This window comes from Urocitellus parryii, unplaced genomic scaffold (assembly GCF_045843805.1).
Source record: "Urocitellus parryii isolate mUroPar1 unplaced genomic scaffold, mUroPar1.hap1 Scaffold_321, whole genome shotgun sequence".
Lineage (NCBI taxonomy): Eukaryota > Metazoa > Chordata > Mammalia > Rodentia > Sciuridae > Urocitellus > Urocitellus parryii.
This window is the reverse complement of record NW_027552943.1, coordinates 90,468-200,712: the sequence shown is the minus strand read 5'-3', so window position 1 is coordinate 200,712 and position 110,245 is coordinate 90,468. Positions and strand designations below refer to the sequence as shown.

The window sequence follows — 110,245 nt, the reverse complement described above, 5'->3', positions numbered from 1 at the left end:
TTTTGCCATGGCAGAGAGGCTCAGCCACCCTGGCACATGTGCTTTTAGGTCGTTACCCACTGCCTCATGGACAGTGTCTTTCCTGGGGTTTCCCATCAGTAGCCCTGGCAGAGGATGAGGATGATGGCAGCTTGCTATGTAGCAGACACAGGCCAGCCACCTTCAGTGGGCTTCCCTTGGTAGATGCCAACATGGTCCTGAGTCAGGCACTAGTGTTCTCCCTGTATCACAGAGGGAAACAGGCTTAGCAAGAGAGTCACACAGCAAGGAGGTAAGGACAAGGACCCAAAGATCTTGAGTCCTGAGCCAACTGTCCCTTCCCTTAAGCTGTCCTCCTGCTGTCTTCAGCCTCAGAGCCCACAGGATACACTTGCAGCTTCAGTGGCTGGGAAGAGAAAATACAGTGCTGCTCTGTGGGAACCTTCCAGACCAGAGGCCCAAGCAGTCTTATGTTCAAGGCAAAAACATAGGGGGTTCAGAGCTGGGGCCACCCATTTCTCAAGGTACTCATGACCCTTGCTGAGACCCTTTGCCTGTACTCTGAAGCTCTGGCCACCAGTCACAATTCTGTAGGGTGGACATGCGTGAGAGCTGGAACCCACATTCCCACCGGGAATGCAGAGGACAGAAGAGCCTTTGTTTGCATCAAGCTCTTTGCCAGCAGAATTCCCCGAGATAGCTGCAGGGCTCTGGAGCCTCTTGGATGCAACTCTGGGGAAATCCACCCTTAGCCACACACCCTGCATTTCTGAGCCCACATCCTCCCCACCATAGAGACTGTGCTGTAAAGAGACAGCTTGGCCCCTGTGGAGCTTCCCTTGCTGCCATACCCCCAGCTGTTGTACCCACCCAGCTGACACAGGGACAAGACAGCTTGGTAGGAGGTACCCTTCCTCACTGGCACCCCCCATGGGGGCCTCTTAGAGAGAGCCAGTGGATCCCTCTAACCCCCAGGTGTGCAGAAGTCTCCTCTCTGGGGACTTCTTTTTTTTCCCCCTGGTACCAGGGATTGAACTCCGGGGCACTCGACCACTGAGCCACATCCCCAGCCCTATTTTGTATTTTATTTAGAGACAGGGTCTCACTGAGTTGCTTAGCACCTCACCATTGCTGAGGCTGGCTTTGAACTCACTATTCTCCTGTCTCAGCCTCCCAAGCCACTGGGATTACGTCCGGCCTGAGGACTTCTTTTTAGTCCACATTGTGAACTTCCTAGAAAGGCTCAGAGCCCAGAGCCACTGCCCCAAGACTCTCAGAGACAGGGAATCCTGTTTTCTGGGTCAGGGTAGAGTCTGAAGTACAAAACACAGGATGAGTCAGCCTTGAAAGAACAGAAGGAAAATTCAGCCATGTGCTGGGCAGTGCCCAGAGACACAGCTGGGCGTCAGTCAGTCCTGGTGGCAGGCTCTGGATATTACAGCCTAGGGTTGGACCCTACTCCTTTCTCATTAGCTATAGGACCTTAAGTCTCTGTTTCTCTGTGCTTTAGTTGTACCATCTGAAACAAGGCAGTGAGAAAGGCTCCCTGCTGGGCTGCATGAGGGGCGAGAACAGGCCTCTTTCTTACTAAGTGCTCAACTGATAATGTCAAGGGGGATTGGGAGAAGGGGGCAATAGTGCCACCCAAGGATGAACTCCAGAACCCTCTATCACCTGAACTCCCCAAAGCATGTAGGAGCACCCCAACTTATGCCAAGGGTCTTCCTGGAGAGTCCAACCGTGTCTTGACTAAATGACCTCTCTGTGCCTACCTGCTCCACCTGAAGGGACCATGTTCCTCACCTGATGCTAATGTTAGTGGCTCCTAGCCCAGGCTCTGTTGTTCCAGGTGAAAAACACCAGGAAGCGTTCCACCGTGCTGCAGGGATTTGAAAATTGTTGGAGTAAACCAGCTCATGATCACATTATCTTTTTTTTTTTTTAGTTGTAGATGGAAACAATATTTTATTTATTTGTTTTTATGTGGTGCTGAGGATCGAAGCCAGTGCCTCACGCATGCAAGGCAAGCACTCTACCACTAAGCAACAACCCCAGCCCTGGCCACATTATCTTATTCATGTGACACTGCAGTATGCCCTCTAAGTTTGGTGGCCTCAGCTGGCCCACAGAGCCCAGTGTACTGTGATCCTCAGCATCTGTTGGGCCCGTGCTTCACATGCCAGGGAGTGTCAGACCTGGCAACGAGTGCTCCCTGCTGCCCGGCCCTCACAGGGCCCTTGTCAGTGTCCAGCACTCTCTTGGGAGGAAGCTGAGTAGAGGGCCAATTGCCCAAAGCTCCATTCTCCCAGCCTGCCTGAGGACCCCAAGTGGCCTCACCAGCTCACAGGGCCTGCTCTCTGGAATGGACTGCCCTTAGTAGAAGACCTCACCCCCAGTAGTAGGTGGAGAGTTGGGGGTGGGGGGCCTTGGAACAGTAGTTTGGAGCCTAGAAAGGGCCACTGAAGACTCAGTCCTAAGTGGATGGGCCATCCCCCTGCATTTAGGCTCCTTGTCACCCAGCCACCCTGCATCTACACCAGTGTGCGCCCTCTGCCACAAAGAGGAGAAAGCCAAGTTCTGTTTGCTCATAAGAATAAGGGGTCTCTCGCCATCTGCTGGTTCCACTTGTTGACAAAGATCCTGCTGTCCTGGAATTGCCCAGAAAGGTTCCCAGGCCATCCTTCTAATGCCAGGATCTGCCAGGCATGCTCTAGCCTGTAGTGGGGTTTTTGAAAGTCAGAGTAACCGCAGGCATGCTGTTGCTCTGTGCAGTGACAGCTGTGCTGCTCTCCTTCCCTGGTGTCCCGTCAGCCTCTGAGGACTACAGGGATGAGGAGAGTGTTGGGGTGGTTCAGGCTTTTTTCGGCCCCTGTGCTGTGGCTGATTGAATGCCAGCACAGGCCAGAGGCTCCTTGGAGAAACCCAGCACCCACCAGAAAGGCTGGGCTGTGCTGTTAGCAGGGTCCTTGGCACCATCACAGTGTAGGACCAGCTTCCACATTGTCCCAGGGCACGTGGAAAGTGTACCTGCAGGACCAGGATCCTCAAGTGTGCCCATCCCTGTGCTCCTTGATGTGCTAGGTTCCCCACCCGGGGAGGCACACTCTTCTGCTCTGTTGCCTTCTCTGCAATGGTTGAAGGATTTGGTGAGGCAGGGTGTTGGAGGCTCAAGGGCTGCCCTCTGACCACCACACAGTGCAGAGTGGGAAGGTTTTAAGGTCACTCACCTCTGCTAGAATTTTCTAATGTGTGAATGAAGGATTCTAACTAAATTTCTAGATCACTCCCAACCTAGAATATCATGTGAGGCTGTTTTGGAGAAATCTCTGAAAATCGTTCTAAGCAAGCCCTGGTCTGTACCTCCTGAGCCTCAGCCAGAGTGCCAGGTTCAGAGAAAGCCCCTGCAACACAGAGGGTAGAGCAGCACAGATTCTTGCTGGACATTTCAGCAGGTGGCCAGAAAAGGATGTGATTAGGATTTCTATGCTCCCTGGGATGGAGGCAGCTGTTTTGCCTTTTGAAGAGAAGCCTACTGCCTTTGTTCAGGATTAATGGCTGGCCCAGTCGGGGTGCCCCACTTTTGTCTAGTACACCTGACTATTGACACCAAGATTTGTTCACCCTCTACCTCCCTTTCCCAGGACACATCGGATAACCATCACTAACTTCTGCCTCGGGAAGCATCTTGTGAGTGAGGGGGACCTGCTGAAGGACCAGAGAGGGAGCCCTGCTTACATCAGTCCTGATGTGCTCAGCGGTACGTGTGGGCTGCACATAGGCAGGCTCTGCAGCAGTGCACACGCTGAACAAGTGTCGCCTGTCAGCAGGCCCTGGGATAGGTGCTAGAGCTTCATTGGTGGCCCAAACCAGTACTCTTCCTCCATATACAAAATCTGCAGTCTAGTGGAAGATGGACTGGTTACACTCAAGCATGAGATTAGTGCTAGGAGATTAGTGCTAGAATTTCACAGAGACCCTAAGAAGGCACTTGCAGGGCTTTCCCAGTAAGTGACATTTAAGCTGCGATCTTTTTTTTTTTTTTTTTTTTTTAAACATTTATTCTTTAGGTGGAGATGGACACAACACAATGCCTTTATTTGTATGTGGTGCTGAGGATCAAACCTGGGTCCCGCCCGTGCTAGGCAAGCACTCTACCACTGAGCCACAAACCCAGCCCCTAAGCTGTGATCTTAAAGAGACCTATGAACTCCTTGGGGCGGTGGTGGGGGTGGGGGTGGCAGGGCTGCCAGTGACCTGGCTTAGGCTGAGTATCCCAGAGGTAGCATGGTACACTGGAAGAACTTCAGACTCTCAGACAGTGAGCTTAGTTGATGGGAGTTGGAGAGAGGTGGGCAGAGGCCTGATCACACGAGTTCAATCAACATGGGCTGTTGAGAAACACCATTTGTCTCAGGTGTGAAAGGAAGCTGCTGAGCCAGCCTCAACCAGGTACACCTCAGTGGACTTCATGCATCCATTCTACTCGTCCTTGCTGGGCCTACCAGATCCTTTGTTCTATAAGTCTAGTTCTAGGAACTTTTTTTCCCCAGTACAGAGGATTGAACCCAGGGATGCTCTGCTCCTGAGGATATTCCTCAGCCTTGTGTGTGTGTGTGTGTGTGTGTGTGTGATCGAACCCAGGGCCTTGTGCAAGCATTCTACCAACTGAGCTATATCCCCAGCCCACCCCAGCCCTTTTTATATTTCATTTTGAGACAGGTTTTTTTACTAAGTTGCCCCGGCTATCTGCAGTCATGAGATCTTCCTGAGTTGCTGGGACTGCAAACGTGCATAGCCATCCTTAGCTGCTCTAGGTACTTTGGATGTAGCAGTGAATAAGCAGATGAACACTGCTGCCCTCAGGGAGCTCCCTTCGATGGAGATGAAGCAGGCAGTACACAAATATGTAAACTGTTGAGCTGTCACCTGCTGTCATATATCCAAGTGGCAGGCACTGTGCTGAGCACACGGTGTACATAATTTGCTTAGAACCACACAGCTACCCTGCACGGGAAATAGCCCAAGTCCCTTTTAATAGATGAGGAAACCAAGGCTTAGAGAGATGACATTTCTTGTTAAAATATCATAGCTAAGGGGTTGGGGATGTGGCTCAAGTGGTAGCGCGCTCGCCTGGCATGTGTGAGGCACTGAGATCGATCCTCAGCACCACATAAAAATAAAATAAAGATACTGTGTCCACCTACAAAAAACTAAAAAACAAATATTAAAAAAAAAAATCATAGCTAACAGTAAACCTGAAAACTGAGCCTCATTTCAGGGATGCCTCCCATTAAGCCCCATGCCCCTATTCCACTGTAGACTCTGTTTCCTTCCCTGTTCCCCTGGTCCTCTGCAAAATTGGATCCCTCCAGTCCTGGTCCCTTAGGAACCAGGGACTTAAACCATCTCTCATTCAGGTCATCCCCAACACACTTGTATGCACCCTCTTCTTGCAGCACAGGACCAGCCTCTTCCCAAGTCACATGTCATCCTGGGAGCAGGCTGCTGTGACTTGCCACAAACATTTGAAACCCCTTGGAAGCCTCTCCTGAGCTGTGGCCTTCTGCTGGAGAATGCATGATGACCAGTAAGTCGTCATCCTCCACCAGAGCTTCCTATGTGCCAGGGACAGTGTTGCCACACCCCAGGCCTGGGCATTTTGGATGGACTCCCAGCTTCTGCTGGAAGGATTTGGGTGCCAGGGATGCATCCTAGCTTGCTGAGCACAATCCTCCATGATAGTCCCCAAAGCATCCCTATAGGTGACAGAGCCTGGAAGGTTAGCCAGGCTTCTCCCTCACTCAGGAATGTGAGGTGGGGTCTGAGACATCTGCAGGACTTGGATTGGGGACCAGCTCTTGGTCAAGGCTCCTCCTTGGTGGTGCTATGCAATGGTGGCCTCCATGCTGCTACCTGTGACCTCTCTGGCTGCTGTTCTAGACTTGTGCTAGTAGTCGTGGAGAAGGAAACAAAGGAACCTGCTGCACCAGAAAGAGTCATAGGCAGGAGAACCAGAGGCCTGGGTTATGTGACCTTAGCCCTCTGTGCCTTTCTGTGTACCTCAGTCTCTTCCTGGATTAGAAGCTGAAGTACCAGTGCCACCATGTGCCCCAGGTCTGCCAGTTCATTTATTCTTTATGCTAAGCACAGCCCAGGACATCAGGCACAGGGCTGTGAAAATGGAGACCTTAGGAAAAGTTCTCCTTCCCACTTAGATGCCCTTGCACAAGGCCCTGGGTTCAGTTCCCACACCACACACACACAAAAGATGTCTGGGCTGGGGTTGTGGCTCAGAGGTAGAGTGCTTACCTAGCATGTGCGAGGCCCTGGGTTCAATCCTCAACACCACATAAAAATAAATAAACAAAATAAAGGTATTGTGTCTAACCAAAAAATAAAATATTTAAAAAAAAAAAAAAAAGATGTCCTTGCAGAATCTGCTTGGTCCTCTGATCCTCAAGGTCTTATTAGGTCCAGGTCAGGGCAGAAGTTGCGGGTGTGTTCCTATGGGCCAGCTCGGGCCCTCAGGTCCTGGCAGCAGGGGTGACCTACTAGGTGCTAACAGTAAACCTGAAAACTGAGCCTCATTTCAGGGATGCCTCCCATTAAGCCCCATGCCCCTATTCCACTATAGACTCTGTTTCCTTCCCTGTTCCCCTGGTCCTCTGCAAAATTGGATCCCTCCAGTCCCTCTCTGAAGGAGAGGCAGAGCCTTTTGGGGAGCCCTATGTTCTATATGGGGACCCCATTTGATGGTGCAGAGTCTGGGGAAGGGAAGAGAGTTGTCCTCAAATTGACCAAGGGATTGGTGACAAGTCACTCCTGTTCCTCTTGAGCACCAAGCCCTGGAAAGGTCCAGGGATACTGCAGCCTTGAGAGAACTTGGGATGGGCTCATCTCTACAGAACCACCTGCCAGACAGTCAATTCCCCCACACAGACAGTCCCTTTCCCCACACAGCTAATGCAGCTGGCAGTAGCACCATCCCCTTAACAGATGTAGAGACAGGCTCTGATAAGAAGGTTCCATGGTACTCCATGAAGGTGCAAACCAAGGCCTGTGCCACCACTTCCATGTACATCACATTCCCATCTCCTTAAGCTTCTGACCTTCACTGGGCCTAATAAGACCTTGAGGACCAGAGCTCCCTGCCCCAAAGGCATCCTCAGCTACCCAGAATGCTTTGGGGCCTGAACAACCCACTACAGGGTGACCCAGAAAAGTAGTGTTGCCCAGGCAGTGCTGGGCTCCTAGTGAAATGACAAGTGTCCAGAAGCGTCTCTTCCACACCATAGAGAGCTAAGTTGTCTGTGGGGATTTGGACTGCCTCAGCCTGCTAGTCCACAGGATATATCATAGTCCTGGACTGGGAAGGGGCTTGGAAGGCTTCAGTGGTTCTCACATTTTGCATTTGGAGGAGTAGGTCAGGCAGCGACTGACCAGTGAGAGGTGCTCTATTGCTGGATGGAGAGATAATTGGTTGCCCTGAAAATAGGAAAGCAACAGGCCTTTTGCAGTTAGACATTGGCCACTCATCTGCTGTGTGGCCTTGGGCAGATAACTTTGCTGTTGCCTGAAGGACAGTTAGTAAAATGAGTGTTTCTTCCAGTGCTGTCAAAAAGCCAGGACTCAGCCAGGTGTGGTGGCACACATCTGTAATCCCAGGGGCTCAGGAGCCTGAGGCAGGAGTATCGCGAGTTCAAAGCCAGCCTCAGCAAAAATGAGGCACTTAAGCAACTCAGTGAGACCCTGTCTCTGAATGAAACACAAAATAGGGCTAGGAATCTGGCTCCGTAGTCGAGTGCCCCTGAGTTCAATCCCCAGTACTTTAAAAAAAAAAAAAAAAAAAAGGTAAGGACTCCATTAGAATTAGAATCTGCTTCCTTCTTTCCTAGTGTCTTAGTCCATTTCCTGTTGCAATAACCATGTGCCAGAGACTAGTAATTTATGAAGAATAAAAGTTTATAAGCTAGGGCTGGGGTTGTGGCTCAGTGGTAGAGTGCTCGCTTGCATGCTTGAAGCACTGAGTTCCATCCTCAGCACTACATAAATGTAAAATAAAGATGTTGTGTTCACTACTAAAAAATAATCATTAAAAAAATTTTTTTTTTTAAAGTTCAAGCTAGACACGGTGCTGCACGCCTGTCATCCCAGCCCATTTTGGGAGGCTGAGGAAAAAGGATCACAACTTCAAAGCCAGCCTGGACAACTTAGTGATACCCTATGGCAAAGTAAAAATAAGGGCTAAGGAGGGCTGGGGATATAGCTCAGTTGGCAGAGTGTTTGCCTCGCATGCACAAGGCCCGGGGTTCAATCCCCAGCACCACACACACACACCAAAAAAAAAAAAAAAAAAACGGCTGAGGATGAGCTCAGTGGCACAACACCTCTGGGTTCAATCCTCAGAACTGCAAAATGAAAAAAAAGCAACACAGAGTCAGACTGGTTTATAACAGACCTCCTCAAGATAGTCCAGAAACCCCATCAGTCCAGGTGAATCGGAATGAGATTTCAGTGAACCTTAATGGGACATTCAAACCATGGCACAGAGTAAGGAAACTGCAGCACAGAGGTTGACAAAGCAAATGTTCAAGTCTGTTCTGGGCACTGGACTCAGCAGGGAGCACAGCACAGCCAGTGCCTGCCTCTGAGAACTTGCCTTCCGGTGGGGGAGCTGGGAGTGACATAAGAAGGTGGCAATCCGTGCCATGAAGGAACCACAGGATGAGATGAGAGCAGTGGGGAGTGGGAGTGGCTGACTTGCCCAGAGCCACATGGCTGTTCTGTAAACATTATTGACCACTTGCTTTGGGAGCCTCTCTGCTGCCACCAAGTCAGGCCCAGCTCCCAGGGGCTTGTAGTTTGTCAGAGCAGGTGGCATGGTGGAGCGTGATTCCTGCCTACACAGATGAGGGGGTCAGGAAAGGTATTGCCTGTGGAGCCAGGTTTCCTGGCGACAGGGACTCCAAGCAGAAGCTCAGCTACATTGTGCTTGCTCTGGGAGCAAGTGTGTGAAGGGGACCAGGAGTGAGAATGGCAGCTGGAGAGACACCCAGGTGAGATTGTAGGCACTAGCTGACCAGCTGAGGGGTGTCCATGGCCTTTTTTTGCCACTGAGTTTGGTGTTCTCTGCCCCCAGGCCGGCCATACAGGGGCAAACCGAGCGACATGTGGGCCCTGGGCGTGGTGCTCTTCACCATGCTCTATGGGCAGTTCCCCTTCTACGACAGCATCCCACAGGAGCTCTTCCGCAAGATCAAGGCCGCTGAGTACACCATTCCTGAGTGAGTCCTGCGTCCAGGGAGGGGATGGTCCTGCCCTGTGGGCTCATAATGGGAGACAGCACAGGGCGCCCTAGAGTCCTGGGTCAGAGACCCAGCCCTATGGTGCCCTGCTGAGCCCTCTTTCCTCCATCTCTGTGGTCAGGGATGGACGTGTCTCTGAGAACACTGTGTGTCTCATCCGGAAACTGCTGGTCCTTGACCCCCAGCAGCGCCTGGCTGCTACCGATGTCCTGGAAGCCCTCAGTGCCATCATTGCATCATGGTAAGTGGGCTGGCACTGGGCTGAGCACCCAGGTGTCCTGTCTGTCCTGTGCAGAAAAGAGGCCACTCCGAGCCCATTTCTCTGCCAGTCAGATGTCCAGATTTTCCCCTAGACAGAGCCTCTCCCGCTGGGCCAGATCCTGCCAGCTGTGGGATGGGGATTGCCTGAGTTCCCACCACGCCACAGGAAGAGCATTTCTTCTTTATTGGATGAGCAAATGAGCTCAGAGAAGCAGTCAGTTGTATCAGGCCAGAGTGTCTGACCCCAGCCAAGCCTGGAGCAGTGGGGGCTGCCTGGAGCCAGCTTGACCAGTCTGCCTTCCTGCAGGCAGTCCCTGTCATCTCTGAGCGGGCCTTTGCAAGTGGTTCCTGACATCGATGACCAGATGAGCAATGCAGACAGCTCCCAGGAGGTGAGTGGGGAGGGCAGATGGGGAGGGTTCCAGGCGGCAGCCCCTCGCAGGCACAGGGCCTCCTCAGCTTCTCCCCAGCCCTTGGAGTGGGGAAGGAGAAAAGTGTCCCACCTGAGCTGCCACAGCCTGCCTGTGTCCTCCTCAGCTAGCACTCCCATGGTCCCATTACCAGCTTCTAGGAGGCCCACAGCAGGCGGCCCTGCCTGGCCCTCTGAGCTTCCTCTTCCTGCCCAAGTCACATTTCTCTGCCCCTCTGACTCACTGGGTTCTTTCTCACTCTTCCTGCTTTTCATTTTCCAGATGATTCATTCATCCCTGTTTTCTCTTCTCCTGGTTCCCTACGCTGGAGAAAGTGCTAGGCCTTAGTTAGGGTAGGGACCTGGGCACCAGGCAGAAACCGTCAGTGATCATAGGCTGCCCCCTCGATGGCAGGGCTTGGCCGAGCCCTGGGGGAACTCGAGGCCTGAAATACACTGTAAGCACCTCTTCCCTTCCTGGCCTACCTCGGCAAGCAGTGGGCGGGCAGGAGCAGGAGGATCCATGCCCGGGACCACAGCAAAGCATCTAGGCCCTTGAGAAGAGAAAGTTTCAGGCCTACCCTCCACCTCCCACCTTCCCTGGGCTGTTGAGCAGCTGAAATCATCGTCACTAGCACGCACCGAGTGCCCACCCCAGTATGTCTCAGTCAGCCCTCCCCACGGCCTATAGTCTTATCCCGTTCCCAAGGGTAGAAGTAGGTTCAGAGAAAATGATTTCCCCAAAGTCACACAGCTTTGAAGAAGTTAGAGCTGAACCTTGAACCCAAGTCTGATTCTAAAGCCCACTTCCTCTGTGATGACTGGTGCAGTTTCAGTCACTGTCTGCCTGTGTCTGGGGAGCCCAGCAGTGGGCCCCATGTGTAGGACTGATAGAAACACCCCGGGCCTTGCTCTTACCCTTGGTCTACACTGGCCCCTGTCAGGGCTCAGAGAATGTTTGTGAGGGGAGACAGCCACTTCCTCACAGTGAGGAAGCTAATGTCACCTCTCTTGGGTGAGTAGGAAAGGGCACAGGTGTGTGCTGCAGCGATGCCCAGGGGCAGCCAGCAGTGTGCCGTGCCATCAGCCAGAGGCCAACACTCAGGGACCCACACATGGCTCCAGGCTCAGTGGTGCCCAAAGTGCGGTGTCTAGGAAGGACCTCAGGAGCCAGGTGCCATACTCACCCTGTCTTCTCTGTCTGCTGCCCTCTTTGTTTTGGTCCCTCTGGGCCTCACAGGCAAAGGTGACAGAGGAATGCTCTCAATACGAGTTTGAGAACTACATGCGGCAGCAGCTGCTGCTGGCCGAGGAGAAGAGCTCCATTCACGAGGCCCGGAGCTGGGTGCCCAAGAGACAGTTCGGCAGCGTGCCACCAGTGCGACGGCTGGGCCACGACGCACAGCCCATGACCTCTTTGGACACCGCCATCCTGGCACAGCGCTACCTGCGGAAATAGCAGCCTCAGCCAGGGGCACCAGCCCCAGCACCACCTCTTCCGGCCCCCAGCCCTGTTGAGGCTGGGCCCTATAGTGCTGGACTCTCCCAGGCTGCAACAGGGATAGGGCAGGGACAGGGACAGCCCAGGTCACATGTGGGGTCAGCAGAGGTACCACGAAGCTACCTTTTGGAATGATTGCTTGATTGTTTGGTTTTTAAATCTGAGAGGCCTAGATGACTAATCTGCTTTTAATCATGACATTTTAATCTACCTCTGTCTCTAACCACGCTGTCTCTGGACTGAGCGACAGGAGGAGGGAGCCCACCCACTCCCCCAAGCCCTGATCCAGCTGGCGTCTGCCCGGCTTGGGGGCTGCTGCTCCCCACAGTCAAATAAGCTGAAAGTGCAGCTCGCTGCTGGCTCCCAGAATGAGTGCCACCCCCCACTGCCCAGTCCCCCTAGTCTGCGCCATCCCTCCCTTCTGACCCCCGGCCCCTCAATCCGAGCTTTGGAAAACCTTCACCTCATCTTATTCAAATATATTTATTTTTTTACTGAAACCAAGTTCTCTCCCATCCTTAGGTGGCTCAGCCCATGGCCAGTCCCTGTCCCCAGCCTGGCTGGACAGCAGGGGTCCATGGCCCACATGTGGGCTCCCTCCACACCTCCAGGCAAAGAAGGGTCCTCCTTGCTGGACCTCTCTGCTCCCAGCCCACTGGGCTTGTGTCCAGTGATGGGAGTTCTTTCTAAACTTGGCTTTCTCTCATCTCAGTGGCTTTTCTGAGGTGTTGCACATGCGTGTTAGCCCTGCTTCCTTCTCTATCCTTCATGTGGTACCAGGTAACATGGAGCCCAATGTGAAGGGAGCCTGTGACTGGGCTGGAGAGGGTACTGTGGGCCTGGCTGGGGACAGGGCCCTGTTTGCATGCTGTCTTGCCTCCACCCCTGGTGTTCAGAGAATGAACCATGGGGTGTCTCCCCTCCCACCTTGCCTCAGTAGATGGTGTGTCTCCCCCGACAGACCATGGCCAGGGGCCTTCATGGGGTGGGAGGCTTGTGGGGAGAATTGCAGGGGTTGAGGACCTGCCCGCCTGGCCTGAGAACAGCCCTGCTGCCTCTTGAGCCGAGATTTTGAAGTGGATGCCCGTCTTGCCAGAAATGCTGTTCTCACCAGAATGCCCTCCTCTCCCCATTTCCCTCACTGAACCTTGGCTCTTTCTGGTGCCAAGCAAAGACCCTTCCCCAGAGGCCTACCTGCCGTGTGTCCTCAGAGAGTCTGAGTGTCCCCTTCGGGCAGCGTAAGGCCCTTTCTACCTGTCCTTGCTCCCCATTGGGGATGCAACAATGTTTCCCAGAGTGTGAGCTGTCCACCCCCCAACACAAGGGGGAAAAAAACTGACTCACTGTGAGTGACCTTGGGCAAGTTCCCAAACCTCCTTGTGCCTCAGTTTCCCCATCTGGAAAAAATGGGGCAACCTCTTGCCAGCAGTAGCAGGGCCGCCCACGCCCCTTCCTTCCCATGCTCCCAATCCAGCACTTGGGCGCCTTGTGCCTCTGCCTTGGTGGGTCTGTGGGAGCCCACCTGAGCTCAGCACTTACTCCCTGAGCACCCAGCTCTGCCTCTAGCTCAGCCGTCCAGCCGCTGAGAGCCAGGGCATGGTGTTGTGGGGTGGGGAGGCCTCTTTTCTATATTTATTTGCTAAAGAAAATTCTCCTAAGGGAGCAGAAATGTTAGTCGGCCTGGGCTCCCAGCCCTGTGACTGTCCTCCAGTGAGGCTCTGAGGCCTGGCCAGGGCCTGCCTTGGCAGGGCCTCTGCCCAGCAGCCCCTTGGGCCTGCTTTCCATGTGTGATTTGTCTCCTTTTCAAAGCAATATCCTCAGGTCTGCAAAACCCTAGCAGACAGACTGGTTCCTTCCAAGGTCAACCCGTGCGTCTGGTTACACTTCTGGTGAAACACATGAGAGGAGATCGGGTCTGCCCTCACTGGTGTCACACACTGGGAGAAGTCCTATTGTAAAGAAAATGGAAAAAGTCACAAAAAAGTTTGTATAAAGACATATTTTTGTACTACATGGGGACTCTTCCTGCATGTCAGCAATAAAACTTCCTGATCTGGAGCCACTGTGGCCTGTATGTCTGCCGTTCTTGCCCTGCTCCATGCCTCCCTCTCTGGCCCCCACCCCACCCTGTCCCTTCCCATTCCAGCAAGGCAGGTCCTGGCAGTTCTGGGCTCTGCTAGCAGGGGCACCCCAACCCCAGTTCAGGTGGCCAGAACAGGGAGGGGACTCGGGATGAAAGCTGCCTGCTTGACCTGGCCAGGCAGGAGGGGTCCCAGAGCCTCTGCAACTGGAGAGTTCTGATTCTTTCCGTCAAAGACTGGTGTGGCCAGAAAGACTGCCCACATGTCCATGCCTGTCCAGGGCAGCTGGGATTAGAAGGGCCAGACCAGGCCTTTTCCTGCACCACCCTCCCTGCCCTCCCCTCCGTAGGAAGCTCAGGGGGTTCCTTCCTTCCTTCTCGTGCCTAAATTTAGACTGTAGATTGTATTTCCTGAGCAGTGAAACTAGAGGTAAGCCAGCCCCTCCCTCTGCCAGACCCTTACCCAGGCCCAGCACAAAAGGGGCAGATCCTTTCTGGGCAGGTGTCTAAAGCAAGAGATGCTTCCCCAAGAGGTATGAAGGCCCTGGTACCTGCCCTTGCTCCAGGACAGCCCCTCTCCACCCCAGCAGCCCAGGTGTCTTTGGTTCCACCTGTTACCTTTGGTCCATACCCTGCTTGTCCTGGATACCCACCCTGTCAGGAGGTGCCGTGGCTCCCAGCCCACCCCACTGCACCTGGACCTGAATCCATTCGCAGTCCCACTCCTGCCCTTCCACCCCTCCAGTCTCAGTGTGAGATGGCTCCCGGGCACCTACACAGTGCCAGGCTTATGTTCAGCGACACAAGGCTGCAAGTCCCTTGCAGGCAGGGTTTTGTCTTGCTCACCCCTGTGGCCTCGGCACGAACTAGGCCTGACACAGTGGCACACACAACTGTGGATTTATTGATCAGAAAGGGGATTGTTTGTCTTCCCAAAGTTATTACTGGGCTCCCTGGAAGCAAGGTAGGTACCCCAAAGTGGATGTGATCGGCCTCCTCTGCTCCTGAGAGGTCAAAACAAAGTAAGAACTGAGAAGTTTCCATCCCTTTTGGCCACCCCCGGCCTCCAGGGTCCTCAGGGAGAGCAGTTTCAGAGAAGCCAGACTTACTGCCGGCCGAGCTGTCTAAAGTGGGAAAGGAAGTGAGGAAACCCTGGTGGCTGAGCTGTCCCAGCTCCAGAGCCAAGTCTGCCTGTATCTGTCTCTCTTCCGGCCACCCCAGCCCTGCCTTGAATCAGCCCCCAGCCCCTACTCCAGCATTAACCCTCTCCTTCCTCCTTCTCTGGGCTTCGGCACAGGCACCAGCCGGTGGCCAGAGTGTGCCTTCTAAACTCCTCACAGCCCTCCAGTGGCTTCCGCCCCATGCAGGAATCCAAAGGCCCTCATGGCTCCTGAAGGTCCCCACTGAGGCTCCCGCCTGCCACCTCCTGACTCCTCACCCCTCTCCTTCACCTATTCTGTCCCTATCGCACAGGGCTCCCATCCCAAGCCGGCACAGCTTCCACCCTGGCCTTGCCACTGGCACCCTTTCCAGAAGTCTCTTCTCCCAGATATCCACCTGCACAGCTCCCACCCTTTTGGCAGTTTGCTGCTCAGAATGTCACCTGAGATCCTTCCCTCGCTACGCCTACCTGGTCTTCTGGAACCCTTATTTGTTGTTCACTGTGCACATCAAAACCTGACCCGCCACTCAATTAGTGATTCTCCCAAACTCAATTGCTGAGCTGCTTGAAGGACAGCAAGAATCTTTTCTGTCATCTACTGGAGTTGGGTGTGGGGAGTGCAGTAGTCACCACAGGGGGCCAGGGATCTCGGACAACCCCATGAGGACACCAGACTCTGCAGCCTGCACAACATAAGGGGAAACCTGTTTATAATGACCAGAGCCAGGATCCAACTCCATCGCACACATAGACAAAGGGCACAACATAATAAATGTTGAATTTTCTGGGAATCTAACTGCTGGGTAGAGTGGGGGAAATTCGTACTTTACATTGTTCAGAACCTTAGCCAGGTTCATTTCACAGGACACAACTGCAGTATTCCAGCATCTGCCTGCATACAGGTGTCGCCCTCCAGCAAGGGGTCATTCTAAAAATCCACATCATTCCTTTTTATCTTCTATCACAGGACAAAAAAAAAAAAATCCATCATACATTTTAAAAATATATTTTTTAATTGTTGATGGACCTTTATTTTATTCATTTATTTATATGCAGTGCTGAGAATCAAACCCAGTGCCTCACACATGAGGCAAGCTCTCTACCACTGAGCTACAACCCCAGCCCCATCCTACATTTTTTAAATTAGATGTTAAGGTCGGTATACTAGCCATGGTCTTGATCGCAGGAGCTTCGCTTTCCTCCTGTCAAATGGGATTTGTGCTGTGAACCACACAGGGAGCATCAGGCACCAGGAGGGGACTTAGTATCCATTTCTATTCCTTCTCCTTGTACCCTGGTCTCAGCAGATGTCCTGGGCATTGGGGGAGTGGAAACACGCAGAGCACTGGGCAGGCCCCAGGAAGCCCTGTGTGAGGCCCCTTCTTGCCTTCATCCAAAACCACCATTGTGGTTGGGGGAGGACCAGTGTCAGCAGCACAGCAGCCAGAGCCAGCCCCCACTGGGCCACAGGGGGAGGGAGCAATGCTTTGCTTTGGTCCCTGAGCGTGCTACGCACCACGAGGCCCCTCCCCACAGTCTGGATCTCAATCCCTTTGACCTCCCATGGAGACCTGTCTTTCCGGTTTCCTCTTAGGAGCGTTCTGTGCTTTACAAAGTGACAAATCCCAGTCTGCCAGGCAGATAGGAGAGAAGTAGCCAGCAGGAGGGTAACCTGACGGGCAGTAGCTAAATTCTGGGGAGACATGGGAGGTGGTAGGAAGGAGATTAGCACATGGATATGCAGGCAGGAAATGAGCGAGACAGGCCCCTGACAGACATGCAGAGGGATCCCAGCCACAAGACTGAAGCAGTGGCTGAGCAGATCTATAGGCAGGATGGCAAGGGAGGAGAAGCAGGCAGGGACAGGCAGGCAGCCACAGGGCAGATGGACTGTGCAGATGACACTGGTTGAAGGTTCAGGCACCTTCCCCAGGGCCTCCAGGAGCCACCCTGTCTTCTCAGAACCCTCTAGGGCAACACTGCCACTTCTCCCACCAGGCCTGGCTTGGCTCTATGCATCCCCCTGTGGAAGGTTACACTCTGGACACTGTGTGTCCCTCTGTATAGGGACCAGCAACTGTCAATACTCACCTTATTCCAGCATAGCCACCTGCTTCCCCAGGGCTGAGTCACACCTGACCCATGGCAAACACACACATCCCATGCCAACCCAGACACAGACACGCCTTTGCCTACGGGTAGAGGTGCACAGAGATCTGTACAGCACAGAGATGAATGGCAACAGCTTTACAGAAACATATCCTAGGCTTTGCACCTGCACACATCCAGACAAGCATGCATGTTCACACTCACAGAAGCACAGGCAGGTGCCACATAAACCGACGTGCATACCCCTCAACGCACGTGGTTATACAGCAAAGCCACGGCACACACCAATACTCAAGTAGATGGTGGGTACTAAACATGTCAACACATTCCCAACAATAGAGCAACTATACTATCTGTGCCATCAGCCCAGCACTTGCATGCCTTGAAGAGGTAGGACATAAACCATGGAAACCTACCAGCATCGCTGACAACGTCACCGTGTTGCCCAAGCCAAGGTTCAGATTCTGGCCGCATTTTTTACCGCTCAGTCCCATGTAATGCAGCTCATGTCCTTGCTCTTGCCTGTTTTTTCTCCCACTTCGCTGGACTTTTGCAGACTCCTCCAGGTAACCTCCACCCCTACCCAGAGTTGGGTGTGGGGGATTCATGCTGTAGACAGATTTCTTCTCTCTCTACTCCTCCGCCCTAGATGATCCACCACTAATTGGGTGTTAAATCTATCTTGTTTCCTGACTGGAAATGGTACCTGGGTCTTGGGGTTCCACCTGCCTCTGTGACCCCTCCACCCAGGTATATAATGGGCACCTCAAATCTAACATCTAACATGAAATTCTCACTTTCCCCAAAACCTGCTTCCCACATCAACTTCCCTCAGGTGCATGGGCCCAAGATCAACACTAAATTCTTCCCTCCCTCATGTCCAAGTCCACACAGGAACTCCCTTCTAAACACCACCAATCTCCTCTCTCTCCTCCGCCAGCCATCCCAATTGGGGGCCCTGGCAGTCACTTGCCTGGATGGCTGCCAACCTGCTCACTGCTGCCTCCATTCTTGCACCCCTGTGGCCCTCCCTACCCCAGCCACCACAGGGATCTTCCCAAATATCATGGGACCATGACACCTGCTTAAAGCTCTCCAGACCTCCTCATTACACTTATCATCAAAAGCAAGCCCCTGCTTGGTCGCCCTCTCTGTCAGTCACTCTCCCATGCCCACAGGTGCCCATACTGGTTTTTTGGTCCTGTGAGCCCTTTTCCCTTTTTCCTGCTGGGGATACTCTCCTCCAGATTCTGGCTTGGCTGCCCCCTTGCAGGATTCAGGTCTCACTTCAAATGTCCCTGTGCCAGCTCCCCCGGTGTCCTTCACCCCATCCCCCTCACCCACCCTCCTGTGCACACTTCACAGTACCCAAGACTATCTCCTCCATGCGTCCTTCCCAGCGAGGACAAGGACTGGTGTCTTGTTTACTGCCAAATCCCCATTTTGAGGAAGGGCTAGGCACACACTCTCAGCAGTTGTTGACCAGGGGCTGTGGCAGTTTATACACAGGCATGCCCACCTCCGCAAACAGATTCAAGCGCTATTAAATGGAAATAGGCAACCACACAGATGTGGGCAGAAATACCTCCAGGCCACCTCTTGAAGCAGAGTAAACAGTCACAAAGACATCCAGGTGGGCGTCAGTCCTAGTCACTTCCCCATCTAGATCTGCCCTCTACTTGAACCCAGTCTCAGGAGCGGTGGAGTGGGGGTCTGCTGCCTGGACAGGGAGGGGGTCGATGGCCCACAGGCCTCAGGCAGCGCCTTCAGCTATGTCTGCAATTTCCTCTCCCCCTTCCTTCCCTCCTCCTTTCTAAGGCTCCTGCCAAGAAGGCCTCCCCCTCACCCCAGCTCCAACACCAGGGGGGGGAAGCTATGGAGCAGGGAGGAGGGTACTGGGCAGAAAGAAAGAAGACCCCAGCTGCAACACTAATCACACATTGCATGCACACACCCCGAACCCAAATGGAGAAGCATGTGTGTGTGTCCAGGCAAGTTTAGGGGGTGGGGGCATGCATTCTGCCACAGGGGTCTGTGAAGAGGAGCCCAGGAGCTCTTTTGCACAAGCAGAGGCCCCATGCAGGGTTTGGGTCTGCAAGCCTGGCCCCAGCCTGGCTCAACAATCCAACAATCATTAACCCTGAGCGACCAGATCAGAGCTGGGCCAGCTGGACACACTCATGCCTGGGCCTCGGGAGGAGGGGCTGAGAGCCTCCTTCCTTCCAAGATGGTTGAGGGCCTAGAGGTGCTGGCGACCTCTGCCCAGGTCTGGGAAAGATCGGGGAGGAGGGGCAGTATTCCCTGGATGCGGGAGGGAGCTTGGACTGCCTGAGACCCCTGAAAGAAGTAGGGGAGAGGGAAATGGTTTGGAGCCTTAGTGCTCGGGTCAAAGAGCTGTGGGTTCAAAACCTGACCATCTGGTGAGGTTCTTGGGTCTCTCCATGACTCTGCTGACTTTATCTGCGAAGTGGAGATAATGATACTCGCGTTCTAGGGTTGTTAGGAATAAATGGAGGACGTGTAAAGGGTTGAGCCCGCTGCTTGGCACCGAGGCAGAAAAGCGCGTTATTAATAACAGTGTTATTGTTGTTGTTAGTGGTGGCCCGGGGGCGGCCCCTGCCCGCGGCCTCCCCAACGGCTTCCTGTGGGGGAGCCGACCGCCACCCCTCGGCGGCCGCGCGCTCCTCTCCCCTTCCTCCGCGGCGCCCTTCCCCGCCTCCCGGGCCGCCCCGCCCCGCCCCTCCTCTTTCCTCCGAGGAAACTTTCCGCCGCTGGTCCATCGGCCGTGTCCGGCCCGCGCTGCCGTCGCTGGGAGCCGAGCCGGGCGGGGCGGCTGGGACCGGACCGGGCGGGACCGGCGGGCCCCGGGTGTATGCGGCCGCCGGGACCCACGCCGGACCCGCCAGGGCCGGGCAGCCAGGGAACGGGCGCTGACGGTGAGTGAGTCGGGCCTCCGGCCCCCGGGCGAGATTCGGGAGGGCGGCCTCCCCTCCCCGGAGTCGTCACCCACCCGCATCCCGCCCCGGACGACGAAACCGGGCCTCCCGGGGACCCCACAGGTGGGCGGAGCCTCCTGCGGCTCTCCCGACTGCTCCCCAGGATGGAGGGGCGTCCGCGCCGGGAGGAAGGATTCCCCCTAACAGGACCCAGGTCTGCGACCAAGTTAGGGAGCCGCTTCCTGGGGTGGAAAGGGCCGCTCCTCCGTGGAGAGGAGCTGCCTAAGGGGCCAGCGGGTCAGAGCCAGCTCTGGGCTGGGTTGAAGGGGAGGACTGACTTCGCTGACCTCGCAGGCTGACAGGGAAGCTGCCCCCGGAGCAGCATGGACGCCCCCCGAAGAGACATGGAGCTACTCAGCAACAGCCTGGCGGCCTACGCACACATCCGCGGTGAGGGCCAGGCGCAAGGGCCTTGGGGACAAGGACGCTTCCGCGCCCCTATACCACCCGATCGCTCCCCACCTTCGGGTCGCGCCCCACCTCCACGCCCCTGCCATTATAACCCTTTCCCAGCCTGTCACCTACTCCCTCCCCTCCCACTCTGATTTCCTGATGACTGTTCCCCGCCGTCCTTCAAATCGGGGTTACCTCGGGGGGGTTACTGTCCTTGCCCCAAACCCAGAGTCTTTCCAAGTTGAAATGGCTCCTATAAGCCAAGGTCCTTCCATGACCTCTGCCCTCTGTCCCCCAGCTAACCCCGAGAGCTTTGGCCTCTACTTCGTGCTGGGCGTCTGCTTTGGCCTGCTGCTGACCCTCTGTCTGCTGGTCATCAGCATCTCCTGCGCGCCCCGCGCGCGGCCCGGGGGTACGGCTTCTCGCCGGGACCTCCGCAGCAGCACCGTAGAGCCTGAGGACGACGATGAGGATGATGACGACACGGTGACGCGACTGGGCCCCGACGACACGCTACCTGGCCCGGAGATGGCTACGGAGCCCGACGGACCCCTCAGCGTCAATGTTTTCACGTCTGCTGAGGAACTGGAGCGCGCGCAGCGGCTGGAGGAGCGCGAGCGGATCCTGCGCGAGATCTGGCGCACAGGGCAGCCAGACCTTCTGGGCACCGGCACCCTGGGGCCCAGCTCTACTGGCACACTGGGCCGCATGCACTATTACTGACGCCTTACTCCGGTGCATGGTGCATGGCGCTGAGTACTGGTCAGGCAACTGAGCCTAGAGCTGCCCTAGGACCTTTGGACTGCCTCACCCCCCTCACATTCCCCTGGTGCTATTGGATATGGGCGCTACCTTCTGGGAGGCACCCTTCCCTGGGCCGGGTGGGAGGAAGATGCAAAGTCTCCACCTTGTCTCCTTAAGAAACGATGAAGAGGTGAAGTGACCAATGAAAGCTGCATTCTCAGTGACTCAGTCTCTCCCTCTGTTCCCTTGCTACTAGTGGTCCCCAGGACTGAGAGCCAACTCCACTCCTTTACCAGACTGTACCACCTCGTTACACCCCGCCAGACCGCCAGACCGACATGCTTGTTCCCACTTCACAGATAGCAAAAAGAGTCACACACCCTTGCTCCACATTCCGCCAGTCGCACACATAATATGCATTCCTTACCAGCGAACACCTGAGCACCTTGCCCTGCGCTCAGGCATCATTGCAATCACACAGGGTCTGGGGACCCTGACCTTGACGCTAAGGGCTTTCAGCCCCAATATAACTGTGTGTGCTTGAGGGGGCGGAGTTTATGTCTAAACCGAGGGTGCATTCGAGTGGATAGGTGACTGTCTGGGAGGTAGGTGGGGGGTGGGGGTTGGGGGAGGATATCTGGGCCCAGAGAGAAGAGCTTCTCAGCCCAACCTCCATGCACAGCTGGATTCCGGAATCCCTGCCCTCAGGCAGAACCCAACCCGCCCGGCCCCCTCTGCCCCCAGGTCTCGGGCTAGGGGTTGCCATAGGTAGGAGATGCCTTCCCCACCCCCCACCATCCGGTGGATAAAAATAACTGCGCTCAGGCCTTGGAAACGTAATGGGAGCCACATGTTGGCCAGATGTGCCCGGGAGAGACCGCCAGGAATGCGGAGGGCGGCGAGAGCCGAAAGACTCCGCCCACCACAGAGGCCCCGCCCCCACACAAATCAGGCAGGATCAGCGTGGCGTGTCTGGGGCTGTTTACTTTCTTGAGTTTTTAAAAACTGTATACAAGGGCGGGCTGGCCCAAGCCAGATGTCCCCCCAGGTCCTGCCGTGGCGCCTCTCAGGCCCAACCTCAGTGCGTCTGCGTCTGCGCATGTTTGAAGCCCTGCTTCGGCGACTTCGGTCTGCTCTGCATCAGCTGAACCTAGAGGGGAGAGGGAGTCAGGGCCGGCAGCGATCACCACCCTCCCGTGGGGGTCTGCACCCCACTCACCTCTAGCAACCGGCGCTTCTCCCTCTCGCTCTTGAGCTCCTCCCAGATGTCAGTAATCTTCCCTCTGTGTACAGGAGGATCAGGTGAGGGGTCCTCAGACCCTTCCCTTCCTCCCCACACCGCCCAGCCCCTGTCCACTTACTCCAGCTGCAGCTCCAGCAGCCCCAGCAGCTCCCTTAGAGACCCCATCTCATCCTTTAGAGTCTTTACATCCACTTCATCATTCTTGCTTTCGGAAGAGTTTTGCCTTACTAGGAAATGGGGGTTGGGAGTCTCTTGGTCTGGAGTTGGCTCTACAGTGTGTGGGGCTTGGGGGTCAGGGTCTATCCCTTTAAAGAGCACCTGCTCTTTGGGAGCCACCTCTTCTGTCAGCGGCATCTCCTCCTCTTTTGGGGTAGGCTCTTCTTTCGCAGGTGCCTCCTTCAGGAAGGTTTTGGCCTTCTCCAGGGTCTGGGGCTTCGTAATGGCAGGCATAGACTTGGACGCATCCTGGAGTGGGGAGCTATCCCCATATTTCATCATACAAAGGCAACTCTCTGAGGAGTCAGGCTGCAGGGGGTACTTCTCTGGCATGATAGCCTCCTCTTGGGATTGAGCCTCTGTGGACACAAGGGATTTCGCCCTCTGCAAACTCTCCGGGGGAGAGAAGTGCTGGAATTTAGTATTATCTCCAGGGGAGACTTCTGCAGAACACACCTGCTCTAGGGTCAAGCTCTTTTCTAGGGCACAGGCCTCATCCACAGAAAAGACCTTTTCTGGAGTGGAAACCTTGTCCAGAGTCCGGGTCTTCTTTGGAATGCGGACCTTTTTGGAAGCCAGGATCTTCTCTGGGTTGGGGGCCTTATTCTCCAGAGTCAGGGTCTTCTCTGGAATGGGGACTTTGTCAGGAGCTAGGATCTTCTCCGGGCTGGTGGGCTTATGTGGAGGCTGGATCTTCTCTGGGGTGGCAGTCTTCTCTAGAGCAGAGGTCCTATTCACAGAGAGGGGCTTTGCCGGGCGGGGCTCTTCCTCCTGTGGTGATGGGGTGAGATCTCAGCCAAAGGCTGGATGCTGTGAAGGGTTGAGTCTGGTTCCCCTTTGTCCAGGATCCTTCACTCTTGCACACCACACCTCTGGGGCCCAGCTCTGCCCAGTATCTCCAGACTCTCCCATGTCTCCAGCCCCTTACCTGATTGGATTTGGGACGCTGCCGGGAAGCCTGGGTTTTGGAGTGCTTTCTGCCAGGTTGCCCAGGACCCCCACTGAGGAAGCTGTCCTTGGAACCTATCAGAGCAAAATCTCAGAGACCCAAGGCTACTCTGAGCCCTGATCTCTCCCCATTTCTGTACCTCAGTACAGCCACCCTTATCACTGTCCACCAGGTGTCCCCTCCACTGAAAGAAGGAAGCCCTTACCTGAGTCTCGGGAGGGGCGCTTCTGACTATCGCCAGTGGGTGTCCAAGATGTCCTGGAACATATCCCCATCAGGCCCTGGGATGCAGGTGGGAGGAATAGTCCCTCTGTACCTTTTTCCTTCCCCCAATCCCACGTGTTCCTTACTTGGCTTTGCTGGGCCCAGACGGATCTGTCACCAGCTTCTTGACATTAGAGAGGGATGTTTTGGGCATCAACTTTCTTGGTTCCTTATTAAGAGCTGGGAGGAGAGAGCAGCGAAGCATGTGTTCATTGACTTGCCATCCATATGCTAGTCTGGCCCTGTCTGTGCTGTGTGCAGAGACTGTGGGCAGATGAGTCCCATCTGACTCTCAAGAAGGTGACCGCTCTAACCCCTTCTTCCTCCCTGAGCTCCAGACACATGTTCAACTGCCCTCTCAATATTCCCACTTGGGGGCAGGGTAGTTTCTTGGTAGAGTGCTTGCCTGGCATATGGGAGGCCAAGGGTTCAATCCCCAGAACTGCAAAAAATAAAATAAACAATATATAAATATAAATTTAAATAAATTTTTAAAAATCCGATTCGAAGAGCCACTGGCATCACACACTTGACATCCAAAACCAAGCTCTTGCCTCCCACCTCTAAATCTGTTTCTTTCTCAGTGTCCACTGTTTTACCCATTTACCCACTTGCTCACGAGGAAATGAAAAGTCATCCTTGACTCCTTTTCCTTCTTTATGCTGCACATCCAAACCCTCAGCAGATCCTGTCTGCTCCACCATCAAAATACATCCGGAGGGCTGGGGTGGAGCTCAGTGGTGGAGCACTTGCTTCACTGGTACAGAGCCTTGGGTTCAGTCCCCAGCCCCACAGAAAAACAAAACATCCTGAGTCTGATTACTCCTTACTACTTGGTGGTTAGTCACTCCCAAGGGCACCTGGCCCATGACTCAGCCTCCATCCCCTGCCCACCATGAGGCTCCTCCCACCATAGCTAGAATGGGCTTGGGGTCTACTGGGGAAACAGACATTAAGAAGTAGAAGTAAAATATTTCACATTCGAGAGTTATTGTTATTGACCAACAACAAGCAAAGGGACATACATTTTCCTGTTCTTTTTTTTGAGATGGTGCTCACTATGTTGCCCAGGCAGGCCTCAAACTCCTGGTGGGCTCAGGTAATCTTCCCACTTTAGCCTCCTAAGGAGCTGTACTAGACTATAGGCATGCACCACTGAGCCTGCCTCACAATTTTCTTTTTTTAAACACATTAAGGATCCAACCCAAGGGCATTCTGTCACTGAACCACAGCAGTAGCCCTTTTCAATTTTTTTTCCAAATTTTAATTTTTTAATTCTAATTTGTTATATATGACAGCAGAAAGCATGACAATCCATAATACACCTATAGAGCACATTTTTTCATATCTCTGGTTGTATAAGCCCTTTTAATTTTTAATATTATAATTTTATTTATTTATTTATTTATTTATTTATTGGTACCAGGGATTGAACCCAGAGTGTTTAACCACTGAGCCACATCCCCAACCCTTTTCAGTTTTTATTTGAAACAGGGTCTCATTAAATTGCTTAGGGCCTCACTCAGTTGCTGAGGCAGGGTTTCAATCGCAGTCCTCCAGCCTCAGCCTCCCTTACAGCTGAGATTATAGGCCTGTGCCACCATACCCAGCCCTTTTTAATTTTCAGACAAGCTCTCCCTAAGACATGGAGACTAGTCTTGGACTTGTGATCCTCCTACCTCTGCCTCCCATGTCATTGGGATTATAAGCATGTGCCACTACACTCAGCTTCACAACTATTTATTTTTGGTTTTAGGGATTGAACCCAAGGGCACTTTACCACTGAGCTCCATCCACAGCTATTTTACTTTTTATTTTGAGACAGGGTCTCACTAAATTGCTGAGACTGACCTCAAACTTGCAATCCTCTTGCCTTAGCCTGCAGAGTCACTGGGATTACAGGCATGTGCCTGCCACCACACCCAGCAGCTTCATAATTATTATTATTTTTTAATCTCTTTTTTTGTAGTTATAGATGGACAGGATGCTTTTTTAATTTATTTTTTATGGCGCTAAGGATCTAATCCAGTGCCTCACACATGCTAGGCAAGGACTCTGCGACTGCACTAAAGCCCCAGCACTTCACATTATTTTTAAAAAGGTATAATAGAAGCCAGGCGTGATGGCACATGCCTGTAAATCCCAGTGGCTCAGGAGCCTGAGGCAGGAGGATCAAGAGTTCAAAGCCAGCCTGAGTAACTGTGAGGCAATAAGCAACTAGGTGACCTTGTCTCTAAATAAAATACAAAACAGGGCTGGGGATGTGGCTCAGTGTTCAAGTGCCCCTGAGTTCAATCTCCAGCACCCCCCCCAAAAAAAAAAAAAAGAAAGAAAGAAAGAAAGAAAAAGAAAAAAAGAACTACATTATTAGAAATGAAAAAAGGAGGGCTGGGGATGTGGCTCAAGCGGTAGCGCGCTCGCCTGGCATGCGTGCGGCCCGGGTTCGATCCTCAGCACCACATACCAACAAAGATGTTGTGTCCTCCGAGAACTAAAAAATAAATATTAAAATTCTCTCTCTCTCTCTCTCTCTCTCTCTCCTCTCTCACTCTCTCTCTAAAAAAAAAAAAAAAAAAAAAAAAGAAAGAAATGAAAAAAGGAGGGTGCCCTACTGACCCAATTGGTTGGTGTGCAACACTTACACAAACACAAACTTGCAAAAAAGGCTGTACCTGCAGATTGTCACTTTGTCACTGAGATTAAAAGATTTTATTAAAGAATATTATAAGCAACTTCACACAAATAATTGGAAAACTCAGATTAAATGGATAATTTTATGAACACAACTTTTTAAAACTGACTTTAAGATCTGGACACATGCCTATAATTCCAACTATGCAGAAGGCTATGACAGGAGGATCAAGTTGAAGATAAGCCTTACCTAATTAGTGAGACCTTGTCCCAAAATAAGAAATTAAAAGGACTGGGGCTGTATCTTAGTAGTAAAGCATCTCTTGGTTCAATTCCTAATATCACTAAAAAAAAAAAAACCCTGAGGGTCCTAGCATGCAGGAGCCCCTGGGTTCAATCCCTGGCACCACATAAAAATAAACAAATAAAATAAAGGTATTGTGCCCATCTACAACTAAAAAAAAAAAAAAAAAAAAATACAACTAAAAAAAAAAATTAAAAAAAGCTGATTGCCAAACTAACTCAAGAATTTTTTGCCTGCCTATTCTAAAACTTTTAAAGAAATTTAAGAAATAATTTAAAATCTTCCCATAATGTTTTTTTTTTTTTAAAGAGAGAGTGAGAGAGGAGAGACAGAGAATTTTTTAATATTTATTTGTTAGTTCTCGGCGGACACAACATCTTTGTTTGTATGTGGTGCTGAGGATCGAACCCGGGCCGCACGCATGCCAGGCGAGCGCGCTACCGCTTGAGCCACATCCCCAGCCCCAGTTTTATCACCTTTTAAGGAAAGATTCCTCTCTTATATGATCTACCAGAAAACTAAAGCAAAATCAGGGTGCAGCTTGGTGGTAGAGTGCCTGCCTAATCTGTGAGACCCTGGGTTTGATCCTCAGCACCATAAAAACAAAATGTGTACTCCTTACTTAGCTCATTCATGGGTCTAATACAATTGTTGATAATCAGTTGAGGACAGTGAAAGTAAATACAAAAATATTTTTTTCTTTTTTATACTGGAGATTGAATCCAGAGGAGCTTAACCACTGAGCCAAATTCTCAGCATTTTTTGTTTTATTTTATTTTATTTTATTTTTTTGAGACAGGGTCTTGCTAAATTGCTTAGGGCCTAAGTTACTGAGGCTGATCTTGAACTTGCAATCCTCCTGCCTCAGCCTCCCAAGTCACTGGGATTATAGGTCTGTACCACCATCTATGACTGGCCTAAATACTATGATCTTAAGAAAAATTGAGAAAGTATTTCAACGGTATATGAAAAGATAAGAAACCATGACTTGTTAAAACAAATAAAAAAGAAAAAGAAAAAGAAACCATTACTAAATTGGATTTATTCTAAGAATGCAAGGGGATTCTGTTGCCAGGCACTACTGGTAGCACACACCTGTAATCCCAGTGGTTTGGGAGGCTAAGGCAGGAGAATTGCAAGTTCAAAGCCAACCTCAGTAATTTTACAAGGGGATGATACAGCTCAGTCGTTAAGTGCCCCTGGGTTTAATTCCACTACCAAATAAATAAATAAAATAAAAAATATAAAAATTTTACAAATGTCATTCACCACCATTGACCACTGAAAGATTATAGGAGAAATCACACATAATAATTTTTCAAAAATCAGTAAATAATTTGGGAAAATTCAACATCCATTTTTCCTTCCCAGTGCTAGGGTTATAATCCAGGGTGTCACACATGCTGGGCAAATTCTCTACCATTGAGCTGCATCCTCAGACCTCAACACCCTTTTTCTTTTCCAATATTCATTTTTTTATTATAATTTTTTTTTAGTTGCAGTTGGACACAATACCTTTGTTTTATTTTTATTTATTTTTATGCAGTGCTGAGGATCGAACCCAGCACCTTGCATGTGCTAGGCAAGTGCTCTACCACTGAGCCCTAACCCAAGCCCCTCAAATCCATTCTTAATAAAAAAATTGTATGTAAGGCTGGGTGTGGTGGCGTATGCCAGTAATCCCAGAAGCTCAGGGGACTAAGGCAGAAGGACCTCAAGTTCAAGGCCAGCCTTGGCAATTTGGAGAGACCCTATCTCAAAATAAAAAATGGCTGGAGATATACAGTAGGTAAAGCACCCCAGTTCCATCCCTAGCCCTGGGGTGTGGGGAATCTACAGATAAATTATTGGAAATCAGAGTTCAGCATCATGGCTGGTTATAAAGTCAATATACAAAAATCAAGCCAGCCAGGTATAGCTACTCAGGAGGCTGAGGCAGGAGGATTGCAAGTTTGAGGACAGCCTCAGCAACTTTGCAAGACCCTCAGAAACTTAGAGAGACCCTGTTTCAAAAAAATAAAAAGGGCTGGGGTAAAGTGCTCTTGGGCTCAATTCCCAGTACCAAATCAAACCAAACATCAATGCCTTTCTATATTCCTGCAATAAAGAGAAGAATATCTAGCTTTTTAAAAGATAACAATATGGGCTGGGGATGTGGCTCAAGTGGTAGCGAGCTCGCCTGGCATGCGTGCGGCCCAGGTTCGATTCTCAGCACCACATACAAACAAAGATGTTGTGTCAGCCGAAAACTAAAAAATAAATATTAAAAATTCTCTGTCTCTCTCTGTCTCTCTCTCTCTCTAACCTCTCTATTTAAAAAGAAATAAAATAAAATAAAATAAAAGATAACAATAAAATCTCAAGAGTACATAGGAGTATACAGGAATAAACCTTATAAAAACGGCAAGCTATTCACATGCAAAAAACAATAAATGCTAGAACAACTGATTGGCCATATAGGTAAAAGTAAAATTGGATCACTCAAATCAATGCTACATGGATAAAATCACTTAAATATAAAGAGCAATACTTAAAAAGTTTAAGAAAAGGCAGATGGATTTTTCATCTTAGAATAGGGATGGATCTACTTTTTCTTTTTGTCTGGGACTGGGTTTGAAACCAAGGTTTCACCCATGCTGGGCAAGCCCTATAGTACTGAGCTGTATCTCCAGCCCAGGGAAGGATTTTCTTTTTTATACTGGGAATCTGGAGATTTATCTCAGGGGGCAGTTTACCACTGGGCTACATCGGCTCTTTTTTATTTTTATTTTGAGGCAGGGTCTTGCTAAGTTGTTGAGGTCTCATAAATGGTCAAGGCTGACCTCAAACTTGCAAATCTCCTGCCTCAGCCTCCCAAGTTGCTGGAGTTACAGGCATGTGCCCTTACCTGGCAAGATTAATATGTGTGACGACATTAACATTAAGAACTTGTGGGGGGGTCAGGCTGGAGTTGTGGCTCAGCGGTAGAGTGCTCACTTAGCATGTGCAAGGCCCTGGGTTCGATCCTCAGCACCACATAAAAATAAATAAAGATATTGTGTCCAACCAAAAAAAAAAAAAAAAAAAAAAAGAACTTATGGGGGGAGGGCGCTGGGGATATAGTTCTGTGGAAGAGCAGTTGTCTATATGCACAAAGCCCTGGTTTCAATCCCTAGCATCACAAATGCTGCTGCTGCTATTGATAATAGTAGTACTGCTCGTCATAATAATAACAATAATGAAGAATTAGGTTCGTAAACATTTTGTAGAAAATGAAGACAAGCCACAAACTGAGATAAAAACACTGGCAATATATATACCATAAATAACTGATATTCAGAATATGTAAAGAACCCTTACACATTGTTAAATGTGTAACAAGGAAATGCAAATCCAGTTCATAATGAGATGCTACTTTGATTTACCAGATTCACAAAAATAATAAAATATTATAACACCAAAGTGTGGAAGAGGATGAAGATCCACCGGATCTTTCATACTGATTGATGGTGGAGTGTTAAAGAATATAATTATTTTGAAAATTAATTTGGTTTTATCTCATAAAAGTTGAAATTCATAGGGCCTGGGGATGTGGCTTAGTGGCAGAGCACTTGCTTGAGGCCCTGGATTCAATCCCAGTCACCTCAAAAGCTGAACCTTTACTTACCATAAAATCTAACAATCTCCCTTTTTTAATTTTATTTTATTATTTATTTTATTTATTTATTTATTTATTTTATTTTTTTATTTTATTTTTTATTTGTACACAATACCTTTATGTTTTTTATTTATTTTTATGTGGTGCTGAGGATCCAACCCAGGGCCTCACACATGCTAGGCAAGCACTCTACCGCCGAGCCACAACTCTAACCCTAACAATCTTATTCCTAGGAGTATACCTGAGAGAAACTTTTTTTTTTTTTTGGTACCAGGGATTGAACCCAGGGGCATTTAACTACTGAGCCACATCCTCAGCTCTTTTTTATATTTTATTTAGAGACAGGGCCTCACCAAGTTGCTCAGGGCCTTGCTAAATTGCTGAGGCTCGCTTTGAACTTGAGATCCTCCTGTCATAGCCTCCCAAGCCACTGGAATTAAAGGCATGCACCACCACACCCAGCCTTAGAGAAACTATCTTATCTGTAAACCATAAGATGGGCAAAAGAATATTCATGGCAGCACCATTTGTAATAGTTTTTTAAAAAATTAGAAATAGGGGCTGGGTAGATATAGCTCAGTTGGTGGAATGCCTGACTCCATGCACAAGGCTCTGGGCTCAATCCCTAGCACCACACACACAAACACACACACACACACACACACACACACAAAAAAAAAAAAAAAAAAAAAAGCTAGAAACAACTAAAACATCCAACATCAGGAAACCAGATACATAAACTGTGGTAAATTCCCTGCAAAGAATATTATACATTATAGAAAATGTACATCTAGACTGGAGTTGTGGCTCAGTGTTGTGGCTCAATGGTAGCATGCGTGAGGCACGAGTTCAATCCCCAGCACCACATAAAAAAAATAAATAAATAAAATAAAGGTATTGTGCTCATCTACAACTAAAAAAATTTAAAAAAAAAAGAAAGAAAATGCCAATCTACACACAACATGGATGAATATTAGAAACAATGTTAATTGAAAACACCCAAGTCACTGGGCACAATGGCACAAGCCTATAATCCCAGAAACTAGGGAGGCTGAAGAAGGAGGATCACAAGTTCAAGGCCAGCCTTACCAATTTAGGGAGGCCCTAAACAACTGAGTGAGACCCTATCTAAAAATTAAAAAAAAAAAAAAAGAAAAAATGCTGGGGTTGTGCTCAGTGTCAGAGCACTTGTCTAGCATTTGTGAGGCACTGGGATGATTCTCAGCACTACATATAATTAAGTGAATAAAAATGGAGGCCCATCAACAGCTAGGAAAAAAAAAAAGGGAGGCTGAAGATGTAGCTTAATGATAGAGCGCTCCTGGGTTCAGTCCCTAGTAACAAACAAACAAAACAAAACAAAAAACACATATGCTACCATTTTTTAAACACTTTTTTGTAGTTGCAGATGGACAGCATACCTTTATTTTATTTATTTTTTAAAATGCAGTGCTTAGGCTCGAACCCAGTGTATTACATGTGCTAGGCAAGCACTCTGCCACTAAGCAGCACCCCCAGCTCCATGCTACCATTTTTATAAAGCTCAAAAAGAAGCAAAAAGAAATTTACTTTTGGACATACTACTTATTATGAAACCTTAAAAACAAGAGAATCACAAACATAAAATTCAAGATAGTGGTTACCTCTGGGGTGGGAAAAAATGGTAGAATAGGAAGGAGAAGAAACACACTAACTTATTGGCAATATTTTAGTGCCTGGGCTAGTGTGTGGGGTGTTCATTATTAAGTTTTATAACACACATGTTATGTATTATTTTTGGCATGTATCAAAGACAAAAAGACACACTCCTACACACGTACAAATCCACACAGAGGTATTCACTGACACACCTAAAAGACTCATGAACAGAGTCTCATGGACTCAAAACACATATAGGGTCCATTCTTAGAGACTGTGATTACCACATTCTCAAGATTCAAAGAGAAACACTGACACACTAACATAAATAAACTGACCCACACATTGACTCACATACATTCCTACCAGACCTTTGACCTACAGGGAGAAAGTTCCTCTGGAGTACACTGGATCACTGGGAGACTGCAAATTGAATTTCTGGGCCTCTGGATTTGGATTGATGGATGTCCCAGAGTACATGCCCCAGTCCCAGACTCCTCAGGCACCTACCTGATTCCTGAGAGATCACTGTCCGTGGGATCAGCTTCTTGATCTAGACAGAACAGCATCAGAATCAAAGAGGAGCCCCACCAGTCTATTCCACTCTCATTTGGGGTAACCATCCAGTTGGGCTCAGGAAGTGTCACACCCTTTAGCTGTTTTTCAGGAAGCTTCATGCCCCTCTGTGTCCACTGAGTGCCATGACCCCTAACTTTGTCAAAATAGTTTGCCTCCTGCCACCCGGATGTCCAGCTCTGTACTCACTGGGGGTGGTGGGAGGACAAAGTTGTCTGGGAAAACGCCTCTTCTGCCTTCACACTCTCCTTCCCACCAGCCCTTATCCTCTGTGTTCTGAGAAAGAAACAGCATGGCGGGAAGATGAGCACCCACCTCCCCGCCCCCCAGGATCCTGTCCTGGGTCTCAATGTCCCCTTCCCTGAGACCTCCCCTCCCCGTTCCTCTCACACCTTCTTCAGTACTTTCACCATGTCCCCCTTTCGCAGTGCCAATTCATCTGGGGCCTCAGGTTGGTAGTCAAACAGGACCCTGCAGATCTCAGGATGAAAGACTGAGGGAAGGTCAGTTCGCTGTAGTCAGCCCTCTCCCCTCAGTCAGCAGCTCCCTCCTCCATCAGCCTAGGAGGTTCCCCCTCCCCCAAGTCAGAGTGGCTTGGAGAGGGGGGCTCTGGCTGGGAGCTCACCTGTCTGCAGGTATTCTGGAGAGCTGTTACAGGCCTGGCTGTTCAGCTAGTGGGGTCAGAGGGGCAGAAAATGATGAGCCTCCTGCCCTTCCAAGAGGAACCCACCACCTCTATGCACATTCTGAGCAAATTTACCTTGGGAGGCTGCTGGGATCCAGGGCTGATGGAAGACATGTCTGGGTTGCCAAGGCCTGGTGGGGGACAATAAAGTTAGGAGGGTGAGAATTCAGTTAGGTCAGGGGAAGGGACCAAAGGGGTTATAGGGTCAGGATGTGTGGATCACAGGCTCATGCCACCAGGAGGGTCATTGGAGATTGCAATCTGATCACAGGGTCGAGATCTCACTTGGGGGCCCATTGCCCAGCAACTCCACAAAGTTGGATGGGAAGGCGCCCAGCTGCCCGTTCTTCTTCCCCAGCCACCAGCCGTCCTCAATCTGGGGAGGGGGAGAGGATGCAGGGGTTCTGCCAAGTGTCTCTAGAAATCTTACACCCTCCATTCAGCCGGAGGACCTGCTCCTGCCCCTGCTCCCTTACTTTTCCATCTCTGCGCCCCTCATCATTCCCATCGCCCTCACCCTCACTTCACCCAAATTTCCTCACTCTTGCCCCATCATCTCTCCCAAACCCTCTTATCTCATTCCCTCACCTCCTTTATCATTTCGACAATCTCCCCAGCTTGCAGCTTCAGCTCGTCTGCCTGCTCCGGGCTGTAGTTGAAGTTCACTTTGCACCATCTTTGAGGGCCCCGAGATTTGGCGGGGTGACCTAGTTCGGAGGTTAGCTTGAGCAGGGTGCCCCAGTAAGCTGAGCTGGGGGACGGATCACACGCGCAACGTTTAGTACCTTCTGGCCCCGCCCTCAGGTGGAGCATTGTCCTTGGAACCAATCACAGGCCACTAATCGGCCCTACGGCCCCTCCCAGAGCCACGCCCGCCTCCACGCTGCGCCTGCAGCTCGCGCCCACCCGCCCGGAGCTCACCTCGGCTGCGCGCGCAGCGCGGTCTCCGGGTCTCCCCGGCGTCCCGCATAGCCACTGGAATCTCCTGAGGACGAGGGCTGGCTTTAAGCTCCCGAGCGGCAAACACCGACAACCCCGCCCCAGCCCGCTCCCGACCCGGCCTCACCTGCACCAGGCGCTTGGGGAAGAGGCCACAATGGCCCCTCAGCTCTCCCAGCAACCAGCCCCTTCCTGGCCCCTCGCGCACCTGCCGGACGATGTCCCCGGGGGCCAAACTCAGCTCATCCTCCTTCTGCGCGTGGTATTCAGCCAGGACCAGGACCTCTGCAGATGCAGGACCGGATCGGGGCGCGGCTCAGAAAAGCCTCATGGAAGATAAACTGGCCCAGGCGGGCTCACCCCCAAACGAGTCCAAGGCTCGGGGTAGAGGTCAAGCGGGAGAATGGGGGTGATGTAGGCGTGCAACGCCCCCCTTAGGTTGTACAGAAGGCCACCCAAACCCTCCGCACATACCCATGGCTTCCAGGGCTCCCAGAGCCTAGCCCGTCCCGCAGGCGAGTACTGGCAGAGTGGGACGGGCTGCGAGACTGGAGCCTTGGAGGCGGAGACGCGAGCCGTAGGTCGGGCTCCAGATGCAGAGTGGGCGTGGGAGGGGGCGGCCTGGCTCAGCTGGTTCGGCCCCTACCCTGTAAGGACTCCAGGGTCTCTAGACTGCTGATGGGTCACAGCTCCTCCCGCTCTTTCCCGGCCACGCGAATTCTAGTCCTTCTCCTAGCTTTGACCGGGAAGCTCCCACCCAGCATTTACACAGCCTTCTCAGGGCCAACCTCTACTGGCTCCCAAGCTTTTAGCTGCAGGGCAAAAGGTGGGGAGAGGCACATGCCCAGGGTGGAGCCCGCCAGCGGAAAGCGACCGCTCGAAACCGGACCCTGGATGGAGGAGAGGCTGCTCCAGTCCGGAAAGCCTATTTATTGCTCGCCTATTTCAAACCTCCGCCTTCCTGCAAGGTGCACTCTTCCCCGCCACCCCCTATGGAAGGAGAACCGAAGATCCCATGCTTCGGGCTCTATTTGGGTTTCGAAAACAACTCCAGATACTCCCTTGAGGAAGTCAAGAACATCTTTTATTAAGCATACGATCAAGCCCAGAGCCGAATGAACCAGCCCCTTGTGAATTAGGCTTTCAGGTCATCTTCCTGCACCGTGAGAAGGCCGAGTTGTTAACCCAGCCCTTGAATTCTGCCCCACCGAGGAAACATAAGTCCTTGCTCGTGACACATCGGTTTCCCCAGATATAAAAATCGAACACCAGAGAAACGCCGCGGGGAACGTAGAAATCAAGCTTTAAAGGATAGAAACTGACTCCTTCAGGAGGAAGAAGGGGACCCAGAGTTGGTAACCAAGTGAGTGAGTGTCCTGCTCCTGTTATACATTTTAGATTTTCTTTGTTCTCCTGCCCGACCCTGCATTGCCCCTTCCTCTCCTCATCCCAGGAACGTGACCCGTGGGCCAAAAGGTGAGAGGCAAACGGGTGGGGGATGGGCCAGACAGCGGAGATTCTGGCAAGAAGGTGATAACCCAGGAGACAGTAATTAACAGGTCCTATAACTCCCTGCAGGAACAATTCCTGGGGCAGGTTAAGGTAAGCCACTGGTAGGATCTGCAGGAGGAAAGGGCTTTGGATATTCAACATCTGATTTCCTTTCAACACTATAATGGGGGGAAAAAATCTGATTCTTCAGGTGTCCAAGGCACAGGATGAAGCAAAACCACTGGGATGGGAATATGGAGTTACTACTGGGTGGAGAAATGTCAGAGTCCCGGAAAGGGAAGGGGCTGAGTCACAATCTGGGTCCAACCCCCACAAGCTTCTTTTTTCTTTCAGGTTTACTGAAACTATTGTGGGAGGTTATCTACCACCCCCAGGAACACACACACACACAGGCAACAATGAACACAGTCCATGCACATCTGCCACTTCATTTATTGTTTTTATTTGCAGGAGGAGTTGAAACAAATTTTAAGGGTGTTTTTTCTTTTTCCCCTAAACATGAATCATTCAAGTAAAACCAACTTAACCATAGAAATGTAGCAAAGTAAGGAGAAAGTAGCACAACAACCCAAGAGGCAAAGGTTGGGGGGAAGAGGAGGTGCAGTCCGCATATAACATATGCACAAATGCCATATGATTCACCTGCTCAGGACCGCCTCCCCAGAAGGCAAGAACAAGGACCCATTTTAAGAGGATGTTTTCCCCCCAAATATCTGAGAATGTGTCAACTTAAAGCTTAAGATTAAAAAAAGGAAAAAAAAAAAAAAAAACCAAAAAACACACAACCCCACAAACCACCCAGCCATAACCACCTTCCTTAATCGATCATAGGAGTTTCTTTTCATTTTATAAAAAGATTAATAAAAAATATTGAAAAAATTATTTTCTCATCTTATATTTGTAAAGATAATAGAATTCAGAAGTTTCTTAGAAAACAGACCAGAAACTGCCCTCCAGTTTCCACCCGTTGCTGAGGACCAGCAGGACTAGAAAGTTTGGAATACTGGAGCTGCTGGTGGAAATGGGAAGCCCAGCCCAGCTCAGAAGAAATCAGAAAATATAGGAGCAAGGGAGCATGGGGAGTGGTTTAGAAGCAACTCCATGTGATACATGGCTGCGCAGAAAAGGGGAACACAAGGTGATCAGAAAGGCCTTAAACTCCTCCTTGACATACAAAACAGGTTTTTACAAAGATCCAAGCAGTTTGGTCCCAAACTGAGGTGAACACTTCAATGTTTATTCACATGCTTTGTTTTCTCTTTTTAAGAATCAAAAGTTGCCCAAATGAAATCTTTCTGCTAATATTACTACATATGCCTAAAAAAAAAAAAAAAAAAGAAAGAAAGAAAGAAAAGACTTTCAAAATCAGGACGAGGGAGAAGAGACTGCAAATCATCAAATTAGTCCTCTCAGCTCCAAATGAAATTGAATTAAGAACAAAACTGTTGGGTTTCTAATAGGGAACAAACCAAAATCCAAGCATTGCTCTCCCTCCCGACCCCAGCCCCACCCTACACACCAACAACAAATGAAACACAGCTAGAGCCCAATGTGTTGTGTTCTGCTCCAGAGCTGGGCCTGACCCCAGGGCTCTGGAGGCCTCCTCTGACCAGTGGGACGCTGCGCCAGGGATACTTTCTGCTGTAGGAGGATTCTTCATGGCTGGTGAGGTGGGGTGGGATTTTCAGAATCTTCACGGCTCCTCTATCTAGCTCCTCACCAGCCCTCTTCCCAGCGCCTCTCTCCCCTGGGCAAGGGCTCCTGTCAGAAGTGGCCCCTACTCAGTTGTGGGCTGTAAATTGTCCTTTTCTTCTCGGTTCTCTGTCCCACTCTCATCATCTTCAATTTCCCCTTCCTCCCCACTGAACTTGTCATGGGCCCATTTGGGGCTGGTACTGGATTTCCGGAACATGAATCTGCCCCGACCCCGGGGGAAGGCTCCTCGGCCCCGGCCCCGGCTCACCCACTTGTCACTGCCTTCACCTTCACGGTCATCATGCTGAAAGAAAAGAGAACTGCCATCAGCACCAGAGCTCTTGCCTCTGCACCCACCCAATACAAGCCCAGTCTTTTCATCCTTTTCTCCCTGACCCACTGCTCCAAAAATGTCACTTCTTCAGATCCAAGAGAATGCTAGTGGGGTGCCTTAGGAATTCTGAGACAGTTTGAACACTATAATGACGATGACCATGACAAAACCTTCATCAAGCACTGAAGATGCTGACATGCGTTACTTAATCCTCACATCCATCTACCCTATCACTATCACACCTCCACTATGCAATGAGACAACAGGCTTAGAACTGTAACTCTATTATGTAGAGTTACGTAATACACCATCTCTAAAAGATTGAGTCTGAGAAAGTCAATTATACCAAAATGTGAAATGTTGTCAGAACTAGTTGTTAGCTAAGAAAGGAAGCACTTAGCATGAGCAAGGCCCTGGGCTTGACTGGTTGACAAATAAAACATTCTGAGGGCTGAGGCTGTAGCTCAGTGGCAGAGCACTTGCCTAGCACATGTGAGGCACTGGGTTTAGCACCACATAAAAATAAATAAAATAAAGGCATGCTTAATTGATTTCCAAGCTGTGTAACTGATAGGGCAAGGTCATGCCAGCCATTCTGATGGGTGATGGAGATCCAACTGCAAATTTCCCTTGGTTACAACACTAAGTCATACCTACTTGGATGTGGGCCTGGTGAGACAAAGGAAGGTCAAGAGAGCTCACTCACTGTCAGATAACACTGCCTAGCAAGGGCCCAACATGAGAGAGGCCCAGAAGAACAGGGAAATATAACCAACAGCTTAGATGAGAGAAGCATTTCATTTTGGAGACAGATTCTTTTCCTCAAAGAGATCATGAACTATTTTTCTGTCAATCTTGCACTGCAGCGTGACAGAAGCTAGGGATGACTGGGCAGTAAAGAAAAATTCACAGACTTAAAAAAAGCAAGAGTGGGGCTGGGGACGTGGTTCAAGCGGTGGCGCGCTCGCCTGACATGCGTGCGGCCCGGGTTCTATCCTCAGCACCACATACAAAGATGTTGTGTCAGCTGAAAACTAAAAAATAAATATTAAAATTCATTCTCTCTCTCTCTCTCTTAAAAAAAAAAAAAAAAAAAAAGCAAGAGCAACAATGCTTGCTTATCCTGGAATCCATAAACATCTATAATAAACCCTATGGAAACCAGGACTGATTGACCTCTCTAGAGAACAGCCATGTAGTTTAGCACTACTGTGTTCTATGCCGGTGGACACATTTAATCGCAAGGTTACAGACCAACAAGGGCTTAGGAATCAGCTACTCTGTGTGTCAAAGCCCTCTGGCCTTTCATGGTTAGCCCCAGATACCTACCAAGTAATACTTCTTGCTTTTGGGTGTGTACTCTGGATCCCATTCCTCTTCCCGGTTTCTCTTTTGAAAATCATTGTTACTGTTGTTGTTATTGTTACCAGAGTAGCTGCCTCTACCCCAGCCTCTCCCTCTGGCTCGAAATTGCTGTGGCAATAAACAGAGGGGAAAGAACAAAGGTTCAAGTCAGGAATAAATTCCTGTACTCTATTCAAATACTATTGGCACAGAACAGACAGCTATCCTCCAGTCATGAGTGTGGTTCAACTGGTTTCTGGCCATTCCCTCTGCACATTCCAAGTCTATAGCCCAGAGGATACACACAGCCCAGGGCTCCCAGAAACAGAAGGATCCAAAGTAAGTGGGGAAATTCTGAAATGGGAAGCTATGGGGCTTTCTGACCGATTATGAATAGCAAAACTAAATGGAAAGCATGAGGAATCAGGTATGAAAACTAAAGAATCTGGGGTCTATAAACTGGATTGCTTCTATCAGAGACACAAAACTGGTATTCTGAAGAAACCTATTCTGGTGGGAGTCAGAGGCTCAGAGAAGGGGAAGGTCTTACAAAGGTTCCTCGAGCTCTGCCACCGCCTCTTTCACTTGGACCCACAAAGTCCTTGGTCCCCAGTCTTGATTTGTCAAAGCCTGTGGCACTCTCCTCTCGTTCCTCTGCCTCCTCAGGGTACTCTTCCGCTTTGTAGGAGTGAGATGACTGGGAGGAGGAGGAGGAAGACCTGGACCGGTCTCGAGCTCTCCGGTGCTTCCTATCAAGAGAAGAATTAGGAAATTGACAGATTCTGGTCTTAAAAGCCTCATGGATGAGAAGCAAAAGGCAATCAAGGTGGATCTGTGACAAAGGACCTAAAGATGAATGGCTGTAAAGAACCAGCTCATCTACCTATCCAGGAAGCCTGTAGGATTCTGTCAGTCATAACACACCTATGTCTAAGTCTGTGATCAACATGTAACATACAGAAGGAACAAAACAGCCACAGCCTCTGGGTAGGCAGTCTAAGATACATATGAATCACAGAGAAGGAAACTGCTGGGTGTGGTGGTGCATGCCTGCAATTCTTAAGACTTAGAGGTTGAGAAGTTGAGGCAGGAGGATCCCAAGTTTGAGGTTAGTCTTAGCAACTCAGTTAAAAATTGAGAAAGGAAAAAAAAAAAAAAAAGGAGGGGAGGGGGATGGTGATGTAGCTCAGTGGTAAAGCACCCCTTGGTTCAATTCCTAGTACCACTAAAAAATAGAAATGGAAGTCAGCATTACAGAACCATGTATATCTGCTACTGTGCCAGAGGCTTCCTATACTACTACCTGTTGATGCTTTTTGTCACTTCTAGTTCTCATAGGAACACTAGTACTTGTCTCAAGTGGTGGCTCTAAAGATGAAATAAACAAGGTATCTAAACACTACATTAACATATCAAGAATTCAATAGAGGCATTATCATTCAGTAGCACTCCCCTCATTTTCATTGAGACAAGTGACAGAGCTGAGCAGAGCCTGGATTCAAACCTAGCTCTCATTAATTATATGTCCAATTCCATATAACTACCTCCCACTGAGCTCAAATAGGTGTGCTTATATTAAGCCTAGGATCTGGAGGAATTCTTCCCAGAGTTATTTCCTTTCCCTTCCCTTCATCTAGGGGAAATTACAGACCAGGGCAAATTAGCTTAATATGATGAGTCACTGTCTATATACTAGAGGTTGGTGCCAGCCCTGCCAGCTGGTAGTAGAGAGGGTAGCAAATGCCTCTAAGGTGGCAAGAAAGAAGTTAGCCAATTGTCAGAAGCCCAATACTATCTGCTCTTTCCTCAGTCCTCCATTATGCAAAGCAGCTTGTCCTTTCCTGGTCTTTAAAAGAGAAGGTCTCTCGAACTAGTCAGAGGAAGAAAGTTTAGAGCAGAAAAAGCCATCAGGGGAAAAGTTACAACAGGAGACTGCTAATTGTGCCCAGCTTACACTTACAAGGAGAAACCCAGGCTATTATCATAGAATTCTTAGGATTTGAATGTGTAACTATGACTCCACTAAAAATAATGTTTCAAAATTTTTCCAAAATAACTCATAAAAGGCCCCAACTTTGAGTCCTAGAAGGCTCTTATTAGAAACCTGGACAAGGCATTCTTCAGTTATATAAGAAATATTTTTTTTGTTAAGCTGCAGGGTGATATGGTATGAGAATAGTAACTTAGCTTATCATTTCCCCCTTGCTCCAAATCACAGAATACCATGGTTCCAAAGCCTTGTTTAAGGGCACACTGCACGTGAAAAAGAATAATGTGTTCCAGGGAGAGAAATCAGAATTAGTTCACTAGACCCCAACCCTGACACTTGTGGGCAGTGCTAAGGACTGCTGTGTACCACTTCCTATCCCTGCTCCTTTATCTACAGGGAGCCCTGAAAGCTGGTAGGGCTCCTAACATAAATAAATAACTGGGGAACACAAGACAAAGTGGAACCAAAGATCTGAGTTGTGATGTCAGCTGATATTTGTTTGATCCTAGACAAATCTGATCTTAGCTTAGGTTGTGTCTTTCAAAGAGCCAAATGGGCACTACACCAACTATTCAACTTATCTCAAAGAGCTGTTAGCAGGAAATGGGTTTTTAAAAATGCTTGCTAGTTCAAGTTCATAAACAGCAGGAAGGTTACTTTTTGTGGGAAGGTGAAGGGCTGCCATACCTCCTTTTATTTTTGTGGTACTGGGAATTGAACCCAGGGATGCTCTACCACTGAGCTACATCTCCATTCCCCATTTGTATTTTACATCTTGAGACTGGGTCTCACTAAGTTGCTGAGGCTGAGCTTGAACTTGAAATCCTTCTGCCTCAGCCTCCCAAGACTCTGAGATTACAGGTGTATGCCACTGTGCCCAGCAACTCTGCTCCTTTTAATGAGACATGGTCTAGAAAGCTTACAACTCTCAAAAATGTAAATAGAAGGCTGGGGTGTAGCTCAGTGGTAGTATGCTTGCACAAGGCCCTGGATTTTATCCCTAGCATTACCAAAGAAAAAGAAAAAGAGGGGGAAAAAAAAAAAGAAGAAAAAAATGTCAATAGAAACGTCAAGACCTTGGTATGAATGTTACTTTACAAAGTTCAACAATGCCAACTTTGTTTAAGACATATTTGGAACATCTTTCTGGGAACCATCCATAGACTAGTTTAAAAGGCACTTAAGATCAACAATCCTGTCCTATCTAGTTTCACTGATTCTTTAACTAATGTTATTACTTGACAATTACTTTGAGCCATTTCTAAAATACACTCACTTCATTAAAATGTGCAGTGAGAAAGAACATGTTTAAAACAACTGCCAAAAGAATTCCCCAATGATTCTCCACACCATCCCTATAGGTAGATTAACAGGTTAATTCCTCTCACAAAGCCTTCATTGGAGAAGGATCACACCACTTTCATGTAGAAGTTCTGGTTTCAAGATATGGATGAAAGAAGTGCTTAAGCTATACTAATTTCTAACCCCAAACTCCTTTAGCTCAAAGAGGTTGGGTATAAACAGCCCAAAGTGGACAGAGAAGAGAATCTGTTCAAGGGTCTGACTGGGGATAATGGGCTTCACGTACTTTTGCTTCTTTGATCCTTTATGAGTTTTCTCTGTTTTCTCAGTTGACCTTTCCCTGGAGTGGCTTGAGTCCCGGGAATCCACTGATTCTCTTGATTTACCTCGTTTAAGATCTCTCTCCTTATGTTTTTTACGACGCTCAATATCAAGGCGGAGATCAACAGGATCATCTTTGTATTTTCCTTCAGCCTGCCAAGAAGTCAGAATGAAGGTTTTTGGGATTCAGGACTGCCAACTCAACCACCCTCAAATGTGGTTTCTATTCCAATGGAGGTGTGCACAGGAAGCACCAAAAATGTAAGGCACCTCACCCAATCCAATCTTTTAAAACAATAAGGGTGGTAGCCTTTTTAAAATGTTATTTATGGATCTCATTGTTTCCTCTATTACCCAGTAAAGACTTTGCCTAGTCTGCAAGTTGAGAAGGCAAAATCAGCTCTGGAAGGTTATTAGGCTGGCTCAGGCTTAGTCACCACTAACAGTAGAAATGCTTAAACCCCCCCCACCCAGTAGTAGCCACCATGGTTTATCCTCTATGTGGAACTACCTCTGGGTACTAAGAACAAAGACAATGGGAGTTGTCAGCATCCTTCCAAAATGCTGAGTTATATTGAGAAATTTCTCTAGAGGTAACAGCAAAAACTATAATGGAGAATTCATAAAATGGTGACAGCAGGTCAAAGTTTATTTAAAACAAAAAGTTTTTTGCTAAAGTCTCAGAAAGTTTAACCATCGGGGTAGGCTGTATATATATATATGTATGTATGTATGTATGTATGTGTAGTGTGAGAGTCCAGGAGCAGCAGCAGTAATAATAGCACAAAGATCCAGAGCATCACAATAATGGCTTTCAACAATTCTTGGGAAATCAGCAAGGACAAAGATGTAAGATGGTTGTAGGGACATCATACACTAAGATTTGTCTCATGGAAGTAAATCCTCCCAAAGGAGAAGAAATGAGCAGTTCCTCTATATTAACATTTGCAAAACACTAAACTTTTTGATGAAATAATATTTAACTTTAATTAACAGCAGGAGTGTTAGGGATGTAGGTTTACTGTTTTGTCACTTTTGTTTCTGAGAGGAAATGGGGTCTCTGTAGCCTCCAAAGACAAGCCAAAGGACAGACAGCATCTTTAAGGAGCTGTCTTTTTGAAGCATGGAGGACGAGGTTTCTTCTGATGTCTCAGTTAGTGCCAAGCTGACTGGTACTTGGAGAAAGAGAGAGGGGGTGGGAGAGAGAGAGGGAAAAAAAAAAAGTACAAGAGTGCCTCTCAACACATTCAACCAGTAAGACAATTTTGACTGGAAACTCAATCAGTATTTTTTAAAAATAAGTACTGGCAGCATCTGAAATTTTGATCAATCATCTCTCATTTTAAATTTCAACTACAGATGTGAATGAAGGTCAATAAATATCAAGATTTAAAAAAAAACTTGATCTAGATATTTCACAGTAAAAGACTACATACAGATTTTAACCTTAGTAACAGTGTTACAAGCATATCATTGCAAATGTAGCTGGGCTATCAAGGTAATGTTTTGCTTTAAATTAACAGTAACTGACAGATGATAGATATGGTACAATGTTAGGAAAAAAAACTGGACCAGTTGTTGAAAACAATCTACTAAGTTAAGATATGAATATTTTACTCTCCTCTGACATGCATGTCTTTCTGAAATCATGGTTGGAAATAGTGCATGTAGACAGTTGATTTGATAATACTTACAAGCAGAAAAATATCACAAAAAGTTTCTTCTCTCATCATGGGCACTTGTTCCAAAACGCCTCTCTTTTTTTTCTCAAGCTCACCTCAACAGACTCTGGGGTCATTTACCATATTCTAACCACTTCACAAAGGTTGTTGATACATTTAATAAAAATTAACCCTTTGTAGTTCATTTTTAGAATTATGCCCATCCTTAAAAGAAAAACACAAACTTAAGTAGAGAGTAATTTAAACAAACACATTTCTGTCAAGTTCATGCCCAACGCACTCATTTTGTTGGAATTACTGATCAAAGCAACAGTTCACCTTGTAGCCAGGTTCCCGGGGACTTTTCATTTCGTCATGAGCCAAACCATGTTTTCTGAATGTACTGGGGGAAATGTCTATCCTCCTAAAATTGAAAACACAAAAACAATACACTATAGTGCGAATATAGTACTGATAATCTAGTTCCTAAATTGGACAATGGATTCACAGACATTCCTCTGTATTATTGTTTCATAACTTACATTTGTATTTGTGCATGTGCTGGTGAGGGTTCTGGGGATTGAACTCAAGAGCACTGTACACTTTACAACTGAGCGACATCCAAGCCCCACTATGTTCTTTATATTCTTCCATAGGGAGATAAAAGCACAGACCCATAAAGTTTCAAGTAAAACTCTCTTTATGAAATCAACTTTGGGGCTGGGGATGTGGCTCAAGCGGTAGCGCGCTCGCCTGGCATGCATGCGGCCTGGGTTCGATCCTCAGCACCACATACAAACAAAGATGTTGTGGCCACCGAAAACTAAAAAATAAATATTAAAAAAAAAAAAGAAGAAATCAACTTTCTTCTTCTCTCCCAGTAGTGTGACAGTATAGAAGGCAGACTCACCTGTAGCCTTCCCTATAATCTCATCTACAAACCACCTGTGCTAACCTTAAAAAGTAGTTTTCATGATCCAAAATATAAGACTATTGTACAAATGTGGTCCTCCTAACTACTGAGTTGTGTACCAGAAGAATTACAGATAAGGCTGACTTTGTTTCCAAACAAAGTCTATTTGCTGAACATATTCCCACAACCAAATGGGACTTCTTTCAATCAGCTGAGCTTATTTTTCCAAAAGTATCAATAGGTAAATACATGTATTTGCTTAAACAAAAACAAACAAAAAAACTAGTACTGATACCACAATCATCATAGTAATCTTGGGTCACCACCTGCCAGCTCCCCAAAACACAGGAGTTCACTTTTATCAAAAGAGCTGTCTTCCGGGGCTGGGGTTGTGGCTCAGCAGTGGAGCACTTGCCTAACACATGCAAGGACCTGTGTTCGATCCTCAGCACCACATAGAAATAAGTAAACAAAATAAAGGTATTGTGTCCAACTGTAACTAAAAAATAAGTATTAAAAAAAAAAAAAAAAAGAGCTGTTTTCCATGGGCCCAAAGCAAAAGACTATAACCTTCAAAGTATGCCTCTATCATTCTCAAATACAAATGCCCATGGCTATCCTACGGACTGGAGTATGCTACCCTAAATTTTACATTAAAGGTACATTAGGAGGGGCTGGGGATGTGGCTCAAGCGGTAGCGCGCTCGCCTGGCATGCATGCGGCTCGGGTTCGATCCTCAGCACCACATACAAACAATGATGTTGTTGTGTCCTCCAAAAACTAAAAATTAAATATTAAAAATTCTTAAAAAAAAAGGTACATTATGAGCAGAATTTAACAAGACAAATTTATTATCTAAAGAGAAGTCCTTTATTTTAACCTCCAGGCTAAGACTGAGGTCTTTACCTGTGTATCTCTGGGCTTTTCTTGTTTTTAGCAGCTTCCTGTTCACTTCCTCTCTTTAGGTATTTAGTAAAGCGTTCATGCAATGTCATTCCAGAAGACCCAAAGTGATGCTCTGTTGAGATTCAAAGAAATGAGTGTTATGCTACCAAGGGTAGATACAATGTTCAAATCTTGCACAAACCTACACCTACCTAAGTAGTCAAATCCATACACAAACACACTGAAAAGAGGAAGGAAAAATGGCTGGTCCAGACACAATCCAATGCTGGGCACACACATATACTGGGAAAAAACCAACAAAGACAACCAGGATCTGATGTCCCTTTAAGCACAGGACCAACTTCACTTTATATTTCAGATGAAGCCTATAACTAGCCCAACCCATTTTCAATATCACTTCTCTTGGTCACTCCCTGACCAGCCCACCTCTATTTGCCCAAGGTCTGCAAAAGACTACCGGAAAAGACATTTTCCCCTATCATTCTAAAGTTTCAAAACATTTAAACTTCACATTAAGGATTTTATCTATTATCAGGATCACAGATTGCTAGTATTTAAAAATATTCATCTCTATAATAAAACAAAAACTACTTCCTGGTATAATTTTCTTTAAGCCAGCCCAAACCTGTAAGTGAGATAAAGAGTCCAAAGGTTCCTTTATTTGCAAACTTTCATCCTTCATACTACAGAAGAAGTCAACATGAAAATGGGGTCTCGACTCACCTTTAACATGGTGAACAATGGTCACTATGTGCTGGGCAAATAATTCTGAGGGGCTACGCTGAGACTGAGCTGACTGTATGTGCTGGAAAATGGAACGAAATTCCTGCTCCTTTTTGTTGCTATGGACTAGATCCCGACAAAGCTTGCGTTCCTGAGCCAATAAGCCACTGGGTCTGAAAAACAAATACAGGGAGATTCAAGTAACAAGACATAAAGTCAAAACATTTAAAACATAAAATATGCTTTTGTGGGGGGTACTAGAGTTTGAACCCAGGGGCACTTTACTAAGTTTTTTTTTTTTTTTTTGGTACCAGGGATTGAACTCAGGGGCATCTAAACCCACATCCCCAGCCCTATTTTGTATTTTATTTAGAGACAGGGTCTGAGTTGATTAGTGCCTCACCACTGAGACTGGCTTTGTCTTGTTTATGATCCTCCTGCCTCAGTCTCCCAATCACCCAGGATTACAGGTGTGTGCAACTGTACCTGGCTCCACAAAATTCTCTTTATCTACCCAAATTCAAAGTAACTTCAACATACTGTAACTATTGAAAAGGGTATCCAGGGTACTTCCTTTTTCCTCTCGGCACTGGGAATCTTCAAGTGGTATGATATATTAAAAGTTCAATGATCCTGTTTTGGAGGGGGCGTGTAACTATTGGTTTTGACACACACAACAAACTAGAAGATTGTTAAAAGATGAACTAGTTTAGTGAGCCAAGGCCAATCAGTGAGGTGTGTAAGAAAACCTACAGTAGTGGGAAGTGGCTGGAATGCTACACAAGCAAGTTTATACCTTGTTGGGGAGATTAGATCAGGTTACAACAGCCAGCTTGGGCCTCATCAGTGTCCTGAAGTTCAGCCCCTGCCTCTTCAACTCTAAACTGTCTATATGCTACTTGATGGTGGGGGGCTTATAGACTTTGGTGTGAAGTGGAAAAGTAAATCTTGGGTGCTTCATAGGCAACAGACATCAGAAACAGGATGGAGGGAACAGCCTGCCTAGGGGTGATAGAGAGCAAAAGAAAAAAGCATAGGGAACCTAGCGACCAAGAATGCCAGTCACTAGGGGCTAGTATTGTTGCTAGGTGGTAGAGCGCTTGCCTAGCATGTGTGAAGCACTGGGTTGGATCCTCAGCACCACATAAAAATAAATGAATAAAATAAAGGTATTGTGTCATCTATAACTCTCTCTCTATATATAAAGAGTCACTAGAGACCGAAGATTTTCTTTCCACCTCAGTAATGCTGCCCCTAACCACATAATCATTAAGTGACACACACACCAGTGACAGGCAGGCATGAGGATGTCAGCACTGTCATTTGAACTACATGGGGACATACAAGAGTCTGTACTCAGGAAGGAGGGTGGCGGGCTTAGGAGATACCACTTAGGACACTAGAGCCCAGAGGATAAACAAGGAGTACATCTCACCGTGCAAGGTCCTCATCAAAAGAGTCCATCCGAACATTGACCTGGGCCTCCCGAGTTATGGAAAAGGAAGACTTCCCTGAGGAAAAGTCTCCTTTGGCTCCCAGCTTGTCACGGCCCTCGGAGGTCTTCCTTGGGGGAGGTGATGAGCTTTTCTCCTGGACTGCCTTATAAGCAGTCACTCTGAAATTCTTCTCAGGCACAAACCCCCTGTGCCCACTTTCGTTTCTCTTGGCCCCTCCACGCTCCTCCTTTTTGGATCTCTCTGTGAAGGGTTCCTCCTCCAATTCCTCTGCTTTCCTCTGCTTTTCCTTCCCTCCAGGTGCATATACCAGGCCTTCCCACTTGCCAGACTTCTCTTCCTCTTGGTTTTTGCTTGCACCTGCTATGACTTTAGACATAAATTTGGGTTCATCATCAAACTCAGATTCCTTCCTTCCCTTAGTTTTGTCCTTATCTTGGTCATCCATCTCCTCCTTGTGGAAGTCAGCTATCTTCTTCTCAAAGTCATCACGGAGCTTATACCTTTTGGGCGACTGGCTGCTGCGAAAGGGCTTCTCAGTATCAGTCTTGGGAGCAAATGGATCAGATTTCATCTTTGTATCCACATCAGAGAAGCTCCCTTTCTCTTTCACTTTCTCTTTATCACTATTTGTTTGTTTCTGCTCCTTATCTTTCCCATTCTCAGTCTTCTGCTCTTCCAGATACCTAGTTATAAAGACATAAGGGAGACACACAAAAGACTCTTGAGCACCCTTCTCTACAGCAGCACGTATCCATGTTCTTTGAGTTTTGATTTTCTGAGTAAACATAGCTTGTAGATTCCAGCATTACCAGTTATCTTTATAATTTCTAATGATTTCTGAAAAACAGCCCTTTACAGATCCATAAACTTGGCATTTTAAGAGTCAATGGAGTTGTGTCTCACAACCAAAAAGAGAATGGCAAAAGTTATTTTTAGGATACTGAAAAACAAAAATTCACTTACCTGTAATGTGGTCTAGGGGAAAAAAACTAGGGTCTTACCCAACTTTCACTCAGTCATTTAAAATCTGTTTTCAGCAAAGTTAACATATAGTTCAACCTTGGACTGTTTTGCTTTTATACAACTCACATTTGGAAATACAAGTCTCAAAGAGAGACTTCAAATTTGCTTCAAGTCACCTAGAAGATCTAAATATGAAATATACTGTGAACAAAAATAAAAACAAAATACTTGTTAATGGGGAAGAGGGTTGGCAGTGGCAAAAATCATTATTCTCCTTCTTACAGAAAAGCAGAGCCCAAGCTCAAATCTTCTAATGAGATTCAGTCCTGGCAAGGAATAAAACTTATACTTTAAAGCAGAATTACTGAAGGCATAAAGTACAGACTCTGAACATCTCATCTGTACTATTAATGGAGAAAGTATAATCAAGTGACAGCTACATTAATATGACAAAAAACTGAGGTGACTGCAGGGGACTCAAAGAAAATGCTAAAAAGAGAAAGGGAACTTCTTGCTGATTAAGTCCTCCTAACCACAACCTTGTCCCAATGCAGCTTCCCTGTAACCTCTCTGCCATCCCAATCCATCCAACCACACAAAGATTCATGGTCCAACTCACCGTGTCCCCCAGGGTAGAAAGACGAAAGCACTGCCACGTCCTCTCCTAACACGCAGCCTGGTTGGCTTCTATTGGGACATACACCCACCTTGTAGTTTTAAAACAAGGCCTTCCTGGACTAAGCCTTGGGCTCTCCCCTTCTGCCCAGTCTCCTCAGGCAGAGGGTGTGTGGCTCTTCACCGTGATGGGCTGTTGCAGATCGAACACAGCAGATGGTGGGTCCTAGAGGTCTAACAGCTCCAATGGCCATTCATGTTGGCAAAGACCATATTTTTTTGGTAGCTGACCCACAAATCTCTACTGATCTCTGGCTTACATTGGTAGAATCCAAGGCAAATTTTAAATGTGAAAACATCATTGCAGAGTAGTCTAAAGAAACTTTATGCTGCAATACAAATTCAGGAAGGTAGGAAAGCTGGAGTTAAGCTAAAGGTTTCCTTGGGTAATGCTTTTAATGTCTGCTAATGAAAAGCTGAAGAAATGGGGATTACCTTATTACTGTTAATCAAAGCTCTAACTTACATCACATTACAACTAGCTGCCAGCTGGTGAGGTAAAGCACAACCAGACAGGAGAAATGAGATACTTGCCTCTTGGTATAGGCTGCTCCTCCTGAAGCAGCGCTCTCCTCCTTCTGAGACGAGCCGTATGTGGAGCCAGTGGCCGGAGGACTCTTACCCACAGGGCTCTTTTTGGATGGACTCAAAGACCCAGAGCCATGGTCGAACTGACCTTGGTGTGTCCCAGACTGATACCCAGCACCACTTGGCAGAGTTGAGCCCATCTGAGATGTGTTGGAAAGCGGAGGACTAGGTTTTGGCACAGGACTGGGACGGGGTGATCGCCGTCTCACCACCACAGACTGGAGAGGGCTTTTGAGAGCTGGGCTTCGCTCCCTGGGACTCAGGTCAGAAACTGAGGCCCGTGATGCAGAACCAGTGCTATAGGTGGTGGCATCTGGCCACGGCTTTGAGCTCTCAGATGCTTTTGCATCTTGAGAGGTGCTTCCAGAGAACGACTGCTCCTTGGCCTCATCTCCCTGGTTATCCCCAGTGGCCTGAGATGGCCGGCTGTCCTTGGAAGAGGACTTTTTCTCCTTTGCAGACTTGCGCTTAGAGGACTCAACACGGCTATGGTTGGAGGAAGAACGAGAGGATGAAGAGCGCCTTGACCTGTCAGAAGAAGACTTATCAGAGTTCCTAGAATGGCTCCTGGACCTCGGTGACGGGGACCTTCTCTTTGGGGACCGGGATCGGGAACGGCCCCGACGAGGACTGTATGCTTGCCGGTAGTTCTGCCAGTTGGAGCGGTAGTTTCCATAGCCTCCACGGTTATACTGGCCCCATGGATAGAAGCCTCTGTTGCGCCCACGGAAATAATAGGGTCTCCTATAGCCTCTGTTGTGACCTCGGAAATCCCGATTCTGGTACACTCTGGGGTGATTTCTTTCTCTGTTATGGGCTGGAGAGTATGATCTGGAACGAGACCTAGAACTGCAGAGGAAGGGAAAGGGGAAGATGTTTGAATTTTTTTTTTAAATTGTCAACAGGCCTTTATTTTACCTATCTATCTATCTATTTATATGCGGTACCGAGAATCAAACCCAGCGCCTCACACATGCTAGGCAAGCGCTCTGCCACTGAACCACAACCCCAGCCCGATGTTTGAATTTTTGACAGAACTTTTATTAAAAAAAGAAACTGCTAATAAAGATAATACTCTGAAATCTGTGTCATTTTTCAGTTTTTTCAAAGCAAGAGTGCAAACTTAAATATTTAATTTCATTCCTATGGCCCATTAAAAATAGACAAGAGTTATTTTAACAAATTACCAGATACTGAGATCATTTCATTAATATTTTAAATGGAAATGCATTTCTATGATGAAAGGAATATCAAAAATTTCTTAATGTAGTAAACTAAAGACCATTTTAGCATATAACTTTAGAGTTTATTAGAGTGCCTTTGCCTTATTTTTTCACAGGCACAGGGAATTTAACAGGTCCCTGGGTCATAGGATGGGAGGAAGAACCATGGGCTCTGGGACCTAGACAGGTAAACTACTCTTGCCCTCTACTCCTATCCTCTTCACCCTCCATCTCTCTGTAGGGCAAATTACTTAGATCTCACTAAGAATTGCATAATCTCACTAGAATTGTAAAGGTACAGTCACAACAGGTCAACACCAAAGAACACCTGGAGAACACATCAGCTCAAAGCTTAATTTACTGAAATCAAGATTCACAAAGCGAATACTGGTTTTGTATAAGGGACTAGAAATTGTCTATTTAGGTCAAACTGCAATGGTTGAGCTACACGATCTTACAGAGGTGCCACAAGAGGGCACTATCTGACCGTAAGGCACGCAGGTATACATGAAGTTAAACCCAAGAAACTACTAAAATAGTCCTCCTCCCAGTGTGCACATCTTTCAACTCAGGTTGAAGGCTAGTGTATGTTTTCATTTAACAATACAGAACTCTAGCATAGCAAAGGTACACTCCAGAACCACTGTGATTCAGCAATAATCTAACTTTGTAAACACAAGGTTCATGAATGCTAAGCACATCAATGACCAGGAGAGCCTTTTCCCTCTATCAAAAAGCCAAAAAACGGTCTGTTGGTGTAAAAATACACTGGGTTCTTAGATACCAACTGTTCTACAAATTATGATATTGATATTAATATTAACCACTACTTCTAAGCAGTTAGCTAAATATTTACCAAAATCTCTTAGCAAAAATTAAAAAAAGTTTTATTTAAATATAAAGAACTATTTACTTAATCAGCAGGTCTTCTCATAGCATGTCGCTAAGGACTGAACCCATAAGCATGGCAGATGAGGACTCTAACATTGAACTACATCCACAGCCATGAGTTTGCCTTTTTTTATTTGTGGTGCTGGGGACTGAACCCAGGACTTTATGCATGCAAGGCAAGCACTCTACCAACTGAGCTATATCCCCAGTCCTATTTGCCTTTTAAAATACAGTTGCTCTCCTTTATACCATGGCCTTGCTTTCTGAGGTTTTAGTTACCTCAGTCAAAAAAATATTAAATGGTGCCGGACATGGTGGCGCATGCCTGTAATCCCAGCAGCTCAGGAGGTGGAGACAGGAGAACCACAAGTTCAAAGCATCTTCAGCAACTTAGTAAGAACCTGTCTCAAAACAAAAAATAAAACGGGAGCTGGGGATGTGGCTCAGTGGTTGAGTGCCCCTGGATTTAATTCCTAGTGTCAAAAAGTGTGAGGGGTGGGGGGTTGGGGAGGGGGTGTAAATTCCAGAAAGAAACCATTTTAAAATTTTGAATCTTTTTATCACAGAATATTATTATAACTGTTCTATTTTATTATTATCTATTATTAATCTCCTACTGTGCTTAATTTTTTAAGTTAAACTGTATCATAGATGAGTGTACAAGAGAAACAAATGAACAAACAGTATAGCCAGGTGTGCTGGTGTACACTGCAATCCCAGCAGTTTAGGAGGCTCCAGGAGGATCACCAGCTCAAAGACAGCCTCAGCAAAAGTGAGGCACTAAGCAACTCAGAGAGACCCTGTCTCTAAATAAAATACAAAATATGGCTGAGGATGTGGCTCAGTGGTTAAGTGCCCCTGAGTTCAATCCCCAGTACACTACTCTCCCCCCTCACCCCCTCAAAAAAAGAAAGAAAAAACCCAGTATTATGTATAGGGTCTAGTACTGTCCTCAGCATCAGGCATCCACTGGATTGTGCAACACATCCCCTATGGATAAGAGGGAACCACTACAACTGTTTAGCAATGTGCCAGGTGTTGTTTTCTCCCCCACATTGGAATTTAACAAAAGTTAAATCCATAAACAAAATAAACAAAACAGTACTTTTAAGAATAAATTTACATTCAATTTATTCTAAAGACAATAAAGTAGGACTGGGTTCTTGGTATTTATTACCTACTATGCTCTTTTTTTTAATCTACCCCATGAAGAAGAACAGCAAGTGGCAAAGAGGCATCTTACTCTGCTGTTAATGGTTGCTACTTAAATATAATTTAAAAAAACAAAAAACTTACCTTCCACATTTTCATTCGGAAACAGTAACAATATAAGAAAAAGAAGGGAGAGGCAGATGCAGGCTATGAAACTGAGTGTGATGGATTAAATGACTATGCTTGAGGGAGGTGATCCACCACCAGCACTAAGAAGGGTCTATTTCATGTCCCATCCTCAGGCTACTGCTGCTTCTGTTAGAAATTACTAATGAGGCCCTGTGGCATACTGCATCCAAAACCCGCGGTCATTGCACAGATGCAGGAACATGCGTCTCTGCAGATTGCAAATGAAGTTATATAAGAGAAGTCACTGAAAAGGATACAGTCTGTGAAATACAAGGAAATAATCAATTTTCTCCAATTCTGTAGAACTCAGCAGTTAGTTAATTTAAAAGCATTGTTTCTCAAACTCTCTGGATAGATAACTTTCCTTGTAGGAGAGGGAAAACAAAAGAAAAACCCATGAAACAGATAAGCCAGAAATAAAAATTGAGCAAAGTGGCAAACTCATCTGTTTCTAAAAAACAGAGAAGTCAGACTAGAATCAAGTATAAGAGCATGCTTTCTGTGGAGAAATTCTTCCAGAATAACTATATTCTAAGTATAGGAAAGCACATAAAGTGGCTCTAGACCTAACCCAGCACAGACTGCTGAAGATATTTTTCCTTCATTTGCTGAGTCAATGACCACACCAAACGATCCATAGAACCAGGAGAAAAGATCTTCCCAAGATTCCATTTGTTGGCACTTTTAAATTTGGTTTATCAATTCAATTTTGTCTCTCAGTTTTGGCTGTACAACTCTTGGTTTGGAACCAATTATTTAACTTCCATTTACTAGATTAAAATTTAAAACATTGTCTTTCAGAAAACCAAATGAGCCGAAAGTGAAATTATAGCTGCCTAAATCAAAAGACTGGGTGCAACGCCAGAGTTACAAGGAGTCTGCTCAGTTCCTTGACAGCAACTTCCTGAGGCAGTTAAATATATATTTAGTGGATTTCCCTTTCAGTATTTATGCACACCTACTTTTGTTCAGTCTCTGGCCTGAAATTTATGTTTGGTCTGGTTTCTCAGATCTCATTTAAGACTTAACTTGTTTGAGTCAGAAGGAAAAAACACCCCACCAACCATGTGTTTAACAGATTCTTTAGAATACTACTGTAGAAGTACAGAAACCACCAAGAGTAAAGCTTAGTTACTGACTTTTCCTGAGATTTGTTTTAAACTTCATTATATTTTTTTTTCTAAGAAAAGAATTCTAGATACTCATCTGAAATAAACAGCAGGGGTTCCAAAAAGCAAAACTGACAAAATTATCTCCTTGCTAGTGCAATTTTGACAAAAGAATGAAATTGTGCAAAGATCCCATTACTATTTAAATACATCAATATTTCCCAACTCCCATATACAAACTGTATACACTAAAAGGCTTTTTATCTATCCACATTGTTAAAAAAACACTTTTAATGAATGAGAAACCTGACTCACAAGACATCAACAAAAGAGGAAAGATGGTGAAGTTTGGCATCCTACTTCAAAACACAATTGAAATAGAAGTCTATTGAAAGCTGACTGAATCAAAAATATTGATAATTCAGAAACTAATTTTCAGATAGTTTTAAAATGTGTTTTATTGAATAGATGCAGCTCATTAGTAATTGGCATATTAGGTACATAGAAATGGTAAATTTCTAAGAATTTAATTATTTTAGTAGTTAAAGCTTATCCTACTTGCTATGTTGTTTATATTATTCTCTTAGTTTTCCTTTCTTCGCTGATGATGCAAATAAATTGTGGTCTAAGGTTTTCAAAAATACTTTAGTGAAAAGTAATCAATTTAAAGCAAGCTTCTCAGATAAAAATAAAATCTCTTCTTCCTAAGTAGAGGGGAAATAACGTGTGCTGGCAAAGAGCAGGAATTAAGCAAACAGCTTGGCAATAAGAGCCGATTTGAATTTGCAGAGTTTGAGGAGGCCTGGAGTATCTTACAGACCCTCTCTCCATCCTCTCCACCCCCTCACGCTCCACCCAACCCCCCCACTTGATACAGAAATTCTAACAAAAGTGCTTCAAAACCCACAGTGACTGACACAATGATCATCTCAATGTACAAAACCACACCACACCTCCTTACCTCAGCCTGCGCTTCCTTGAACGAGACACAGATCGGCTTCGGGATCGAGACTTCGAAAATGAACGAGATCGAGATCTCGATGCAGATCTTGATCGAGAAGAACGAGATCCAGACTTGGATTTGTTTGTTTTTGACATCTCTGAAGAGGGACAACTTTTCAATTACACCTAATATTAAAAAAAAAAAATCCAAATGTATGAGACTCTGCAAACTTGTAACCTCGCTGGACATTAAAAAAACATTAAAAAAAAAAAACAACGAAATGGTCAATTTAAAAGACTCATTCTTTGCTCTTTCATCAAAAGGAATTTCTAGAGACAGGGGCTGGAACTGGAGCTCAGTGGAAGAGCTCTTGTCTAGCATGTGCAAGGACCTGTGTTTGATCCCAGCCCTGGTGGAAGTAAAGGGGATTTCTAAGTAGGACAAACTCTAAATATACCAAATCACAGAAGCAAATGAAAACTCTATATATCACCCTAACTGGGTAGCACTAAGAAAAACTGACAAGGATGAAGGAAAGCTATCAGTGATTTAGTGCGATCTTTTCTCACTATATATGATTTAGTGCGTTCTTTTCTCACTATATAGATGATACATGTTGAGGACTAAGTCAGCTATTAGTAAAAGTATTGAGATGACCTGAGACAGGCTACCCAGTTCCAAGAGAAGAAAACCTATGCAATTACATCTTTACTAAAGAGTATGTAGTACATCTGACCATATCTCTTCCTCCTTAAATTGCATATAGCTCACAAAGTTATGTACCACATCTTTTTTTTTTAATGCATTTTTTAGGAACTGGGATACAACTCAGTTGGTAGAGTGCTTGCCTTGCATGCACACCATCCTGGTTCAATCCCCAGCCACCACCACCACCACCCCCAAAAAAATTTTTTTTAGTTGTAGATGTACACAATATTTATTTTATTTATGTGGTGCTGAGGTTCGAACCCAGTGCCTCACACATGCTAGGCAAGCGCTCTACCACTGAGTCACAGCCCCAACCCAACCACATCTTTAATATTTATTTTCAAAGAACACGTTCACAGATTAAGAGTATTCGCAAATATTCTTTTTTAAAATATTTATTTCTTAGTTGTAGTTGGACACAATACTCTTTTTCTAATATTTATTTATTTATTTTTAATTGTAGTTATTTTATGTGGTGCTGAGGACCGAACCCAGGGCCTCACAAGCTAGGCAAGCGTTCTACCACTGAGCCACAACCCCAGCCCTCAAATATTCCACAACAGCACAATCTTCCACCCTGTAAGATTCAGACTACCAATCCATAAATAAACTATAATAATTTATAAAGTGAAGGACCATTACTTTCTTATAGCTCCTTCACTAGCATCAAAGTAAACTTTCTCTCAGGGTAATTTTCTTCTCCTTCAGGAAAGAACAAGCATCTAGAAGGCCCTGAGAGGTGAACAGTGGGTTTGATCCTTATACCAACACCTTCTACCAGCACCTTGGACATCTTTCCAGGAGCAAAAAACATTTACGTCAATCATGTGTCTATTAAAACCAGCAATAAAGAATCTGCAAAAAATCATTAAGTTAACTGACAGTTAAACCCGACCAAAACTCCAGGGTCTATAAGATCACACCTAGCCATCTCACTGCTTAGTAAAACATAACCCTTAAGATGCTGCCCCAGGTTTGTGAAGGAATAATAATAACCAACAAATATTTCCCCTTCCCCTACCAGTCAGTTTTTTGTTATTCACATTTCTGCTCAAAGTTATCTAAGCGTTTCCATGACCACCCAATCAAAAGCAGCCACCCAATCATTCCCTAGGGTAGCCTAGTATCTTGTTTTTACTTTAGAGCACTAAAGTCATCATTTGAAACTATCTTGTTTACTTTTTGTTATTCTGTCTTTACACCAAGTAGGACATGAGCTCTCTAACAGTAGAAACCTTATCTTTTCTTATTACCGCCGTAAATCCAATGTCCTGAATAGCAAATGTTTAAATGATGTTTTTATTTGTTCATTTTATCCTCAAGATGGTCAATATTACATCCCATTTTACAGATACCGAGGCATGGAGAAGGTAACTGACTTGCCTGAAAGCACACAGCTTTAAGCAGCAGAGTTGCAAACTGGCTCCAAGCCAGGCTTATTTTTTTTTCTTTAGTCCAGTGCTGGTGACTGAACACAGGACCTTGAACATATGTGCTAGGCAAGCATTCTGACTCTGAGGCAGACCCCAATTTGAAGCCAGTGTTCTCAACCACTGCATTATTCTGCCTCTCCAAAGAAATATCTGGCATGCAGATATTCTCACGAATTTATTGAGTGAATGAATGAAGTCTCTGCCCTGAGTTTAGGATCTGGTAAAGGCAGCAAGTAAGAGATAAACACTGAAAGGTGGTATCTGTTTCTAAGCAATATATTTACGTTTTAGGTTTCAATTTTAAGAACTTCTGAAAAGGTGAAAAGGCCAGCTTCAGCTTATAGGCAAAGTAACCTTGGGAGCTTGGAGATACAGCACAGTTGGTAGCACTTGCCTTGCATGCACAAGGCAATAGGTTGGGTCCCCAGCACCCCCCCACACACACACACACACACAAAAAAAAAAAAAAAAAAAAAAGGAAAAAGAAATAACATAGTCTTAAGAGTCATAATTTAGAAGAGAGCTGAGAAAAAGCCAGAAATAAAGGGTGACAAAAGACCGCTGGATGAGGGAACCAAGAACTTATGGCTTAAATCCTGCCAAGGATCAGACTGCTGTGTGCTCTAGCAAGGTCAAAGTTATTTCCACGGCTCGTTTTGGCAGTACATATACTAAAATTGGAACGATACAGAGAAGATGGTCCCTGTGCAAGGATGGCACACAAATTTGTAAAGTGTTCCATATTTTTAAGGGAAAAAAATATTATTTCCATTTGGAGTCAATTTGGGGCAGTAGGGTCACAAAACAAAGCAAAAACATAGGAATAAATTATTCAGAGATGGAAGGTGAAAGTATAAGTGACCACTTACAATGAGAATACTAAAATTACATTTTGTTTTCTAATTGGCCTTCAGCATATTTTGGGAATTTTTGAGTTCATCATTGCTGAATAGAAGTTTATTCTGTCATAAGTTCTGGGTTGTCTGCCTAGTTAACACCTTTGTCCAGTTTTTAATTTTAGAATGGTAAGAAATAAGAAAACTAACAACAGGTGGACAACACCACTTTAAAAGTGGTGGGTGGAGTTAGAGGAAAATAAAATGCATATTTTAACACATTTTCTTAATTTCAGAAAATTAAGAAACTTAATTTTAAGATGAAGAAAAGGCTGTCATTTAAATACAAACACAGCCAAACTCAACAGTTATATACATATTAAACCTAAGTGACAAACATGCTCATAGCTGATACTACCAACACCATCACCACTTCTACTCCTGAGCTGCTGTTTTGAAAGAAACTCATTTAAAAATATCATTAAACCCTATCAATTAAATGAAATAAGTTTGGATGACACAAAAGTGCACCTAGAAAGAACTCAAGAATCAACTAAGTCATTCAAGAAGACGCTAGACAGCGACAAAATTAAAACAGACATAAGCCCTTGCCTTCATGGAGCTTATAATGTAGACTTCAGATAGGCTCAGCAAACAAAGACCAAGAACATGTAGGATGGTAAATAATGCAGTGTTAAGCCAGGCAAGTTGACTAGGTCCGCAACTCAACAGGCTGAGGCAGGAGGATTTCAAGGTCAAGGCTAGCCTCAGCAACCTAGTGAGGACCTGTCCCAAAATAAAAAAGGGCTGGTGGCTCAGTGGTTAAGCACTCCTGGGTTCAATCCCTGGTAATGAAAAGAAAAATTAAAAAATCATGGCACTTTAATAATAATATCAAGAGATGGCTCTTAACCTGTCATCTGAAAAGACTAAGTCAGGGGGGGGAAAAAAGACTAAGATGAAAAGAAAGAATAAAAAGTAGAAAGGGCTGGGGCTGTAGTTCAAGTGGTAAAGTACCCATAGGTTCAATCCCCAGTACCAAAACAAACAACAACTAAAATTTCCATTTCTTTTTTAAAAGACCCTTAAACTTCATTGTGAGTACACATATCTTTTTCTATTTCTAACATTTTTTCCATGTCCATGCACTGAAAAATGTGAAGAAGTGGGGTAGATAAATGCCACCTTGGAAGCCTAGTACCTTTTACCTCTTTTAAGAACCTAGCATTTGGTTTCTGGTCAAACTAAAAATTACTCAAAAAAGTTTTCTTTTTTATGTCTGCTCTTCATGAAGATGCTATTCCACTTAACATATTTTAGGAAGTCCAGACCCCAAGAACTATGACACAATGAACTATGAACCAGCTTATAGAATCAAAATGTGCCTCAGGTAAAAAATATATCCCCTCAAACACAACTCTTTGGGTTAAAAATAATTATTATCACAATATTACTTAAGGTAGCCATGTTCCTACAGCAGGGTTATAAATGATTCACCAATAAGTAAATACCAATCATACTTACTGTTGGTCTCTGTTTGGCACATTAAGGATGCATATATATAGAACCTACAGTTCAAAACCTCCTAGTAAGGGCCTGGTTCGGATGTGATCAAAACATCCTCAACTTTCCAACATTCCTCAGCTGACACAGCTTCATATCCACTGATACGGTTTGCCCCCTAAATCATTTCCAGTTGTCCTCCTCTGCTAGGACATCTAGATTTAATATCATTCTCCAAATGAGGACTGACTAATAAATAACTATTTAGGGGCTGGGGTGTGGCTCAAGCGGTGGCGCGCTCGCCTGGCATGCGTGCGGCCCGGGTTCGATCCTCAGCACCACATACAAGCAAAGATGTTGTGTCCGCTGATAACTAAAAAATTAATATTAAAAATCCTCTCTATCACTCTCTCTTTAAAAAAAAAAAAAGAAAATGTAATTATAAAAAAAAAAAACAATATATGAGCATTCCCTTTTCCCCACATCCTCAACAGCACATACTGTTAACTTATATTCTTGAGTATTGTCATTGTGACAGGAGTGAAATGAAATCTTAGTGTAGTTTTAATTTTCATTTCTCTGATTGTTAAGAGATGTTTAACATTTTTTATATTTGTTGACTATTCAGACTTCTTTTGAGAAGGGTCTGTTCAGTCCCTCTGTCCATTTATTGATTGGGTCAAGATATATAATTAAACGGTTTTATGCCATTAAAGTCACAACTTATTTTTCAACTCCCAAGGGATAATACTGGCAGCAAAGACCAAAACAAGGGTCTCTGAAACAAAAAACTTTCAAAGATAAGAAGACTTAAATTACTGCTTTTCCTTTCTCACTCTGGATTGTTACTTTCAAGTCCCCTAGAGATTGTGGCAGCACTGTGCTTGCTCAAGGTATCTGCTGAATTACCAGAAAAAAACTTTTTCAGAATATTTACTTCAGTCTCCATGTTTATAGCCCTGAGGGCAGCCTACTGAGAATTTATATTTAGTAGGGGGTTGGGTTCCCAGAAAAAGCAGTGTCAAAAAGATCCTTTCATTAGGCTACTTTGGGAGTTCCAACCTTTGCCACCCAAAAAGGCCAAGCTACATATAAACTACACAGCTATCTTTCAGTCCAATAAAATACTAGTTTCACATTCGAAAAGACCTCAGAAAAGTTTCAAGTGATTTTTCTTTTTTTAACAGCAGTGGGGATCAAACTCAGGGTCTCACATGCTAGTAGGCAACTGCTCTACCTCTGAGCTACATTTCCAGTCTCTATTATTTCTATGGAAATATAATTTACTGTAATAGTAAATCTAATTAAATTTTTTTGTTTACAAATAAAACAAACATACTATAACCTCAAAATAAACAATAACAAAACAAACAAACAAGAAAGAAAGAAAAAAAAACCCTTCCCTAAAACATAAAACCGATTAAAAAAATCAAGTCTGGGGGCTGGAGTTGTAGCTCAGTGGTGCTTACCTAGCACATAATAGGCACTGGGTTTGATCCTCAGAATCATATAAAAATAAGTAAAATAAAGGAATTGTGTCCATCTACAACTAAAAATATTTAAAAAAATCAAGTCTATGATGCATAACTATAATCCCAGCAGCCCAGGAGGCTAAGGCAGAAAGATCACAAGTTTAAGGCCAGCCTCAGCAATTTAGAGAAGCCCTAAGCAACTTAGTGAGACCCTGTCTCAAAATAAAAAATAAAAAAGGCCAGTGTTGAAGCTCAGTGGTAAAGTGCCTCTGGGTTCAATGTCCAGCACCTCCTCCCCTGCCTGCCAAAAAAAAGTCCTTTAAAGCTCTCTATGACTCCATGGAAGGATATGGAAATTGAGTTGGACAGAGGATTGATGCCTATGGCATGAAGAGTTTTTGAGTATGTACACCTAAGTGTCTTGAACAGCTCTACTGCTGTAATGTGACATCTGTACAGTGCTTTGCTGAGTATTTTCCTTTTTTCATTCCCATTAAAGCCAAACTTCCTCAGAGAATACTAAATTTCTTCAAGAGATCTAGTATACCTTTAAGAGCATGACCAGAACATTTCTTATGGTGTTAACTCTCATTTCATTGTCCACATTCTAACTAATTAAGTATTAGATAATCTTATGACTGGTGGCCTGCAGCAATTAAACCAAGAGATGACTTTATCTTATTTTCTTGGGTTATTAAAATGTATTAGCATGCTCAAGCATTCTTCCTGCCTCACTCCTAAGTAGCTGGGACTACAGCCACATACCATTGTGCCCAACTGTCATTTACCAATTCTTACCCAAAGGTCTCATGACAGAAATGCCAGATGTTAATTCAATAAAGCACTACACAGGAATATTTAATCTGTTTAATTTGGGTTCCAGGATCCAAACATAATCTAAGATTAGAGACAGGGCAGGATCAACAAATATCATACTTTACCTAAAAGAAAACTAATAGTCAAAACAATAACTACAAAAAAAAAATTTTTAAAGAGAGAGAGAGAGAATTTTTTAATATTTATTTCTTAGTTTTCGGCGGACACAACATCTTTCTTTGTATGTGGTGCTGAGGATCGAACGCATGCCCGGCGAGCTCGCTACTGCTTGAGCCACATCCCCAGCCCCCCAAAAAAATTTTTTTAAAAGAAAAATAACCTATGGAAATCCTCCCAAGAAAAACTTTACAAAAAGATTCAAAACTCGGGCTGGGGATGCGGCTCAAGCGGTAGAGCGCTCACCTGGCATGCGTGCAGACCGGGTTCGATACTCAGCACCACATACAAACAAAGAAGTTGTGTCCGCCAAAAATTAAAAAATAAATATTAAAAATTCTCTCTCTCCCCCCTCTCTTGCTCTCTCTTAAAAAAAAGAAAAGAAAAAAATAAAAATAAAAAGGTTCAAAACTCTCAGCATAAGATGAAAACATAAGTTCCTTTCTCAAAAATAGCTCATTGGTAAAGCATCCCTGGGTTAAATCTGCAGAATCAACGAAATAAGTCCTAATTTAAGATGTACCAACATAAAATATGCTGAAATACTAGAATGTGTAAGTTTATAAACCTAAGTTTATAAATGCCAAAATTTGGTTAGGGCTGTAGCTCAGGGGTAGAGCACTTGCCTTGCATGCATGAGGCCCCCAGTCCTCATTACCACATAAATATAAAGACATTAAATAAATAAGTAAATGTCAAAGTTGTCAGTAATAAATTATGAAAGGGGAAAACAAGCATAAGAATTTGCATCTCTGGATGTTGCTTAGTGGTAGAGAGCTTGCCTAGCATGTGAGAGACCCTGGGTTTGATCCCCAGTACTACCAAAGAAAAGATTAAAGGGAAAAAAATATCTCCTTAAAATACCAAAAACACCAAAGATCTGATTTAACTATTCAAAACAATCATCTAAAGAAAGCTATCAGGGCTAGGGATGTGGCTCAAGAGGTAGCGCGCTCGCCTGGCATGCGCACAGCCCGGATTCAATCCTCAGCACCACATACAAACAAAGATGTTGGTTCCGCCAAAAAGTAAAAAAGAAATATTAAAAAATCTCTCTCTCTCTCTTAAAAAAAAGAAAGAAAGAAAGCTATCAATCTAGAAGTAGGGGGACAAAGAGTTAAAACCTAAAAGTTAACATATGGTCTAACAACTGATTTTTGCTCTGCTTCTGACAGAGACAGGCTGGGGTAGAGAGCTGGAAGTAGCATCTAGCATACAGCTCCACTGAGTTCACAGAATATTTATGCTGACACTGGGGGAAAGGCAGTAAGCTGAAAACTGCCCTGAAATGCCAGTGTTCATCATTTCCTCAAGTAGAACAATGCAGCCGACCTGCCTTGATGGAATTACAACCTAACAACATCAAACTCAAAGCTCAGATGGTGCTAATCTATAGTCCCAGCTACTCTGGAGGCTGAAGCAGTAGGATCCCCTGAGCCCAGGAGTTCGAGAACAGCGTGAGTAATAAAGACTCTGTCTCAAAACAAATGTTTTGAATAAAAAAATAAAAAACCAGCTTCTCTTACCCTTTATCCAGAATATATTAATTGAATACTCTTCTAATATATAATCTGGTCTCTGATGGACCTGCTTACCAGTAAAGAATGCCCTGGGGGGGGGGGGGCTATAGCTCAACACTTAGCACTTTGATCCTTAGCACCTCGTAAAAATAAACAAATAAAATAAAGGCATGCTGTCCATCTACAACTACAAAAAGGAAACAATGCCCTGGATAAATATTGGCTTTCCTGTCAAATAAACAATGGAAATTGAATCCCTGGCACTTTGGTTTATCAATAAGAACTACTAATATTTACTAAGAAGTACCAAAGAGCTGCAAACCTTCAGCATTATCTCACATGCAAACCTCAAACACTACATTCTGTATCTATTTTACAGAAGAGATTAGGATTTACAGAGTTGTGTAACCTGCCCAAGTTCCACAGCTGGTTAAAACCAAAATTTAAACACACCTTTCTGATATTATCCCTGTTGACTCATCAGTATCTTACTCTCCTATATTATACTCCAACCATTAGTCTCTTGGGAATATGATGTGTGATGATTTCTCAAAGAATGTGGTTCTTAAACCAGCAAAGCTAAGATGCTTAACTGAAATGGCCATCAGCTCTCCTCCTCCATTCAATCTCTAATTCACAGCATAAGGAAAAAAAAGGGAAAGTATAAACTCTACTGAAAAATGTCAGAACTCCAGACCTTGTAAAAGACAATATTTATGTTGCAGATGACTTTAGAGAGCTCGAAGTAGGAAAGCTAAAGCCAGGTGCAGAACAAAGAGCTTCATGTAGTAAGAGAAATAAATCATAAGAAACATGAACATAGTGACCCAAACCAACAAATTGGCTAGAAATGCATATCTAGGAGAGGCAGCTCAACAACATCCTGGGGGGGAGGGGGGGGATTCTGTGCAAGAGAGCTTGCCTATACAAGGCTTTTCAATGCAGCATAATCTGTTCTCAAGTTTATCAGAACAAGCCGGGCACAGTGACACACACCTGTAATCCCAGCGGTTTGGTAGGCTGAGACGGGGGATTGAGTTCAAAGCCAACCTCACTAAGCAAAAGAAAGGCACTAAGCAACTCAATGAGACCTTGTCTCTGAATAAAATACAAAACAGGGCTGAGGATGTGTCTCAGTGGTTGAGTGCCCCTGAGTTCAATCCCTGGGACCCCCAAAACAAAAACAAAATAATTAACTATACATTAAGACTGGTTTCCACTTGTAAAGTTATTCGGCAAAGAACTGTCGAGTGCTGAAAACAGAAAGCAAAATGGAAACATGCTATTTCTCTACAAATGGTAAGGACACTACATGATCAATTTCCAGAATGTCTATTTGGAAGCAGTGGGCTACTTTACCTGTAAGGCTGGAATCACCTGTGTGTTAGCAGCTGACAAATAATAATAATATTGTAAATAAGTTAAATACATTAAAAACAACTGAATAAAACTGGAATTCCACTGCATTTATTTTCAAAACTAGAAATAGACAGTGGCACATCACTATAATCCCAATTAAATAACTCAGGAGGCTGAGGAAAGAGGACTGCCAAGTTGAAGGCCATCCTGAGCAATAATTTAGCAAGACCTTAACTCAAAAAGGGTTGGGGATTTGGCTCATTGATTAAGCACACCTGAGTTTAATCTCCAGCACCAGAGGGTGGACAGTTGAGCTTGGGGTTTAGCTCAGCTGTAGAGCATTCACCCAGCCAGCATGTACAAGGCCAGAGTTCAAATCCCAGCACAGCAAGGAAAAAAAAAAAAGATCCAGCTGGGCACAATAGCCCACACCCAGCTACTTAAGAGGCTAAGGCAGAAAGATGGCAAATTTAAGTACAGGCTCAGCAACTTAGTGAGACCCTGTCTCAAAAATTTAAAGGGGCCTGGTTATGTTGCTCGGTGGTAGAAGAGTTTGATACCAAATACCACATTAAAAAAACAAAGTAAGGCCAGGCATGGTGACCTATAATCCTAGTGGCTTGGAAGGCGGAGACAGAAGGATCAAAGCCAGCCTCAGCAACATCAAGGCACTAAGCAACTCAACAAGACACGTTCTGTAAGTAAAATACAAAATAGGGCTGGGGATGTAGCTCAGTGGTCGAGTGCCCCTGAGTTCAATCCCCAGTCCCCACAAAAATAAATAAATAATAAATTTTTAAATAGCAAAAAATTCACCAAAGAGCAGCAGGTCTCATTTGAGCTCCAGATACTTCTGGATAGTTAAGAGCAGAAAAGCAAAGCTTAGGTAAATATTAAACACGTTTACTATTTTATTCTTTTCTCCAGAGACAGTCCTCTCCTGAGTAAAAAGAGGAGGGAAAGAGGGGAAACAGCATCAAAAACAGCTGCGGTTATCTCTAGGAATATACTTCGCCAAGACTTCATTCACATCCCATCCACGACCCCTAAAGAAATAAAATTAGAGACCTCTTTCTGACATTTATTCTGCTATTAAGTCACTCTTAATATTATTTTGCAAGATAAATCAGTCAACAATATTATTTCAATTCTAAGGTCTTCCAACTTATAGAAAATATCCTGACATGCATCAAGCGACCTTCTAAAAGGGTGGAGGGGGGGATCATCCCTTGGGAAGGATAATTTTACTATTTTAAACAATTTAAAGATAAAATTATTCTGGAATTTAGCACTGAAATTTCTGCTCTAAACATGTAAACTGTAGGTACACATGTAAATTTAAGAAATATCTATATAAGTACTAGCAACAAAGAGTTAACGGGGGTTATCTCTTCAGAGTGGGAGGATAGACAGGATGGGAGCAGAGAGGGATCGAGTACTTCTGACTCTGCATAATTTTTCTAGCCACAAGTTCATGGATGTGCAGATGTGTTTTGTATGTATTTTATTTTGTTACAGTATTGTGGTTTGAATCCTGGGACCATGTGCATGCTAGGCCAAGTGTTCTATCACTGGCCTATATTCCCCAGCCCTAGCTATTTATTTTTTTTTGTTGTTGTTGTTGTCCAGGCTGGCCTTTAACTCCTGGGCTCAAAAAATCCTTCCACCTCAGCTTCTTTAGTAGCTGGGATAACAATTACAGACTTAAGCCACCATCCTGGATGTTTTTAAATTTATTTATTATTATTCAAACACACACAAAAGTAGAAAGGATAGAATAAGGACCCAAGTGCACCAATGGTCCAACTTCAAAAATTCTCAACACTCTGGCTGGGTGTATTGGCACCCAATTGTAAACCTAGCTACTTGGAAGACTGAGGCAGGAGGATTACAAGTTCAAGGCCAGCCCAGGCAACTTTGCAAGACCCTGACTCAAAAAATAAAAAGGGCTAGGGATGTAGCTCAGGGGCAGAGGGCCCCTGGATTCAAACCTCAGCAATCATATCCCTCCTAAAATTTTTCCCGCATTATTTCCTACCCTTTATAAAAACTAAACAATCTGTCTGAAACCATAAGACACTAAATGTCCAGGGACTTGGCCTCTGACTAAGTAATCTCATCACTGCACATGAAGCAATCTACCTACAACAACTTCAGGCAGCAATAATCCGACTTAAAAAAGATGAGTTCCCAGAGTGAGTCAAGGTGCTACATCCTATCCAGTGAAGGACAACTGGGCTGCTGGCTTCTTTCCATCACAGCCAGCAAAGAGGTCAAATTTCTTTCCAGCTTTTCAACCACAGTCTCAGTTTCTGGTCCTATCCTGTGGCAAACTCCACTCTTTCCATCATTTACCTTTCAAAAGAACATGACCATGTTATTTCTCAATAACATGGAAAAGTAGAAAAACCCAAGAGATTAATATTTTACATGAGGCACAGAACACAGCAGGTAGAAGGGCACTATTTCAAAGCTGATTCCCACACAGGAACCTGAGTTTTGTGAAGTTCTTTCTTAACTGATAGATGGAAAAGGAATCCATAATCCCAACATATAATAAGCAACCACACTCCATTCACATTCTTCCATAATGTTATTTCAAGATGTGACAAAGGTGGGTATTAAGTAAGTAAAGAAATATGCTAAAGTAAATTATCAATCTAAAAACGCCCAGTCCCAGATGAAATCAGATTTTCACTTTATCATACTAGCCAGGTTATACAGTTAGTAGCAGCTCTGGTAGCAGAAAATAACTGGATTAAAATCTTGCTTCTGCCACCTATTAGCTGGATAAAATACTGTCAATCTTTCTAATGTGACTTTCACCTCATAGAATAACCATGGGAATTAAAGAAGTACCTATATAAAAAGTGCTTGTCACACAGTAGGTAAGTTCATATCTTAAGCTATGTTTAACTAACTACAACCCCAGAAGTGACCAGGTGGTGATATTTAGAACTTCCCTGGGAATAAACAGATTTGCCACTGATTCTATTTTTCTTGCATTGAGTCTATAAGTAATCAGATATACTCCTACATGTAACAATCAAGGCTTTTATACTTTTAGTGGCTAAATTAACATGTATCACATAGAAGAGGTGCACTAGAAGGTACCATCAAGGAAGATATAGGTCAAAAGACCATGCCTTTGGAAGACAATTATCTGCTAGCTGTTAGCAGAGAAAAATCATCAGCAAACTGAGGGGCTATTCATTTAAACTTTGTCATCACAATATCACCACTGTAGGTAACTTGTGATATCCCCTCAAGGATTTACTCAATGTCTATTAAGCTCAGGATCATGTATGCAATAAATGTTTCATCATAAGGGAACAGAATAGTAGGCAACTCCTCCAGAGGATCCTCTCCTGTCTCTCTCACAGTGGGTAATAGTGATTTTAGTTCCCATTTTAAATGAGTAAAGGAGAACATTTTCTTCCCATTTTTTAAAAAAACCTTTATTTATTTTTATGTGGCGCCGAGGATTAAACCCACTACTTCACACTTACTAGGCAAGCACTCTACCACTGAGCCATATAACCCAGCCCTCTTCTCATTTCTTACAGGATATCTTGGCTTTTTCCAACTTAAAAAAAAAAACACTATAATATGTTAACTAATGACCTATAGTTTCCTTCCAACTCTCATTATTAAACTAAACTAAGCAGCAAATCATGACACTGAGTTTCTTTGTTGGGGCAGTAGTAGGGATTGACCCCAGCATGCAAGACAAGCGCTCTATCATTGAGCTACATTCCCAGCCCCACTTAACTGTTTTTTTTAAATGAAGATGTTATTAGCCAGGTGCAGTGGCACAAGCCCATAACCTCAGAGACGTGGGAGGACCACAAGTTCAGGGCTAGCCCCAGCAACTTGGCAAGACCCTGTCTCAAAATAAAAAGAAATGGGGATATAGCTCATTGGGGTAAAGCACTGCTGGCTTCAATCCCCAGTACTGGGGGAAAAAAAGGCATGTACCTTTTCAGTACAACACTGAGTACTGAAACAAGATTAAATAAATGGAAGAAAAATACAAACTCTAGAAAATACACCCTGTAGCTGAGTGTGGTGGTACACACCTATAATGCCACAGACTCTGGAGCCTGATACAGAAGGATCACAAATTCAAGGCTAGCTTGGGCAACTAAGCAAGACCATCTCAAAGTTATTGGTTTTTAAAAAAAGGATGTGGTGGCAGCTGGAGGTGTATCTTGGTAGTCAAGTCCTACTGAATTCAATACACAGTACCACAAAAGAAAATATATTCTGTAAAACACCCTTGTAAGGTTAGATTTTCTTTTCTGGTGTTGGGAATCAAACCCAGGGCTTCATCATGCCAGGTAAACACTCCACAGCTGAGGTACACCTCCAGATCAAAGTTGGCTTTTCAAATTCGTAGAAAAAGAAAATATTAGTGACTATTTGATAGGCCTATCTAATCCTTATTACAGACAATATAAATAATTTGCTCAGATGTAAGAGAGATTGTATTCATTGTAAAAGGACAAAAAGGTAATAACAATAACAACAGAACACAGCAATAATAACAGAATAATAGCCAGACACTGTTATTAGTGCTTTATAAATTCACTTAATTCACAAACTGCTATTAGAAACACAGTATGTATTAGTACCCCCATTTTTTTTCTCTAGCTATAACTCCAGACAGGATCCAAAGAGTTTTGTAATCTCTTCTCTGGGTGGTGGGGGTGTTATTTCTGGTACTGGGGATTGAACTCATGGGCATTCGGCCACTGAGCCACATTCCCCAACCCTATTTTGTATTGAGATGCTAAGCACCTCACCATTGCTGAGGCTGGTTTTGAACTTGCGATTCTCCTGTTTCAGCCTCCCAAACCACTGGGATTACAGGCGTATGCCCAGCTTCTTCTCTGGGTTTTATGGAGGTTTCCTTTACCCTTCTGTGTTAGCCTCTTAAAGTACTGTGTCAACCTTAAGAAGGCCCAGAAAAGGGCACAGTACTCCTACTTTAATAAGAGGAAATTATCCACATCTATTTCATCTCACTGCTTCATTAAGGCAATATAAAGGAGCTGTAGAAAATTAATAACAGCCAGGAAGTCAGCCTCAGCAATTTAGCAAGACTCTGACTCAAAATAAAAAAGGGCTGAGGACATGGCTCAGTGGTTAAGTGCCCCTGGGTACAATCCCCAATACCAAAATAATAACAACAACAAAGCACAGAAATAAATAAACAGAAAAAAATAAATAAATAAAAATAAACAGAAGGTTAGAAAACATGGCCCAGGAAATCCCTCAGAAAATGGAATAAAAATGCAGAGATGCAAACAGCAGGGGGAAAAAGGATAAAATTATTGGATCAGTCCCAAAGACTCAGCATCCAAACAATAGACATAGGACAAGAATAAAGAAAATGAAGAAGAGCCTGGCACAGTGGCACATACCTGTAATCCCAGCAACTCAGGAGATTAAGGCAGGAGGATTGTAAAATTCAGGCCAGCCTCAGCATATTAGCAAGGGCCCTATACAACTTAGTAGATTCTTATCTTAAAAATGAAAGAGGCTGGGGATGTAGCTCATTGGTAAAGCAACTCTGGGTTCAATCCCCAGTACAAAAAAAAAAAAAAAGAGAGAAGTAGAAGAAGAAGAGAAGAAGAGGAGGAGAAAAACCTAAGACCTAATTTGAATCAATTGAGTGCATAGCCCACTAGATGAAAACAGCCACAACAAGAAGATCATTATAAAATTTTAGAACACTGGGACAAAGGTCTAAAAGTTTCAGGTTACATACAGGTTATCTCACCAATGGTGGAGGCCAAAAGACAATAGAATAGAATCTTCAAAATTTTCAAGGAAAATATTTCCAAATTTCAATTCTATACCTGATCAAATTAATAATCAATGTAAGGATAAAATGAAAGCTTTCAGATATGTAAGTTCTAAAAAATTTACCTCTCATGTTGTGCAATTTCTTCAGGAAGCTAACAGAAAAAGGTCAAGGTACTCTTCCAAAACCAATAGCTCAATCAAGGGGGAGAAAAATCTGAGATTGGACCCAGCCCAGGAGAGGGAGGGGATTCATCAGGATGATGTCAAGATCAGGACAGCTGCACTGTGCTGCTGCCTACAGCACATGTTCATATTAGGTGGAACAGAAGGGATCTCCAAAAGAACAGAACGCACCAGGCAGTCACAGTGCACACATGTCCTCAGGAAGACCTACACTGCTGGCCAGAGTGTGGTAAGGAATTACTGATAAAAACACAGAAATAAAGCACAACAACAAAAAAGGTTAATTATTAACAGAGAAAACAAATAGTTGTGCAAAAAGGAAAAGTAATCATGGCATGCAACATGACTGGACTTTGAAAAAAAACTGTATATAAACATAATATTATCAGTTAAGTATACTGCTCTAACCAAAAACACATTATAACTGGTGTGAAAAAAATTTGCACATGTGAGATGGACATGGAAGCCTGACAAAAAACCATCAAACTAACCTGATTACTTAGAGAGGTAATACCAAAAGAAAGAGCAGAGGGCTGGGTTGTGGCTCAGTGGTAGAGCGCTTGCCTAGCATGTGTGAAACACTGGGTTTAATCCCAGGAACTACATAAAAGTAGCTGATGGTCTGAAATGACTAGGTATTATTTTATATGCACATGTATCAACAAAATTTTGGGGACTGGGGATATAGCTCAGTGGTGGAACACTCACCTAGCATGCAAGAGGCCCTGAGTCTGACTCCCAGCACTGCAAAAAAGAAAAAAAGTGTTGTTTTTTTTTTTTTTTTAAGTACAAACTGTAAAATGCTATTTATTTATTCATTTTTGGTACTGGGAATCAAACTCAAGTGCTTTACCACTGAGCTACATCCCCAGTCTTTTTTTTTTTTTTGAGATAGCATCTTGCTATATTGCTGAGGGCCTAACTGCTAAATGAACTTGCAATCCTCCTGCCTCCATCTCCCAACTTGCTAGGACTGGTACAGGCCACATACCATTTTGCCCAGCTTAGAAGATGCTTTTTAGGGCTGGAGATGTGGCTCAGCGGTAGCGCGCTCGCCTGGCATGCGTGCGGCCCGGGTTCGATCCCCAGCACCACATACCAACAAAGATGTTGTGTCTGCCGAGAACTAAAAAATAAATATTAAAAATTCTCTCTCTCTCTCTCTCTCTCTCTCCTCTCACTCTCTCTTAAAAAAAAAAAAAAAAAAAAAAGATGCTTTTTAAAGAAAATGTATTACGAAAGGCAATATGTCAATCAATGGAAGGGTAACTGATGTGATACAGCAATCTGTATACGGGGTAAAAGTGGTAGTTCATAACCCACTTGAATCAAACCGTGTAATATGATGTATTAAGAACTATGTAATGTTTTGAACGACCAATAATAAAATAAAATTAAAAAAAGAAAATGTATTACATAAAGAAATCAAACATATACAACAATTTATGCATCACACTCATCCATGATAAGGGAAAACAAGGAAAAGGCTATTTATCTACCAAAAAGAGATGAGTTAAGACATTCTATGAAACATTCATTATGAAATGCCTTGAGCCACTAAAAAAATCCAAAGGGAAAAAAATCTGTTGTTTATTATAACCATGTGACAAAAATTACAATTCCAACCAGGGGTGGTGGCACATGCCTGTAATACTTAGGAGGCTGAGGCAGGAGGATTCCAAGTTCAGAGCCAGTCTCAGCAACGGCCTCAGAAACTTAGCATGTTTCTGTCTCAAAATAGCATTGGGGGGGGACACCCTGGGAATATGGCTCAGTGGTTAAGACCCCCATATTTAATCCCTGACACCCCAAAGAAGAAAACCAAACAAAAAAATTATAACTACAATTTTGATTAAACAAACACATTCAAGTAACATGCACATGAAAAAGACTGCTCACCAAAATATTTACATATATACACAAACATATGTACCTCTACACATATACACTTATTAAATCTGTAGATTTAATAAATGCTGCAATTTGAACATAGAAATTCCATTAAGGAATCCCATAGATAATCAACTTTCAACATATAACACTGGTTTTACAAATCAGTGAAGTTATTAGTTCTTTTTTTAAACTATTATCAATTTTATTAATCCACATAAAGTATTTTCATTTTACTAACATCGTCAATACAAAATGACTAATTAGATATTTTAGTCTTTTTGCATATTCAATCTTCAAAAAACAGTGTTTTTTATACTCATAGCAATTTGAACTACCCATTTTTTAAAGAAATTTGATATTATCCGATCTTTTCAGTCATCACACATTTACCTTATTAGAACAATGACTTGACATGCACTAGATCCAAACACTTTCTCCAAAGAACACTGGCAGCACTACTGGCTTCTCTGATTTACAAAGTCAGGATGCAATCCTGGAACAAGAGAAATAAGTGATAAAATGGTTACCCATTTTTTCCATACCTTGCAGATTAGATTCCATTACTAGTACCTGAAATCCATAAGCAGACACTCCAGCCCTCGATTTTACTTCCAATGGACACAGGATTCTCTGGCAAAATGTACTGGTCTGATGGTCTGCCTCTGGTCAACTGTCTAATGCATATCTTCATCCATTCAACCTCCTACAGCATGGAAAGCTAAAACTGTCATTCTTGTAACCTAACACTTCTACTGGCAATATCAGGTGCTAGGGTTTGCATTATGCAAGACTAGTTTGCAAGCTTCATAATTCAACCTGGTGAACTTTGAAACAAAAAAAAAAAATTGAACTGAGATATGCAAAACTAAATTAACAAAAACATGTCAAGTTAAAATACCCCCTATCTCCATCCCTAAAGGCACATGCACAAAAAAACCTTTCTATTCCAGTTGTCTAAATATTCCTAGATCTATGGGGGTGGGGTTGTGGCTCAGTTGTAGAGTGCTCGCCTAGCATGTGTGAGACACTGGATTTGATCCCAGCACTACATAAAAATATTGTGTCCACCTACAATTAAAAATAAATATTTAAAAAAATTTAAAACATAATAAATATTCCTAGATCTATGAACACAGTCCATAAATTAAAGCTAGATAGAATATTACCCACAACACATAGGATAACCAAGTTCTAAAACCAGAAAACTCATAATGTCCTCACTCCTACTTGTTATTGAAGTGTTACTGTTCATGAAGATGCAGTCTCGATATTTATCTTCCTTTCTGCATTTACTCAGCATTCACTCTGTCAAGATGGGACACGCTGGGTAACCACCTCAGCTTTCTCTGGACTCTATGACTTGAATCCTTGCCCATTTAGTCAGGAAGGAAAATCTCTCCTAAAACTATGGATCCAAACTCTTTGCACCCATAGAATCCTCAAACTACAATGTCTCCTACCCTTTCATCAAATGCTCAAACATTCCTATGAGGGTCTCCTTCCACAAAAGATGTCCCTGGCTCTCCCAGGCAGGTTAGGTACTGTGACACCCTAGCCAGATCTCTCGTTACACCCATTTCATGATCTGTTGTTAAATTTCCTCACTGGACTATAAACTAGTTTTTGTGATTTTTTTTAAGTTTGTAGATGACACAATACCTTTATTTATTTATTCTATGTGGTGCTGAGGATCAAACCCAGTGCCTCATATGCTAAGCAAGCGCTTTACCACTGAGCTACAACCCTAGCCCAGCACACGGTACGTATAAGACAAACTGCTGTGGCACATTCTGGCTGCTAAATGAAGAATAAATTTTAAAGGACAAGGGCAGAAAAAAATCAGTAGACATTGCCTAAAATAATGCAGGTAAAGGACAGCAATGCCTTAGACCACAGCATAGCTCAAAATACTCCTAGCATTCCACACACTACTAGAACTTAACTAGAACATAATTCCTAAATCCAAACAAAGGGTAAATGCTAATATTTTCAGACCACACATTCGTATCTCTATTGTAAACAACAGCAATTTTTTTTTCTTACCTCACTTCAGGCTCCCTTGGCAACCAGAGAAACAAAGACAAGAAAACACAAGGATAACCTTGCCCTCTCCTCTGACCCCTAACGTCAAAGTTAGTCCTCTAAACCATGAGGCACATGTTTAAATAATATTTGAGGGCTAATGTTGTTCTGGCTTCAAAAGCATAACCATAGCAATAAAAGTAAATAAAAGGGGCTGGAGTTGTGGCTCAGTGGTAGAGTGATCGCCTAGCATGCAAAAGGAACTGGGTTTGATCCTCAGCACCACATAAATGTAAAATTAAAAAAAAATAGGTTGTGTCCACCTAAAACTTAAGAATAAATATTTTTTTAAAAAGGTAAATAAAAGGGCTAGGGATATAGCGGGAGGTTTGCAAGTTCAAAAGCAGTTTCAGCAACTTAGTGAGGTCCTAAGCAACTTAGAGAGACCCTGTCTCAAAATTAAAAGGGCTAGGGATGTAACTCAGTGGTAAAGCACCTCTGGGTTCAATCCCCATTCCCCCAAAAAAAGATGATGATTGGGGGGGCCGGCTGGGGTTGTGGCTCAGTGGTAGAGCACTTGCCTTACATGTGTGACATACTGGGTTGGATCCTCAGCACCATGTAAAAATAAAGATATTATGTCCATCCACAACACACACATACACACACTCCCCCCCCCGTGTGTGTGTGTGTGTGTGTGTGTGTGTGTGTATTTAAAAATTAAAAATTTAAAAAAAAAAGACTAGGGGACAGGGGTGCATGCCTATAATCCCAGAGACTCAGGATGTTGACACAGGAGGACTGCAAAATTTGAGGCCAGCCTCAGCAACTTAGTGAGACCCTAAGCAGCTTAGCAAGACCCTATTTCAAAATTTTTTAAAAATTAAAAAGGGCTAGGAATATGGCTCAGTACCACAAGAAAGAGAATAAACAATCTACTAGGCACTGTAAATTCAAAAGATGACCGACCTCAGTTAAAAATCACATTCTCATGGATTAATATAATCACATCCTTGCCTGGTGAGGTAATCCACGACGATAATACCAGCTACTCTGGAGGCCAAGGCAGGAGTACCAAAAGTTTGAGGTCAGCCTCAGCAACTTAGGTGAGACCCTGCCTCAAAAAAAAAAAAAAAAAAGATGGGAGCATTGGGGTTGCTGAGGATGTGACTCAATATAAAAAATTACAATCCAATCCAATCTAGCTGCAAAAATGCTAACCTGGAAGGACATCAGAGTTTAGGACAAATAGATCATATCTAATACAAACCCATAGTTTTATAGATGAGAAACTGTACCCAGTAAAAAAGGCTAAAATGAAGAGCTAAAACTAGAATGCCTACAGTACTCTGGCTCTCAAGTGTCCCAAATCTTGCCACCACACCTTTTACCTACTACAAAATGAACAACACACACATACTTCATCTAGTCTGTTCTATCATCTTACTCATCTTCTTCCAGTTATTATCCAAAGGACTGTTTTTAAATAATACCTTGGGGATTAAACCCAGGGCACTTAACCACTGAGCCACATCCCTAGCCTTCCCCACCTTTTTTTTTTTTTAATATTTTTTTAGTTGTCAATAGACCTTTAATTTATTTGTATGTGGTACTGAGAAACGAACCCAGTGCCTCACAAATGCCAGGCAAACGCTCTACCACTGAGCCATCACCCCAGCCCATCTCTAATCCTTTTTATATTTTTATTTAGAGACAAGGTCTCACTCACTAAGTTGCTTAAGGCCTCAATAAATTGCTGAGGCCAGCTCTGAACTTGCCTCAGCTTCCCAAACCACTGGAATTACAAACTTGCACCACCACCGTGCCTGGCTTGTCTTGGAAAACATATTTTAAAACAAACTCATTGAGGGCTGCGGTTGTGGCTCAGAGGTGGAGCGCTCACCTACTGTGTGTGGAGGGCCGAACCTCAGCACCACATAAAGTAAAATATAGACATTGTGTTCACCTATAACTAAAAAATAAATTTAAAAAAACCTCATTGAGCCAGGCATGGTGGCCCACACCTGTAACCAAAGCTGCTGAGGCAGGAGGATCAGATTCCTAAGCCAGCCTCAGCAACAGTACCTCAGCAATTGTGAGGCACTTAGCAACTCAGTGGTGGAGTACCTGAGATCAATCCCTGGTACGAAGGAAAAAACAATACAAAACAACAACAACAAAAAAAAACACTCATTAAAATTTAGCTAATTTTTGTACTCTTCATAGAGGCACCAGAGGATGTTCTGATTGTAAGAATAAATCTAGGGCTGAGGCTATAGCTCAATTTATAGTTTGCCTCACATGCACAAGGCCCTGGGTTCAATCCCAGGCACCACAAAAAATAAATAAATAAAATCTAACTTATAGTCTATTTTTAAGAAATTTCAGTCAGCAACAAAAAAACTAATTTCAGAGTAGAAAAAGGGATGATACATTCAGAGTCTATCTTCCATACTTCCCTAATTGTGCTAGAAATTTTTTTCATCCAAGATAGCAGTTTGATTAACAATCCATTTAACCCAGAGCATCAGAGCCAATAACCAACTTCTAGGGTAGTCACATTTGCTTTCATTTTTAACAAGCAATAGGGAAAAGACCAAATTTGATGATAGAATAACTTGTCACAAAGACGATATAATTCCTCTGATTAAAGGTCCCACTTGCTTACTGAATAAAATCCTGCTCTAACCACTCCATCCTCTACTAGTCAACTCCTATGCTTCTACCCTTAATCAAACAATATTTTTAGAATAAATTTTTCGGCTTCTACATCTTTAATCATGCTCCTCCCACTGTCCTGAATAGCCTCCTCTCAATCATCACTGTCCCAACCTGTATCCCCAACACATGAAAAACTCAAGCAGCTGCTCAACCTCCATCCTTCCAATGCTCAAATGACAACTCCTATGAAGCTTCTAAGAAAAATAAATCAAACCCTTAAAATACTTTTCAGTTTCCACAATCAACTTCAAAAAACAAAGTTGATACACACATATTTAAGCATTAGCAAGTATAAATCAGTTAAATTCCCAATCAGGCACAATGGCTCACACCTGTAATTCCAGTGACCCAGGTCAAGGCAGGAGGATCACAAGTTCATGGCCAACCTCACAACTTGGCAAGGGCCTAAGCAATTTTATCCAGAACACTGTTTCAAAATAAAAAATAAAAAAGACTGGGGATGTAGCTCAGTGGCAAAGCACTCATGGATTGATCCCCAGCAAGAAAGAAAGGGAGGGAAGGAGGGAAGAAAGAGAAATAAATCAGTTAAATGTTAAATCCCTAGAAGTTCCCTTAACTCCACACTAGGTCCAAATCTGAAGCTGATTATTCAGTGAAATAATTTTTACAATATTATATCTTTATTAAACTATAAAAAGAAATGTGCCAAAGAAAAAGCAACTTTTAAATATTTTCAACATTAACCAGATGATTCAAGTTTTTATATTAAAGCTGGATTTAACATGTACAATGCTTTAGGATGGAAGATAAAGCATCAAATAACTGTACCAAAACTTACAATATAAATTTGAACAGCGATTTTCTACACACTAGAATTAGTTAATGGCAAGAGGATGAACAGTCCAGAAAACAAAACCTGTATTTCTATAGCGATACTGTGATACTTTACACCCCAAAAGGAAAGTACCTTGATTTTGTGTTGGCAACTTGGTAAGATTAGTTACTAGAATAAAATCAGGTGGGAACAACAAGATCAAAATTCCATATGGAATAACATTGCAAAGTTATCTTATGCAATATTTTTATCTTACACATAAAAACTTTTAAGTTTCCTAATAAAGAGCAATAATTTATTTGACTTCAAAATTAAGTGATCTTCCATTCATGGGTCACATAGGCAGATACCTGAACTCAACACATAAATGGTCAGTGAAGATGTGATGAAACAAATTTAGCAAATGCTAACAAATGTAGAATCTAAGTGATGGGCACATAGGTGCTAACTATACAATTCTTTCCACTTTTCTATATGCTCAAAATCCTTCATAATAAAATGTTGGAAGAAAAAAAGAAACCATCATCCCTGACGCATATATTTGATGCAGAATGATTAACTTACACAGTATGAAGACAACACACACCTTATAGGAATGATGGAATTTAAAAAGACAATTTATGAAGCTAGGCTCAGTGGCACATGCCTATAATCCCAGTGGCTCAGGAGGCTGAGGCAGGAGGATCAAGTTCAAAGCTAGCCTCAGCAAAAACAAACTGCTAGCAACTCAGTGAGACCCATCTCTAAATAAAATGCAAAATAGGGGTGGGGATGTGGCTCAGTGATAGTGTCTCTGTGTTCAATCCCCGGTACCCCCGGACAAAAAAAAAGACAGTTTATGAGACTAAATCCTCTAAAAGTATTGCTGACTAAATTTTCTACAAATTCATTTAAGCCACATTCAGTGAGATCATAACAGCTGTATTAATACTACATTTGATAAAAATAAATACATTTTCCACAGTCCCAAAATAAAGACACTGAACAATTACGCTTTAGCTCACCCAACATAAATATCCAGTGGCCTAAAGACAACATTTGAAGCCCAGATTTAAGCAACAGTCTACTTCTACAGAATAATCTGAGACAGAAGGATCACTTAAAATCAGGAGCCCAGGGGCAGACTGGCCAACATACAAAACCCTGTATCTAAAAAAAACACATAGGGCTAGGGCTGGGACTGGGGCTCAGCTGTAGAGCGCTCATCTAGCATGTGCATGGCACTGGGTGTTCCATCTTCAGCACCACATAAAAAATAAATGAATAAATAAAATAAGGTATCGTGTCCAACTACAACTAAAAGAATATTTTTAAAAGATAAATAACCTTGATAGAAATTAAATCTTAAAAAGTATATTAACAAATAAATACTCTCAACACCAATTTTTTTTATAAACACCTGGCATTTTATAGGCATTTAGTAAGTAGTTCATGCCTCATCCCCCCCCCCAAAAAAAGAAAAGAGTCAAATAACATAAAATCCAGTCCTTGCATCAATCCAAATTCTAGTTCCTACCATACCAAGGTGTTTTGTAAAGTGAAGAACAGTCAAGCGTGATGGTGTAATCCTGTAATCCCAGCAATTTGGGAGGCTGAGACAGGAGGATTCCAAGTTTGAGGCCAGTTTCAGCAATTTAGTGAGATTCTCAGCAATTTAGCAAGATCCTATCTCAAAATAAAAAGGGCTGGGGACATAGCTCAGTGGAAGATAGTCCCAGTACTGCCAAAAAACGAAAGAAAAGAAAAAAAAAAAAGCCAGGCACCAGTGCCCAGCAGCTCGGAGACAGGAGAATCGCAAGTTCAAAGCCAGCCTCAGCAAAGGTGAGGTGCTAAGCAACTCAGTGAGACCCTGTCTCTAAACAAAATATGAAATAGGGCTGGGGATGTGGCTTAGTGGCCAAGTGCCCCTGAGTCCAATACCCAGAACACCGCCCCCCTCCAAGAAAAGAAAAAAAGCAATAAACCAAGCATGGTGTAATCCCAGTTACTAGGGAAGTTGAAGCAGGAGGATCACTTGACTCTAGTAGGAGTCCAGCATGGGCAACATAGTAAGAACCCACCCTTTTTTGGGGGGGGAAGGCAGGTGAGGGGAAAAGGTCCAGGGCTGGGGAGCAAACCCAGGTCCTCACACGCATGCTAGGCAAATGATGAGAACCCTCTCTTAAAAAAAAAAAAAAGGAAGACAATAATCCAACAATCAAATATATTGTCTTCCTAGTTCTACATTGCAACTCAATGATATTACATTCAAAGCAACTTTAATCACCTCTGGAGGGCTAAATGATGAGCCAATTTATATTTGCTGAAAATAAAATGTCTAGCAATAGCATATCTAAGTGACTAACAAAACTGAAAAAGCAAAGAGGTAAAGCTAAATTCTATGTTATGAACAAAAATAAAGCAATCCCATTAACCCCAAAATATCACTTTCCAAAAATTTCCAACAAAATAAGAGGAATATCATTAACAAAATGCTTCTGCAACTTATGGGAGTTTGGGGGGGGTGGGGGGATACTGAGGATTAGCAACCTAGGGATGCTTAATCACTGAGCTACATTCCCAACCCTCTTTTTTTAAATATATTTTTTAGTTATAGATGGACAAAATACTTTTATTTATTTATATGTGGTGCTGAGGATCAAATCCAGTACCTCACACGTGCTAGGCAAGCGCTCTACCACTGAGCCACAACCCCAGTCCCCTCCCCAACCCCTTTTTTTTGAAATAGGGTCTTACTATGTTGCCCAGGCTGGCCTCAAACTTTTGAGTCTCTTGTCTCAGCCTCCTGCATCACTGGGAGCAACTTAGGTCCTTGTGAAGCAAGATATTAAATATTAGGCCTTCATAAATAAACCCAAGAGTTTTATTCCTATTTCCTCCATGGTTTCTTACTGTCTACCATTACTACTCAAAAATACCTTTGACAAGCATCAAAGTAAAAATGTACATGTGCAACACCCCAATACAGTAGATATCTCTTCTATAGATCCATACTGTTGATGGCCTGAAGAGACAGCACTATGGGAAACTTCTACTTTCTCCATTATATATTTCTGTAATGTCTGAATTTTTCAACAAACACCTGTCTGTGGGCAGGGATTAAAAAAAATATATTATTCAAGGGTTTTATAAAATATGTCTTGCTTGGGATGGGAGGTCCTTAGGAGACTCGGGAGTTTTATTTTTTATTTTTTTTAAATGATACTGGGTTCGACTCCCAGTTCCAAAAAAGACAAAAAAAAAAAATTATAAAAGAGAACCTCAGGGACTGGAGTTGACTCAGCGGTAGAGCACTCGCCTACCACGTGCAAGGCCCTGGGTTGGATCCTTAGCACCACATAAAAATCAATAAATAAAATTAAGGTATTGTGTCCAACTACAACTAAAAAATAAGTATCAAAAAATTTTAAAAACCAGAGAGAGAGAGAGAACCTCAGAGTATAAAATATAAATGTAGAACTGTTCTGATTGAAATGAGACTGGGGGGCTCAAGAGTCCCATCACCACCTCAGCCTCTTTCCCTGAGTAGCAGCTCCAGAAGCACCCTCACTTCAGAGAATGTTTAAAAGCCTCCTATCCAATCAAAGTCCATAACGATTATTTTGGGGGAGGGGGGTGCTTGTGGTAGCAAGTGAACCCAGGGTTTCACGCATGCTAGCCAAGCACTCAATCAACTAAGCTACATCCCTAGCCCTCCTGTCCAATCTAGATTTGGCTAAATTTACTAAATATTCAACAAAAACTATCATTATCATAACATTTCTAGCTACATGCAGTTGCAAAATGGCAAAATAAGATGGGTTTTTAATACAAATTTGTTATTCGTACAACAGACATCTATGTATATTTTAAGAACACAGTTCAATGAGTTGTTTTTTTTTACTGATTTTTTTTTTTTTTTGAGAGAGAGAGAGTTTTTAATATTTATTTTAGTTTTCGGCGGACACAACATCTTTGTTTGTATGTGGTGCTGAGGATCAAACCCGGGCCGCACGCATGCCAGGCAATCACGCTACTGCTTGAGCCACATCCCCAGCCCCCAGACAGGGATTAAACACCTGAATCAAACAAATCCCTAATTACTCTCTAAAAAGAGATTAAGTGTGTAACAGATTTAAAATATTATAATGTCATGTAATAATAATGGAGGATTAAGAGCTGGAGATTTGGCTCAGCGGTAGAGCGCTTGCCTTGCATGTGTGAGGCACTGGGTTCGAGCCTCAACACCACATAAATAAATAAAATAAAGACCTATTTAAAAAAAATAATAATGGAAAATTAAGATGGGAGAAGTATCAGGTGACAAGGAGAGTACTGTTTACAGAGTAACCCAAGAAGGCCTCCCTCAAGACATTTCCCAGTGTGCATACAAAGCCATCAAAATGCCAGAGGGACTAGGGCAGCAGCTCAGTGGTAGAATACTTGCCTAGCATGTGCAAGGCCCTGAGTTCAATGCCCAGTACTTAAAAACTGCCAAAATTTAGATGATAGAGCCAGTCCTTGATAAAAAGCATAGTAAGAACTTAAGACTGCAAAAAGTCAGATTTTGTATCAAGGATCATTTTACTATGCCTGAAACAAAGTTTTTTTCACATTACTCTCACTTTAGATATTAATCAACACTCCAGCCCAGCACATGTTCTACTACTACTACAGCACAGCTGTAGAGTCTCCCTAAATTGCCAAGACTGGGCCTTGAACTTGCCATCCTCCTGCCTGCACCACCACATCTAGTGTTCTGGGTAACTTTATAAAACTATCTTACCTCCATGAATTACTCCATCAATCCTTTATTTATCCCACCCTTTTTACTAAAATAGAAAATTAAATTATTAACCTCTAACCCACACAGGATTGATTACTAAAAGCAAAGCAATGAGCTTCACAGATGTTTACTATATTTTGAAGTAAAATAACTCTGGTTCTTACATCTCAAGACAAGGACCAAAAGTCCTATCATTAGACATACAGAAATTTTCCTTTGCTTGGCCTTCTACCTTCTGAGACAGGCTAAGCTATGCAGTTAACACTCCAGATACTACAAAGCAAAACCAGGCAGCACAAAAATGAGGACACTGGGGGCTGGGGATGTGGCTCAAGCGGTAGCATGCTCGCCTGGCATGCGTGTGGCCCGGGTTCGATCCTCAGCACCACATACCAACAAAGATGTTGTGTCCGCAGAGAACTAAAAAAAATAAATATTAAAAATTCTCTCTCTCTCTCTCCTCTCTCACCTAAAAAAAAAAAAAAAAAAAAGTGACTTTCTTTCAAAAAAAAAAAAAAAAATGAGGGCACTGCACGTATGCCAGCTAAAAAAGTACCAGATCAATGCCTACATGCTTTCTAAAAGTCCTGGGGTTTTCTTCAATATGGAAATTAAACAATTCAAGGTTTTGGGGTTATTTTCCCCCTTACCACTTCACCTTCCTCTTCCAAAGTTACCTACAGGAAGGAAATAAGGAATTCAAAGGGAAAAAAGTAGTAATATTATGTTAAGACAGCAAAATGACTTTGAATGCAAGCATTAGAGACCTGTATCATATATATCCAGAAAAGAAACAAATTAAAATGTATACAATAAACATGTAAATCAATAAGGATCAATGGACTCTCTGCCCCACATGAGGGATGCATGTCAGGCTCTGGTGGGTCTGTGGCAAACTAGAGAGCACATGCACAAACCACAAAAGATGGTTGCTGAAAACAGAAACAGATCCAACTGTGGTATATATACACAATGGAGTATTACTCAGCAGTAAAAGAGAATAAAATTATGGCATTTGCAGGTAAATGGATAGTTAGAGAATAAGCAAAGTAAACCAATCCCAAAAAAAAAACAAAAGCCAAATGTTTTCTCTAAGTGGATGCCAATCCATAATGGGGGGTGGGGATGAGTGGAGGAACTTTGGATGGGGCAAAGGGCAAGGGAAGAGGAGGCATGGGAGTAAGAAAGATGGTAAAATAAAACAATCATCATTACCCTAGGTACATATATGATTGCACAAATAGTGTGACCCTACCTACTTTAGATACAACCAGAAGTGAAAAACTCTGCTCCATTTGTGTACAATGAATAGAAGACTATTCTGTGTCATGTACAACTGATTAGAACAAGTAAATTAATTAAAAAAACAGAAAAGATCCATGGCTGCAAAAAAAATTTTTTTGGTGGGGGGTGAGGGAGAATTGGGATTGAACCCAGGGGCACTTAACCACTGGGCTATATCCCCAGTCCTTTCTATTTTTTATTTCAAGCACATCTCACTATGTTGATTAGCGCCTCATTAAATTGCTGAGGCTGGCTTTGAACTTGTGATCCTCCTGCCTCAGCCTCCTGAGTTGCTGGGATTATAGGCATGTGCCATTACCCTCAGCTTGCCAAGTCTTATTTTTCAAGAGCAGCATGAATCCAAATTTTTATATAAAATCTCCTTGTTTTTAAATGTTAACAACTAATTCAAATTATAGCACTGAGCCAAACAAAATACATCTGGAGACTGGATTTAGTCCCTAGCCTGTTTTCAACCTCTGTCATGAAAAGAAAAATACACAGTTCTCCCAGGGGCAGAACTATAACTTCTGAGGCAGAAAACACACCCTATGATTCCAGTAAAACACTATCATCTGAAAACACACTAAAGAGACATGAATATACTTGTGAAACCTCTAATTTTTGAAGAAGAAAATCTTACTTCTTTCACACTAAGTTGCACCATTTCAGCCACTAAAATAAGAACCATAAACAAAATCCAATAAAAGAAAACATTAGGAACAGACTTATGAAACTGAACTTCCCAAATTTCAGCTCTCAGTATGAGCATAATCATTATTTTCTAAACAAAAAGAAACTAAAAGATGAACTATATAGCACATAACATTTCAACTCATTATTTCTCCTTAAAAATAAATAAATAAGTCATTTCCTTTGAAAGACTAGGAAAGCCAATCCTTTCGAAGGGGTACCTGTGTATCTTATTGCCCTGGGGAATTTTAGACAATTACTTTTTTATGAGTTATGAATCTGCATTATGAAGTTTAAGCAATGGTCCTTAAACCTTTTTGAGACTCCAATACAGAAGGGAAAGAGAAACTGTACATCCTCAAAAAATTAATAGCAACTCAAGAGGCTGAGGCAGGAGGATCGAAAATTTGAGGCTAGCCCAAAAAACTTAGCAAGACCCGTATCCTCAACTCAGTACAGTTGCTCACACCTGTAATCCCAGCAATCTGGAAGGCTGAGGCAGGAGAACCACAAGTTTAAGGCCAGCCTGGGCAATTTAGTGAGATCCCCATATCAACATAAAAAGGGCAGAGACATGGCTCAATAGTAAAGCACCCCTGAGCTAAATCCCCAGGGGGACTGGGGAGGGGGTATCCTGCTCAAGAGAACATTAAATCTACTTAAACTCCAAACCCTCTACTTCTTCCTATGGCTACATCTTCACTCAAACACTCTACATTAGGCAACTGCCATCTCCAGCAGGCTAGTAGCCTCTTCACTTGACATCTTCCAAGTCTATTTTGCCCTTCTGCAAAAGTAATTTTAAACTGAGCACAGTGGCACATGCCTTAATCCCAGGAACTCAGCAGGCTGAGGAAGATTATAAATTCAAGGCCAGCCTCAACAATCAGCAATGGGCTAGAGTTGTGGCTCAGTGGTAAAATGCTTGCCTAGCACATTGAGGCACTGGGTTCAAACCTCAACACTATATAAAAATAAATCAAATAAAGGTATTCTGTTAATCAGCAATGCCCTAAGCAACTTAGTGAGACCCTGTCTCAAAATAAAAAATTAAAGGGACTGGGGATGAAGCTCAATGTCAAAAGTGAGCCTGGGTTCAATCCCTAGTACCAAATGAAGTCACAATCTTCTTTTTTCCTCCCTGTTTGTACTATTAAAATAACAGTTTGTTGTAAATGGCCTTATGTACACACACACACACACACACCCCTATCATAATAACCTATCTATCAGGATACCTTAACAGCTTTCCTAAACCGCCAAACCTCTGTTTTTTTGTTTTTTTTTTTTGGTGGTGCTGGGGACTGAACTCTAGGCAACAGCTCTATCACTTGAGCTATATAACCCCAGCCCACACCAACTCATCTTTAAAGACTTTCCTGTGTGTAACCTACACTTTGCCTTCTTTCAGTTCACAGAGCACACTAAATTGTGAACATGTTCCTTGCGGTTTCCCTGACATCCTAACTGGTTCCTCATTCTCCCCAAAAAGAACTCCTCTGACCACTGTTAAAACTACCCCTTTTAAGTGTCTATCAAAGTCTCCAGCATGACCTCCAGGCCACTTCTCAATGTGTAATTTATCTACTTAACCCACTATCCTGTAAATTCCCAAAAGACAAGGCCACACCTGTCTCACGCTTCATTGCCTGGTTCATTGCCCACACAGGGCCTAACACAAACAGCAAACTGGCCTAGTATATGGTTGGCTCTTGGATACAATTTGGTTTTGTTTTTTGTTTGTTTTCTTTTCTTTTTTTGGTGATGCTGGGGATTGAACCCAGGGCCACGGGCATGCAAGGCAAGCACTCTACAAACTGAGCTATATCCCCATCCCTGGATACAATTTGTTGAATCACTCCGCTCAGTCAATCAATCAGGGTCAAACAGTGAATTGATCTTAGATGTTTATGGAATGAGTGTGTTAGGCAATCCATTAGTCTAATATTTGAGTAAAAAATATATTAATCACATTTCCTTCAATTCAGGATGTCAGTATGCAAGAGAAAGGCTAGCTAGAACTCTTTTAAGATTCTTGATAAATTAGAACTATCCAGTCTAAAGCAAGCAAATCATATGCCTGTGAGCTCTCCCATTCAGCTTCTTCCTTCCCCATCTCTGTGCTAATCTTGGATATACTCCAAATTCTTCCTCCTTCCAATTTTTTCAGTACAAAACAGATCATTCTTTGTTATCCAAAAATTTTTTCCTTTTGTTTTATTTTTGTATTTTTTTGGCAGTGCTGGGGATTAAACCCAGGGCCTTATGCATGCCAGGCAAGCCCTCTATACTGAGCTACACCCCCAAGCCTGTAAAGCATAATTCACTGGCTAAATCAACTTCAGGAGTATGTACCTATTGTATTAAAAGAAATACAGTAAAGAATGCTACTACCATCACCACCAGAGCTCAAATTGAACTACACTGGGTTGGAGACATAGCTCATGCAAAAAGTCCTGGGGTTCAATGCCCGGCCCCACAAATAAATAAACTTTCACTGGGGCTAAAAATAATTTCTTTTTTAAATGGAGTACTACTATACATATAGGTTTATACATATATACATATAGGCTTTTAATTAATTAGTTGCTTACAGAAACTTCAGCTTTTACAAAATGCAATCAAGCCTACATCACTGCACCATAATTGTTCTTGATATAAAGCACAAACAATAGTTCACAAAATACATTTTCTACCAAAAAACAAACAACCCAATTTGCTCCACATTTTTCAAGACAGAAACTATTTCTGTACCTTTAACAGACTTCTACTAAATAATATACACATCAGACTGTCTAGATAACAGGACAGAAGAAGCCGGGCTTGGTGGTAGAGGCTTATAAACTCAGGGACTGAGAAGGCTGAGGCAAGAGAGTCCCCATCTCAAAAAAGAAAAAAAAAAAAAAAGAGAGAGAGAGAGAGACAGAAAAACGGTTGGAGATGTAGCTCAGTGGTAAACAGTCCCTGGGTTCAATCCCCAGTACCAAAACAAAAAAAATACTACCGATAATATGTCCACAAACAAAAACAAGGAAGGGGGCTGGGGTTGTGGCTGGGTGACAGAGCGCTTGCCTAGCAAGAGTGCGGCACTGGGTTCTATTCTCAGCACCGCATATCAAAAAATAAAATAAAAAACAAGGAAGAACATCTGAAAGGAAAGAAAACTGATGGTGTGTTAAATCCCTTTTCACTCTAAGCCCACAAACTAGAAATCCTATACACGACGAAGAGAATGTTGATGATAGTAGCTAAGCAGTCTTTACTTGTTCTTCATAATAACCCTGTAAAGTGCGAAATTCACTACTATTTTAGCACTGTTATTTTAAAAACAAGAAAACCAAGGCACTTAGAAGTGAAAATTCGATCTAAAACCAAATATTGGCAGAGCCCAAATATGAACTCCGGCAGACTGGCTCAAGGATCCTTCCGTAATGCTGCCCCCTTAAGTTTCCCTAGGCTGGTCCGGCCGGGCCATACCACTCTCAGACGTTTCCCTTTCAATCCAATTAACAACTTCCCCGTCAATACTGCACTCCCACTGATGGCTTCCAACTTTTGGGCACCAGAGTTGCTCACCATTTCCGCCGCCACTCTCCACCCCACAGACTTAGAAGAGCAAACAGTAGCTGATAAAAGTTGCTTAGATGCTAAGAGAAACTACTTCATATATGCAGGACACAGGCCAATGACCACTGGAATGTAAGTCGGCCTCACTTCCAGCCTAAGAAAAAAAAAGTGCGAACGATATATTTTTTTTTAAGGAGATGAACGTGGATTATGCCTCTCTTGGCCACAAGGCAGAAGAGAACGGAAATATTAACATTTACTGAGTGCCAGCAAACATGCGCCCTGAGACAGAACCAGGCCAATGGGGAGACTGTGAGGGGGGGAAGGGCATTCAAGAGTTCCGGGAAAGGGAGAATCCAAATAATAGGGTTCATAACATCAAAAGGGGATGAGGGGAGGAAAAGTGGAAGCCTCCCTAGGCAGATTGCAAAAAGGAGACAGAGATGTAGACGCTGCCCGGCAAAGAAGGCGGCCTAGAGCCTGGGGAGCTAGGCCCGAGCGAAGAGAAGCCCTGAAGGGCGGGGAGGGGGAGGAGCCGGAGGAAGCGGGGCCCGCTGAGAAGAGGCCCGGGGGAGAGGCTCCACGCCAGGCCTTTTCCCTAACCCAAACGCAGCCGCCGCAGAGAAAAGATAAAACAGAAAATGATTGGAGCCGGTGGAGCTGTCCCAACTCCCATCAGAGGCGCTCACTCACCTGGGCCCACCGCAGCGACCGCAGCTGCAGCCTCGCAACGGCACAACCGGCCCGAATCTCGCCCCCGCCCGACAGTGCGCCCCGCGTCCCCGCTCTCCGTCGACCGCTGCGGCGGCGTCGCTCCGCTGCCTCCTGGGAAATGTAGTCCTAGGCCCGCCCCTCCGCGCTGACTGGGCGGACTCCTGAACTACATTTCCCGAAAGAAAAAGCGAGCGTTGGGCCCGCCGCTTTGCGTCACCTCGCCGGGCTGTCGGCAGTCACGTGGGGTGCTCCGTTCCGTCCCTTCCCCCCGCCTGGTGGCCTGTGGAAGAGGGAGGGAGGTGGACGGAAGGGGCGGGGGCGTTGCTGACGCCACTGCCCCCACCATTTTGGAACCAGCCTCTAGGGAGGGACTGAGCCCCACCCACTCTCTGGCCCGCTTGCGTAGTCGAAAAGTCTTGAAACTGGGAGTCAAGTCGCTTGGTATTCCTGCTCAACCTTGCCACCTCTCGCTTTGTGACCTTGAGCAAATCGGCTCTCTTCTCTAAAGCTGTTTCCTCCTCTATAAAACGAGATTCAGAATCCCTATTCCACAGAGTTATTGCTCCGACAAAGTAAGGTACATGAGAGTATCTTACTTTCAAGTACCTTGAAAGCGCAACGCAAAATGAAGGCGTTTTTGTTTTTAATTCTGATAGTGTGACCTCCTTCGGAGGCCCAGGAGCGAAGATGGGCAGCGATCTCCCCAGCCTCGTCTTCCCGTTGCCTCTCCGTCCAGCTTCCGCGAGATTGGGAACACAAAAAGAGGTTTTTCTGAGTGTGATCCTCTGAAGGAAGTTTGTTAAAATGGGTGGCACTTGCCTGTTGAAACAGCAGTCTCTCGGGAGCGTAGCCGTGGCATCTGAGTTTTAAACAGCCCTCTCTTTTTTGCACACGTGCTTGAGAACTACTGCATTTCTCTGGGTTTTGCACAGACTGATTTCCTCTGCAACTGCTGCCCTAGTGAACTCGCACCTATTCTGTGATGCTTTCCAAGTTTACTAGTTCTCCCCATCTCTGCTCCTAAATTAAGTTTGCACCTTATACTATAATTGTCAGGGCTGGTGTTCTTTGCCTTCCAAGCAGACTGTGAGCTCCTTGAGAGCAGAGATGAATTTTTATGGATTTCTGCATGCTCAGGCCTAAGAAGACAAAGTATACATCAATACTTTTTTTGTAAGTTATTTGAGGCAGGGTCTCCCTAAGTGGTGCAGAGAAGCGTCAAACTCAGGATCCTCTCACCTTCAGCCCAAGTTGCTAGGATTACAGGCATAAGCCACCATACCCAGCTCAAGAAATATTTTTAAAATATCTGCTCTTGAGCAGGGTGCAGTGGCCCAGGCCTGAAACTCATGAGGCTGAAGTAGGCCTGTGCCACTTAGACCCTGTCTCAAAACAAAATTTAGAAAGGAGCTGTGGATATAGCTCCCATAGTATGTTTGCCTAGCATGTACAAGGCCCTGGATTCAATTCCCAATAACACAAGCTCACCAGGTTCACCTCAAGTCAAACACCATGCCACATCAGCCCTCATGCCTGCCAGCCCCAGCAGCATGCCTTCCACACTATTTACTCTTTCTTCTTTCTTGGGAGCACTTCCTGTAAGCAGCATACTGTGTAGTGCTTCTTGAAACCTTCTGATTCAACTTAATTTTCAATTCACAGATTTTCTGGGTGTCTGCTATATGCCATACTCAATGCATAAACTTGGGTATAGTGGTAAACTAGGTGGGTACAAAAATATAAAATCACTCACTCCTCTTGGCTTCTGAAATAATGTATCTTTGATCTCTTCTATACCTCTCTGTAAACCTCTGTCCTTTCTCTGGAAAGAAATTTATCCCAAGGTTTCAGTCTCCATCCTCTCCTTATTCAACCTCTCTCTGAGTGGCCTTTCTCCTTTATTGATCTGATACTCCGGTGACTTCTACATCTCTTCTCTCTTTGGAGAATCTTATTCCTTATCTACATCTTAGACTGAATTAATGTAGGTAGTTCCAAATGGCCATCATACTCTAATTTCCCACAGGAACCTCCAGAAACTGAACTCTCCCTCCTTCCAACACAACTTTACCAGTTAATTGTGTAGTTAATTGTTTATGAGTCTGCATTCACTAGGTTTTGAGCTCCTTTCAACAGAGAGAATACTTTATCCCTCCTCATATATTGAACACTTACAACATGTCAAGCCTTGTGCTGGATGCTCAGGAAAAAGGATAAACAAAACAAATGTAGCTCTTTCCCTCTCAGAGCTTACCTTCAACATGGGAGACAACATGAAGAGATCTATTAGCCAGTCATGATGGTGCACAACAGTAATCCCAGGGTCTCAGGAGGCTGAGGCAGGAGGATCACAAGTTCAAAGCCAGCCTCAGCAACTTAGTGAGACCCTAAGCAACTTAGTGAGACCCTGTCTCAAAATAAAATATGAAAAAGGGCTGAAGATGTGACTCAGTATTTAAGCATTCCTGGATTAAATTTCTGCTAACAAAAAAAAAAGAAGGCCAAGGCAGGAGAATTGCAATTTTGAGGCCAGCCTCAGTGATTTAAGCAAGATCTTCAGTGATTTAAGGAGACCCCCATCAACTTAGTGAGACCCTGTCTCAAAAAATAAAAAGGACTGGGTTTAAGCACTGCTAGGTTCAATCCCTTGTACCAAAAAAAAAAAAAAAAGAAGAAGAAGAAGAAAGAAAGAATCTATCAGCATGGTGGTCCATGCCTGTAATTCTAGTTATTCTGAAGGCTGACACAGGAGGATCCTAAATGCAAGGCCAACCTGGGCAACTTAGTGAGACACTCTCTCAAAAAAAAAAAAAAAGAAAGAAAAGAAAAAGAAATCAAAAGGGCTGGGGACTATAGGTCAATGGTAAAGCACCCTCAGGCTGAATTCTCAGAAGAAAAACAAAAAGACTATATCTATATGCCTATTATTTTACTATTGTGATAAGTGCAAAATAGGAAGTTATATTCTTTGATAGTGTAGAGCAAAGGTTAGCAAGCTACAAAAGCCTAGGGGCCAATTCTGGCACACCTCCTATTTGTTTTATTTGTTTGTTTTTTGTTGTTGTTGTTGTTGTTGTTTTGTGATACTGAGGATTGAACCCAAGAGCACTTTATCTCCCAGCCCTTTTTATTTTCAGATGGGATGTTTTTTATTTGCTGAGGCTGGCTTCAAAATTGTGATCCTCTTGCCTCAGTCTTCTAGATAGTTGGGATTACAGTTATGGGCACTCAGCTTGTTTTTACAATTCAAAATGATGATAATAAAAATGAAAAGAAAGAATATCCATTTATGATAAAGAAAAAGTATGCGAAATTCAAGTCCAGCATCTATTTACCTAATGCCTTAGGCTGCTATGAGAGCAGAGATGAGTAGTTGCAACAGAGACTTTGCAAAGCCTAAATTATTTGCCATTTTCCCTTTACAGAAATAGCTGACTAACTCTTGGTATAAAATCTGGAGGTCCTGAGGAAATTACCCAAAACCATGTAGTTTGCTGGGCCAAGAATTGGGGAAGAACATTCCAGACAGAAGGAGCAACACATGGAAAAGCGCTGTGATGTGAAGGAACTTGCCACTTCCTACAGACTGTTGAACCCTCATCAACCCTGGAGAGGAATAGGAAATAGAGGACAATGAGGCTGCTGAGGCCATAAGTCAGATCCTACCAGGTTTGATAGCTTAGTTTGAGGATATTGGGTTTTATTCTGAGAACAATGGGAAGCTATTGAAAGCTTTATGAGCAGAGAGGGATGTGATTCAGATTTCCTTTTCTAAAGCATTACTGTGGCTAGGCACCATGGTACATACTTGTAATTCCAGCAACATGGAGGCTGAGGCAGGAGCATTACAAGTTGGAGGCCAGCCTGGACAACTTACTAAGATCCTATCTCAAAAAATAAATAAAATAAAATAAAAAGGCTGAGTTCAGTGGTGAAACAGCCAGTAGTTAAAGAAAAAAAAAAAAAAGACTGAGAGAAGAAAAAGATATGTAGAAGATGATATCTCCTGATCTTGGTATTAACCAAGTATGAGACAGAGGAGGAGATGGATGTGGGAGGAGCTAGGTTGATGCCCAGGTTTCTTGATTTGAGCAGCTGTGTGAATAGAAGAACTGTTACTACCTCTGTCCCCTACACTGCTTTTTCAAGTCTTACCACACATCACAATATGTTGAGATCATCCATCAAATGCCTGTGCCTCTTGCAGAGAAACTACTCCTGGAAGGCAAACTCCTAGTTTGTTCTTTTTCTCTCTAGACCCTGGCAGGGCCAAGCCCAGATTTGGCAACGAATATATGTGTATGGACTTTCTTAGTTCTTGCTTGTTTCTGTTAAGGGTTCCTCTGTCCTTCTGATCACCCAGGCTCAAATCTCAGAGGAACCCTGGTTTTCTCCTTCCTCCTCACCACTGTTAGTCACAAAGCCCAATGTATTCTGCTCCCAGAACTCTGCTGGATCTCCTATCATCCTTGTTAAAACACGAAGCAAAGAAAAGACCACCGACTCCAATTTTATTTTTATTTTTTTTTAGAGAGAGAGAGAGAGAGAGAGAGAGAAATTTTTTTGGCGGATACAACAACTTTGTTTGTATGTGGTGCTGAGGATCGAACCCAGTGCCTCACATGTGCTAGGCAAGTGTTTTACCACTGAGCCACAACCCCAGCCCCAGATAACAGGATTTTGACAGGCATAATACAAAGGCAGGTAGTAGGTTAATGGTCTAAATGGTTCAGCACTTAGGGAGTAAATTTAGATCCCAACCTCAGAATTTATGAGGCACCATTAGGGTTTCAGAGGGGGTTGTTATCTGGTTAGGGAAAACCAGGCATGGGTAAGTTCAAGGCACGGGCAGGCATTCCAAGCAAGTTTAAAACATCAAAATAATGGCAAGGCCAAATAGAAATCCTAATATTTTACAGAAAATAGAACTTTATCTTATAACTCTTGACGAGATGACTCCTGATCTTAGGATGGAATTAGCCTGGGTTCATCAATCCTATCTCAGGCCTTCACATGTTTTAAGAGCAGGGGAGAAATGTGATTCAGATTTCCTTTTCTAAAGCATTACTCTGGCTGGGTATCTGGTGCACACTTGTGATTCCAGCAACTCAGGAGGCTGAGGGAGGAGGATCACAAGTTGGAGGCCACTTTTCTAAGCACTTTATGCTACCTTAGCCAGAGTAAGAGCTACAAAGTATTGGGTCTGGTAAGTTCTCTTCCCTGTCCTCCCTGCCTCCTGCCTCTCTCCATCCAGGCCTTCCTTACATAGGCTCTCAGGATCAATCAAATCCTCAAATTGGTCTAAAGGCCCTGAATGGTCTAACCTCTGACTCTCTCCAGTTCACCGTCACCTTTAAAGGCTATCATTGTATTAGAATGGAAGATAATCCCAAGGCCATCCTTGTCCTTAACCAGTTTTGGGTCCTTCCAACATAATGCTCCGGTCATGTGTGGTCATCTTCACCACGCTCTAGGCTTCCTGCCTCCTGGTGTCTACTAGTGCTCTGCCTCCCAAGAAGCCTCATCAATCAAAGTTTGTTTTTTTTGTTTTTTGTTTTTTGTTTTTTTTTTTTAAAGAGAGAGTGAGAGAGAGAGAGAGAGGGAGAGAGAGAACTCTTCAACATTTATTTTTTAGTTTTCGGCAGACACAACATCCCTGTTTGTATGTGGTGCTGGGATCGAACCTGGGCCGCATGCATGCCAGGGGAGCGTGCTACTGCTTGAGCCACATCGCCAGCCCAAAGGTCAGTTTAAGAACTTCTTCCCCCAAGAGTACCTTAACACTGATTCTACATTCGTCCAGTTCTGCCTTACATTCTTGTGATTTCTACACATCTCATCTCTCCATGAACCCAGGAGCAAATAAAGTAGCATCTGTTGCTCAGCCACTCAGCATCCTTCCATGCCTCTTCTCCTCTTGAGAGCACTCTGATAACCCTCTAAGAAGCTAGCCCTCTCCCACTCTGGCTCTCAGGTGAGCAGGTGATGGGCTGATCAGCACATTTCATTCCCTTGGCCACTGTGATTGGCAAGTGGCTCAAACCAAGATAGCAAGGCAATGAGTGTCAGCCTGAGACCTTGGCTGGAACACCCAGACAGGGGCCCTCCTGTTCTTCTGGGATTGCTAAACTGGAAGAGCATTGGCCTGGGCTTGTTTTTTTTTTTTTTTTGCCTGGGCTTGTTAATGGTCTTCTTGGCAACTATTTGGAGAGAGACTTCCCTAGAGTAAAGCCAACAGAGTTGGAAGCAGAGCCATGAATTGAGAAAGACATGTTCTCTGTTGTACCTGTTGAGCCCTTGGATACAGCCATGCCCGAAGTGAGCAAATTTCTGGACCTTTCCATGCCATGAGCAATCAATGAGTTGGGTTTCTGTTACTTCTAAGTTGGAGTTATGACTGAGAGAAGTTGATAGAGCAATCTGTTGTATTCAGGAGGCTTTTGGGCTGGGAATATAACTTAGTTGGTAGAGTGTTTGCCTCACATGCACAAGGGTTCAATCCCCAGCACCACAAAAAAAAAAAAAAAAGGCTCTCAGGGCTGGGGCCACCCACCTTTAGTCTCAGCTACTTGAGAGGGTGAGGCAGGAGGATCACAATTCTAGGTCAGCCTGAGAAGTTTAATGAGATCCACCCTTTCTCAAAATAAAATATGAAAAGTAGTAGAAAGTCTCTGGATTCAATGCCCAGTACCACATGCAAAATATATGTATTCAACCTCTATAGATTCTCACTTAGTTAGCAGGGATAGGGCCTTCAATAACTGTAATTGTGTTTTTTGTGGCACTCTACCACAGAGCTACATCTCCAGCCCTGTGTGTGTGTGTGTGTTTGTGTGTGTGTGTGTGTGTGCTCGCGCACGCGCGCACACTAGGGACTGAACCCCAGGTTACTTAACCACTATGCCACATTCTGTGCTTAGGCCAGAGCCTAAGCAACTCTATTTTACAGTTTGAAACTTGCAGTCTCACCAGGCATGCCTAATGGAGCCCTTTAGTATCACTTCTCCCCACCCTGATAAACCCAGAGTGAAGCCTCTGGCAGGCTGTCCAGGCCCAATAAGAGGGAAAGGCAAAAAGATCAGGGTGGGGACCACCAGACCAGATGTTTTAACCCCAGAGTAAATGATGTCACTGAAAAATCCCCTGGCAGCAGATAAGGATTGAAAGGGGGGCTGGGGTTGTGGCTCAGTGGTAGACCTCTTGGCTACCACTGGGTTCGATTCTCAGCACCACATAAAAATAAATAAATAAAGGGCTGAGGTTGTGGCTCAGTGGCAGAGTGATTGCCTAGCATGTGTAAGGCCCTGGGTTCAATCCTCAGCACCACATAAAAATAAATAAAGGTATTGTGTCCAATACCTTTAATTAATTAAAGTTCCATCGACATTAAAAAAAAAAAGAAAGGAGGGTCAAAAGCCCCAAAATTTAGTATAAATAATAGAGCAAATGAACAGATGTTCAGCCAGCCAATACTGATGCCCTCAGTATTGATGAGGACCTGGTCTGACATCCCAACACTTTTTATCGTTTGCTGATCCTCTGCATCTTGCTCACCACTCTCAAAGTCTACAGCCACATCTTGACCTTGGTGAGAGCTGCAACTTCTCCCTACAACCCTCTCCTCAATCAGCTGTCAGCTCTACCCCACCAGAAGCCTGCCTTGGTTCCAGACCCGAGTGTGCATCTGCTGGACTTAAAGCAGAAGGCTTGAGACTTTTGATCTGACATTTGAACTTAGCCCACAGAGGGAATGTCTGTCATTAGCCTGTCATGATTAAAGTGTGTTTGCAGTGCTTAGAATTAATTAATCTAGAATTGTTTACTGTAAATTAATTAATCTAGAATTGTTTGCTGTGAATTGATTATGTCTATCACAGTGCCTAACATTAAGGATTGTCATTTTCTTGAACCTATAGAGGGGGCTATGGCTGTGGCTTAGTGGAAACACACTTGCCAAGCATGTGTGAGGCACTGGGTTCGACTCTGACTCTCAGCACCACATATAAATAAACAAATAGGGCTGGGGATGTGGCTCAAGAGGTAGCGCGATCGCCTGGCATGCGTGCGGCCCGGGTTCGATCCTCAGCACCACATGCAAACAAAGATGTTGTGTCCGCCGAGAACTAATAAATAAATATTAAAAAAAAAAAGAACTTTGTTCACAAGCTTATTTTAAAAAAATAAAAATAAAAAAATAAATAAAGGTCTGTCAACAATTAAAAAAAAAAAAACAACCTATAGAGTTGGGGGCGGGGGTTGTGGCTCAGCGGTGGAGAACCCACCTAGCATGTGCAAAGCCCTGAGTTCAATCCTCAGTACCACATAAAAATGAATAAATAAATAAAATAAAGGTAAAAAAATAACTTATAGAGTGAAATTGTATTGAGTGATTTGAGTGAATAAAGCATTGAAGAGAGCAGAAATGTGTGAACATTCTTTATTGCTCTCCCTTGACTACATAAGTCGTACCTTTTGCCCATTGCAACACATCCCCAGCCCTTTTGCCTCAAATTTGTGATCCTGCTACCTCAGCCTCCCAAGTAGCTGGGATAACAGGCATGCATTACAGCTCTCTGCTAGGAGAATACTTCTTTAAAAAAAATAAATAAATGGGGGCTGGAGATGTGGCTCAAGTGGTAGTGCGCTCGCCTGGCATGCGTGCGGCCTGGGTTCGATCCTCAGCACCACATACAAAAAACAAAGATGTTGTGTCCATCGAAAAATAAATAAATAAAAATATTTTTAAAAATTTCTCTAAAAAAATGATTTTTTTCTTTGTGCTTCTCAAATTATGCTAGGAGAACAGGATGTTTTGTTTTGTTTTGTTTTGTTTTGTTTCCCCCTCAAAAACTGGAAATTGAACCCAGGAGCACTCTACCACTGAATTACATCACCAATCCTTTTTACAGGGTCTTACTAAATTGCCCAGGCTGGTCTCAAATTAGCCATCCTCCTGCTTGGCCTCCCAAGTCCTTAGGAATACAGGCGTGTGCCACAGCTCCTAGCTTTGTGTTTGTTTTTAATTTCTAATTCATCACAGAGTCTTTTATAAAATGCAATAAAAAATGTTTTACTAGGTAGGAAAGTGAAATTTAAAAAGACATATGAAGCACAATTTTTGTTATTAGATTCAAAAGTCATGAAGTTACTACACCTCATTGCCATCAATGATTTCTTTTTCTTTTCTTTTCTTTCTTTCTTTTTTTTTTTTTTTTTTTTTTTTTGATACCAGGGATTGAACCCAGAAGTGCTTTATCACTGAGCTACATCCCAGACTTTTTTTTTTTTTTTTTGAATCAGGGTCTCGTTAAGTTGCTAAGACGACTGGTCTTGAACTTGGGATCCTCCTGCCTCAGCCTCCAGAGTCACTGGCATTACACATGTATACCATCATGCCCAGCATCACTGATATTTTTAAACACTCTCAATTCATTAGGGATCATATTGACATTAACCTTATGGACCACACTCTGAGTTACACTACTATAGTATATACTTCCAGGCCCCATGCCTGCTCACTTCTGTCTTTACCCTCACCCCTACCTAAGGAAAGCAGGAAGTGGTACTAACTACCTGTTAATACTATTTCCCACCCTGACTCTAAACAAGTTCCCCTGGCAGTGGGACATCCCCCTTCAAGGTGGCAGTGACGCTTCTTGGACTCTAACTTGATAGTTCTGGGTCCCTACAAAATTAATTATTCATAACATAAATGTCAGTTTTCAGAGCCTCAAGTCCTGGCTTGAACTCTAGAAGCTGCCTTTCCCACCTACCAACCTTTCATCGGAAGCAGGAGCCTGGACTGCACTGATCCATCTCCCCCGAGCTAACAGGGCCTTCACTCCACACTGGAACATTTATTTTTAGTCTTGCTAAGGTTAGGATATAGTTTGAGTGTGTCCTCCAAAGGTTATGGACTGAAAGCTTGGGCCTCAGTTGTGGTGTTGAGGTGGTACAACCTTAAGGACGTTGGGCTGGAGGTGGGACCTGGGGATGTGACTCAGTGCTAGAGTGATGACCTAGCATGCAGGAGGCCCAAGTTCAATCCTCTGCACACACACACAAAAGGTGGAGGAGCTAGTGGAAGTCGATTATATCATTAGCAGTACCATTCTCAGAGGAATTCCTGAGGAACCCCAGTTAGCTCCTATGAGAGTTGGTTGTTATAAAAAGAATAAACCTGGCCCTGAATCCCCTTTGTTTCCTGTTTTTTTCTTCTTCTACTCCCACCATGATGCCATGTCAGCCCTCACCTTCAGAAGACCAAACTGATGAAGCTGCATAATTCTGGACTTTCAATCTCCAAAACTGTGAGCTAAAATAAACCTCTTTTCTTTGTACAATCTTAGCTCAGGTGATTTGTTACAGCACCAAAAAAAAAAAAATGGACTAATACACCTCCTATAACCTGCTTCATTGAAACGGATTAAAAAAATTTGGGGGGTTAATTCAGTATTTCTCATCTGGGAGAAATTTTATTCCCCAGAGGATATTTGGCCATGTCTGGAGATATTTCTGGTTGTCACAACCTACCCCCCATGGATGTACTACTGACATCTAGAGGGTAGAGACCAGGGATGCTGCTAAACATCCTACAATGCACACACAGCACAGCCACTTATAACAAAGGATAATCCTGCTCAAAATATCGGTAGTACCAAGATTAAGAAACTCTTTATCTTGCTTAGAGAGAAGTTCAGTCTTCAGGCTGTGAGCTTTAAAATATTCTTATGTAAAATCAATGAACACAAGTGGTTATTTCACAATACTTCAATAAATTCCTACTTTCTCTCCTTCCCCCAACTCCTGTATGGGGAAGTGGTGTGGTGGGGAAAGGTTGCAGAAATAGATTGGGGTCAGGTGAGCATCAGAGACGGGGTCACATAGCACAAAGAACACAGGCTTTGGTGTCAGCCAAAGGTGTGCATCAATCAGTCCAGCAGATTCCGGCCTTGACTAATTCCTTAGCTATGTGCTTGTCCTGAGTGAAGGAGGACCACAACATCTCCAGCTCCAGGTAGTCAGCTACTCCTATGACTTCATCCTAAGGCCCTAGGGAGTCACTGGGGGGCGGGGAGAGTTAGGTGGGCAGGGGAGACTGAGTGGTCACTTTCACAGCTTGATGGGGAGAATATTTACTCTACCAGTGCCTATGTTTAATTTCCCTCCAGGTAGGCCAGGAAATCTTTCATGATGTCTAGCCAGAATCTCTCCTTATATAGCCTCGCTCTCCTTTTGAGTAGTTCAGATGCTCAGCTAGTCTTTGCCGCCACACTGGTCTGACTATGTAGCCGAGAAACAGATCAAAGTGGTAATTTGCATTTTGGCCCCCTTGCTGTGGGCATGTTTCCTCCTTCCTGCCTGGGGGTGGGGACTGAAGCTGTAAAGGCTTCAGAAATTTCCCAGCCAAAAGCAGAGTTGCCAGGCACCAAAAGACATCCCCCAGTCAGGGCTTTTGTTTAGTAAGGCCTGGCTCCAGGAGAACTGGGTTACTCCAGATCTCAGGGTTCCCAGCTCTGGAGGGGCAGAAATAAGCCCATCAGAGAAGGTCTGACAAATTCTCTGAAGCCTGGATAAACCAACACAGGTCTAGCTGTCTGCTGCTGTTTTTTCTTTCCTTGAATAATAGAGACTTTGCATGGCTCCTTTTCAGATCTCCCAGGACCTCTGATAGGCCTGCAGCATTGCTGTTTGTGGGAGAGATGGGGCTGTGAGCCCTAAGAGTGGTTACCTTGGAAATCAGAGCAAAAGACTGGCCATGCCAAGCAGATCCAGGAGAACACAGTTGACTAAGGATCAGAGTCCTCCTCTAAGTGATCAAGTGAAAGACACCCCCTGAAATTAAATGCAGGGTTCAGAGGAGCAGGACATTATTTTTAAATTTACAAATTTATAATAAAAGAGGGCTGGAGATGTGGCTCAAGTGGTAGCGCGCTCGCCTGGCATGCATGCAGCTCGGGTTTGATCCTCAGCACCATATAGAAACAAAGATGTTGTGTCCGCCGAGAACTAAAAAATAAATATTAAAAAAACCAAATTTATAATAAAAGTACATTCAAAAGTAATAACACTCAGCCATGCACAGTGACACAACGTCTGTAATCCCAGCGATTTGGGAGGCTGAGGCAGGAGGATCTCAAGTTCAAAGTCAACCTCAGCAACTTTGTTTGCCCTAAATAAAAAAAATATAAAAAAAGGCTGGGGATGTGGCTCAGTGATTGAATGCCCCTGGCTTTAATCCCTGATACCAAAAAAAAAAAAAAAAAAAGTAATAACACTCAAAGTGCATTACCTGCTAGTTATTTTACTATTATCTTTGTTCTTCAGGTTTTTCACATCTGGATGGCGGAAATGCTGTTTGCAATTGGCAATAGTGGGAGTATTCACTCCACGGGAAATCTGCAAATGCTACAAATCACATTGCTCCCTAATGAACCCAGACAGACAAGTTGTCGGTAAACATCTACCAAAATATGGCTGTGATTGAATTTCCCATCAGCCAACCTGGCAGGGATTTTGAAGCAAATCATCCAATTCAAGAAATAACTACATGGAACACTCTTACATATTTATGGAATAAAATACACACATGCTACAGGGTTGTCCACACATACTTGAGGGCTTGTCTCTCTCTCCTCCCCCTCATACATCCCCAAATATATCTGTGATGCTTTCTGGGTAGTATAGGAACAGAAGCCCATGAGGGCAAGGAACTCATTTTCTGCTCAAGCCCTGACTTCAGCAGCCCCTAGATCCCTTTTCAGTCTTGGCAGCTCTCCAAGTTTGGGTTTGGTTTCCCTGTTAGGGCAGTGGAAGCCATCCTAGGTGGAGGGCTGATGGGAGAACTGATCAGACATCAGGGGTTCTCTCTTGTCAAGAATATGAATGTGGGCTGGGGCTGGGGCTCAGTTGCAGAGCACTTGCCTTGCACATGTGAAGCACTAGGTTCCATCCTCAGCATCACATAAAATAAATAAATAAACAAAATAAAGACATTGTGTCCATGTATAACTAAAAAAAAAAAAAAATAGGAAAAAAAAAGAAAAAGAAAGAATATGAATCTGCCGGACATGGTGATTGATGCACACCTATAATCCCAGGGGCTTGGGAGGCTGAGGCAGGAGGATCAAAGCCAGTCTCAGCAAAAGCGAAGTGCTAAGCAACTCAGTGAGACCCTGTCTCTAAAAATATATATATATATAATAGGGCTGGGGATGTGGCTCAGAGGTCGAGTGCACCTGAATTCAATCCCTGGTACCAAAAAAAAAAAAAAAAAGAATATGAATCTATCTGGAGGACAGGGGAGGTTTAAACCAGGGGGAATTCCTCCCAGGGAATATCTGGGAATGTCTGGAGACAATTTTGGTGTCACAGTAGCAGGGTGTGGAAGGGCACACCATGTGCATCTGGTGGGTAGAAGCCAAGGATGCTGCTAAATATATATACAATACACAGCACAGCTCCTCCATATCTGGGAATTATCCTGCCCAATATGTCACTAGTGTGGAGCTGAGAAACCCTGGGACAGGATCGCAGTGGGGAGAAACTCAGATATGGCAAAAGGTTGTTTCCTTTGTACTTAGTGACTTCTTCCTCCCCAGCGACCCCCAGATCTCCTCAGGGACCTTCAATCCCTTGTCTCTGGCTCTGCTTCATTGGTGCTTTCTGTTTACCTCTCTGTTTATCTTGTGGTCTCTGCTTCTCACTCTGAGTCCTGCGACATCTGCTCTGGCAGGATCCTCCTGTTCTGAGACAAGCCTTTGACCTGCATACGCCTCACCCACACTAATCGCTTTAGCTACCTCAGCCTGGGAGTAGGGCCAGAAGGCAGGCAGAGTGGGTAGCTGCAAAGACAAGGTCCTACTAGGTCTCCACTTTCCCTGACCCACCTTGTCTTGGCTACCTAGTCCTCTTGTCTGCCTCGGAGAGGGCGGGGGCTCCAGCCATTCTCCTTCTCTTGTTCCAGGACCTAAAACCAAATTGGCTCACTCAAGTGGCCTTGCCTTCCCCGGAGACCCCTCCCTCCCTGCCCATCCCCAGCTCCTTAAATTTCTCCTCTGTGCCAGTCCAACAGCTGTTACCAAACAACCGGGGGCTGGGCAGTTGCTTACTCCTAGCCACACTGTGGGCAGCGGATGACACCAGGCTTATGACTGCAGCTGAGCCTCGTACCCACTGCCTGGACACCAGGACCTCTGGCCTCTGTCCTGGTTCTGGTTGTCAGGATCCAGACCTGGTTTCAAGTGTTGAAACTTATCACTCGGTGTCCAGATTAATTATCAGTGCCTGTCACCAGGGCCCAGTCCTCAGAGCTGCCTACCCTGTCTTTCCCAACTACCTTACCTGGCAGCCCCAAGGGGCTCAGGCAGCTGTGTGCCAGGCCTGTGGGGTCTGTGGGCAAACACTATGCAAGGCCAGGGAGCAGTCTGCAAAAAAGATTGGTGGCTGGTCTGGGGTTGTGGCTCAGCAATAGAGCTGTCGCCTAGAGTGTGCAAGGCCCTGGGTTTGATCCTCAGCACCACATAACAATAAATTAATATAGGTATTGTGTCCAACTACAACTAACAAATAAATATTTTTAAAAAAAGACTGGTGGCAATTTTTTTTGGGGGGGTACCCAGGATTGAACTCAGGGGCACTCAACCACTGAGCCACATCCCCAGCCCTATTTTGTATTTTATTTTTAGAGACAGGGTCTCACTGAGTTGCTTAGCATCTTGCTCTGCTGAGGCTGGCTTTGAACTTGTGATCCTCCTATCTCAGCCTCCTGAGCTGCTGGGATTATAAGTATGGACCATTGTGCCGCAACTGGTGGCAATTTTTAAAAACAACCTGGAGGGTTGAGTGTGGCAGCAAATGCCTGTTATCCCAGCAGCTCCAGAGACTGGGACAGGAGGATTTCCAGGTTCAAAGCCAATCTCAGAAATTTAGCAAGTCCCTAAGCAACTCAGAAAGACCCTGTCTCTAAATAAAATATAAAAACAGGCTGGGTATGTGACTCAGTGGTTAAGCTCCTCTGGGTCCAACCTCTGTTACCAAGAAAATAAATAAATAGATAAATAAATAAATAAATAAATAAATAAAACAATCTGGAGAGACTTTTTTTTTTTTTTGTGTGTGTGTGTGTGTGTGTGTTTGCCAGGGATCTATGCCAGGACACAAGCTCTGCTACTAAACTACACCCCCAGTCCCCTGAGGAATTTAAGGTTAAAAACTGGTGAAGAGGGCTGGTGCTATAGCTCAGCGGCAGAGTGCTTGCCTAGCATGTGTGAGGCACTGGGTTTGATCCTCAGCACCATATAAAAATAAATAAATAAAATAAAAGTATTGTGTCCAACTACAACTAAAAAAAAAAAGTCAAAACAAAACAAAACAAAAAATATATATATATATTTTTTTTTTTGTTTGTTTGTTTGTTTGTGGTGCTGGGGATTGAACCCAGGGCCCTGTGCATGTGAGGCAAGCATTCTACCAACTGAGCTATATCCCCAGCCCTAAAAAATATTTTTAAAAAATAAAAATGAAGGGCTGGGGATGTGGCTCAAGCCGTAGCACACTCGCCTGGCATGCGTGCGGCCCGGGTTCAGCACCACATACAAACAAAGATGTTGTGTCCGCCGAAAACTAAAAAATAAATATTAAAATTCTCTCTCTCTCTCTCTCTTAAAAAAAAAAAAAAAAAAAAAAAAAGAAAAGAAATTTAACCCAGAGTCTTTTTCTTACTGTAGCTTCATAGCCACTTTCCTGCCTCCGGTCTTGACCACCTGCCTCCACATCATGGCTGCCTCACCTCTGATCTGTTACTTCTCCATCTGGAGAAGTTTTCTGAGGGCTGAAGAGGGAACCAGCTCTCTAGCTTATCAGGACACAAGATACTTGGTGCAGGATTCCTGCCTCGCTTCTAGGACACATGGCAACATCTCTGCCTGCCTCACCATGCACTGCTGAAACACTCCCGGCCTATTGTCTCCCTGACTCTCCCAACTGTTCTGGCTTCCGTGGTCTTGCTCACATCACTCTCTGTCCATCATTTGACACACACAGCATTTACTATGAGCCAGGCCCTGGGCTAGGAAGGACACAGGGCCGAGCAAGACTGAAGCATTTCTGCTCTTAGGACTCATGTTCTGGCAGAGGAGCATTTAATAGGCAAAGAATCATTTCGAAGTGTTTGTTGTTGGGGTACATTCAGAACACCAGGCCTCCTGGAAGAATAGTTAACTGAATAGTCAGTCATTAGTCAACTGCAGCCCGGCAGGCAAGGGAGAGAGTCCCAGGCACAGGCACAACGTGGGCAGAGGCCCTGATACTTGGAGAGGAATCTCCAGTCCAGGGTGAAGAGAACACAGAGAAGGGCAAAGTGTGAGAGCCCTGAGAGCCCAGAGGTGAGGAGGCCTCAGGAAGCTGCTCTCCAAACTCAGCCTTTTATTCTGAGAAAGGCTGCAAGGAATTTAAGCAGCACGTCTCCTGGGCAGACTGTGGCTTTGCTACAGCAACTGAATTGGAAGATACCTTGCCACTCCTTATGAGATGGCAGAAATGATGGTAGCCTGGATTAGGGTTCAGGCGCTGGGGATAGAGTCCAAGACAAGGTGAGGCAGAAGTGAGGGTGACTTCCCCAGGGTCTGGCTTGAGGGGCTGGTGGCTTCCGGTGATGTTTTCTGAAAGAGAATCTGAATTCAGATTCAAACTTGCTGAATTGGAGGTGCCTGCAAGACATCTGAGCTAGGACACCCAGCAGACCCCTGGTTATCAGCTATCAACCTCGGGAAAGTCATCTGGCCCGGACACTCTTATTGGGGAGCCATTGGCATAGAGATGACAATGGAAGGGCTGTGGAGCCCTTACTGAGCATTTACAAAGCATGGACACTTTCCTAGGTTCCTGCATACAGTAACTTACTGATGCCTCCCAATGACCCTGTGAGGTATATGCCTTTGCTCTTGCGCCTTTACATATGAAGAAACAAAAAGTTCCATACTGCAACCAAGTATCACCCAGTGCCCAGGCCCAGGCTCTACCCCAGCAGCCCAGCTCCAAGATCCACTCTTTCTTTCTTTCTTTCTTTCTTTCTTTCTTTCTTTCTTTCTTTCTTTCTTTCTTTCTTTCTTTCTTCCTTCCTTCCTTCCTTCCTTCCTTCCTTCCTTCCTTCCTTCCTTCCTTTCTTCTTCTTCTTCTTCTTCTTCTTCTTCTTCTTCTTATTATTATTATTATTATTATTTTAATGGTACTGGAGACTGAACCCAGGGCACTGCACATGCTAGGCAATCTCTCTACCACTGAGTTACAACCTCAGTCCAGGTTCCATGTGCTTTTCCACACCACACAGTGTCACCAAGGAAGTTAAGCCCAGGAACAGGTGAGAGCAACTCCAGAACCATGAAAAGATCAGATAGCCAACACCAGCATCTGCAGCCAAGGTCACCAGTTGGTGGTTCAGGGGCAGAATCCTGCTATTGGACAAGTTTTCTCTGAACTGCTTAGTTTTGGTTCTTTATTTATTTATTTGGTACTGGGGATTGAACCCAAGGGTGTTTATCCACTGAGCCACATCCCCAGCCCTTTTTTGTATTATTTTTTTATTTTGAGATAGGGTCTCATTAAATTGCTCAGGACCTCACTAAGTTACTGAGTCTGGCTTTGAACCTGTGATCCTTCTGCTTTAGCCTCCCGAGCTGATTACAGATATGCACCCCCATACCTGGCAGGTGTGATTCTTTTCTTTTTTTTTTAAATAATGTATTTTAGTTGTAGATGGACACAACACCTTTATTTATCCATTTTATATGGTGCTGAGGCTTGAACCCAGTGCCCCACACATGCCAGGCAAGGACTCCGCCACTGAGCCACAGCCACAGCCTAGCTGTGATTCTTTAAAACAAATTGTCATGTAAAAGTTAGCTTGGAATGCATCAAAAATCAAAAATAGGAGCTACAACTATAAAACCCTTAGAAGAACATGGGGAAAAATTCAAAATTGATTTCTTGGATATTACAAAAAAAAAAGGCCAAACAATAAAAAGAAAAAAGAAAAAAATGAGGTACGGTGAATTTCATCAGAATTAAACTTTTATGCATCGAAGGATATCAACAAAGAGAAAAGGTGACCTACAGAGTGTTAGAAAATGTTTTTGCTTTTGTTTTTGTCTTTTGTGGCACTGAGGATTGAGGGTGCTCTACTACTAAGCTACGTCCCTAGCCCTTTAATTTTTCATTTTTTATTTTGGGACAGGGTCTCGATATGTTACCCAGGCTGGCCTCAAACTTTTGATCCACTTGCCTCAGCCTCCCAAGTTTCTGAGATTACAATCCTACACCAGCACACCTGGCAGGAAATATTTTTAAATCATGTATCCCCAAAAGACTAATATCCAGACTATTTAAAGAACTATTAAAATTCAACAACAAAAAATTCTGTAGCTGGGCATGGTGGCACATGCTCGTAAACCTAGCAATTCGGGAGGCTGAGGCAAGAGGAAAGCAAGTTCAAGGACAGCCTCAGCAACTTAGCAAGACCCTATCTCAAAATAAAAATAAAAGGGGCTGGGATATAGCTTAGTGGTAGAACACTTATCTACTATGTGCAAGGCTCTGGGTCAATACCCAGTACTGCCAAATACAAACAAACAACAACCCCTCAACAACAAAAGAACAACCCAGTTTTAAAAAGGTCAAAAGACTTGAACAGACTCTAAAGAAGATATACAAATGACTCACAATCACAAAAGAATATGCTCCATGTCACTGAATGTAAATCATAACCACAATAAAAAAAATAATACAGGGCTGGGGTTGTGGCTCAGAAGAAAGGCACTAGCCTAGCATGTGTGAGGCACTAGGTTCAATCCTCAGCACAAGGTAAAAATAAAATAAAGGTATTGTGTCCACCTATAACTAAAAAATAAGTATTAAAAAACACAATAAGATATATCTTAATGCCCATTAGAATGCCTATGGTTATTTTTAAAAAGTGGTTTCAAGGATATGGATAAATTGGAATCCTTGTGCATTGCTGGTGGGAAGATAAAATGGCAGAGCTGCTATGGAAAACAGTATGGCAGTTCCTCAATAAATTAAAAATAGAATTACCATATGATCCGGTAATTCCACTTTTGGATGAATGCCCAAAAGAATTGAAAATAAGGACTTGAACAGATATTTGCACATCCATGTTCACAGCGGCATTATTCACTGTCACCCCAAATGAAAACAGTCCAAATGTTCATCAATAGAGGGATGAATCAGCAAAAAGTGGTTTATATACATATACCTTAAACAGGAAGGAAATCTTGACACATGCTACAACATGGATTAACCTGAGAAAATACACTACATGAAATAAGCCAGCCACAAAAGGACAAATACTATATGATTGCACTTGAATGATATACCAAATTAGTAGTCAAATTTATAGATACAAAAAAATTGAACAATAGGTAACAGGGGCCAGAAGGAGGAAAGAGTCATTTTTTAATGGGGACAGAATTTCAGAAAGAGAAGATGGAAAAATTCTGGAAAGTAGTAATGATGCACAACAGTGTGAACATACTTAATACCAAGGAACAGTAAACTTAAAATGATAACAATTGTAAAGTTTAGGTTATGTATATGGTTTTACTTTTCTTTCTTTTTAATATATATGTGCTGGGGATCCAACTCAGAGCCCTAGAGAAGCATTTTACAATTGAAATACACTCCCAGCCATTATATTTTATCACCAGAATAGCAATTGAAAAAAATTAAAGCCCACTGTGGTGGTTCACATCTGTAATCCCAGTGATTGAGCGGGCTGAGGCAGCAGGATTGCAGTTTAAAACTAGGCTCAGCAATTTAGTGAGATCCTACCTCAAAATAAAAAGGACTAAGGATAGAGCACCTCTGGGTTTAATCCCCAATATAAATAAACAGAAAAAAAAAACTCAACAGTAACTAGAGTCACTATTTAGAACCCAAATGCATAAAATATTTCTTTCAGGGAGAAGAGTTTTTAAACTGAGGCAAGCATAAAGCAATCAATCTAAGCAAACTGACCTTTTTTTTTTTTCAAAAAATTTTTTTAG

At 44.1% G+C, this 110,245-nt stretch overlaps 4 protein-coding genes, 1 non-coding gene and 1 pseudogene across 6 annotated transcripts; 3 read left to right on the top strand and 3 right to left on the bottom strand.

The window, feature by feature from the left end:
* Positions 1-3,620: 3,620 nt before the first annotated feature.
* Positions 3,621-13,518, top strand: Stk40 (serine/threonine kinase 40; the record flags this gene model as incomplete). The annotated part of the gene is made up of 5 exons (XM_077794569.1): positions 3,621-3,736; positions 9,119-9,263; positions 9,406-9,525; positions 9,853-9,937; positions 11,195-13,518. Coding segments are annotated over 5 exons (685 nt in total), but the record flags the coding sequence as incomplete, so codon positions are not given.
* Positions 13,519-19,653: 6,135 nt separating this feature from the next.
* Positions 19,654-21,170, top strand: Eva1b (eva-1 homolog B). Its single transcript, XM_026393463.2, has 3 exons — positions 19,654-19,742; positions 20,097-20,192; positions 20,494-21,170. The coding sequence occupies exons 2-3, from the start codon at positions 20,126-20,128 to the stop codon at positions 20,916-20,918; spliced, it is 492 nt and encodes a 163-aa protein (XP_026249248.1). The 5' UTR covers positions 19,654-19,742; positions 20,097-20,125; the 3' UTR covers positions 20,919-21,170.
* A 760-nt stretch (positions 21,171-21,930) lies between these two features.
* Sh3d21 (SH3 domain containing 21) lies at positions 21,931-34,566 on the bottom strand. The gene is made up of 16 exons (XM_026393433.2): positions 34,496-34,566; positions 34,149-34,306; positions 34,004-34,067; positions 33,671-33,789; positions 33,368-33,458; positions 33,158-33,213; positions 33,023-33,068; positions 32,790-32,890; positions 32,587-32,673; positions 32,332-32,374; positions 23,698-23,791; positions 23,553-23,605; positions 23,327-23,421; positions 22,301-23,169; positions 22,159-22,222; positions 21,931-22,089 (listed from the first exon to the last, which is right to left on the bottom strand). The coding sequence occupies exons 1-16, from the start codon at positions 34,497-34,499 to the stop codon at positions 22,018-22,020; spliced, it is 2,016 nt and encodes a 671-aa protein (XP_026249218.2). The 5' UTR covers positions 34,500-34,566; the 3' UTR covers positions 21,931-22,017.
* Positions 34,567-35,958: 1,392 nt separating this feature from the next.
* On the bottom strand, positions 35,959-90,264 carry Thrap3 (thyroid hormone receptor associated protein 3). 2 transcript variants are annotated; one of them, XM_026393377.2, is made up of 13 exons: positions 90,165-90,264; positions 74,014-74,116; positions 72,439-72,474; positions 55,931-56,097; positions 50,352-51,254; positions 48,158-48,862; positions 46,723-46,895; positions 46,000-46,111; positions 44,520-44,604; positions 42,485-42,672; positions 39,457-39,655; positions 38,892-39,035; positions 35,959-37,532 (listed from the first exon to the last, which is right to left on the bottom strand). In XM_026393377.2, the coding sequence occupies exons 4-13, from the start codon at positions 56,065-56,067 to the stop codon at positions 37,311-37,313; spliced, it is 2,868 nt and encodes a 955-aa protein (XP_026249162.1). In that variant the 5' UTR covers positions 56,068-56,097; positions 72,439-72,474; positions 74,014-74,116; positions 90,165-90,264; the 3' UTR covers positions 35,959-37,310. The 2 variants fall into 2 exon arrangements, with proteins under 2 accessions (XP_026249162.1, XP_026249161.1); XM_026393376.2 differs by lacking the exon at positions 72,439-72,474.
* Positions 58,703-58,801, top strand: LOC113186139 (U6 spliceosomal RNA; annotated as a pseudogene).
* On the bottom strand, positions 70,595-70,702 carry LOC113186135 (small nucleolar RNA SNORA26). The gene has a single exon (XR_003301229.2). It is a non-coding gene; the product is annotated as a small nucleolar RNA SNORA26 (small nucleolar RNA).
* Positions 90,265-110,245: the final 19,981 nt, after the last annotated feature.

What these genes read in the sequence shown, in the direction of transcription:
- Eva1b (XM_026393463.2), top strand. Translation starts at nt 20,126, where the DNA reads ATGGACGCCCCCCGAAGAGACATGGAGCTACTCAGCAACAGCCTGGCG. An exon ending in GGCCTACGCACACATCCGCG is followed by an intron (nt 20,193 to 20,493) that starts GTGAGGGCCAGG and finishes TCTGTCCCCCAG; the next exon opens with CTAACCCCGAGAGCTTTGGC.
- Thrap3 (XM_026393377.2), bottom strand. Translation starts at nt 56,067, where the DNA reads ATGTCAAAAACAAACAAATCCAAGTCTGGATCTCGTTCTTCTCGATCA. An exon ending in AAAGGATCAAAGAAGCAAAA is followed by an intron (nt 39,656 to 42,484) that starts GTACGTGAAGCC and finishes TTCTCTTGATAG; the next exon opens with GAAGCACCGGAGAGCTCGAG. An exon ending in AAAGCAAGAAGTATTACTTG is followed by an intron (nt 37,533 to 38,891) that starts GTAGGTATCTGG and finishes CTTTTCTTTCAG; the next exon opens with CATGATGACCGTGAAGGTGA.
- Sh3d21 (XM_026393433.2), bottom strand. An exon ending in GCGCTGCGCGCGCAGCCGAG is followed by an intron (nt 33,790 to 34,003) that starts GTGAGCTCCGGG and finishes CCTCCGAACTAG; the next exon opens with GTCACCCCGCCAAATCTCGG. An exon ending in AGCGTCCCAAATCCAATCAG is followed by an intron (nt 23,170 to 23,326) that starts GTAAGGGGCTGG and finishes CCATCACCACAG; the next exon opens with GAGGAAGAGCCCCGCCCGGC.